Source organism: Vipera ursinii, assembly GCF_947247035.1.
Source record: "Vipera ursinii genome assembly, chromosome: 3".
In the NCBI taxonomy this organism is placed as follows: Eukaryota; Metazoa; Chordata; class Lepidosauria; order Squamata; family Viperidae; genus Vipera; species Vipera ursinii.
In genome coordinates, this window is record NC_139516.1 from 496932 (window position 1) to 630652 (window position 133721).

At 55.6% G+C, this 133721-nt stretch overlaps 10 protein-coding genes across 16 annotated transcripts; 4 read left to right on the forward strand and 6 right to left on the reverse strand.

The window, feature by feature from the left end:
• Positions 1–10940: 10940 nt before the first annotated feature.
• On the reverse strand, positions 10941–14604 carry LOC310638386 (E3 ubiquitin-protein ligase RNF182-like). Its single transcript, XM_083359433.1, has 2 exons — positions 14040–14604; positions 10941–12913 (listed from the first exon to the last, which is right to left on the reverse strand). Exon 2 carries the CDS (start codon positions 12887–12889, stop codon positions 12161–12163), a length of 729 nt encoding a protein of 242 aa, XP_083215559.1. The 5' UTR covers positions 12890–12913; positions 14040–14604; the 3' UTR covers positions 10941–12160.
• Positions 14605–16325: 1721 nt separating this feature from the next.
• On the reverse strand, positions 16326–26475 carry PCIF1 (phosphorylated CTD interacting factor 1). Of its 2 annotated transcripts, none has more exons than XM_083357404.1 (16): positions 26333–26475; positions 24771–24909; positions 24536–24660; positions 24267–24407; positions 23253–23371; positions 21454–21608; positions 21215–21362; positions 21033–21116; positions 20451–20550; positions 19263–19425; positions 18963–19135; positions 18767–18853; positions 18454–18662; positions 18237–18330; positions 17972–18147; positions 16326–17180 (listed from the first exon to the last, which is right to left on the reverse strand). In XM_083357404.1, the coding sequence occupies exons 2-16, from the start codon at positions 24892–24894 to the stop codon at positions 16952–16954; spliced, it is 2127 nt and encodes a 708-aa protein (XP_083213530.1). In that variant the 5' UTR covers positions 24895–24909; positions 26333–26475; the 3' UTR covers positions 16326–16951. The 2 variants fall into 2 exon arrangements, with proteins under 2 accessions (XP_083213530.1, XP_083213531.1); XM_083357405.1 differs by having other exon boundaries at positions 18454–18638; positions 26333–26474.
• A 7696-nt stretch (positions 26476–34171) lies between these two features.
• On the forward strand, positions 34172–45862 carry PLTP (phospholipid transfer protein). 3 transcript variants are annotated; one of them, XM_083357319.1, is made up of 16 exons: positions 34172–34274; positions 36486–36609; positions 36831–36930; positions 38721–38849; positions 39605–39760; positions 40091–40154; positions 41878–41941; positions 42060–42151; positions 43491–43667; positions 43819–43878; positions 44464–44628; positions 44840–44907; positions 45009–45051; positions 45199–45262; positions 45437–45513; positions 45628–45862. In XM_083357319.1, the coding sequence occupies exons 2-16, from the start codon at positions 36498–36500 to the stop codon at positions 45733–45735; spliced, it is 1479 nt and encodes a 492-aa protein (XP_083213445.1). In that variant the 5' UTR covers positions 34172–34274; positions 36486–36497; the 3' UTR covers positions 45736–45862. The 3 variants fall into 3 exon arrangements, with proteins under 3 accessions (XP_083213445.1, XP_083213444.1, XP_083213446.1); XM_083357318.1 differs by lacking the exon at positions 34172–34274 and adding an exon at positions 34320–34401; XM_083357320.1 differs by lacking the exon at positions 34172–34274 and adding an exon at positions 35478–35515.
• A 2132-nt stretch (positions 45863–47994) lies between these two features.
• On the reverse strand, positions 47995–54128 carry CTSA (cathepsin A). Its single transcript, XM_083357613.1, has 15 exons — positions 53912–54128; positions 53586–53758; positions 53396–53507; positions 53058–53108; positions 52841–52927; positions 52602–52757; positions 52105–52196; positions 51934–52018; positions 51763–51854; positions 51543–51621; positions 50750–50895; positions 50590–50665; positions 50213–50302; positions 49341–49445; positions 47995–48419 (listed from the first exon to the last, which is right to left on the reverse strand). The coding sequence occupies exons 2-15, from the start codon at positions 53756–53758 to the stop codon at positions 48336–48338; spliced, it is 1428 nt and encodes a 475-aa protein (XP_083213739.1). The 5' UTR covers positions 53912–54128; the 3' UTR covers positions 47995–48335.
• A 419-nt stretch (positions 54129–54547) lies between these two features.
• NEURL2 (neuralized E3 ubiquitin protein ligase 2) lies at positions 54548–66438 on the forward strand. The gene is made up of 2 exons (XM_083357650.1): positions 54548–55790; positions 66035–66438. Exons 1-2 carry the CDS (start codon positions 55121–55123, stop codon positions 66148–66150), a joined length of 786 nt encoding a protein of 261 aa, XP_083213776.1. The 5' UTR covers positions 54548–55120; the 3' UTR covers positions 66151–66438.
• Positions 66439–79213: 12775 nt separating this feature from the next.
• Positions 79214–83520, forward strand: ACOT8 (acyl-CoA thioesterase 8). Of its 2 annotated transcripts, XM_083357409.1 has the most exons (6): positions 79218–79385; positions 79983–80119; positions 80809–81034; positions 81404–81561; positions 82486–82677; positions 82776–83516. In XM_083357409.1, the coding sequence occupies exons 1-6, from the start codon at positions 79258–79260 to the stop codon at positions 82895–82897; spliced, it is 963 nt and encodes a 320-aa protein (XP_083213535.1). In that variant the 5' UTR covers positions 79218–79257; the 3' UTR covers positions 82898–83516. The 2 variants fall into 2 exon arrangements, with proteins under 2 accessions (XP_083213534.1, XP_083213535.1); XM_083357408.1 differs by having other exon boundaries at positions 79214–79385; positions 82486–83520.
• Positions 83521–83535: 15 nt separating this feature from the next.
• SNX21 (sorting nexin family member 21) lies at positions 83536–85631 on the reverse strand. Its single transcript, XM_083357407.1, has 3 exons — positions 85340–85631; positions 84647–84804; positions 83536–84209 (listed from the first exon to the last, which is right to left on the reverse strand). The coding sequence occupies exons 1-3, from the start codon at positions 85623–85625 to the stop codon at positions 83538–83540; spliced, it is 1116 nt and encodes a 371-aa protein (XP_083213533.1). The 5' UTR covers positions 85626–85631; the 3' UTR covers positions 83536–83537.
• Positions 85632–98681: 13050 nt separating this feature from the next.
• On the forward strand, positions 98682–102016 carry TNNC2 (troponin C2, fast skeletal type). Of its 2 annotated transcripts, none has more exons than XM_083359186.1 (6): positions 98682–98796; positions 100009–100060; positions 100691–100834; positions 100915–101029; positions 101322–101458; positions 101764–102016. In XM_083359186.1, the coding sequence occupies exons 1-6, from the start codon at positions 98794–98796 to the stop codon at positions 101793–101795; spliced, it is 483 nt and encodes a 160-aa protein (XP_083215312.1). In that variant the 5' UTR covers positions 98682–98793; the 3' UTR covers positions 101796–102016. The 2 variants fall into 2 exon arrangements, with proteins under 2 accessions (XP_083215312.1, XP_083215311.1); XM_083359185.1 differs by having other exon boundaries at positions 98700–98805.
• A 2472-nt stretch (positions 102017–104488) lies between these two features.
• On the reverse strand, positions 104489–107410 carry UBE2C (ubiquitin conjugating enzyme E2 C). The gene is made up of 6 exons (XM_083358568.1): positions 107235–107410; positions 107093–107120; positions 106875–106961; positions 106185–106389; positions 105783–105842; positions 104489–104723 (listed from the first exon to the last, which is right to left on the reverse strand). The coding sequence occupies exons 1-6, from the start codon at positions 107330–107332 to the stop codon at positions 104665–104667; spliced, it is 537 nt and encodes a 178-aa protein (XP_083214694.1). The 5' UTR covers positions 107333–107410; the 3' UTR covers positions 104489–104664.
• Positions 107411–109488: 2078 nt separating this feature from the next.
• DNTTIP1 (deoxynucleotidyltransferase terminal interacting protein 1) lies at positions 109489–114635 on the reverse strand. 2 transcript variants are annotated; one of them, XM_083360959.1, is made up of 13 exons: positions 114487–114635; positions 114318–114388; positions 114111–114207; positions 113424–113522; positions 112780–112848; positions 112560–112616; positions 112407–112468; positions 112024–112069; positions 111752–111810; positions 111594–111654; positions 110213–110284; positions 110020–110075; positions 109489–109876 (listed from the first exon to the last, which is right to left on the reverse strand). In XM_083360959.1, the coding sequence occupies exons 1-13, from the start codon at positions 114598–114600 to the stop codon at positions 109714–109716; spliced, it is 1026 nt and encodes a 341-aa protein (XP_083217085.1). In that variant the 5' UTR covers positions 114601–114635; the 3' UTR covers positions 109489–109713. The 2 variants fall into 2 exon arrangements, with proteins under 2 accessions (XP_083217085.1, XP_083217086.1); XM_083360960.1 differs by lacking the exon at positions 109489–109876 and having other exon boundaries at positions 110020–110125.
• Positions 114636–133721: the final 19086 nt, after the last annotated feature.

The following is a 133721-nucleotide window of genomic DNA, read 5'->3' on the forward strand; positions in this document are numbered from 1 at the left end:
AACGGATGGAAACTGATCAAGGAGAGAAGCAACCTGGAAGTAAGGAGAAGCTTCCTGGCCGTGAGGACAATTAACCAGGGGAACAGAAGTTTCCTCCAGAAATCGTGGGCGCTCCATCCCTGGAGGTTTTTAAGAAGAGGCTAGACAGTCACTTGTCTGAGATGGTATAGTTCTCCTGCTTGAGCAGGGGGCTGGACTAGAAGACCTCCAAGGTCCCTTCCAGCTCTGTTCTATTAATCCACCTACAGGGTTGTTGTTGTGATACAAAGAAGAGGAGGAAGGAGTATTAAGTATGTTCACCCCCTTGAGTTATTTATAAAAAATACAAATGGCGGGATATACATAAATAAATGTGTATTGTGCACACACACACCCTTCTTGTACCCCAGTCAATCGTGGGGGTGTCTGCCAGAACTGCTTCCAAGGCCATCTCCTTGCTCTGGACTTAAACAAAGCGCCGGCAACTTCTGCCCGGGTGTCAGCACCTGTATTTCCCCACCGAGGTCGTCTTTGGACTCTCCGCCTTCGCCAGCTCTGCACTGGGAGGGCACGTGGATTCTCATGGCTGGCTGGGGAATTCTGGGAGTTCTTAATGTTGCCAAGGTGGAGACCCACCGCTCCACACTCCCCGCACTGGACCCACAAGGAGGGCAGCTGGGTTGCCTGCACTTGCCCAGCGGGAGACCCCTGTCTGGAGGGAGCAGCGGAAGGTGGGGGGCTGGGCAGCAACTTGGTAGCAGAAGAGAAGGGACTTCCCCTCCCCCCCTCAAACACTTGCTACCTCCCTCCTGCTCGCTCGCTCACTGGCTGCCTCGATTTCTCGCTTCTTTAGCTTGGCCAGCCTTTCCCCCCCTCCACGTGTCCCCCCACCAAAGCCCCCAGCCCAGCGGTGGGATTCAAATAGGCAAACAACCAGTTCTCTGCGTGGAAGCCGCTTCTGGAAGTCCGTTCTGGGCCTGGGCAACAAAAAATTAGCCACCGGTTCTGCCGAAGTGGTGTGAACCGGCTGAATCCCCCCACTGTCCCAGCCCCCTCCTCTGCCCTGGGCAATAAGGACTGACCCCCGCTTTCTCTCTTTTGCCTCTCGGGATCAAAGGCGACTCTTACCTCTTCCTGGGTCCACAGACAGGCAGGGACTGGGGGGGGTCCTTCGGCTGAGGGGACGGTTCAGCACCAGCACCCTTGCTGTCCGGTCCTCAGCGCTTCTGGCCATCCCTGTGGCCCTGCACCCTCTTCCGTGGCAGGTGGGGCAGAGATTCCCTCCTTCCAGAAGTGACCTCAGGCCTCTCCAGAGAACCCCCACCGAGGGGCTCCATTCCCGCTGGGAAAGCCCGTCGGAAGGGGTTTTGTGGTCCTCCCTGCCTGCCAGCTCCCCAGAAGGGTCTTTGCAGGGGGCCCGTCGCCCACATGGAAGCTGAAGCTGGAGGCACCCGCAGAGGGTCTCTTGCTGGGAGGGTGCTGCCCATGCACACTGTGGCTGATGGACCCCGGGGACCTAAAAGTCCCATTTAGGAGCTTTAACGCCCAGCTGCCTCCCCCCCCACCCCGCCCAAGAAATTCCCTTGTGGAGCTGAGCTCCCTCTGGGCAGCCTTTGGCAAAAAATAATTATTTTGAAAAAGTGTCCTCAGAGTTCTGGTTTTGGGTTGCCCAACAGGGCTTTCTTCCAGTAACACCTCCCTTGAGAAAGGGTGGGCTGGGGTGGGGAACAGGCAGCTGGAGGATCCTGATTGGCCAGTCCTGATCCTGTCCCTTTAAGGGGAACTGGGTGACCTCTAATGACATCCTCCCCTCAACCCCCCCCACCAGGCCTGCTCCTATAAAAGCTGGGGGTTCCTCTACCAGCAGCCCATCTGTCCCCCACCATGGCCTCCGCTGCACCCCCAAAGCTCTCTCTTGGGCTCAGGGACCCGGAGGGCTTCTGGAGCCCTGTGCGGGGGTGCCCGGCCGCCCTGCTGCCCCGGCTGCCCTGCCTGTATCCCGCTCTGCCTTGCTATGGCTGGTACCCGCCGGGCCCCGGCTCCATCTCCCAGCCGGTGAGTCGGGGACGGGAGGCTCCGGGGCTCTGAGCAGCTTCGGCCTCCCGGTCAAGGGGGCTTCTTCGCACGCAGGGGCAGCGCTCGGATGGGCGGCCTGAAAAAGCCAGAGCGGACTTCAAGGGGGGGTCCCAAAAGGCTGCTGCTCCTTCTTCCCCGGGCGTCCTCCTGGGGCTTTCTCCCCCCAGCGAAGCGCCCCCAGCCCCGGCCCTGTCCAGGGCTCCGCCGGCTGCTCTCTGCAGCGATCCCAGCCCGTCTAGCGGGGGCGGCGTCGGGGCACGGAGCGCGGCTCTCCCGGGCGATCGCCCCGGGCTTCGGCGTGGCGGCGGCTCGTCTGGCCGCGGGAGGCCGCGGGGCTCCGCTTGGGCAGGGCCGGCCGGCCGGCGGGGCTCTTCTGCACGCGGGGGCCGCAGAGCGCAGGGGGCTCGGGATGCCGGAGCGCCGGGCGGCGGAAGGCCGGGCCGGGCCGAGCAGGCAGTGCCGCCTTCGGAAGCCGGGCCGGCCGAGGAGCCTCCGCGGGAAGCCCCCGACGAGGTCACCCGGCGCCGGAGCGCTGCAACCGCGTCTTTCCGGAGCCCCGACCGCGCGGGCGGCCTCTGCTCAGGAGCTCAGCCGCTGGCCGGGAGCCCAGCTCGGACCGGAGCCGGCAGCGGCCGGGGGAGCTTCGAGCCGGGTCTCCCGCCGCGGTCCCGCTTCTGTCTTTGCTTCCTTTTCTTGGCGGCTCCCAGCGGTGGGGATGGTCCCGCCTCGTGAGAGAGCGCTGGCCCTGGACGCGCGGGGGAGGAAAGGCTGAAGAGCCGGGAGCCGGGCCGTCTGGGCTGATGTCTTCCCCGGGGGGGGGGTCCCGGCTCCTCCGACCCTGCGTGGCCCCTCCCCCGTCGGGAGAGCCGGGAGCCAGTTCCTGCGGGGGCATTTCACGCGGGGGAGTGGAAAGGCTGCTGAGCAAAAGTCGAAGCCAATTCATTCATTCATTCATTCATTCATTCATTCATTCATTCATTCCAATGAAACAGTGGAACAGGTTTTTAAGAAGAGACCGCACAGTCGCCTCTCTCGTACTTGAGACGTGGGGAGGGGACTGGACTAGAAGACCTCCAAGGTCCCTTCCAGCTTCTATTCTCTTCTGTTCTGTTCTCTTCTGTTCTCTTCTCTTCTCTTCTCTTCTCTTCTCTTCTATTCTATTCTATTCTATTCTATTCTATTCTATTCTATTCTATTCTATTCTATTCTATTCTATTCCTGTTCTGTTCTGTTCTGTTCTATTCTATTCTATTCTTATTTCTTTATTCTATTCTATTCTATTCTATTCTATTCTATTCTATTCTATTCTATTCTGTTCTGTTCTGTTCTGTTCTGTTCTGTTCCTGTTCTGTTCTGTTCTGTTCTAGAATAGAATAAGATACAGAACAGAACAGAACAGAACAGGAGCTGGAAAGGAGCCTGGAGGTCCTCTAGTCCAGTCCCCAGGTCAAGCAGGAGAACCTGCACCATCTCAGTCAGGTGATTGTCTATTGATCTTCTAACTGATGGAAAATTTTGTTTGCTCTTCAGGGAAAACAGCCACGTAGTTTATTATATTTATTACACTTAGTGAGATTTAAACATTTTTCTAATAGGATCTGAGATTTGTTTTCCTTTCACAGGACCATGTTGGTGTAAGCTAATATATTCTTGTATTCATTATTTCATTCTCACAGCCGATTTAACCGTGGTCTAGCAAAGAGACACAGTTGACCAGCTCCCTCAGAAGAGGGAGCAAAGAGAGACTGGCATGTATAAATCTCGACTGGTGACAATGAATGAAATGAGTCTTTGTTGTTGTTGCTGTTAAAACGTAATCTGTAAGATGAGCGTCGCCACCGGCAACATCTTGTGAAAATGTCAGAATCTTCAAAGTGCATTAATATCCAAGAGATAAAATATTCTGTTAGAAGCTGTCGGAGCGGGATCAACATTTCTCAAAAAAATATGGGAATCAGATTAAAGACATAATTTCGGAAGAACCTTACATTATAATCAAGATCAGGCAAGATCAGAGAAAATCACTTCAAAGTGATCAATTGGTGGTAGTAGGTGCCCATATGCGTAACTGCGATTACCGGGAAAGGCCCGTATGAATAGAGTGAACATACGATACTGCACTGGTAAGGCCACACCTGGAATTCCGCATCCAGTTGTGGCCGCCACATTACAAAAAAGATGTTTAGACTGAAAAAAGTGCAAAGAAGAATAACTCGGATGTTTAGGGGATTAGAGATCAAAACATATGAAGAATCGTTGAGGGTTTGGAAATGGCTAGTCTGGGGGGGAAAAGGCCCAGGGGGTGACATAATGGCAATATTCCTGTATTTGAGGGGCTGCCCCAAAGAAGAGGGGCTCAACTTATTCTCCAAAGCACCAGAAGGCAGGAGAAGAAGCCACGGATGGAAACTAATCCAGGAGAGAAGCAACCTGGAATTAAGGAGAAACTTCCTAACAGTGAGGACAATTAACCGGGGGAACTGCTTGCGTGTTCCAGGCCTGGGATGAGCCTCTCCTGAGTCTGTCTTTGAATGTTAGGAACGTGGTTTTGCTTAGTTTAGGTAGTGGACATATTGTAGGCTGCACAGGGCCTTTTTAGTGTTGGGTGGCCTTATAAATCCACTAAGCAAACAATGGAAAAATGGATGTCTTGGAAAAAGGTTAATAACCAAGATGGGAGTTTTGAGGATATACCAGAAAAATGATTTTTGATTCAATTTTGGAAAAAGTCATACTTTTTGTAAAGCATTGTAGACCCAATCCCTCTTTTCGTTTACACCAGTGTACACCACAACTGCTACTGAAAACCTGACTTGTTTCAAGATCTTTTAATAGGTATATTGACATTTAAATCAATAATGTTTTTTTAAAAAAAAGAATCATAGAAATGTGGTGTCAGAAAAGATCACAGTGTTCGAACAGCCCAGAGTTCCCCAAAGTGGTTAATATCAACTCCCAAGAGGTCAACGGGTCTATCCAGAGGTTATTATCATATACACAAAAGTGTGAAGTCGCAGTTGCCAGTTCTTTAGATGACGTTGGCTCTCAGGCGAGGGCAGTTTTCACCGGGACCCTCAAGACAACTCGGGATTCCTAAAGTAGCCCTACTGTCTCATGGACAAACCCAAGGAGGTTTGTTTTTTTGTTGTTTTTTTGTAACTGACAGATGGAAATTTTCTTACTGTGCAGTTTTTAAGCTCCATCCAAATTTTGGGGGTATGACACCCCTTGTGCCAATAACCCTGGGAGGAGGGCAGCCAGTTTCTACCACGTTCTGCTCCAATTCTTTGCCTTCTGGTCTTTCCCTCCTGGCAGAACCACATCCACCCCCCCCCCCAGTTTCTTCTTTTCAGGCACAGCTTCATCTGCTGTGTGTCAAGACTTTAGCAGTTTGCTATTCGGAATCCCGCAATATTTTAACCTGCTCATTTTACACAACTTTTGCATGGGGTTGTTTTTTTGGGGGTGTGGATCTTTTTGATATGAGTTTTTTTTTTATGCTCCCACCATTTTTTTAGTACTGGCATGTGGTAAGTTCTACTACTAGATGTTCCAGTGAGCCCTTGTAAGGGTTGGGTTTTTTTTGCAGTCTTCTTGACCGGCTAAGTAAATGAACTTGATGAAGACTTGTCTTCATCAATCTACTCAAGAGTTTGTGGGGGGGAGGCGATCTAGTCCAGCCCTCTGCAGAGGGGCAGAAACCGCTGTAAACCATCCTCGACAGCAACACCAGGAAAGGACTGCCCTTCTCATCTTGCGGGGGCCAAACGCTCCTCAGGGCCGGGTGGAGCAAAGGCAGCGAAGAGGCTTTTGGCCTGGGCCAAGGAGCTGTGAGGGCTGCCCAGGGCTCACCCTCCTTCTGCCTTGTGTGTTGCAGGTGCCGGCCCCCTGTTGCGAGCTGCCTGGAGGGGTGCCCCTGCTGTGGCCGCTGCCCCCCCTGGGCGGCCCCCTCCTCTGTGCAGCCCCCCCGGAGGATCCACGCTGGGGCAAGGCCGCCGTCTGGCGGGAGAGCACGGGAGCCCTCCGGGCATGGCTGGGCCAGCATCTCCAGAACCCCTACCCCAGCAAGGGGGAGAAGATCCTGCTGGCTGTGCTGAGCCAACGCAGCCTGAGCCAGGTCTCCACCTGGTTTGCCAATGCCCGTCGGCGCCTCAAGAAGGAGAACCGGCTGCGCAGCGGCCCTCGGTTGCTCAGGGCTTCGGGCGAGGAGGAGGAGGAGGAGGAGGAGAAGGGGCAGGCTGGGGGCCAGCGGGCAGGCTCAGGCAGGAGCCTCCAGGCCCCCTGGGGAAGCTGCAGGGCTGGAGGTCCCAGAGAAGACCCAGACCCCCTCACCTCCATCAGCCAGGCTGAGCCAGAGAGGGTCCCTCCCGAGCCCCGGCTGTGGAGCGTGGCCGAGCCAGCCCCTTGCCTCCTGCCTGGCAGGCCTCCCCAGTGGGTGTGGGGCCTCCGTCCCCTGAGAACACGGGCCTCCGGCCTCCGGGAACACCCCAGCTGTGCACCCAGGGAGGAGGGGCGGGGAGAGGGGCCGCCCCTTGGCTCCGAGCCCTGGGGCCCTCCTGAGGAGTCAAGTGGGGCTGAAAGAGGCATCGCTTTGCCCTCTCCCGGCTGGTGCGCCCTGGAGGTGGACTACAATGCCCAGGACGCTCAGCTGGCATGTCAGCTGGTCATGCAGACCTGTGGCTCCGCACATCTGGAGTGTGCCAGGCTGGGGACAGCCAGGGTCAGCAGGGGGGAGTGTGCTGCAGGGGCCCTTCTCCACACAGGCACGGAGGGCAGCCCCGGGAGGGGCCTGGAGGGCAGGCAGGGCAGCCCTCTGGTGCCCTGGGTGGCGCTCGGGTGAGCTGGATGCCAGGGGTCCTTCCTCTCCTGGGCAAACAGAGCGAGGGGAAGACCCTCCTCCAGACGGGGTGGGTGGGTGGTCCACAGGGGTCCAGAACTCATGGGAAGCCAGCAGGAAGTCACAGGTCGCAGGCGTGTAGGGTCCTTGCTTAATGGCCTGGCGTTGCGCTTTACAACCGCCTCACTTAGCAGTGGAAATTCCACTCGCGACTGCTGTCATTAAATGGAGATTTCCTGTATGGCTTCCCAGGTCAGGACTCAATTTATGGCCACAACTGAGCCGAAAATCCCTGTTGCTAAGCGAGACGTTAAGCGAATTTTGTCCCATTTTATGATCCTTCTTGTCACAAAGCGAATCACCGCAGTTGTTTAGTAACCTGGTTATTAAGTGAATCTGGCTTCCCCCCGTTGACTTTGCTTGTCGGAAGGTCTCAAACGGGGATCACGTGACCCACCCCCCCGGGACACTGCGACGGTCATAAATGTGAACCATTGCCCAGCGTCCGAATTTTGATCATGTGACCCTGAAGGAGGCTGCAACGGTCGCTAAGTGTGCAAAACAGTCATAAGTCGCTTTTTCAGTGCCGTAACTTTGAATGGTCACTAAATGAACCGTTATAAGTCAAGGACTATCTGTAGATAATCTGATTAGTAAAAGGACTAGTGGGATGGGAATCTTCGGTGATTAATCTGCTGTCTCTCTCAAACCGAAGGGATGTTCCAGATCTACTGAATGAGCTTTCTGTAAACGTTTATTCTGAATTATATCAGATATTGCCAAGCAAGAACGTGTCAATATTTTATAGAACCCGTAACATTTTAAAGGACGTCCCTCACTATTGCCTAAAACTCTTTAACGTTGCCTCCTAATATAATATTTGTATACAGTTTTTATGTTCTGTTTTAATCCTACGCTGCCCAAACTTGCTCTGTGAGTGAGATGGGCAGTTTCTAAATTTGATATGGATAATTAAATAAATAAAACACAACAGCTTTTCTTTGAAGTCTGTGTGCGTGTATTAATCAAAGTCTTTCTCGATTGTCTTGGTGAAATTGCACGCATATTTGGTACCGTAGATGTTGGCAGCTTTCCTTTACTCCCCCACTTTGGTTGAAGGTCTTTCAGGAAATTGGAGAAAGTACATAGTAACATTCGACAATTAATTAATTTATTAATTCTAGGGTGACTCTATTGCTCCTTCCATGCCCCCCCCAATTTATAAACTGATGCATCATAAGGAATTATATTAATTGTTTTATTGCCGGATGTAACATACCAAAACATCAAAAAATTAATACTCTAGATTCAATAAAATATGAGAATTATCTCACGTGTGAATCATCATATCAATCGTGAAAGTGTGAGAATTATCACTGACAGAACAATTAATGTTATAGGAAGTGATCCTTTTAAGGGCTGTTCTAAATATGCCCGCCTGTTTTTTCAAACATTTGATTGATACGTGCACGTATGTCAGTGTTACCCATAGCAACCACACAGGCAGATCCTCTCCATCTGCTGAGTCCACCACCTGAACCTCCAGGTCTTCGGAGGGGCCCCCATCAGGGCTGAGTCCACCCCCGCCCCGCCTTGCGGCTGACCATCCCCATCTCTTTCCTTTCCCTGTGTGGAGCCTCCTCTGAAGGGCTGGCAGTAAGACCGTTTGAGCCTGGTGCCTTGAGTAAGAAGCTCCAGGTGGATTCTCTTGACGAGAACAGAATAGAATAGAATAGAATAGAATAGAATAGAATAGAATAGAATAGAATAGAATAGAATAGAATAGAATAGAATAGAATAGAATAGAATAGAATAGAATGGAGTAGAGTAGAGTAGAGTAGAGTAGAGTAGAGTAGAGTAGAGTAGAGTAGAATAGAATAGAATAGAATAGAATAATAAAATAGAATTAGAAATAAACAATAGAAAAGATTAGAACAGAACAGAACAGAACAGAAGAGAATTGAACAGAATAGAATAGAATTAGAAATAAACAATGGAGTAGAATAGAATTAAAAATAAACAATAGAGTAGAATAGAATAGAATAGAATAGAATAGAATAGAATAGAATAGAATAGAATAGAATAGAATAGAATTAGAAATAAACAATAGAATAGAATAGAATAGAATGGAATATAGAATTGAACAGAACAGAACAGAAGAGAATTAGAAATTAGAATAGAATAGAATAGAATAGAATATAGAATTGAACACCAAGAGAAGAGAATTAGAAATAAACAATAGAATAGAATAGAATTAAAAATAAACAATAGAATAGAATAGAATTAGAAATAAACAATAAAATAGAATAGAATAGATTGGAATATAGAATTGAACAGAAGAGAATTAGAATAGAAGAGAATTAGAATAGAATAGAATAGAATAGAATAGAATAGAATAGAATAGAATAGAATAGAATTCAGAATATCCTATCCTATCCTATCCTGGTTAGGGAAAGGAGGTCTGGCCTGGCAGGCAGCTCTTTCCTGCAGCTTTGCCGCCTCTGCGCTTGGCCACTCTCTGCCTCAGGGTCTTGCCTGGGGGGGAGCGGGGCGACCAGGGCCCCCTCTGCCTCTCTTGGGGGGAGGGATCCTGGCTTTCCTGACCTTGCCTTAGCCAAAGCTGTCTTGGCTTTTACTGCTGGATGCCCAGGGCATGGAGGGGAGAGGAAAGAGGCTGCAGTCCAGAGGGACCCACATTATTGTTGGGGGGGGGAACCGCTTCCCTTCCTCTGACTCCCAATGTCCCCACGGACCGAGAATGAGACTCCAGATTTTGCACACCGAAACTGGTCTCTGAGCGGTGAGGGGAAAGTGACAGAGCCCTCCCTTGTGTGTATTTGGAGGTGTGGAAGGAGGGATCCAAAGCCCAGCTTTGCACCCCCGCCAAGGACTCACTCGCAGCCCCGCTGGCCATCACTGAGGGCCCCCAAGGGCAGGGATACCTCCTGTCCTGACCAAGGCTTCCTCTGGCAGAGCAGGCAGCTTCCCAGGACAGGCATAGCTCATGGAACCCCCCCCCAAGACATACACTCCGGCCCCTCTGCCCACTTGAGCAGCTCGGGGAGGGGGGCTGCATGGAAGCCCCCACAGGGCCTTTCAGAATGCAGAGCCAGAAGGACCTTCAGCCAGAGGGAGGCAGATCTTAGTGTCCCTGGAGAGTCTGAGCAGAGGGACAATGGAGCCCAGGCTGGGGGGGGAGGGGGCTGCCCTTTGCTGTGTCTTTTGCCTCTGGGGTGCCTCCCTGCATTGAGTGGGGATGGACTGGATGGCCTCAAGGATCCCTTCTGACCCTGGAGTTTGGCAGTGTTGGAGGCCCTGAATGGGACAATGGGGGGGAGGGGGATGCTGGAACACGGGATTTCGGGGGGGGGGGCTGAGTCCTCAGCCAGAAAAGAAAGGGAGCACCCACTTTCTCCCGCAGGAGGAAAGAAGCCAGACAAATTGGGGGGGGGGGCAGTTGTTCCAGGAAAGATGCAGATCCTTGGGCTGAATCACCAAGTCTGATGGGTTTGGGTTTTAATTATTGTTTTTAAGTAATTTATTTATTGTATTTGGGCACTATGGTTGAATCTGTTTTTAATTTTTGTTTTTGGCATTTATTGCCCTGTTCACCGCCCTGAGTCCTTCGGGAGAAGGGCGGTATACAAATTAAATTAAATAAAAGAAATAAGTGACTTTTGGATGGCCTCTGGCACCCCCACTTCCCTTTTGGAGCCCTTCATTTAGCAACAGGGGCCCCCAGCACCCCCCAGAGGATCCTGGCAAGGGCGCCCAGGAGCTGGGAAGGCTGCCAGGGGAGAGAGACGGAGGAGACGAGACAAAGGACTTTGCACTTTCTAAACATTGGTGTGTCTCTTTGGGTGTGAAAAGGGGAAAGGAACGTGCCAGGGGCCATCTGCCTCGTCTCCGCTCCATTGCCAGATCCGGTGAAGCGCCTGGGAACCGTCCCTTATTTAATTTAATTAAATTATGGGACTTATATGCCGCCCTATCTCCCGAAGTACTCAGGGCGGCTAACAACAATAAAAACAAAAATAAAAACAATGAATACAAATATTAAAAGAAATTAAATTTTACAAAGCCCCACTAAAAACCAGTACAAATTAAAAACATAATTAAAACCCCCAACGTCAGTCCAGGTCGGCCAGTTGGAAAAGATACGTCTTTAGGTCGCGACGAAAGTACCGGAGATCTAGGGCCATCTGAAGTTCTCGGGGGAGCTGATTCCAAAGGGCAGGCGCCCCAAAAGAGAAGGCCCTCCCCCTGGGGGTCGCCGGCCGACATTGTCTGGCCGACGGCACCCTGAGGAGACCCTCTCTGTGTGAGCGCACAGGGCGATGGGAAGTTGTCCCCGGCAGCAGACGGTCCTGCAACTATCCCGGGCCTAAGCTTATCCGCTTCGGTTCCCATAACGACTTCGCACCTGTGGATTGGCTGGATGCGAACTGGACAGTTGGGCTCTGAGGTGGGGTGTTGGGAGACGAAAGGCTTAATGTTGCAATTCGCACGGGAAAACTTTAGATCTTGCTTTGCTCCCTTGCTATCACTCTCTCTCAATAAAAGTTCCTTTTGAAATAATGCCTGTTTCAAGAGTTCTGCTTTCTTGGGAGGAGTAGTTGAGGCAGGACCTTACACTGTCCCCTGCTTTCTCATCGGGGTGAGGAAGCAACAGGCTCTCACTGTTGGGTTGTTCCTGCTCCTCAGGCCTCTTTTCCTGGGGCCTCTTTCTCTTCCTCACCCCCCCCCCTTCCCTCCAGGGAAGCTTTCCTCCAGACTGGGGAGTTAGCCTCCCAGCTGCCAGCTCCAGCATTTCCCAAAATCTCCAGCCTAACTCTTCATAATACTGAAAGTAAAGAACATACTTTGCAATACGGGTTGCAGTTGTCAGGTAGACTGCCACTATGGATTGAGGTTCAATTTCTGCTGTAAGGAATGGTTCCCCTGGGGTTGCTTCAGAGGCTTTTCTTGGCCTGCAGGTTCACAGGACTGGAGTCCCTGGGCAGTTTTCCATCAGAGGTCCCAAACCGGTTGGCTGTTCCTGGTGACAAACACACCCTTATGCCAGAAAATGGGCTGGGTTGTATTTTTTTTGGCAAGGGCACCATACGTACCTCTGCCATAGAACTGAGGCTGCTGGAGCAAAGTCACCCCACCCACTGCTGTGAAAGGGGGCTCAGGGAGTGCCTGGCAGCCCCTGGGGTCAGGGCGGTGGTGGTCTGTGTGAAGGTCAGGGAGCGCGTGGGGGGGGGGGCAGCCTCCCAAGGCAACTCAGGCGGGGAGGTCAAAGATGTCCTGGCAGAGGCACTGGCAGAGGCTGTAGAAGACGCAGAGCAGGAGGCTGGAGGGCACCAGGCTGACCAGCACCAGGCCCAGGTTGGGGCGCTCCACCAGCAGCAGGTAGATGCCTAAGGGCAAGGAGCTGAAGTAGACCAGGCCCAGCAGGCCCAGCAGGAACCGGGGCGCGGCGCGCTGGGGGCCGCACGAGCGAGGGCAGAGGGGCAGCGGGCTGCGGCAGGGCAAGGAGGCCACGCTGGGCGGGCGGTAGAAGCGCATCACGTCCACCAGATCCAGCCCCGCGTGGGCGGCGGCGGCCTCCGGCACCTCCAGCAGGGTGATGACCAGGCAGTCCGAGGAGCGCCGCTTGCCGTCGGCCGGGGGCTCCAGCACGCCGGGGCAGAGCAGCAGCTCCGGGGAGGGCGGGGGGCCGCCTCGCTGGCCGAGCAGCTCCAGCAGCCGCCCGTCGTCCGGCAGCCGCGCCACGTCCTCGCCCGGCACGGGCGTCTCCTGCCGGCAGAAGGGGCAGCGCAGCCCGGCGGGGGAGCGGCCCGCCTCGGCCATCCGGCGCAGGCAGCGGGCGCACAGCCGGTGGCGGCAGCCGAGCAGTTTGGGCCGTCGGGCGCGCCCGTCGAAGCTCTCGCAGCAGATGCCGCACTCCGTCTCGGCGGCCGCCGAGCCCAGCGGCGGGGCCCGCTCGCCCCGGCCCTTCGCCAGGGGCATGGCAGCCCCGGGGGGGCCCGGCGCCTGCAGGGGACGGAAAGCAAAGGGGCGTGAGAAGCGGCGCCGAGAAGGGGTCCTGCCTGGCAGTCCCGGGGCAGCGGAGCCAGCTCAACCGACAGCCCGGCTGGTCCGAGACGCTCCCCCCGCCCCGCGTCCGCACGGCAACCGGTCCTTAGGCGCCCTCGGCCCCGGGACCCGGCGGTCCTGGGCGCCCGGAGCCAGCGCTGCCGCTCCCGGGGGCGGGGAGCGACTCTGGGGCAGAAATCCTCGCGCTCCCCGCTTGGAGAGCCCCTCCGTGAAGCCCGGCAAGCCCCCGTCCCCACGGCCCGCATTGCGGGAAGGAGGAGGGCTCAGACTCGGCCCGGGAAGGCGGCCCCACCGCTGCCTGCAGCTGCTCAGCCCCCGCGCCGCCTTCCTCGCCCGGGGAGACCCTCCGCCCCCTTAGCCCCGGGGGGCAAGCAGGCGCGCGCGCGAGGAGGGGGGGGCAACGGACCGCCCAAACCCTCGCCTGGAAAGACCGCAGCGCCCCCTCCCTCCCCCCCGTCCCTCGGGCGCAGGGACCCCCGGGCCGGCTCTGCCCCCGGCCTGCTTACCTCGCTGCAGGCGCGAAGAGACCCGCCCGGCCGCCCGCCCGCCTCGCAGGGACTGCCGCATCGCCGGCTGGGCGCTCCCGGGCCGCGGGCATCCGCCTCCCCGTTGCCATGGCGACGCAGACCGAGCCGGTTTGGGCGAGGCCCCCTCCCCCTCCCTGAGCCCGCCCCCCTCGCGGGGTCCCGGGTGCGGAAGGGGCTCCTCGGGCCCGGGGCGGGCAGCGGCCGCCGCGGCCGAAAGAGGCAAACCCCCCCCCCGCTCGTTTCAGGCGCTCGGCGCGGAAGAGCCTCTTAAACGACCGCGGGGGAGGCGGTCGCGTCCCCCAGGCCGCCCCCACGGGAAGATTTCGCCCCGTCCCGCTTCTCCGCCTGTGGCCTCGCCGCGCTCTCAGCCGCGGAGACGCGTCTGCGGGCTGCCCTTAAGCGGGAGACTCCGGACAGGCTGGCGGGGTTCCCGAAGCCCCCCGGAATGAAGGAGCTGCCCAGACAGAAGCAGCGCAGTCCCAGCACAGCTTCCCTCCTCCGTCTTGGCGAGGCGCTTGAGAAGACCCGTCACTCACCCTTCTGGCCCAGAGCAGAGACGGGCTGGACGTTCCCGCCGTCTGATGGGTTTGCAACTGGACGGCTGCACGGAGGGAAAGGGGTGTGTGTGTGTGGGGGGGTCTTCAGCCCTCGTCTTTAAACACTTAAAAAAAGCAAGTAGCGTTCATCAGTTTGTGGGTGACGCCAACTGAAAGAAAGGGGTTCACCCCGCTACGGGACACAGCAAACTCCTCCGTGGAGATTCTCGGTCATCCAGGTCAGTTATCCCAAAGATGCTTTTCCACAAGGCCACTAAACCTTCTTGCTCCACGCCTATTTGCACCACTCAGGCGACTCTGGAGACACAGGCAAACCTCCAGGTGGCCTCAAGGACTCTCTGAAAGAAGGCAAATGACCGGCTGTCTGCAAGGAGTATAAATCCTTCACCGTCCGGTCAGAGCTGGAGAAGCTCCTTGGAGGAGAAGCGAAACGTCTTCAAGGAAAAACAGGAAAGTCCGGTGGCCTCCCGGAAAAACACCTCTGGGACCTTCCTGCTAACAATACGGGACCACGTCCAGCAGGGTGGTGATGCTCAGCGGTGGAGAGGTCGGGAGGGGGAGTCCCAGGGCCGAGCAAGCAGGGTGCCCCAGCGGCTGAAAAAGGCAAAATGCATCCAAAGCAGAGCAACCATTCCGCTCCTCTGGCTTAACCCACTCCTGGAACACCACCTCCCGTTCCGGCCTTTGCATTTTGCTTTCATCCCAGAGGAGGTGGGGAAGACAGTGGCAGGTCAAGCAGCCCCATGTTGGAATTCAGATGCTTATTTGGAAGGAGGCCCCCAGACCCAGCGGTCAGAAGAGCCCGCCTGGGACAGAGGTGGGCCTTTCTCCCTCCAGATGACCCACCAGGCAAGTCTGGAGGATCCTGGTCTGGAGCAGGGCTTGGACTGCGTGATGATGATGGTGGTCTAATTCACACACTTGACATTTTGCCAAATGATTTTAGCAACGTTTGGCTGTTCTGTCCTCCCCGAATAGCAAAATGAAGCTTCTTCCACTGGCTCCAGGGCCTTCGCACTCTTAAATGAGAATATTTTTGGCCAGGATTACAGTATGATATGCCACAGGTTCCCCTCCGCCTTTGCAGTCAGATGCTGCTTGCATTTCAAATACTTTTTATTATTGCAGAAACGGCTGCTTCAGAGCCAAGAGGCCGCTTGGAGGCGACACAGCGCCACCCGGGCCTTTCTCAGACTCCTCTGGCAGATCGGCCCAACTGGCCTGGAAAAGGCAGGGTGGCGGGACCCTGGCCCACCAGAGACCACCACCAGGCAGGATGGGCAGTGCGTGCTTGCGTGTTATGCACACCTCTAGGGCTGGGGATGCAACCACGCGGCAGCCCATCTAAAGGGGACCCCCCCACCCCGAGTTCCCACTGGCGGACCTTTGCCAACTCTTCAAGGTGTGGAAGACCCTTCCCAGCTTTTGGGTGGGGTGGGGGTCTTCCACTCGCCAGGCGCCTGAGCCCCCTCCCGGCTCCATCCAGGCCAGCCTCCTGTTCCTGCAGGGACCTGGAAATCGCAGGAGGCGCAGCGACAGGTGGCCCTCGGCTTATGACCGCTCATTTAGTGACTGGAGCTATAACAACACTGAAAAAAGTGACTTAGGACCGTTGTGGCATGTCCCAGGGTCACGTGATCAAAATTTGGATATTTGGCAGCTAGTTCGTATTTACGAGGTGCCATTTCCCTTTTGCAACCTTCTGACAAGCCAAATCAAGGGGGAGGCCAGACTCGCTTAACGTCCGTGTTACTAACTTAAGAGCTGCAGTGACTCACTTAACAACTGTGGCAAGACAAGACGTAAAATGGGGCAAAACTCAACAGCCGTCTCGCTTGGCGAAATTATGGGCTGGGCTGCTGGTTGTGAAGGCGAGGACCCCCTGTACACGCCACGGAAAGTTACGTGGCTGGCTGGATTCCTCCCCCTGGAGCCCTGGGCAAGACGGGCAGCCACGTGGGGGGGTAGTCCACCGAGGCCCACTCAGCCCCCCAGGGACCCTCATGCCTGCCCCCCGGGTGCCACTCTGCTCCCCCAGCCACGGAACTGTGGCTGGAGGCAGGAGAGGCACCACGGCTGCAAATGTGGAAATAGGGAGGGGTGACCCCACAAGGAAATGGGGTTTCTCGAGGGCAAGGGGGGCCCCCGAGGTCAAGCGGCCAGACGGACGTTATCCAAGCTGGCCAACAACCTCAATGGGGCCCCGCCAGCCTCGTCACGGCCGTCCCCGAGGCAATCCTTCACAGAACAGCCGGCAGGCCTGGGCAGGTGATAATGCTGGTTTTTAATGTTCCTAAGAACTAGAAACAAAATCCAAAATAGACTTTCCCCCCCCCACCCCTTTGCTCTTTCAATAAAAGTCATAAAATGGTTAGCATAGTTAAATTAAACCCTTTTAAAAAACAAAAACAATGCTCTCCTGGAAAGCCAGGAGCCTCAGGTGGAAACAGACAACTACCAAAGGGCTGCCGAGACCTTCTGCTCTCTCTCACACACGCACACACGCAGGCAAGTCCTCTGCTCTGCGACGGACGATAAACGGCGCCAGTGGGAATATGCAACGGGCACGCTGGGGAAGAACGGGGACGAGGCCACGAGGGCAGCCACCACAGGGAGACGTATTTACACGACTGCTTTCCCCACGCGCAGAGGCGGGGGTGGGCCACCCGGCCCCACTTCCACAGGCTCCCCGGCCCTCCCTTTCTGCCCAGCTGGGGAGACCGGGGAGGCGGCTGGCCCCGCTCTGACAGGCACAGCCCCGAGGAGGCCTGCAGCTCATCCAGGGGACACGAGGGGGGGCCCCGTCAGTGCCAGCCCCGGGTCCTGGCCGCTCCCCTCCTGCTGCTCCGGAGCGCTCCAATTGTCCCTCTCGGCCTCTCAGCCCTTGCCCGTCAGTTGGGGGTCGACTCTCGGCTGGCGCTCTGCTGCTCCCGGACCGGCTCCGGATCCTTGTCGGAGGCCGAAGAGGCGGCGGGGGGAACCTCGGCACGCCCCGAGTGCTTGTAGGCGGTGAGCAGCTCGTGCAGGCGCTCCTGGGTGGGCTCCCACTTGGAGAAGCCCGCGTTGTTCTGCAGGAACAGCACCGCCGTGTTGTGCACGGCTTTGTAGTACATCTCCTCCCTGCAAAGGCAGAAGGCCAGTGCTCAAAGGCCCCTCCGAGGCAGAGCTGGCTTTCCGTGGGGCGGGAGGCGGGTGATCTCCTGCCCTCTTGCTTTGCCCTGGACAGTCCTTGCAAGAGCCACCCTGCGCCTGGCCCGGCATCAGGAGCTTTTCAATTCCAGCCCCCGACTTAGAAGGTGGCCCGGCCAGTAGCGCTGGGCCAGAGGCCCGGAAGTGTCCCCGCTGGGCAGATGGGCCACTGAGTCCACTCCAGGCGGGCCCAGGGCTGATCCTGGTACCTGCCTCTAAGAGTCTTCCAGGCGCTCGGTCACCCCGCCCTTCCTCCTTTGTGAAAGGGTTCCAGTGGGAGTTGTGGGGAGAGAGAGCGGGGGAAGAGCTGTGCAGAGGCCGTGTCCCCCTCCCTGCTGCACAGTCCAGTCTCGGGGAAGGAGGCCAGGCTGTGTGGAAAGGAGGCCCTCGGAATTGGGGGGGGTAAGCCCAAGGCAGCTCCTCTCAGGAAGAGGCTCCCCAGCCCTGAGAAGGCTTGGAGGGAAGAGAGAAGGAACCCCAGAATGGAGGGGGGAGCAGTTTGGCCTAGTGGTGAGGAAGCCGGTGGAAACTGGGAGACAGGGAGTTACAGTCCCCGCCTGAGGCACCAAAGCTGGCTGGGTGACTCTGGGCCAATCACTAGGAGGGGGTGAGTTCTAATCCTCCCTTGGGCACCTTTCTTAGCCTGGGGAGGTGGCGGAAGGAGGGCAACTGCCTCGAGTTCTGCAGGCCAAAAGCCGCCCCCCTCCGGACCCCCAGCTTACTTCTTGCAGAGGTGTTGGGAGCCGCTGCGGTACTTGTGGTCGAAGGCCGGCAGGACGAGCTGCTGCCGCTTGAAGCGACTCTGCTCCATGCGCGTCAGGGAGGTCGGGGGAGGGTCCCGCCACTCCGGGATGAAGACGATGAAGGACAGGGGCTCGCCGGAGACCTCCAGCAGTTTCTGAGGCACACGGAAGAGGTGGGTAGGCTGAGCTGACGCCCCCCCCGGCCTCCCCGGGGGAGGGGCAGCCGAGGGGACCGGGGCCTTACCTCAAAGTGGGTCACCATGACGTCCATCAGCTCCTCACAGAAGGGGGGGTTGGCCTGGAAGGAGCCGCTGATGGGGAAGAAGTCCAGGCAAGGCCTGAGGGGAAGGAGGAGGTAGCTGAGGCCAGCCGGGCCCTCCCCTAACCTGGCCCAGCAGGCCAGCCCCCCCCGCCAGCACCTGAGCCCCGGGCAGGCCGGAGGGCGGCAGGTGGGCACTCACCCTCTGGACCCGAAGTAGCCGTCCGTGTCCAGGAAGGCCGAGCAGTACTGCTTGAAGTAGCAGTTCAAGGGGGAGGCGAAGCACTCAAAGCTCACCCCGAAGAGCTTGTGGAGGGCCTCGAAGACGTGCACCGGGAGCGCCCCCTGCAGGCCGGTGCCCTCGTGGAGCCCAACGCCGAACATCATCTGGGGAGGACGGCCAGAAGCCCACTGGGAAAAGCAGGGCCGGCTGCAGAGCCTGGCCCTCCCGGGCCGAACCCCCCGGCCCCTCCTCGCCCCCTCCAGCCCAGCCCAGCCCAGCCGGACAGCCGTACCTGGTACCTGCGGAGAAGGCACCAAACCCTGGGCAGGAAGTGCTCGAAGTTGGCGTCGTCGATGCAGCTGTAGCGATAAAGCAGCCACTGCGAAGGAGAGAGGCGCTCTGCAAGGGCACCGAAGGGGGGGGGACAAGGCCTCCCCCCTCCCAGGCCGTGCCTCAAAGGCCCCCCCCCGCTCCCAAACGCCACGCACCAGCTTGCTGAAGTAGCTGCGGCTGACTTTTACCACCTCGCCCTTGTAGCGTACGCAGACCAGGCTGTTCTCCACGTGCATCTCCATGCTGGGCAGCGAGGGCGACGGGACAGCCAGCCGCAGAGGGTAGCAGTAAACAAGACGGTCCTGGACGTCGGGAGGCTCCACCTCAGCTGGGGATGATGGGAGGTTAGTCCCAAAGATCCTGCGCCCCCTCCCCGACAAAGAGCCTATCCAAACCAGAACGGAGGGGCCCGTCTGCCCCGCCTCGGCCCCCAGCCGCCCCCCGCTGGCAGCTACCAGAGATGTTGTGCTCCTTGAGGATGGCCAGGTGCTTCTCGCGGATGCGCTTGACGTATTCCAGGGAAATGTGGTAGATCTTGCTGCAGATGCCCTCCACAGAATCCTTGGCGGCCGCAGAGACGTGGGGGCCACACTGCTTGCGCAGGTGCTCCAGCCGGTCCTACACGTAGGAGGCAGAAGCCGGGGCCCTCAGGAACTTCCCAGGGTGGAGGTCCTGCTCCGGGGATGCTCCTCTCCTGGGGCCGTGTGTGTGTGTGTGTGTGTGTGTGTGGGTGTGTGTGAAAGCTCACCCAACAAATGCCAACCACTGAAGAGGGTGCAAGGATCATCCTATTTTCTAGCCTGTCACCCAGCTGAGCCCAGAGCAGACGGGACTTATACAAAACTGGCTCCAGACAGCCCGAGTATGTCTAAAGATTAGCTGGAGACCCGAGAGAGAAAACTCCGTTCTACAACCGATAAGGACACAAGATTCCCTTGGAGAGAGGAAGGGGGACAAGCCATTGTGCAAAGACATTGCGGAGGTATTCTTTGAAACAGCAGCTTCCAAGATATCCGACAGGCGTCTCACGGTTATTCTCAGTGACCCAGGAGGAGGGGGAGAAATAAGGCACGGCCTATTCTACCGCCTTTGCCCAAAGCCTAAATTCTCTTGGCAGGTATTCGCACCTGGACAATAAATCAGCAGGTAAACAAGAAGTCTGTGCTTAGAGGTAAAGGGTCCCTGCAAGTTTTACCCTGCTAGTTGTGAGGACTTTAGGGGGCGGGGCCATCTCTGCTTGCTAAGCCAAAGAGCCAGGAATGTCCAGAAACGTTCCCACCGTCATGTGGCCAGTATTACATCACGCTGCAGCACAGTTTGCATCTGCGTGGCCAGTATTACATCACGCTGCAGCACACAGCTTGCATCTGCCTGCTTTTGAACTGCTAGTCTGGCAGGAGCTGGGACAAGTGACGGGCGCTCGCTCCACCTACAGCACTCGGGTCTCGAACTGCTGAGCTGTAGACCTTTGACGGTCTACTCTAAGACTAACCACTTCGACTCCGTATCCCCCTGGGTCCACACACCCAGAGTACCAATGCCAAATACAGCCTGGGAACCCCTGCCCATAAAAGCAAAGCTCTGAAGCGGCCCAGCCACCCCCTCAACCTCAACCGCCTCCCTGCGGAAAAAGGCCAACCCACCATGTAGTCCTCCTTGGAGGCCGAGCGATCCCGTCGCAGCCAGCTGAAGGTGTCTTCTACATTCCACTTCACCACCTTCCGGCTGTCTGGAGAGGCGCTCCTGCACACCGAGAGAAAGACCCGCTTGTCAGGCTCCAAAAACCAAGGACACATGGTGATTCTTCCAGGCAGATTTCTTTGTTGCTCCGTACCTACGGACAGAATCTTGCCAGACTGAAGCAGACGACTACTGACCGGAAGCACGCCCTCTGGGAATTATCAGGGAGGAGACGTCTTCGCCCTCTTTCTCCCACACAGACTATCTGGGCTGAGCCATCTCTTGCTCCTTTGGAAAGCAGCCCCTCCCTCCTAGGAATCCAGACCACACTCCATCACACCTGCGGACCCCGGGCCCACACTCTGAAGGTCAACCAGCATCTGGAGAGCTTCGTCCTGGTGCCTCCGGCCACTTCTTTGGCGGCTGGCGTCACCTCCTTCCCTAGGCCCACCTCCCTCCCCTCTTGGATTGCCCTCTGGGAAGAACAGGGCTCCATCCTCCTAAAACGGGGGTCCACCCGTTAAAATAGCAGAGTCTGCCCCTACCTGGATTCAATCAGCCGCTTGGCAGCTTCGGCATATTTGAAAAGCAACCGCTTGGCTTCTTCTCGGAACTTGATTCGGGACAATCTGCGGGGGGAGGCAGAAGAGGGAGAGGGCTGAAGGTTGGGCTCCAGGGGAAGCTTCAGAAGGTGTCCCTCGCACCCGTCGCCTCTTTCCTGCCCTACCTGATGGGAATGTCATTCATGATTTCTCGGAACATGGAGGGAGACACGACGGGCTCGCAGCTGCTGGGCAGCAAAGGGTCTGAGCCCTTGTCCACCACTTTCCGCTCCAGCATCCAGCGGTTGAAGGACTCACGGGGAGGATCAATTCCTGAGGGGAGAGCCAGAGAGGGGCAGCTGGGCTCGGCCCCCTTCCCCAAGGCCCACCCGGCAGTCAACGGGGGGAGGGGGGCAGACGTTACCCTCCCGCTGCTGGCAGAGCTCCCGGTAATGCTGCCGCAGCTTCAGCACCAACTGGGAGCGGAGCAGCTCCACGTCCGGGTGAGGGGGCAGCACATCTGACGGGGGCCGCTGCTTGACTACGGCATTGGTCTGAACATCCAGGTCCCAGTAGACTCTGCCGAAGGAAACCCACTTGCAGCAACCGTTACGCAGCTCGCCCCGTCCCAAGCCCAGAAAAGGGTCGGGGGAAACCAAGCCCGTCTTCTACTGAACGCTGCTCAGCTTCACGGGCTACGGAGGTTCACTGCCGCAAGGATGCCCTCCATCTGCCCTTCCAGGCCAACCACGGGCTGGGCAGGGACGCCGCCTATTCTTTTACGGTGGACGAACCTTTAGCCAAGCCCGGGGCTCTCCTCTCTTTCCTGCTTTTGAGTCATCGTCCCTGATTCCCGATGACTCCGCAGACGAGTCCCTGCAGTTTTCTTGGCAAGGCTTTTCAGAAGCGGCTGCCCTTGGCTGCCGCTTCCTCGGGCTGTGAGAGAGGCCCAAGTCACCCCACTGGCGCCTTGCCCGAGGCGGGAGCAGAGCTTACAGCCAGGTGCCTTAACCACTACCCCAGCTGGCTACCAGAGAAAGTGTCTTCCCAGAGTTCCATCTATTAGGCCAGAAATGCTGCCCATCAGAGGCCGGGATGCCTATCTGGGCTTAAGCATTAAACCAGATTCCAGGGCTGCAATTACAACTGCAAAAACAGGAACTTTTGAACTGAGGGGAACGTGCAGAACTGCAAAATTCAATCGTTTTTGAGGAAAAAAAGAGGTTTGAAGCAATAATCAGACAGAAGGCTTCTGTGAATGCCAGGGATTAGACTGGCTCTCCGCTGCAGGGCCTGCCCTACCCAAGACCCTCCGTCGTCTCGGGGCTCCTGGGGACCCTTCCCGAGGCAAGATGACGAGGCGTCCTCAGGCACTTGGCCCCAAAGGCTCAGTGGGCCCCTCTGGGTGGATCTGATTAGGGGTTCTTTTAAATTGTAATTTTATTAAAAATTACAAGCACAACAATAAAAAACCAACATAAACAAAAAAAGGAAAAAAAGAATAAAGACTAATATAAACTATAAGATAAAATACTCTTGTGTAGAAAAGAAAAACAGAAAATAGAAAAAGATAGGAAAGAATACAATAAAAAATATAGAAAAATATAAAAACGGCAAAAGAAAAAAAGAAAAAATATAGTAAAGATAAATGACTTTCCTTTTCATCACGAAACATAAACACTTTAGCTTTTTAGTAACATATCACCTCCTCTTAAAATAATCTCTTTGTTGATTAATTTAGTTGTGGTTTTGAATTAGAACGATTTTTAAACCTCAGGCGTATATTACGTTATTATTCCCGCAAATCGGGGCGTCGAACCTTGCCCACTTTAAGTCCTGTGGACTTCAGAATTCCCCAGCTGGCACAGCTCGGTCTTAAAGTTGCCAAGGTTGGACACACCCGTTGTGCATGTTATTGTTCACCGCTTTTGCCCTGCTCGAGAGACGAGATGCTCCACAAATTGCTTAAATGAAAAACAAGTCAGTTCAAAAGATCGCTCACGAGAAAGACGGTGGACTTATGTCCTCTGCGGACAATGCAAGTTTTAAAAGCTACACTTTTAAAGCCAGAAAATACCGTACTTTTCCTTTTACAAGAAGCGGGAGGATCAGAGAGAACGAAAAGCTGCCATTTTTCTAAGGAAAGGTGTACAGAACTATGTGAAGGTTACTCATTACAAGCTCAGAAAGCAGCCGAGAGTCGCATCCCGAAGTCTGACTCACTCCGTGGGTCGCAGGAGAGCCGCCTGCCTGTCCTCGGGAGAGACGCCCCACACCTTCAACAGGGGCGTCCCGGGAGTGCTGGGGGCTGGCTGAGCCGTGGGGTTTGCCGGTAACTCCATCTGAAAGTGAGCAACGCCACGTTACCTTGGGGAGAAACAGCAGAGCTCGCCAAACGGCCAGAACCGGCTCCTCCCTCGGCACACCCGCCAGCTGCAGAGCGGAGGCCGAGAGACTCATCCAGGGGCTGCGGGGAACGCCTGAACCTTCCAGGTAGAAAAAGGGGCAGGCCGGAGAGCGAGGCGAAGGAGGCGGCTGGCAGGAAGGCTGTGCCAGGGATGTTGGTAGGGCCCAGAGTTCTCCAGGGCGCAAGCAGACTCCAGCTTGGGGCCCTGTCTGCTCCCCTGTCCCATCGGCCAACACCAGCCCTCGGAGGCGGATTATCAATTACGAATGCTCACTTTTATTGCTAATGGCAGAGGCAGAATTGGGGGGCGAGCAGGAAGGCCGGAAATTGTTCAACAGACTGCGCACACAAGACCCAGAGACCCTCTGGACAAAGGGGGCGCTCCAGCGGCTTCTGCCCCTTGCAACCGTGGTGTCATTATGTATACCTATCCGTGGTGTCCTGATCAGCAGCACCTCATGGCAGCGCGACGGAACACAATTAACGTTGCTAGTTTCTGGGCAAGATCTGTTTAAACCGGTACGTATTTTAATCCTTTATTTTATAGTTTACATTTTATGTGGTATAGTAGGCCTTATTTTAATTGGGATGCTTTTAGCAGAAATAAAATTAGCAGAATTTAGCAGCTCTGAGCGGGGCTCCCTTCAAAGAGAACTGGAGTAGGTCAAATCAGGGCCTTGACCTTCTGCTTTGGACTCAGCTTCCTCTCATCTCCGACCGCTGCTTGGTTGGCTTTTCCTGCTCCTCCCCAGCCTTCCACTCCTCCAGGTTCTGCCCTCCCAAGCCACCGTCCTGGGCCCAAGGGTGTGTGTGTGTGTGTGGCTCCCTACCTTGGGCTTTTTCGCAAGATTGCCGCTGGGCTGACCCTCCTCAGACAGCCTCCGTTTGCATAGCCTGCTTTCCGCAGCGGCCGCTTCACCGGCTCCCCCTTCGGCAGGCCCTGGGGTGGCATTCAGACCCAGAGGGTCCGACTGGGAAGCCCAAAGAGAGAACCATTAGCACCGCCTTGGGGTTTCCCATCCCGCCCCAAATGAGTTGTGCGAGCAGTCAAGGGATGCTCCGGGAGGCCATGCCCGGAGCAGCCAAGCCAGCCACTCACAATGACATCATGCTGCCCCAGCAGCGGCATCTCCCACAGCGACTGGTTGGTGAAGCGGTTGAAGTAGTACGGGCGGTTCTCTCGCTTACTCCAGCACTTCTCCCAGCCCGCCTGCACCAGCTCATCTGTGGGGGAGGCAACAGCACCCAGTGTCACGGCGGGGGTGGTGTTTGGTGTTGGAGCCCCCCCCCCGTGTCAGCAGTTTCCCACAGCCGCCTCCGCGGCCAAGGAGTACCTGGCAGATCCTGCACCAGACGGGCGGGTTTGGGGGAGCCCGGCTGATTCTGGTGGGAGGTGCTGGGAGAGTGGCTCATGAGGGCAGCCTCCTCCCTGGAGCTGCCGTGGTTCTCATTGGCCATGTTGCAGCATCGGCACTGGAGAAAAACAAGGAAATGGCGTCACGGCAACTCCTGCCCACAGCCGATTCTGGGCATCATGCAAGCAACGCTGGTAGGGCACCGCTCGGCTGTCGGGTGATCTGCTCAAACCTGCCAGGCTGCAGAAGCCTCTGGGGAATCAGCTTTGAATTCCAACAGTTTCAGCATGGCCGAGAAGCCCAGGCAGCTTCAGGGCTCTGAACCAACACACCGCACGCACACACACGCACTTAAGCCTGGCTCGCTGCTTTTTCCCATTCCAGCTGCTAAGCCTCGCTCAACTCTGACCGTCTTTGCAGTCGGCTGCGGAGGGTGGGAACCCACACATCCGGGGGGCCTTTGAAGCCCCGGCACTCCTGAGGAAGCAGAAGGGGCCCCGGGAAGAACAGCAAGAGACGGTTGCAGGACTTTCGAGGGTGCAGCGATGGGAACTCGGCGTGTTCGGCCTAAAGGGCCCAGAGCAGCCCCTCGACCCATGACGGGGGGCCACGGGGGAGGAGGGAGCAATTTATTCAAGGGCCCTGGGGAGGGGGGGGCTCCAGGGGTCACAGAGCAGGGTCGCAGCTGGCTCTGCCCCCAGCTCTCCCTGCTTCCCAGGCGGGCGAAACGAGGACCCAGAGGGTCGCCTGGGGGGGCGGCGGCGGCATCGGGCTGGCCCTGCACACCGCCCAGAGGGGTCGGGAAGCGCGGCGGGGAGGAAGCGGGCCAGATTCCTTCTCCAGAGCAGCGGAGGGGAGGGGGGACCCGGCAGGCGGAGCATTCGTGCAGCGGGGCGGACTAGAAGACCTCTGGGGCTCCCTTCCAGCCTCATGGCAAATCGCTCGTGTTCACTTCTGCCCCCGTCCCTCCACCGAGCCGGCGCCCGGAGGCCAGGAGAGGCCCGGCCGGGGTGGGGAGGGGGGGCAGAACCCCCGGCTGCCGCTCGAGCGGAGCCGCTCCCGCCCGGCCCACGTGGCCGCCGCCGCCCCCGCCGCCTCCCTCTGCGCCGCGGAGGCCCCGGCTGGGCTGCGCCGGGCGGAGGGGCCCTTCCGGGGCGGCGGCTCGCTCGGCTCTGCGCAGAAGCGCCCGGGCGGAAGAGAGGAGCGGCCGGCGGCGGGGCGAGAGCGATGCCGGGGACGCTCCCGGAGGCGGCCGCCCCTTCCCGGCCCCGGGGCTTGGCGAGGCGGCGGAGGCGGCCAGGGGCTCCGGCACGGGGAGGGAGGGAGGGAGGGCGGGCGAGGATGAGGAAGAGGAGCGGCGGCGGCGGCGGCGGCGCGGGCGGGGGGGGGCAGGCGGGTGCGCGCCCAACATGGCGGCGGGAGAGGCGGCGCCTCCTCTCCCGCCCGCCCGCGGCTCGTCAGCGCGGGAGCTTTCTGCGCCCCGGCGCCGCGCCCCCCTGCTCGCCGGGGAAGGCCTCCGGGCTCGCCGTGCCGCCCCTCACCTGCGGCCGGGGCCCGGGGTCGCTGGGGGTCGCTCAGCTTCCCGCCGCCGTCGCGCCGCTGCCTCGCCCTGGCAGCCGCCGCCGCCATCTTGTATTCGGGACCCGCGGCCACCCGCGCGCAGGCGTCGGACACGCCCTGCGGCGCGCCCTGCGCACGCGCCGCGCCGTAAGGCGCGCAAGCGCAGTTCGGCCTCCCGCCGACCGGCCCGCGCATGGGCAGAGCGAGGGCGGCGGCGAAGAAGCGCCGGGCGACGCCATCTTGTCGGGGCCTTTGAGGCCTCCCGGCCGTCGGTCCCGGCGCGGCCTCGGACTCGGCTCCCCCCGATTTCCGCAGGTCGAAGCCCGCTTTCCTCGGGCCCCTCTCGGGCGGGAGACGGCACCTGTGGCGGAGGGCGCTGCTGCATCGGGCGCAGGGGACAGGAGCCGGTGACGCTCCCGAGCCTGGCAGTGAAACGTTTGCGGAAAAAGGCGGGTCCTGAGCTGCACCGACGGAGGGAAGGACTCGAGAACACGGGAAGTGTGTCAGTGCCGCCTTACAAAGCCTTAACAAGGACCCACCTGGAACCCTGCATCCAATTTTGGCCACTGCATCACAAAAGAGATGCCGAGACTTTGGAAAAAGGGCAGAGAAGAAGAACTAAGACGATGAAAGGCCTGAAGGCTAAAACACGTGAAGAAGGGTTGCAGGATTTGGGAATGGCCGGTCTAGAGAAAAGAAGGACTGGGGGGGGGGGACATGATAGCAGTTTTCTAGTATTTGAAGGGCTGCCACAAAGAAAAGTTAAAACTATTTTCCAAAGCACCGGAAGGCAAGACGAGAAAGGAATGGATGGAAACTAATCAAGGAGGGATTTCCTAAGTCAGGATAGTTAATCATTTGAAGGACTTCCTCCCAGAAGTTGTGGGTGCTCCACCACTGGAGGCTTTTAAGAAGAGAGTGGACAGCCACTTGCCTGGAATGGTCTAGGGCACAGGTCTGCAACCCGCGGCTCCGGAGCCGCATGCGGTTCTTTCAGCCGTCTCCTGCGCCTCCCAGTCCTCTGCCATGTGCAGTCCAAAAAAAAAAGTGGGACTAAAAAGTTCAATCAATTCAAATATGCAGGGTAGGTGCATATCTCGCCTTGGCTCCACTCTTCAGTCAAACCCTGTTCTGCGCGCATGTATGGGCATGTGCACACATTTTTTGTGGCTCCCAGTTTTTCCTTTTGTGAGGGAACCGGTTCCGAGTGGCTCTTTCACTGTTTCAGGTTGCTGACCCCTGGTCTAGGGTCTCCTGCTTGAGCAGGGGTCAGACTAGAAGACCTCCAAGTTCCTCCCAACTCTTCTATGTTCTAATAGCAGCTGAGCGCACACCAAGAATTCAAGGAGGTGGAACTGCCCGTCTAACCTGCATCTCCAGAGCAAATCTGTGAGAATGCTCAAACGTCTCTGCTCTTTCCAAAAAGCAGCTGAACTTCCTTGGTTGTATTTTTTTCTTTCAAAACATTTTGCTTCTCATCTACAAAGTTTCCTCAGTTGTAACTTAGAACTGAAGAAGTTTCTTGGATGAGAAACAACATTTTCAAAGAAAAAAAAATCAAAGACCAGTTGCCTTTTTGGAAAAGCACCTTTGGGACTCAAGGGTCTTTCACTTTTAAGGAGTATGCTCTGACTCCCAGAGTTCCTCAGCCAGCACTTGGGAATTCTGGGAATTGAAGTCAACGCCCGTATGAAATGGTTGAAGTTCAGAAATGCTGCTCCACACTTGAATGTCGGGGTTCTCTGAAAGAAAGCAAAAACAAGCTTGTTCAGACGCAGTTTTCTGTTTCTAGAACTTGGGTCTCTTGATTAGGGCTTCTGGGATTTCTTTTTAACAGGCTGCATAACCTGCAAAAGCATCTGCGGAGGAGTTCAAATGGAACTGGGTGCTTTGGGGCTATTGTCCTCAGGCACCATGTGGCCAAGAGCATCACCAATACTTTTATTAGTTTGATATAGCACAGTATGTGAAGGTAGCAATTAAGTTTTTATTAAACTGGGCTTAGGTCCAAGTGTGCTATCTGAATCCACGCTGGATTTGCTGTCCGTGCTGAAGTGGATTACTTACACCTTCACTGGATCACACAAACCTAGAAACCTCAGCTCGGGGATTGAGCCCTGATTAGTGGCTTGGTTAATTAGGGCATGTTTACAAACAGCCAGTGCCTGTTATGAAGCCCTGGAGAAGATCAATCCCATGTTGGGTTGCCAGGTATAGAAATGAGAGCCTCCTGTGGCTTGTTGGCTAGGAGGGGAGCTCTCCATCAGCTTCATTTGAGCCTCGGCAGATTCTGAGCTGGGTTAAATGGCCCAGGCTGCTGCTTCTGGCCTTGGGTGGAGCCTCAGCCCTTCTGCAGAAAAAGGGCCCTTTCTGAAGATGCCTGCACAAGGGGGGGGGTCCTATGACAATTTGCCACGGCCAACTTGCTGTGGGACATCTCACCACAAGACAGCTTGTGGGACAAAAGTTACACCAATATAAAAAAAATGGTGGAATAGAATCAAAGAGTTCAAAAGGGAGAACAGAATGAAATGTGAACGGCAAGAATTAAAACAATTATTTATTTATTTTAAATAATTAAATAGGTAAAGGTAAGGTAAAGGTTCCCCCGCACATGCGTGCTAGTCGTTTCCGACTCTGGGGGCCGGTGCTCATCTCCGTTTCAAAGCCGAAGAGCCAGCGCTTGTCCGAGGACGTCTCCGTGGTCATGTGGCCGGCATGACTAAACGCCAAAGGCTCATGGAACGCTGTTACCTTCCCACCGGAGTGGTCCCTATTTTTCTACTTGCATTTTTACGTGCTTTCGAACTGCTAGGTTGGCAGAAGCTGGGATGAGTAACAGGTGCTCGCTCTGTTACGCGGCACTCGGGATTCGATCCGCTAAACTGCTGACCTGATTGACAAGCTCAGCGTCCTAACCCACTGAGCCACCGCGTCCCTAAATAATTAAATAGAAGTGTTAAATTGTAACTCGGTGAGTTGCCCCGTTCCCCCTGCCCTTGGGTGGGTGGGGGGCTTGGCCAGAAGGTTCCCTGCAGAAAAGCCGGCGGGGGCTTGAAGGTCATGCGGCTACAGGGAGCCCTCGGCTCGCAACTGTAGTGGAGCCCAAAGTTTCTGTTGCTAAATGAGATGTCTGTTAAGTGAGTTTTGCCCCATTTTACAACCTTTCTTGCCACAGTTGCTAAGTGACTCCCGTGCTGTTGTTAAGTTAGTCACACGGTTGTTAAGCGAATCTGGCTTCTTCCTTACTGACTTGGCTTATCTGGAGGGCGGAAAAGGGGATCCTGTGGCCCAGGGACACTATCCATCATAAATACGACTCGGTTGCTGAGCATCTCAGTTTTCATCACATAAACCACAGGGATGCTGCAACGGTCGTAAGTGTGAAAAACGGTCCTCAGTCACTTCTTTCGCTGCCCTTGTAACTTTGGTCACTAAATGAACTGTTGTAAGTCGAGGACTATACTGCGTGTACACAGGGGCCGCGAAGGGAGCCCAAGTAGCGGCCAGTTCGGAATCAGCATCCCATGTGCGATAAGGGTGCTCGGCCGTGGGCTCTTCCGGGCCAAGGAAAACATCCTGGGCGGAAGTTTCAGGTCTACGCTTCTTTAAAATAATTCTGCAGTCCAAGATGTTACAGCGAGTGGCTCAGATGTGGACTTTCTGAAGTGAAGGGCTGGGCGCTGAAGGACAAAAGCAGGAAAAGATGGCTTGCTTGTTGACAGGAACGTTTCTTGCCCACGCTTGTTTTGTAGATGTTGGGGTGTGTGTGCGACAGATCAAAGCAGAGCCACATAAAACAATGTCCCAGAGGAACAAATAAAACCCCACAGGTGTTCCAGCTGATAAAATTCCAAAGTCCTGAGTAAATATTACAATACGACTTGTTGGTGCAAAGAACTTGTATCGGGTATTTTTATTGCTTTGGGGTATTTTAAAGACTTAATGCAGGCAGCAGTTAAAACCGCTAGATTTAAGAAATCCGTCAGGAAAGTTTTAGAATCTCTCTCTCTCTCTCTCTCTCTCTCTCTCTCTCTCTCTCTCTCTCTCTCTCTCTCTCTCTCTCTCTCTCTCTCTCTCTCTCTGTGTGTGTGTGTGTGTGTGTGTGGGTTGGATGATCTCAAGGGTTCTCACTTGATGCTAGAGCATTTTCTGATGCATTATTATTGGTCTGTATCCAGTGCAGGGAGCCATAAGGCTGCGGCCAAATTCTCCTTGTGGGAAAAGTTTCTCGCTGATGTCCAGAGACAGGCTAGCTATTCTTTTTTTTTGGGGGGGGGGGTGTTGAAGTGGGGTAAAAACGTCCCCTCCAGAATACAACCAAGGTGGTACCCTGCCCCCCTGAAGCCCCAGTCCCCGAGTGGCACCAGAGACAGCCTTGGCCTGCATATGTTGGAGGCGCCCTGGGCGAACTCATTCCAATTGGATGTGTTGCTGGGGTGGTGTAACAGCTGCCCAGAAGATTCCTCGGTGGGTGGTGGTGGTGTTAGCTGCGAAGTCGTGTCCGACCCATCGCGACCCCACGGACCACGTTCCTCCAGGCCTTCCTGTCCTCTACCATCTTCTGGAGTCCATTTAGGCTCACGCCTCCTGCTTCAATGACTCCATCCAGCCACCTCCTTCTCCGTCGTCCCCTTCTTCTCTTGCCCTCCATCTTTCCCAGCATGAGGCTCTTCTCCAGTGAGTCACTGGGGAAGAGCCTCGGTGGGTGTGTGAGAGGGTAAAGCACCCGGAGTCTGCTGGCTGTGCCTATGGCTTTGCCTTTGGGGGACAGGAGCCTGGTCCGTGCCGCTCCCCCCCTTGAGAGAGTCCTGCTCCCGCAGCCTCCCTTCTGCATTTGAGGGGCTTCCCCGTGGTTGCAAAGATCAAACTCCTTTTGGAAACTTCCGGAGCCAGCGAACGAGCGCTAGAATCCCTGGCAGAGCCCGGCTTGTGCAGACGGGCGCCTCTTCCTTGCCCTGGTGCCTCCGTGTCTGGGGTTCTCCCTCTTGCGTCGAGGCCAGGGAGGCTGAGGCCGTGGGGCCAGGGATCAGCAGACGCCCATGAGCTTGCCACCTGGGGATTTCCCCCCTGAGCCCAGGGCAGACTCCTTGTTCTGAGCCTGGGGGCCTAACGGGCTTCAAACCAGGGGCGGCCTGGTGTCTTTCCCAGGAGGAAAGACAGTCCTTTGGGATGAGAAGCGCCTTGCAAGCCAAGGGATGGATGGGCAGGGGGCGCGGGGGTCTGCACAGGGGGGGGCACAGCTTGCAGGGAATCGGGGCGTCCTGCTGGAGCAGGGGGTGGGAGTAGTAGATCTCCAAGGCCCCGCTTGGGTCTGTTACACACACTGTTTACTCTGCTTGGGGGGGGGGGGCTTGGTTGCTGGGAAGGGCCTTGGACAAGCTGGGGGTTCCCGCAGGGCTGCATCCTGAGAAGAAGCCGGCGGCCTGTTCTGAAGTCATGTTGGGGGCCTCCATCAAAGGCCGGAGCCGGCAGGCCTAGCTGCAAGAGGCCCACAGCTGTTTCCTCCAGCTGAGCCCAGCGTGCCAAGAGGAAAGGCCCAGGGGTGTGGCAGTGGGTCAAGAAAGGCTGGCCAGGGAGATGTTTTGTCCCTCCAGATGTCGGAAGGGGTTTGTGAAGCAGCCTCCCCCTCCCCCTGAGAAGCAGACTCACTGCTGCAGAAGATTGAGCAGCCTTCCTGGAGGCCTGCCAGGCCGTGCACGAGGTTTGTGGGGGGCCTTTGGCAGGCTCCGAGGGGCTCCCCACCATCGTCGGGCAGCTGTTATTGAGTCCGGCAGGATGGGTGGGGGTGCTGCCATCCTAGTGCAATCTGAAGTCCGAGCAGTGCTGCAATTCCACACACACACTTTGCAAGCCATCCTGCATTTGGCTCTGCCTGCTCCAGACTCAGCCAGTTCCCTGGCTGGCAGGGCAGCCCAGAGTGGGTTTGTGTCCCCCTCGTCCGTGCGTGTGTGTGTGTGTGTGTGTGTGTGTGTGTGTGTGTGTGGTGGTGGGGACAGTCTTCCACGTGCAGCGGCTTCCGAGAGGCGAGGACTCGGCCAGCACTGCCTGCTCTGAGCCTGCTGAGGTCAGCTTTGCTGCCCAGGCTCTGCAGAAGGTCCCTCCCCCCCCCCGGCTTCCTTCTTGGGGCGCTGGCTGGCTGCTGGGCCCCGAGTCGCCTTCAGCCAGAAAAAAGGGCAGGCCTCCCGTTTGCCGACGGTCATGCGGCATAAGTTTACCAGAGGGTGAAATATTCACAAGAGAAATATTTTAACTAAAAGGCAGGATAGGTGTGTCATAATAACAACCGTGCAGCCCAGTGTGGTTATGTCGGGATGGCACCAGATTACAGGGAAGCTTCCTGAAAAATACAGCTTCTGGGCTGGTGCAGCTGGTGGAGGAGCCCCCCCCCCGGGCAGAGAGGCTGCCCACCAAGGGTCCCCGGGCAAGGCTGGCACAGGCCGGAGTCCAGGCTGGCCCTGCCCTGGGACTCTGGGATGGCCTCCTGCAGGGAAAATGTTGGAAAGGGAGGCTGGCCCGGAGAGGACCCCGTACGGATCATTTAGTGATGGTTCAAAGTTACAACGGGACTGAAAAAAGTGACGTGACTGTTTTTCACACCACCCTCACAGCCTACCCACAGTCACATGATCAAAATTCAAATGCTTGAGAACTGCCTCGCATTTATGACAGTTGTAGTGTCCCAGGGCCACGTGGTCACCTTAGAGAAGCAACCTGGAACTAAGGAGAAACTTCCTGACATGTTGCCTGCAGAAATCGTGGGCGCTCCATCACTGGAGGTTTTTAAGAAGAGGCTGGACAGTCACCTGTCCGAGATGGTGTATCAGTGATGGCGAACCTTTCAGAGACCGAGTGCCCTGCCCTGCCCCCGCCTCTCCTGCCCGCAGGGCCACCCACCGCCTCCATGGCCAGCCACAGCAGATTGCCCAGGCAGCCCAGCATCATCATGGAGGCCATGCCCTCTGTCCGCGCCCAGCAGCAGCATCTGCATGCAATGGGGCGGGAGGGCGGAGTCTTGTCCCCACTGCCCGGCTGCCATGTCCTTGGCCACGTTGCTCTGCGCAGGCTGCGCCTGGGGCGACTCCTCGGGGGGGGGCTGCTGGTGAGGAGGGGGCCACAGGGGGTGTCGGGGCTGGGGCGACGGTGTGCGTGCCCACGGATAGGGCTCTGAGTGCCGCCTCTGGCACGCGTGCCATAGGTTCACCACCACTGGTGTAGGTTCTCCTGCTTCAGAAGGGGGCTGGACTAGAAGACCTCCAAGGTCCCTTCCAGATTCTATTATGCCATTCCATTCTATTCTATTTTCTAGTCTTTTTGTTATTCTATATTCTATTCTGTTCTGTTCTGGCAAGCAAAGTCAAACAGGGAAGCCAGATTCACTTAACGACCATATAACTAATTTAACATCTGCACTGATTCATTTAAAAACTGTGGCAAGAAAGGTTGTAAAATGGGCCAAAACTCGCTTTTCTCACTTAGCCACACAAAGTCTGGGCACCGTTGTGGGGACTACCTGGAGCTCCCTGTGTCAGTGGCTGAAGGGTGGCTGCGGACGAGGGTGGAGGGGAGCCTCCTTCCCGCCCAGCAGCTGCCCGCCCGAAGGTCAGGGGGCTGCCCAGAAGCTTGGCCCTTCCAGGCCAGACTGGTGTCGCCAAAGGGCTTCCTCCTCCTCCTCCTCCTCCTCCTCCTCCTCCTCCTCCTCCTCCTCCTCTTCAAACCCTCTCCACTGGCTTTGGGCCCGTCAGAGGCAGGGCCTGAACACCCCTCCCTCTCTGTTTCTCAGGAGATGTTGTGATTTGGTGCTGGGGGGGCAGGAGAATCTCTGGGTCGCCCACATCCTGTGGCCGCTGGGCGTCCTTGGGGTGAAGAGGAAGCCACCCGGCTCAGAACTGCTGAGTGGCAGAACTTGGAAGGAGGAAGTGGGTGAGTGAGAAAGCAGATGGAGAGCCCCCTTCAGCCATGAAGCCCCCCCCCTCGCATCTGCCTTCCCTGCCAGAGTGGCAGAGCATAAAATGGGGGAGGGCTGCCCATGCTTTGGGCCTGGAAAAAGGTAGAGATACGAAGGCATGGGGGGGGGACTCTGGCAGGGGCCCAGCTCCCTCCCATGTTGTGTCTTACAAAGGACTCAGATGGGAGAGTCCAGGAAAAGGGAGGGGGGGGCTTTGCTTATGCTTTCATCCTACTCCCCCTCCCCATCACACAGAGTTCTTGGCTCAGACTACAGCTGCCCCTCCGCAGGGCAGCTCACCCCGAGCGGCTGACACTTCTAGCAAGATTCTCCCGGCGGGCGGGGCACCGTCCGGGCTTTCCGGCCCAGGAGCCCCCGCTGCAGGAAAGGAAAGCGGCTCCCCGGAGACAGGATGTGGGGCACGTTTCCTGGGGAGTCCTGGCGAGATTAAGGCAGCCGGCTCTTTTCCTCCCTGTAACGGAGGGGCGGAGGCCCCCCAAGGAGGGTTCGGCCCTTCCGGCCCCCTGGCCGGGCTCTCCTGACCCTGGAGGGGTGCCGCTCCTCTCCCCCTTGTCGGTGAGCAGGACCCCTGCAATGAGTCTGGACCCGGCGTGGTCGGGGTCCCCGCCCTGCAAAGGCCTCCAGCCCCTTCTCCTAAGGGCGGCCGGCGCAGGGCAGGAGGGCAATCCTACGGGGGGGGGAGCGCCTTTCTCGGCCCCCGCTGCGTAGGAGGCATCCCGCTAGGCCGTCCGGGTGGGGATGCTCTGCCCCCCCTCCCTCCCCGGCCGCGGGAAGGGGCGCTGTCAGGCCCAGCGCAGGGCCCTCGTCGGGAAAGCGGCCAGCTCGGGACAGAGGCCGGGAGCCCGGTTTGGTGCGCGGCGGGGGCTGCGCGGGCGTCCCTTCCCTGCCGGCTCCCGGACGCCGGGCGCTCCCCCGCCCCGGCAAAGAAGGGGGCGACTTCTCTCCTGCCGCCCGCGCTTCCCTCGTGCCAAGTTCGCCCCGCTTACGGAGAGACGCCGCTGCTTCCGCGCTCCCCGCCCCTCTGGAGGAGCCCCGGCATCCCGGCTAGCGGCGACCAAGCGCCGCCGGACTCTCCCTCGCCACCCCTCCCCTCCCTCCGGTGGGGCGGGCTCCGGAAAGCCGCCGGGAGGGCGTATAAAGGCGGCGGGCGGGCGGCAGAGCGCGAGTGGCCGAGGAAGAGACCGCGGGAGAGCCGGCAAGTGTGGCGGGCGAGTGGGGTCTCCTTTTCCGCGCAGCCCCACCGCCCCGACTCCTGAGAGCGTCCCGGGCAGCGGGGTCTGCCGAAGCGGCCAAGGGCTCCCGCGCGGTCCTTCGCGCTAAGGGCCGTCTCCGCGGGGCAGGGACTCGGGACCCAGCAGGGCGACGCGAAACTTCGCCCTCGGGCGCGGGCTGCCTCTCGGGCGTGATCCGGGAGAGCGGGGACGCTCAGTTCAGGGCGGGCGGGCGGGCTCCGGGCTCCCCGAAGCGGCCGCCTGGGAGCAGCGCCCGAGGCTGCGCGCTGCTGAGCCGACTTCGGGCCGGGTAGCGCCGGGATCGGCGCGCCGAGGGAGCGGGTCCTGCCCCGCGTCCGCCGCCTTTCGGGCGGGAGAGTCGGGCTGCGGGTTCGCTCGGGTCCCAGCGCGGCGCTAGCCGGAGCGGGGCCCACGCCGGCATCCCGGCCGGCTGCTTTCTGCGGGGACCAGAGCGGATGAAGGGGCCGAACGACGCGCGCTGCGACGTCTTTGGGAGAAGTCCCGTGGGTCATCCCGAAGACCAGGCAGGGAGGCTTTGGCTGCCCCGGCTTGATCTCTGCCCACGGACTCCCTCAAGGCGGTGGAAAGAGAATGCAGGCGACCCCCAGCCCCAGCAGAGAGCCGTCCATCTGTGGCCTCACCTGCCCGGAGGACTGGCTCTCTTTGAAGCCTGGTGGTGCTGCCGCGTGTCCCTGCCTGCCTTATCTGTCTGTCTGTCTGTCTGTCTGCCTGCCTGCCTATCTAATCATTCACTCATCCATTCAACTTACTCTGCTGCCCATCTCGTTGGGAGGTGGCGTTCCCTGGCTTCAGGAACCTGCCCACCCAAAGGGGTGCTTGGCAGATGCTCTCCGGACTGGGCCGACCCAAGTTGAGTCCCCCCCGCGCAGACTTCCCTCTGGAGACTGAACGCCCCCCCCCCGCCCCTTGCAGGAAAGAGCTGACATGCCTCTGTGCCGCTGCCTCCTGTTGCTGCTGACCTGGCTGGGCCCAGCCGCCGTGGCTGCCCAGACCCCTGCCTGCAGAATGAGAATCACCCACAAGGCCCTGGAGCTGGGTAAGCGGAGGCAGGCGGAGGGGCCGGAGGGCAAGAGGGGCTGGGGAGGAGGGAGTCCGGGCTTTGGAGGGGCTCCCATTTCCCCCTGCTGGCTTGGCTGGCACTGCACGGGTGGAGTGGCTGCTGCCCGTCGCCTCCCCACGGCCTGGCTGCCTGGTTTGGGCCGGGGGCCACTTGCAAGCGGAGACCCTGGGAGTGACGCCTCTGGGGGTCTCTTGCAGTGAAGCAGGAGGGGCTGCGCTTCGTGGAGCAGGAGCTGGAGGCCATCTCTATCCCCGACCTGCACGGCAAGGAGGGCCGGTTCCACTACAACATCAGCAAGTGAGTTGGCTCGGCCGGGCACTTGCAGGCCCGTCAGCCCTGGCCTCTCCTGCCCCCGCCACGCACCCCAAAGCGGGCTCAGACCCAGCCGGGCTGAGCAAGGAGCCGGGCCCGCTTGATCCCCCGGTATGAAACCAGGGGGAAGGGTCTTGGGAGACGCGGGGAAGAGCTGCAGCCAGGGAAATGTCGGAGGACAGGCAGGTGAGCCTGCGGGAGGAAGGGGGGCCTGGCAAAGGTCTCAGAAGGGACCCCCAGCCCCTCCCCCCGCTTCTTGGGCTGCCTAAGCAAGGAGGGGAGAGGCCCACTTTCACCCCTATGAGAATCTGCTAGTGTCAGCTGACCAGAGAGTTCGAGGCAGGACTTTGGGTTTCGCTTCTTGGCTGGACCGTCCGACAAGGCTGACCTCAGTCTGGCGAGTCTTAAATAGGCAGTCTTCCACTCACGACAGCTCACTTAGTGACTGTTTAAAGTTACAAGGGCACTGGGAAAAAGACCGTTTTTCACACTTACGACCGTTCCACCATCCCTGTGGTCACATGATCAAAATTCAGACGCTCGGCAACTGGCATGTACTTAATGATGGTTGCAGTGTCATGCGATTCCCTTTTGTGACCTTCTGACCAGCAACGGGGAAGCCAGAGCCGCTTAACAAGCGTGTTACTAGCTTAACAACTGCGGTGATTCACTTAATGGCGGTGGCAAGAAAGATCGTAAAATGAGGCAAAACTCACTAAATAACCGTCTCACTTAGCAACATAAATTTTGATCTCCATTGTGGTTGTAAGTCAAGGACTGCCTGTACTCTCCTCCAAGAGAGGCCCAAGGCCCTCCCCGGGAGTTTAGGAATAGCCTCCCGTCCCTGAGGGACACATCTGCCCAGCCAGCGCCTAGCAGGAGCAGGCGGTTGCCTGTGCAGAATGCCACCCTAGATTGTGCAGAGTGGGGCAAACTGAGGGAACAGTTGGGGTGGAGGTAGCCTCAGCTAAAGCAGCCCAGAGAGATGCAGCCCCCCGCCCGTCCCCCGAGGTCATGCCAGCATCCCACTGCAGGGGACAAAGTCAAGCAGCAACAGATGCCCACGCAGGCAGCAGCTTAGGCACGAGCACTTTTGGGGACTTGGTTGGCTGTGGGGAGCTGATCAGTTTGGCATTAACTCAGCCAAACGGTACTGTTGTCATAATAGAGAGAGAAAGAGAGAGAGAGTGTGTGTGTGTCTGTATGTGTGTCTCTCTCTCTCTGTGTGTGTACGTGCTTGTGTGCATAGGGAACTGCCTATCCTCCATCCTAAAATACGGAGGCCTCCCCCAGGAATTTAGCAGGGACCGATCAAAACTGGATTGATTGCACCAGCTCCTCAAAGAGGCAGAGAAGGCCAGTAGGCCTCACCTACTCCTGGCTCTGTGACAGCTTATTATGCAATACAAAATGGATTCCGCTGCAGGATTGAAAAGATCAGCCTGCCTCTGCTTGGGGCTGGGCCAGGCCGGCTAGGCCGGGCCGGGAGGTAGCCCAGGGTTACCACAAGAACGTTGGTGTCTGGGTCGGTGGCCAACGAGGAAAGCCTTCCGGGGTCTTTGATTTCGAAGCCCCAGAATCCCCACATTCATCTCCTCTGGTTGGCTTCTGCCTCTTTGCAGGGGGTGCAAGAGTCCGACCCACCTTGATGCAGGGGCCGGCGTCAAGAGGGCCAAGGGCAGGCGCAGGTGGGGAGGTGGGGCAGGGGGCAGTGGCCTGGCCTGCAGAGACACCCCCACACCCCCACACACATACCTGACGGTCTCTCCCTGCAGCGTGAAGGTGACTCACCTGCAGCTGAACTTCTCCGAGCTGCACTTCCAGCCGGAGCAGTACCTGGCCTTCCGCATCAACAACGGCTCCATCGGGGTGCGCTTCCGCCGGCAGCTGCTTTACTGGTTCTTGTGAGTGGCTTAATTTATCCTTCGTTTATTGAAGACATTTGAATAGCCACCCTCATACAGGAAGTCCTCCACTTGCAGCAGTTCATTGAGTGACCGTTCAAAGTTACATCGCTGAAAAGAAGGGACTTATGACCAGTGCTCACATTTACGACCGTTGCAGCATCCTTCAGGGTCACGTGATCAACACTCGGCCGCTTGGCAGCTGGTTCCTATTTATGACGGTTGCTGCATTCCGGGGTCAGGCGATCCCCTTTTGTGACCTTCTGATGAGCAAAGTCATAATGGGGAAGCCAGATTCATTTAACAACTGTGTGACTGACTTAACAACAGCGGTGATTCATGTAAGAACTGTGGCAAGAAAGGTCGTTAAATGGGGCAAAATTCACTTAACAAATGTTTCATTTTGCAATATAAGTTTTGGATTCAATTGTGATCGTAAGTTGAGGACTACCTGTATCAATTCCTGGGTGGCTCACACACAGACAAAAAAAGGAACAATATACAAACCGTATTAAAACCATAAATATCAGCCATGTTAGAAACAAAAACGGGGCCAAGTCAGGCTCCTAATATATTCCCCCCCCACCAGCAGTCCTTCCTTTCGAACCCAGAGCTCCTCGGTCTTGATGTGACCACTGGCCTCTTCTGTACCGTCTGCACAGGGAGGGGGCCTTAGGGACGCAGAGGGAAGCATGTGGCGGGGGGGCATTCTTGTGGATGAAGACCCCTCACTTATTCCACCGTTTGCCGCCCAGCTATGACATCGGCTCCATCAACACGTGGGCCGAAGGGGTCAACATCCACACCCAGCTGAGGCTCTCCCGGGACCAGGCGGGGCGTCTCAAGATCGCCAACATGAGCTGCAACGCCTCCATCGCCCGAATGAACGCGGGATTCAGTGGCACGCTACGGTAAGGGCCCCCGCCCCCTCTGTGTCCGGGGAGAGGCTGGCCTGGCCCCTCCCTCTTGATGAAGAAAGGGAGGGAGGGGGGTCCATTTTGTTAACCCCTCCCCCCAGCCTATGAAGGACTGAAGGCACGCATGGGGAGGGGGGTGGGATGCCAGGACCCAGGGTTGCCAAGGGGCAGCCAGCCGTGGACGCAAAGCAGACTCTCTCCTCCAAGGAAGAAAACTTTAAAGTCCTGATTGACAGGAGAAGCAGGTGGGGAAGGGGCGGCATTCCTGGCTTTCACCCTGAAGGGGGTCTTTAGCCTTGACCTGCCTTTCCTGACTCTCTCCAGAAAGGTGTACGAATTCCTGGCTGTACTGATCACCACAGGGGTGCGCTACCTGCTCAGTCAACAGGTGAGCACCAAGCAGAGGTGAGCCGGGCTGGGCAAAGGCAAATGGAACGGGACTGGCAGGTGTGCTGGTCTCCCCCGAGGCCAGGATAGAGCATCCTGACTTTGCCTATAGACCCCTGCAATTTCCCGCCCAGCACTGATGATGTTACCTAGTTGGGTCATGGAACATCTGCCAGAAAGCAACCAAGCTCAGAGAGCACCAAGGAACTTTGCCGTTCATTCATTCATTCACTCACTCACTCACCCTTCCTTCCTCCCTCCCTCCCTGTTTGGTTCAGCTGCTTTCAGGCGGTCCAGGAAAGCTGCATGAAGCCACAACCTCTGCTGAGATGCCCAAGGAGCCTTCGCTTCCTCCTCTTCCTCCTCCTCCCCCCCTCCCTTCTAGCACTGATGATGTTCCCTAGTTGGGTCATGAAATGTCTGCAAGAAAATCACCCAGTTAAAGGAGCACTGAGGACCCCACAGTCCTCCTCCTCCTCCTCCTCCCTTCTAGCACTGATGATGTTCCCTAGTTGGGCCATGAACCGTCTGCAAGAAAACCACCCGGCTCGGGGAGCACCGAGGACCCGCACAGTTCAACCCTGAGCCACAAAGATTCTCCTTCGTTAATTACCCAGCTGTCCAGGGTTTCCCTCGGGGGGTCCTCCGGGGTCCCAACTGCAGAGGGAACTTTGCTGTTTGGAATAGTCCTAGGGAAGAGACGATTGGGGCTCCACACCCGGCACCTGTAGGAGTTTAGGGCCAGCCAAGGTAAAGAACCCGTTTGGACGCCCCCTACCCAGCACTTCATAGAATCACAGAGTTGGAAGGGACCTTGGAGGTCTTCTAGACCTGGGCTTTTCAACCAGTGGTACGGGTACCACCTGTGGTACATTGGCACCTGGCAGGTGGTACATGGCCATCCTAGGAAAGGGGTAGCGGGGGAGGGGAATGAGCGGAACCGGTGGCAGCACCGCACAAGCCTGAGCAAGAGACGGCTGCAGCTGCAGGGCTGTCGGGGCTCAGCGGAAGCGCCAGGATTAGCGCCAGGATCCAGCTGGAGCTCGGTGCTGATCCTGGTGCTTCTGCTGAGCCCTGAAGAAGCGCCGATCGGCTGGAATGTTGCAGCATCTCCAGGGTCTTGTGATTTACATTCAGATGCTTGGCAACTGATTCATATTTATGACGGTCACTTCACGTGTCCCAGGAAGAAGTGACCAAAACCTGCTGCAACCACCCAGCAGATGGGGGGAATAAAAACCACACCACACTACCCCTCCTGCCAATCCTCAACAGAAATGCTCACAACAGTGAAAACCTCGGACAGGAGGAAAAGCGCCGCCGGGCGGGCAGGCGGGTGTCTTGCTCAGCTGTGGCTTGGGGGGGCACTTTTTTCAGTGCCATTGTAACTTCGAATAGTCACTAAGCGAACTGTTGTAAGTTGAGGACTACTTGTACTTCATCACTTTTTTCCTCTTTTTTTTGGTCATCAAGTTTTTGACACCTTGCTAGGTGACTGGTGGTGCTCGGATGTTGCCATATCCTAAAAGTGGTATAATGAGTGAAAAGGTTGAAAAGCCCTGTTCTAGACCAACCCCCCTGCCCCCCTACCCAGGGCAGGAGTCCTTATACCATCCTGTCCAATCTTTTCTTGAAAACCTCCAGCGATGGGCACCTGCCACTCTTGGAGGGTGGCTGTTCCTGCCCTCTTCCCAGCCGCTCTGACGCTTCTGCCTGCCTTTCAGATCTGCCCAGCGCTCAACCACGCAGGGCTGGTGCTGCTCAACTCCCTGCTGGACACGGTGCCCGGTGAGTGGTGGGCAGCCTGCCTTTTCCTGCCAAAGAAGAGGGAGGGAGAACTCTGGGCCCGGGGCAGGCCTGGTGCCACAGTCTCCTCAGCTGCTTTCTCCTCCTCCTCCTTCCCCAGTGCGCAATCCTGTGGACAAACACGTTGGCAGCGACTACTCCCTCCTCAGCGACCCCCGTGTCACCATGGAGAACATAGACCTGGATTTCAAGGTACCCGCTGAGCGCCCCACGCAGAGGGCTCCCTTATGGCAGGGGTCCCCGACACCCAACACGTTCAGAACTGGCCCGCGCGAACGGCGGACCAGGGTGGATGTGCAGCTCCATCTGCTTGAATGGCGGGCACTCGTGCGTGCGCATGAAGCACCATCACGTGCACGAGTGCTTGCCGCTCACGTAAATGGGGCTGCACGTGTGAGTGCGCACGTCTGCCACGTGCACAAAGCCATTTCCTCTCCCCCTCCCTCTGGTCCGCAAAGCTGGAAAGTTTGGGGATCCTTGCCTTGTGGGATGTGGCATCGAAGAGAAATTGGGATGGGCAGCTTAGTCATCCTCAGTGCTGCCAAATGCCAAGCGCAGCCACGTTTTATGGCTGGTGGAACAAAACATTGCCTCACTCTGGGCTGCCTTCCTTCCCGATAGCTAGCAAAAGCTAGGTTTTTATTTGGTAATGCCAACATACAGAGAGGGGAGTCAGTACATGCCTTGACGGGGAATCCCAGGGGTGAGTTTCCAAAAGGCAACGGGACTTCCTTGTTTTGCTTTGAAGAGTCTGGCTTCCCATCCAAGAAGCTTCTTCAGTTATAACTTAGAACTGAAAAAGCTTCTTGGATGAGAAGCAAAACTTTTTCAAAGAAAGAAAAAGCAATGAAGAAAATCCAGTTGCCTTTTGGATTGAGCATCTCCGTAGAGCAGGGGTCTTCAACCTTGGCCCTTTGATGACGGGTGGACTTCAACTCCCAGAATTCCTCAGCCAGGCACGCGTGGCTGACCGAGGAATTCTGGGAGTCGAAGTCCACCAGCCGTCAAAGGGCCAAGGTTGAAGACCCCTGCCATAGATCCTGAGAATGCAGGTAAGTCCTCGGTCTATGACACAATTCAGCCCAAGAGTTCTAATTTGTTGTTAATTTTGTCCCCTTTTATGACTTCAATTGTTAGGCAAATCACTGCAGTTGTTAAATTAGTAACACGGTCGTTAAGTGAATCTGACTTCCCCCTGACCTGGCTTGTCAGAAGGTCGCAAAAGAGGATCATGGGATCCCGGGACACTGCAACTGTCATAAGTACGAGTCAGTTGCCAAGCGCCCGAATTTTGATCATGTGACCAGGGGGAGGCTGCAACAAAGGACGTAAGAGTGAAAAACAGCCAGGAGTCACTTTTTCAGTGCTGTTGTAACTTTGAACGGTCACTGAACGAACTGACCCTCCTTGACCCCAACGGCCGGCATGTACGTGGGGCCCAGCTCTGTCCCAGATCGCAGCAATGGGTGGGTTGGGGGGCTGGGGCCCCCAAGGCCTGGGGTGACCCGGCGGCGCCTTCTTCCGCTGGCAGGGCATGTTCTTCCCGCTGCGAGAGGAGAACGAGACCCTCCCCAACCTGTCCCCGGAGCCCCTCCTGAGGGAGACGGAGCGCATGGTGTACATGGGGCTCTCCGAGTATTTCTTCGACTCCGCCCTCTTCTCCTACCACCGGGCGGGGGTCCTGAACATGGAGTTTGCAGGGGACGAGGTAGGCTGGGCTGGCTGGCCGGGTGGGTGGGGGGGTCTCTCCGAGGGGCCGTGGCAGAGGGAGAGACGGCTGGTGTGTGGGGGGGGTGCAGGGGTAAAGCTGCTGCCCCTCGCCTGCCTCTCACGTCCCCCCCCTCCATCCCTCATTGCAGGTGCCAAAGGATTTGCAAGTTTTGCTGCGAGCCTCTTTCTTTGGGAGCATCATGCTGTTGGTAAGAGTGTGTGTGTGTGTGTGTGAGAGAGAGAGAGAGAGGGGGAGGGAGGGAGAGGGAGAGGGAGAGGGAGAGAGAGGGAGAGGGAGAGAGAGAGAGAGAGATTGGAAGGAGGGGATTTTGCAGGAAGGACCCCGGTCTCGTAGGAATCATCTCGTTTCGAAGCGAGATGGGTGGCCAATGTAATCATAATCCCTTGCTGATCATGCAGCGACCCGTAATAACCGGCCGTCGTAACATTATTTTCTCCAGATTTCTGTCCTCAGTTCTGCCATCCAGTTTTGCACCGTAACTTACAAAGGGAGCCTGCTTTCCCCCCAGCCCCAATTTACCTTCGTCTGCTTCCCCTTTGCGGTTCTTCTGAAGCAACAACCCCCCCCCCCATTATGGCCACCTGCCTTCCAGGGTGGGAATCCAGCTTTATTTTCAATTCCTTATTACTAGCGGGCTGAATAAGCTCCCCGAAAGTCACAAGGCAGCTTCTGGTTCCTTTTTTGCCCTTTCCCCCAGGGAAATCCAGCAGGGTCCGGTTGTCTTTCGGCCCGGCCCCTGGGCTAATCATCCCCCCCCCGTCTTCTAACCCAGGACCCCAAAGTGGCGGACGCGCCTCTGGCCTTGAAGCTGCAGGTCACCGAAGCCCCTCGCTGCACCATCCGGACCTCCGGCACGTCCGTCTCCGTCACAGCCCTGCTCAACATCTTCTTGGCCCCCCCGGAGCAACCCCCGGTTCTGCTTTCCAGCCTGACCATGGTGAGCCCACCGCCCTGGGACCCCCTGCCCTGGGGGGGGCGGGTTTTCATCCTTCCCATCGCTCCTGGTGCGGGGCAAGGGGCATCCTCCTGGGATGGGGGGGGACGGGGCCTCTAAGATCCAGGAGGTCCGATGGGGGGCAGAGCTGAGGGAGGGGTCTGCAGGCCGTGGTCTGGGTGGCCCTCCCCCATTGTGGCCTCTCCCCCCACAGGAATCCCGCCTAAGCGCCAAGGTGGCGCTTCACAATAAGGCCCTCCGGGTGCAGCTGGACCTCCGAAGGTAGCGCTGGGGGTCCCTGGGGGTGCAGGTGTGGGAGTGACCAGTGCCCCAAATTTGGTAGAGTTTCTGGCCCTCACCCCCCTTCTCTCCCCCCCCTTCAGGTTCCGGATCTACTCCACCCAGTCGGCCCTTGAATCTTTGGCAGTAAGTCTTTTAGAGTCAGGCAAGGGAGGGGCAGAGACAGGAGCCAAGCCTGTCCTGACCGCTGGGGGAGGGGCTGAGCTTAGTCCCCCCCAGCCAAAAGGTGCTAGACTGGACCGTTCCCAGCCCCTCTCCCCTCTTCCCCCCCAGCTCCTCCCCCTGCAAGCCCCCCTGAAGACGCTGCTGCAAATGACCATCATGCCCTTCATCAACGGTAGGCACGTGGGGGCACATGGGGCAGCTCTGTGGGGGCAGGGAGCTTGATCCTTTGCCTCTTGGCGGGTGGGCTGCAGAAGAGTGGCCGTGGGGTGAAGCACGTTGGTGTGCACACTCCGACGACTCAGCAGTGCCCAAGACCAGCCAAGTCCCTCCCTCCTTTTCCTTGCAGAGAACACCAAAAGGGGGGTCCAGATCCCCCTGCCTGAAGGCATGGACTTTACCAAGGAGGCCATCAGGAGCCACTCGGTAAGTAGGACCCCTCCCACCCAGGCTGCCTGCAGAGCCCCTGTGGGCAGGACCCATGGAGCTGGGACGCTCTGCGCCCCCCAAGCCCACCCACCCTCCTGCTCGTCTCTCCAGGGCTACCTCACCATTGGTGCCGACCTGCAATTCACCAAAGGGCTGCGGGAGGTCATCAAGAAGCTCCGGGAGACACCCGGCCCTTCGCTGGCCCCCAGGGCTGCGTAGGGGCCCTGCATCTCGCCCCCCACCTGCTTTGAGCGTCACCTGCCTGCCCCAGCCAGGGGGGCTCCTCTGCCCTGCTGGACACCAGGGTCTTTGTAAGCCTCTGGGACAGCTGAATAAAGAGCCACGTTGCCCGATTCTGCCTCCTGTCTTAAGCAAGGGGTCGCACGTGGGGTGGGCTCTTCTCCGATCCCTACAACGGCCCCACCAGGTAGGCTGGCCCAGCCACTGGAAAGATGAACGGAGGCCTCCTGCCTTGCTCTGCAGATCCAGGGACTCAGAGGCCCCTCTGGGCCAACCCCCTCCCCCCAGGACCCCAGACTTCCCCCCCCCAGCAAAGGGGAGCCCCCACCATCTGTTCCATCGTAGACCACCCCCTCCTGCCAAGAAGATGCAGATGGGGCCAAAGTCTTGGTGGTCCATCCAGGCCAGGGAAGAGGCTCAGCACAACCGCTGCACCACCTTTGGATTTCAACCAAAAAGGCCTTGACTGGATTTAGGTGCCGCTGGGGGGTGCCGAGGAGGGCAGAGCTCGCACCCCCAAGTCAGAGATCTTTGCGTTGGCTGCTCAGAGAGTCCAAACTGCTCTTGGACTGAACCAGGCTCACCTGGCAGCAGCGCCCCAAAATCCTAAGCCCCCCACTCCTTCCCCAGCCCTAAAGGGGAGACTGAACGGTTGCTGAAAGACGCAACGGAGCTCCAGAAGCTGCAGACTCAGAATAGTCAGACAGGCGCCTGCCCAGCCACCTCCCCCTCCGCAGGGCACAACCGGCTTGGCACAGCCCCCCACTTAATTTGGGAGAGGCAGCTGGCGGGAGGGTGGGGCAGTGAGAGCTGCGGCAGCTGCCTGGGGCTCTCGGCAGCCCCTGAAGCAGGCGTCCCCTTCCTGGAGGGGGGGCACGGCTGTGCCAGAACCCTGGGTGCTGCAGCTGGTGAGGCCCCGGAGGCTGGCACTCCTGCGGGCTGCCCAGCTCTGCCGCTCCTGGAGAAACCCCCCCCCCTTGGCTGCTGTTCACCCCCCACAAGCTGCTTCTGGGGGCAGCCCAGAGGGCAGGGCTGGAGGTGGGAAGGAATGAAAGAGCAAGGAAGGGCTGAGGATAATAACAGAAGAACATTTGGAAGGGACCTTGGAGGTCTTCTAGTCCAACCCAGTGGTGGGATTCAGCTGGTTTGCACCAGTTCGGCGGAACCGGTAGCTAATTTTTTGTTGACTTTGGAGAACCGGCTGAAGCCCTGGCCCTTTTTCGCTCACTTCCAGAAGTCCGTTCTGAGATGGGCAGGCCTCGGAGGCCCAGAACGGCTCAACGGAAGTGCGTGGATGCCACTTCCAGAAGTCCGTTCTGGGCCTCGGAGGCCCAGACCCAGAACAAACTTCCGGAAGCGGTGTCCATGCAGAGAACCAGTTGTTCAGGAATTTGAATCCCATCACTGGTCCAACCCCTTGTTCAAGCAGGAGATCTGAAAGCAGGGACGTCCAACCTTGGAACTTTTTAAGACTTGTGGACTGCAACACCAGCTATGCTGGCTGGGGAATTCTAGGAGTTGTAGTCCACAAGTCTTAAAATTCTCAAGGTTGGACACCCTTCCCCTATACCATTCTGGACCAATGGCTGTCCAGTCTCTTCTTAAAGGCCTCCAGTGATGGCCTCCAGTGATGCTCCTGGGGAGGAAAGCCATGGCAAATCTAGACAGCACACTAAAAAGCAGAGACATCACCCTGTCAACAAAAGTGCGTATAGTCAAGGCTATGGTCTTCCCAGTTGCAACGTATGGCAGTGAAAGTTGGACCATAAGAAAGGCTGAGCGCCAAAGAATTGAGGCCTTTGAACTGTGGTGCTGGAGAAGACTCCTGCGAGTCCCTTGGACCGCAAGGCGATCAAACCGGTCAGTCCTAGAGGAGATCAATCCTGACTGCTCTTTAGAAGGCCAGATCCTGAAGCTAAAACTCAAGTACTTTGGCCACCTAATGAGAAGGAAGGACTCACTGGAGAAGAGCCTAATGCTGGGAAAGATCGAGGGCAAGAGAAGAAGGGGACGACAGAGAATGAGGTGGCTGGATGGAGTCACTGAAGCAGTAGGCGTGAGCTTAAATGGACTCCAGAAGATGGTAGAGGACAGGAAGGCCTGGAGGAATGTTGTCCATAGGGTCGCGATGGGTCGGACACGACTTCGCAGCTAACAACAACAGTGATGGAGCCCCATCCCCATCCCCAGCTCTGCAGCCAAGGCAACCTCTTCGCCCCCTATCAATCACCCTGCTCCTTGTCCATTAGAAAAATAAGTTTAATCGCTTGTTTGGACCAGGAAGGAGAACATGACCGCTCTTGACCTCACGCTGAGTTCCTCCTTCAAGAGTAATCAGAACGAAGGCTGAGAAATGGTCCCCCCTTTCCCCTCCGGGAGGAGAGGGGAGGGACTGGCTTCCTCCCTGAGGACAGTGCAAATGCGCAGAGAAGGGCGAGGGGAGACGGGGCCGTGCCAGAGGGCCCGCCAAGGGCCCGATTCCCTCCAGACTTCCACGAAGGGCCAGTCAGGAGCTGCTCCTTGAAGCAATGCCACAGAGGGAGGGGCCAGACTCCCCAGGAAAGAGCCTCCTCCTGGGCTTAGAAGGGCTGCCGGGTGAGGAACCGCTGGAACATGTTGAAGGCCGGTCGTGGCCGGTCGGCGGGCACCATGTGGCCGGCGCCCTGCAGAGAGACCAAGCAAAGGTGGTAGTGTCATGGCTGACCTACCACGCCCCCCTGCTTCACAACCAGACAACAGGAACAGGAAGGAGGGAGGGAAAGTGTTGGAATGCAAGGGAAGGAATTGAGGAATGCAAGGGAGCCTGATGTAGCCTGGGACGGTCCCAACACCCAAGGTCAAATGCTGGGAAAATGTCTGAGGCGCTCAGGTTGTTCCCAAAACAAAACGAATGCAATTGATTGGTGGGCAATGGGCCACGAGCAAGTCCAGGGGGAAAAGGGGGTTTTACTTCTGAGGGTGGAGGTTCATTCTCCGAGCTTGTAGGTCGGTTCCCGAACATTTCGTTGCCAGGCTAGGTAACATCTTCAGCAGCGTATGTGTCAGTGGATTATTTATAAGGGCTTCAGATGTGGGTGTATCGAGCGAGGGTCTTGTCATGAGTCATCAGAGAAAGGCTGGGGAGGGTCTCGTGATGGGGAGGTTGCCACAGGTCAGGCTCCTCGGGAGGCGAGAGTCATCTCTCTGATCACAAGACCCTCACTCGACATATCCCCACCTGAAGCCCTTTTAAACAGAACACCAACACTGACATCCTTCAAGCTCCGCTGAAGTCGTTACCCAGCCTGGTAACGAAATGCTCGGAAACCCACCCAGAATCTCGGAGAACGAACCTCCACCCTCATCCTCCACCCGAGCGGCAGAGATTCGCCACGATTTACCTATTTTACCTACGGTTTCGCGCAAAAACTGTAGAACTGGCGCTGCTACTTCCGCGCCTATGTGGAGTTATCAGTAAAGTTATACTCCTGGTAAAAGAATGTCCCGAGCTCCTGTGGCTGCAGGTGGCAGCGGGACGGTTGGCAGGGAGGCTCACCGAGAGCCCGGGAGGGGAGGGGCAGGCTTTGCTCCTGCACGCAAGTTACCTTGACAGTGAGGAAGGCGATGTTGGAGAACTCCTTCACGAAGCCGCCAATCTGCTCCTGGCCGTCCTCGTCCGTGAAGATCCAAGGCCTCCGGGCCACCTCCACCTGCCGGCGAGAGGACCGGGCAGCCGTGAGGGAAGCACAGGCAAGGGGGGAGGGTCCCGGGGGAAGCTGGCAAGGAATCCCCCTCGCAGGCGGTGCCCCAGAATTCCTGAGCCCCCAGCCCAAAGGGTCAATTCCCTTCTGTTTACGTGTCCCTTATTATTCAATAGCTATGCTGCCCATCTCCCTGCAAGGTGGCTACATTCGGGTAATCCTCAACTTACAACCATTCGTTTAGTGATCGTTCAAAGTTACAGCAGCACTGGAAAAAAAAGACTTGGGACTGTTTTTCACACGACCGTTGCAGCACCCCCCCAGGGTCACGTGATCAGAACTCAGACACTTGGCCACTGACTTGTATTTATGACGGTCGCAGCATCCCGGGGTCAGGGGATCCCCTTTTGCGACCTTCTGACAACCAATGTCAACGGGAAGCCGTGTTCACTTTACAGCCGTGTGATTAGCTTAACAATTGCACTGATTCACTTAGCAATCGTGGCAACGAAAGGGCTTAAAATGGGTCAGGCCTCACTTAACAACTGTCTTACTTAGCGACAGAAATTTGGGGCTCAACTGTGGTCGTACGTTCAGGACTACCGGTAGAAGGGGGACCAAGTGGCTCCTTCCAAAGAGACGGCTGGGCGCCTGCCCAGAGCACAACAAGGGGCGCCAGGTTTGGCCCCCACCCCACCTGGAGCCAGGGGCCACGGGGGGCCTTTCCTCCCCAGGGCCGCCCAGAGACGGACCCCAGCCCGCCCAGCCCAGCCCACCTTCTGCTGCAGGGACTCCACGAACCACTCGTCCCCCAGGAAGTTGCAGGCCATGTCCACATCGCCATTGTACAGCAGGATGCGGTATTTCTGCAGTGAAGGCGGGGGTGTTATTTCATTGTTTTTATCGTTATTACTTTTGCTTTTATTTTACATTGCGCTTTTACGTAAGCTGCCTTGAGTAGCCACGTGCAAGCAGGTGGCAATATAAATTTTCAAAAGAAAGGAAGAAGGAAGGAAGAAAAAAGGAGGGAGGGAGGGAGGAAGGAAAAAAGAAAGGAAAAGAAAGACGGTCGGGGTTAGCGGTGCCAGCCTGGTTTCCCCTCCCCTGCTGGGGGGGCAGGACAGCAAGGAGCACTCCCCCCCCATCCACTCACCCCCGTGCTGAGCAGCTTCAGGTACTGGTCATTCATCTGGGTGTAGAGGCGCTTGTAGCCACGGCTGACGTCAAAGCTGAGAAAAGGGGGCCCAATTAGGGGTGGCCTGCAGAAGCCCCCCCTCCCCGGAGGCAGCAGGAGCTGCTCGCGGCCCCCTCACCTGCAGATCTCCCAGGCGGGGGCGCCGTCCTCAATGTGCAGGGCCAGGCGCACTTGGGGATCGTTCAGGTAGCGGGTGAGGCCCGTGGTGTTCATGCAGGGGGGGTCCAGGCGCACCTGGTTGGCCCCCTGCAGCTTCAGCAGATTCTGGGGAGAAGGGCCAGCCGATGCCACTCCAGGCCGCTTCCCACCCACCCCCGACACACACACACACACACACACACACGGGCATCTCCATCCTTTCATTCATTCACTTCAATTCCCTCTTTCATTCACTCGCTTCACTCGTTCGCCCTTCCTTCTCCCTCCTCTCCTTTCCTTCCCTCCCTCCCTCCCTCCCTCCCCTTCCTCCCTTCCTTCTCCCTTACTCTTTGTTCCTTCCTCCCCTTCCTCTCCTTCTTTCTTTCCCTTCCTTCCTTCCTTCCCTCCCTCCCTCTTTGGTCAGCTGCTTTCAGGCCCTCCAGAGGGCAGAGGAAAGCTGCATGAAGGAAGGGAGGAAGCCACAGCCTCCGAGAGCAAAAGGCCGCTTCCTCTCCTCCCCCTCCCCCCTCCCCCCCCCCCGGGGTTTTTGGGGAACTGGCTTAAATCTGGGGCAGAGAAGCCCATAGGAGCCTTCGCTCTGCTCTCTAGGCCATTTCAGACAGCCTGGGTCTTGTCTCACCCTCTTGGGTGTTCCCAGAGACCACCCCCAGAAGTGAAGGGTCCCTGCAGCACCTGCGAGACCCCCACCCCTTCCTCCTCAGCAGGGCTCATGCCCAGCCCCCCCCATCGCCTCCCAAGCGGCTTCTCCTCACCTGCCTCCAGAGGCTTCGGGCCGGGTGCCGGATGAAGCTGTTGCCCAGGTCGTGAGTGACGATGGTCCCGTCCAGGTAACTGCAAGGTGGGCAAGGGCTGAGCGGCCTTCCGAGGACCCGCATCCTCCACCCGGGGGGAGCCCTGCCCGCCACTCCCAGGGGCCAAGGAACCGGAGGGGGGAAAGAAAGGAGGGCAGCCTGCAAAGCGCCAGGCACTCACCTGTACTTTCCTGGCACCCCCCCAGCGCAGGGGGCATAGAGGTTGTAGATGTTGAGGCCCGATTCGTCCACAATCTGGATCACCTCGACCATCTGTGGGGAACAAGAGAGTGGGCTGACCTCTCCCCCGCCCGCCCCCCCCGGCCCAGCCCCGGCGATTCTCCCCACTCACAGTAGCCGTGCAGTTCACATTTGAGCTTTTGTGGAAGTCGCACTTCCCTTCGGAGCAGCAGTAGCGCTGCAGGTCGTCCCAGAGCCTGCGGGGGAGAAGCAGAGGGTCCCTCAGCCGCCTTGGGGGCCGCAGCGCCCGCCCCTCCCCTCTGGGCCCCGGGCAGAGGCTCACCGCTTCCCCAGGAGGCCGTGGTAGTAGGCGAAATAAACCAGGGAGTTGTCGTTGGTCTCGTAGCAGGAGAGCCCGTTGCCCACCGAGAGGCCCTGAAAGGCAGGCCCAGTGACCGCCAGCGGCCCCTCACCACAATTCCCTTCCCTCCCCCCCACGTGCCCAAGACGAGCTGGCTGGCTGCTGGCGGTCAGGCCCTCCCCAGGCCAGGGAAACGGGGTGTGTGCGTGGGCGTGCGCGTGCGCCGGCTGAGGAAGCTTGCACCACACCCTGGTTTTGGTTCTGCAAAAGAGCAGCTCAAGCGAGGCTCAGGCAGAAGCAGCGAGTGCAGCTCTTGCTGCTGGGGTAAAAATCTGGTTTTGCCAGCCTGCAGAGCCGCCCAGTGCCAGAGGCAATCCCGCCGGGCAGCCCTGCGGCCACCACCCGTTTCCCTCCATGCCCACTTAATGCCAGGCTCCGGGGGAGACTGCTCCGGGGCTGCAGTGCCCTGGCACACCCACCTTCAGCTTGAGGCTGGCGTCCTGCATGACCCACTGCGCCAAGGTGGGGATGTAGACCCCGCCATAGCTCTCCCCGGCCAGGTAAAGGTCTTTGGGCAGGTGCTCCGGAAAGAGGCTGAAGAACTCTTTCAAGGCCAGGTAGTTGACGCGGGCCACCTGCAGCGGGGAAGAGGCACGTGCCAGGCCCAGAGCCAGACGAGGCAAGGAGGGCAGAGCCGCGGGCAAGGGCCAGCACCCACCTCTGTGTCGTTTGTCCGATAATCTTGGGTGTCCGAGTAGGAGTAGCCCACGCCAACCGGGGACTCCAGGTACAGAATGTGAGCGAGCTGGAGGGGGACAAGGAGGGGTGAGGCTCCAGGGGGCGTGTGCGCGCCTCATCCTGCCCCTGCCTCTCAGGCCTTCTGGGTGGGGGGGCAGGAGGTGCTCCAGCCAAGCTTTCAGGGCCGGGGGGCTCACCTTATTCCAGGCATATTCGTTATATGTCAAGCTGGCCCCGTCTGGCTGGACCTAAAAGGGAGCAAGTGACCCTCCTCAGCAAAGACCCCCAGAATGCCCACAGCCCCTCTGCCTGATGACCAGCCTCTTGCCCCCCCCCCCCGTGCCTTGGATGGCACAGGAGCCGCTGCCAAGTGAGGCAACAGTGGCAGGGGGGAGTGTGACCTCACAAATGCGAGAGACACAAGAGCCGGCCCCCCCAGCTCCCCCCCACAGGAAAGCAGGAGGGGAGCTGCCCAAGCCGGAGGGCAGCGAGGACCATACGCGGCCCTTACGAGGGCGGGGGGGGGGCTACTGACCGTGAACGGCCCGTGCTCGGTCAAAAGGCCGGCGACGGAGCTGCAGCCGGGACCCCCGTTCAGCCACAGCACCAGCGGCTTCTCCTCGTCCGCCTCCTCAGCCTCCACGAACCTGCCGGGAGGGAGAAGCCGCGTCGGAGGGGCGCCTCGACCCGCCCCCCGCAACCCCGCCGGCCAGCCGCCCGCCTACCAGTAGTGCAGGTGCTTGTCGCCGTCCACGCTCAGGTAGCCCGTGTACTGCTCGAAGGCCGCCTGCTTGGGCAGCCCCGGCAGGAAGGCGATGGCGTGCTTGGACGAGGGCGAGCCGGAGCGGGCGGCGGCGGCCAGGGCGCCCAGGAGCAGCAGCAGCAGCGGCGGCGGCATCTGCGGGGAAGCGCCGGGCGGGCGGGCGGGCGGTCAGGACCCTCCGGGGGCTCCCGCGGGAGGAGGCTGCCCCCGCCCGCCCGGCTCCCGAGCCCCGGGGGTCCCGACGGCGGCGAGTCCGGGCCGCCCCTCCGCGGCTCCCGGAGGGCTCACCTGGCCGCGGGGCGGGGGGGGCTCCTCGGGCTCCGGCGGCGGCGGCGGCGGCTCCTGCAGCGGCAACCGGGCGCACGTGACTGCCGCTCCCCGCCGGGCCCTGGTCACTTGACGGGAGGGGCGGGGCCAGAGCCGGCAGCGGCCAATCGGGGCGGCGCGCCGCCTCGCCCCGCCCCCGGGAGGGTCCCGGCCCCGCCGCAGAGGCGGCGGCTGCGGGGCTGAGTCGAGCGCCGGCCGGGACTCCCGGGAGCCCCCCCGCCCCCGCCCCCTCGGAGCCCCCGCCGCCCTGCCCCCCGCCCGCCTGCTCCCCCCGCGCCGGGCTGGGCGGAGGGGCTGCTGCTCCGCGGCGGCCCAGAAGCTCCGCAGACGCCGCGGGTGGGAGGGGGGGGTCGGGGGCGGGCAGGGACGGCTGCTTCGGCCCTGGTCGGCGGGGCGCAGCGCAGGGGGGGCGGAGAGTTCCTGGGTGGAGTTGGGCGGGGGGGGCGCAGGCAAGAAAGGAAGCCGGGCGCCCCCGCGGAGAGGCGGAGGAAAGGCTGCCGCGCTGCGGCCGCGCCCTGACTCGGGGGCTGTGCTCGGACGGGAAGACGCGAAGGAGGCGACTGACTTTCTTGTTTTTCTCCGAAGACGTTTCGCTTCTCATCCCAGAAGCTTCTTCGGCTCTGACCGGAGGGTGGGGAATGGAGGGATTCGGTCAGAGCCGAGGAAGCTTCTTCGGTAAGAAGCGAAACGTCTTCGCAGAAAAACAAGAAGGCCCAGTGGCCTCCTGAAAAAGAAGCGTCTTTGGGACCTGGAGGACGGAGAATTGCCGTAGTCGTTGGAGGAGGAGACCGTCTCAGGCCGGGCAGAACCGCTCCGAGCGTCCGGCTGAGCAGCCGCTGAAGTCCGGCGGCGGGTCCGAGCTGCTGCTGGAGCCTCCCGCCTGCGCCTGATCCCGCGCCCGGGCCGCGCCGGGCTTCTGAGGCGCCGGGCTGCTTTCGTGGGCCAGCTGCTGGTGCCCCCCGCCCCTCCTCGGCGGGCCACGGTGCCACGTCCAGGGAAGACCGCTCCGTACGTGTGTCCTATCTTGTTCCCGGCAGCACCTGGCGCTAGGACCCGACCGGCCGCCCGCGGCCCGGCTCTCCCTATTTGGACCCGGCCGTCCCAGGAGGGCGTCCGCCCCCGCTCGCAGCCCCCTTAAAATAGCCTCCGCTCGGGCCGGAGGGATCCGAGATGGCGGCCGCGGGCCACCCGCCCACGCGGTTCCACGCGGTCCACGGGGCCAACGTGCGCGTGGACGCCTCCGGCACGCGGGCCACCCGCGTGGAGAGCTTCGCCCACGGGCTGTGCTTCAGCCACCGGCCGCTGGAGCCCGGGCAGATCTTCCTGGTGGAGATCGAGGAGAAGGAGCCCGGCTGGTGCGGCCACCTGCGGGTGGGGCTGACCGCCCACGACCCCCGCGACCTGGCCCTGGTGCCCGAGTACTCGCTCCCGGACCTGGTCAACCTGGGCGACAGCTGGGTCTTCGCCATCACCCGCAACCACAACCGGGTGACCGAGGCGCCGGCCGGCGGGCCGGGGCTGCTCTGCGGCCCCCACCTACTCATCGGGCCGGTCCGCCTTCCCCGCGACAAACTGGTGGGCCGAAGCCGGCCGGGCCGCTACAGCCACATCCTGGATGACCTGTACAAGACGAACGCGCTGCCGGCTACGGCCCGGAAGAGCCGGATCGGGGTGCTCTTCGCGCTGCAGCCGGACGGGACGGCCGATATGCACACGGTCATCAACGGGGAAGACATGGGGCCCAGCGCCCGGGGCCTGCCCGGCTCCCGCCCCCTCTACGCCGTGATTGACATCTTTGCTTCCACCAAGAGCGTCCGCCTCATCCAGGTGGAATACGGCTGTAGGTATTGCCCAGTGTGTCCAGGGAACCCCCTATTCCCCCCCCAAAAAAAAGCTTAGACCCCGGGCCCAGCTAAATCAGTCAACGTAGCTCTCTCTCCTCTCTCTTCCTAACTCAAGAAGAGACTGGACAGCCATTTGTCTGAAATGGTATAATAAGGTCTCCTGCTGGAGCAAGGGGCTGGACTAGAAGACCTCAAAGGTCCCTTCCAGCTCTGTTATTTTATTATTCTGAGTTAGCCCAGAGGAGAGAAAGAGAACCCAGCCAGAATCCGGCAGTTTCTCCCTGGCCAGAGTTGGGAAGCTGTGGGTGAAGGGCTCGTCCTGGAGGAGAGAGATCTGGTCCCTAACTCCTCTTAGAAACAGGAAGTCAAAAGGTCTGAGAGCCCAGGTGTGATTCTGTGAAGACACCTGACCACCACAGAAGCAGGAAGTTCTTGCATAAGTCTGCCCTTCCCCCACCCCCGCAGGAGATCAGTGTCAGTCCTACACCTTTGATGGAACGATCAGAAGGGCTGGGCTGGCCCAGGTGCTTCCAGAGGGCTAAAATGTGATTTGGGAAGACCAGGGATTACCAAGGAGGATCAAACGTCTTCTGGCATCTTGCCAATTAATACAGTATGATGATGGCAATTAGGATGGATCACAATTCGGCTATGAACATCCGAGAATTATTGGGAGAATAACTTGGTTAATCTTTAAGGTGCCACAAGTCTCTCTGCCCTTCCTGCTGCAAAAGGCTAATGCGGCTTTGACCCCTGTGGAGATTTTAAAAACAGGGTTAAAATAAAAAAATATAAAATAAAATTAAAAGAATAGATGGAGTTAGGGGATCATGGCTGCAGGCATGCTTCACTGTAACGAGTGTTCACATGCGTGTCTGAGAAAGTAGGAGTTTAAGCAGTCAACCAGGATAGAGGCCCATGATTTCTGAATTCTTCCCTCTAAGCCAGGATTGGGGGGGGGGCAGTTGGAATGGCCAGTAGTGAAGGACTCTGGGAGATGAAGTTCAGCAACATTGGTTGTGCCAAAGGTGCTTTTTTACGAGGCAACTGGACTTTCTTTTTTGTCACTTTGAAGATATTTTGCTTCTCATCCAAGAAGCTTCTTCAGCTCTGACTGGATGGTGGGGAATGGAAGGATTTATATTTATATACACCACCGACCCCTGGATCCTTCCCAACTTTGATACACACCCATGGCAGCCCATCAGTTCCTTCCTTCTGATGGATGTTTTAGTCCTTTTACTCCTAATCAGAACAACAGAAAAACAGAGAGTTGGAAGGGACCTGAGAGGCCTTCTAGTCCAGCCCCCTGCTCAAGCATATCGTTCCAGACCAATGGCTGTCCAGTCTCTTCTTAAAAGCCTCCAGTGATGGAGCACCCACAACGTCTGGAGACAAACTGTTCCACCGGTTGATTGTTCTCCCTGTTAGGAAATTTCTCCCTGGTTCCAAGTTGCTTCTTTCCTTTATTAATTTCCATCCGTTGCTTCTTCTCCTGCCTTCGGGTGCTTTGGAGAGTAGCTTGACTCCCTCTTCTTTGGGGCAGCCCCTCAAATACTGGCAGACTGCTATCGTGTCTTTTTACTACACTAGCCATATCCAGTTCCTGCAACCATTCTTCATATGTTTTAGCCTTTCAATCATCTTTGCTGCTCTTCTCTGCCCTCTTTCCAGAGTCCCAACATCTTTTTTACATCGTGGTGACCAAAACTGGATGCCGGATTCCAGGTGTGGCCTCACCAAGGCCTTGTAAAGCAGTACTGACACTTCACCCGATCTTCACTCTGTTAATGCAACAGGATATTTGAGGTTTTGCATCTTGCTGCTTTCTTGGGTCCGCATACACAGCCAGGAAACCCGTCCCCCCCCCCAGGCAGCCTGGCCAATATCTGCCCTGGAGTGCTCGCTGGCCGTGGAGTTGTGCCTTTGGGGAGTAGTGGGGCTGGAGGTGTGTCACACCTGCCCCGTCTTGGCTCCTTAGGAAAGAAAGACCCTCCACTCCATTTGTGTGAAAGGTATACCGTTACGGAAGATCCCGTGGTCCAGTAGAGCAAGGCCAGAACTGAAATTTACGGGCGAAGGTTCCCTAGTTATTTTTCCCTTTTCGCTGGTCCTTCCCCCTTGTTACCTGCCTATTGTCCAGCTATATCCTAAGCATTTGCTTTGGTAATGGTCCCTGCGCTGGCAGGCGGGATGGTGAGCCTGCTGCCTCCCCTTTCAGTCCTCTGGCTTTGGGGCAAGGAGTTGATGTCTCGGGACTGCTTGATGCGAAGTTTCGGTTTCCCCCATTTCCCTTGAGCACAGCAATTCCCTCCCCCCCTCCCCCCCATAGTTTATGGCAGGCTGGCATCTAGCAAAGCAAGGCTGAAGCACAAGATGGCAATTCCGACAAGGTGTTGGGCTGGGACTGGGGAGTCCAGGATCCGCGGTTCCTCCAGCCACAGAAACTTCTCGAGGGGTGTTGATTAGCCCAGCCACCTCACACAGGCTGTGAGGGAGTTAGGAAGACCCCATGGTCATCAACAGGGAAGACGTGGGGCCCAGCGCCCGGGGCCTGCCCGGGTCCCGCCCCCTCTACGCCGTGATTGACATCTTTGCTTCCACCAAGAGCATCCGGATCATCCGGGTGGAATACGGCTGTAGGTATTGCCCAGTGTGTCTAGGGAACCCCCTATCCTCCCCCCCGAAGATTAGACCCCGGGCCCAGTTGAATCAGCCAACGAGGGCTGCTGGTTGGCTCGAAGGAGGCGAGGCCTGTGGGGTCCAGCTTGGGCTGTTTGAAGGCCAGGGCTACACGGATCCATGGTGAGCACAGAGACCGGTTGCAGAAATTGGGCATGTCTAATCTAATGAAAAGAAGGACTGGTGTGTGTGTGTGTGTGTGTCTGTTGATATAATAGCAGTCTTCCAGTATTTGATGCTACAAAGAAGAGAGGGTCACGTTATTCTCCAAAGCCCCAGAGGGCAGGGCGAGAAACAAGGGTTGGAAACTCATCCAGGAGAGAAGCAACCTGGAATTAAGGAGAAACTTCCTGACAGGGAGGACAATTAACCAGAGGGACAGCTTGGCACCAGAAGTTGTGGCTGCTTCATCACTGGAGGTTTTCAAGAAGAAATTGGAGGAGCCATTTGTCTGAAATAGTATAAGGTCTCCTCTGGAAGCACCTGGGCCAGGCCAGCCCTTCTGATCGTTCCATCAGAGGTGTAGGACTGACACTGATCTCCTGCGGGGGTGGGGGAAGGGCAGACTTACTCAAAGCTGTCTGACGATGCAAGAACTTCCTGCTTCTGTGGTGGTCAGGTGTCTTCACAGAGTTACACCTGGGCTCTCAGACCTTTTGACTTCCTGTTTCTAAGAGGAGTTAGGGACCAGATCTCTCTCCTCCAGGACGAGCCCTTCACCCACAGCTTCCCAGCTCTGGCCAGGGACAAACTGCCGGATTCTGGCTGGGTTCTCTTTCTCTCCTCTGGGCTAACTCAGAATAATAAAATAACAGAGCTGGAAGGGACCTTTGAGGTCTTCTAGTCCAACCCCTTGCTCAAGCAGGAGAGCTTATACCATTTCAGACAAAGGGCTGTCCTGTCTCTTCTTGAGTTAGGAAGAGAGAGGAGAGAGAGCTACGTCTTGACACATTTTGCTGTTTAAATGGTTTTACTAATCATCCCAAATACAGTATACTTTTTTGCGAGAAGTGGACTTTCTTGCTTTCCTTTGAAGACGTTTCACTCCTCATCCCAGAAGCTTCTTCAGCTCTGACTGGATGGTGGGGAAAGGAAGGATTTGTTCTCCTTGCAGACAGCCGGTCGTTTGCCTCCTTTTAGAGGCCATCTATGTCAAAACTGAACAGCCCTCTCTCATACATCATTTTACTAATCGTGCTGGTTTTAATTTTAAGCAGTGTGATTGATGGAGAAAACAATAATTAGAAAGGAGGAAACGCATTTATCTCTAAGTGCCCAGTATTTCTTAAGAGGCGATGACTCAAGTCATGTTTCGTTTTCCCTTTCCAGAGTCACGGCTGCAGAACTGGTGTCCCAGATTGGGGGCATGTGCAGTGCTGGGTTGCCTCCCTTAAAATGCAGGTGACGAGTCAGGAGCAGCATCGCCTGGTCTGTCCCCTTTCTTGTTCCTGGCAGCCTCAACCTTTTGCCTGCTTTAGTTTAGAGCGGTTTTAATATTTAATATTGAGATATACATTTTACTTATTGTTAGTGGGGCTCCTAAAGGAATCTCAGCAAGAACTGGCATGGATCACCTGGAGCCTCTCCAATCAACTGGCTGGGCTAGGGGATAACAACAGCAACAACAACAAAGTTGGAGGGGGCCTTAGAGGTCTTCTAGTCCAACCCCCTCCTCAGGCAGGAAACACTAAACTATTTCAGACAAATGTCTGTCCAATCTCTTCTTGAAGACCTCCAGCGTTGGAGCATTCACAACTTCTAGATTCAAGTAGTTTCACTGGTTAATTCTCACTGCCAGGAAATTTCTCCTTATCTAACAAAGGGAAAGGACTAAGGGTGACATGACAGCAATCTTCAATATTTGAGGGGCTGCCAAAGAGAAGAGGGTGTGTGTGTCAACCTCTTCTCCAAAGCCCCCGAAGGCAGGACAAGAAGCAGCATATGGCAACTAGTCAGGGAGAGACGCAACCTGGAATTAAGGATAAATTTCCTGACGAACGATTAACCAGTGGAACAGAAGTTGCCTCCAGAAATTGTGAGCGCTCCATCACTGAAGGTTTTTAAGAAGAGGCTGGACAGTCACTTGTCTGAGCCTCCTGCCTGAGCGGGGGGCTGGACTAGAAGACCTCCAGGGTCCCGTCCAGCTCTATTCCATTCAAACTAATGCCTGGGAGATTCACTGTGGCACCCAGTTTCATGGAAGCTGCCTCAGGGCCTCCTGATTCGCTCACTTTCCCAGGCACTACCGTCCTTTTGATGTTGCTGATGTTGCCACAACAGATTAACATAACTATTTTTGGAAATTATTCCTGAGGAATAATGTTACACAGGATAAACGAGACTAACACAACAGCTGTGTGGTATTTTTCAATCTCAAGGAGAATTTCTGGAAGAGGGTTTTTTATTATTATTATTTTGGAGCCCTCCGGACAGAGTTTGAAAGAATCCTCTGATCCAGCTACTCCCCCATTTCCAGTCACAGGCAGTCCTCTGCTTACGAATGCAAATGAGCCCCAAATTTTCATTCCTAAGCAGTGACAGTTGTTAAGTGAAGTTTGCCCCATTGTACGGCCTTTCTTTCCACCATTTTGAAGTGAGTCACTGCGGTTGTTAAGTTAGTAAGCCGTCTGTCTGTCTGTCTCTGTGTGTGTCTGTCTATCTGTCTATCTATTTATTGAATTCATATAGCCGCCTCCTTGCTCTCAGCGAGTGATCAGGTGATCCCAGGACGTTGCAGCCATCCTAAATACAGGCCAGTTGCCAAGCATCCCAATTTTGATCGTGTGACCACGCTGGGATGCTGAGGTGGTCATATGTGTGAGAAACGATCCTAAGTCTCTTTTTTTCCATACTGTTGTAACTTTGAAAGGACAATAAACGAATGGCTGTGAGCCAAGGACCACCTGAAATCAAATTATATTCCTAAATTACCCAGTGATTGTGGTACTTTGTGCAGACCACAGGTGAGTTGGGAACACATTATAAGAATGGAATAATCAAGATAAAATGGACAGCAGGGGAATGAAACTAGGAATCCAGGACTTATCCGGCTGCAGAGAGATAATTTATGGCACAGTAATGGGAGGCTTTAAAAGCACTCAAATGGAGGTAACCAACCTTGGTTATTTTAAGACTTGTGGACTTCAACTCCCAGAATTCCCCAGGTCTGGAAGGGAATGAAGGGGGAAGGGATGGACGAAGTGCTGCCAAGCCCAGGAAGGAGCGTGAGGACAACCTGGATGAAGTTCTGAAGACTTTCCAGGAGATCCATTCAAGAGCCAGGGAAGGGGCACCAGCTCAGCAGCTAAAGACCTCAATTAGAATATAGCTGGAAGGGAACTTGGAGGTCATCTAGTCCAACCCTCTGCTCAAACAAGAGACTCTATACCAGGGGTCTTCAAACTTGGCCCTTCTATGACTCGTGGACTTCCAACTCCCAGAATTCCTCAGCCAGCATGCCTGGCTGAAGAATTCTGGAAGTTGAAGTCCACAAATCATAAAAGGGCCAAATTTGAAGACCCCTGCCCTACACTATTGCGGACAAGTGGCTGTCCAGTCTCTTCTTAAAAACCTCCAGTGATGGGGGCACCCACAACTTCTAGTGGCAAGCTGTTCCACCGATTAATTGTCCTCGGTTAGGAAGTTTCTCCTTAATTCCAGGTTGCTTCTCTCCTTGATTACCTCTGGAGAGGGAGGGTGCTGAGGAGGGGAAGGGCTGGAGCCCAGCTGTCAAGGAGGGCCTTTCTCCTTGGGAGACATCTCTGGAAGGCCTCTGGCATCCTTCCACCCACCGCATTCCTTCTCTGCTGACCAAGCCTGCTGGGGAGCATCACCTGCTCTGAATGGAAGCTGCCACGACGGAGACACCCCCGCCCACAGGCAACCCCAAGCCATGCAAAGCTTTGTGGCCCTTGAGGGGTGGAGGGCCTGAGGAGGTTCTCCCGAGGCTGCTGAGCAAGCCCAACTGGGTCACCGTGGAGGCCTTGCACTCCTGCAACCTCTGAAGGACTCGCTGGCACATGGTGCTGGGCCAGGCAATGCCTCTGCCGGGGAGCAGCTTTGACTCTAGAAAGTGATGTCTTCCGGGGACGGGGGTGGGTGGGAAGACCCTGGGACCCCAGGAGGGCAATTGCCATGCCTGCCATGTGGAGGGACAGGAGGCCATTAACATGAAGCCAGGTGACTGCTGCGTGACTGGGGAGGCCCCCCCACCACAAACCTACACCTGTGCTTCTGAGTTTTAGGCAGCCCCTCCCACACCGGGGCTGTCTGCCTTTTGGCTGGAGCCACCCAGCACAGACTGATTGTGTCCCCCCCCTTTGCTGTAAGGTGGTGGTGGGGGGCAACCTTGGCTATTGTAAACTTCAGCTCCCAGAATAGCTTGACTCCCTCTTCTTTGGGGCAGCCCCTGAGATATTGGAACACTGCTATCATGTCACCCCTCGCCCTTCTCTTCATTAAACTGCACATACCCAATTCCAGCAACCGTTCCCTATATGTTTTAGCCTGCAGTCCCCCAATCATCTTTGTTGCTCTTCTCTGCACTCTTTCCAGAGTCTCAACATCTTTTTTACATCATGGTGACCAAAACTGGATGCAGTATTCCAAGTGTGGTCTTACCAAGACATTGTAAAGTGGTATTAGTACTTCACCTGATCTTGATTCTATCCCTCTGTTAATGCAGCCTAGCACTGTGTTGTGGCTTTTTTGGCAACTGCAGCACACTCTTAAGATCCCTTTCACAGTTACTACTATTGAGCAAGGTACCCCCTATACCACAGGTAGGCAACCTTGGCTCTTTTATGACTCATGGACTTCAACTCCCAGAATTCCTCAGTCAGCATAGCCCTATACTATACCTGTGCATTTGGTTTTTCTTGCCTAAATGTAGAACCTTAGTTTTTTCGCCACTGAATTTCATTTTGTTAGATAGCACCCAGTGTTCAGGTCTGTCCAGATCCTCCTTTATCTTAAGCCTGTCTTTTGGAGTATTGGTTATTCCTGCCAGCTTGGTGTCAACTGCAAATTTGATGAGTTCCCCATCTATCCCCTCGTCCAAATTGTTGATGAAGATGTTGAAGAGCACTGGGCCCAGAACAGAGCCCTGGGGCACCCCACTACACACTTCCCTCCATGTAGATGCGGTTCCATTGAGGACCACACGCTGAGTACGGCCTGTCAGCCAGCTACGAATCCATCTGGTGGTGATGCTGTCTAACCCACATTTTTCTGTCTTATTAAGTAGTAGGTTGTGATCTACTTTATCAAATGCCTTACTGAAGTCCAAGTAAATTATATCCACAACATTCCTCTGATCCACTAATTTTGTCACTTGATCAAAGAATGCAATAAGATTTGTCTGGCGTGATCTGTTTTTAACAAACCCATGTTGTTTTTTAATAATGACTTTGTTTGCCTCTAGGTGTTTGGTGATTCATTGTTTGATTATCTTTTCCAGAATCTTCCCAGGTATTGAGGTCAGGCTGATCGGTCTGTAATTTCCTGGATCCATTTTTTTCCTTTTTTGAAGATGGGAACTACATCAGCTCTCTTCCAGTCCTCTGGTAGTTCCCCAGTGCTCCAGGATGTTTGAAAAATATAGTTCAGTGGTTCTGAGATCACATCTGCCAGTTCCTTGAGAACCTTGGGGTGTAATCCATCTGGTCCTGGTGATTTGAACTCATCTAGGCTGGACAGGTGTTCACTTACCATTTTCTTGCCTATCTTAACTTGCGTTTCTATTCTGTTTTTTATGGCACTGGTTTTGGTAGGTTGGACTGTTTTTTTCCCTTTGTGTAAAGACAGATGCAAAAAACGAGTTAAATAGTTCTGCTTTCTCCCTGTTGCTTGTCACCTTCTTGCCACTTTCACCCACTAATGGACCAATCATTTCCTTAACTTTTTTCTTGTTTCTTTCTTCTTGTTGAAAGAAGCATTTTTTGTTATTTTTGACTTTGGTCGCAAGCCTTAGTTCATTTTGAGCCTTAGCTTTCCTCACTTCATCTTTGCAGGCTCGGGCTATTTGCTGATATTCTGACTTAGTTATGTGCCCCTCTTTCCACTTCATATACTTGTCCTTTTTATCTTTCAGTTTATCAGAGAGTTCTTTATGCAGCCATGCTGGTTTCTTTTGAGAGCTGTTATTTTTCCTCTTTGTTGGTATTGTACTAGACTGGGCCTTTATTATCTCACTTTTCAAAATTTCCCAAGCTACTTGAGTTGTTTTCCCCTTGAGGGTTTTCATCCATGGAATCCTTCCCAAGCCCTAATTAGCTCTCTTCAAGACTCTAGTCTGGCTGTGTTCTATTGCTTGTGCCTCCAGAATGTTGAATTCCAATATTGCATGATCACTTCCCCCCAAGGTTCCTGTGGCTTTGACACTTTCTATCATTTCATCTCTGTTAGAATTAAATCCAATATGGCTAATCCCCTAGTTCCCTTCTCTCCTTTTTGGGAGAGAAAGTTGTCTGCTAGGTTTGTCAGGAATCTGTTTGATCTTCCACTTGGTGCAGAATTTGTCTCCCAGTTGATATCAGGGTAATTAAAGTCCCCCATTACTATTGTGATGCGCTTCCTACATACCTTAGTTAGCTGACTAGCAAAAAGTTCATCTATTTCCTCTGTTTGGTTGGGTGGCCTATAGTATACACCTATGGCAATGTCATATTTTTCCCCTTTTATATTGACCCAAATGCATTCAAGTTTACAGTTTTCGTCATTGTTGTGCTCTATTTCTGTAGAGATAAAGTTATTTCTTATATAGAGAGCAACTCCACCTCCTCTTTTATTTGGTCTGTTTCTTTTAAATAATTTAAATCCCTCTAACTTAATCAGCTTTGTTGCTCTTCTCTACACTCTTTCTAGAATCTCAATATCTTTTTTTCTGTTGTTTTGAAAACTCTCTTTTCTTGTTTTGTTTAATGCCGGGGGTGGCGGGTGGGGGTGGGAATTAGGGAGCAAAAAATATCAAGGGCTTTGCTTCTAGCTTTCTGTAGCACAAAAATCTGCTGCTTGAGAATAAGCCCAAAAGATGCATTTTACAACTCCTGTAACTCACAGCAGGAGTTTGCACAAAGGACACACTTATCTTGGTTTAACCCTCGTGTATTAACATGGTTTAGCTGGGTTTGCACAGTGGCACATTTATGTTGGTTTAACTCATGTATTAAGCTGATTTAACTAGGTCTGCACGAGGGCACACTTTTGTTGGTTTAATCCTCATTTCCAAATCTGATTTAAGAGGATCTGCATCTCTGCACACATATGTAGGTCTAATCCTCACCTCCTAAACTAGTTTAACAGGCTCGGCACAAGGGCGCACTTACGCTGGTCTAAACCTAGTCTCTTAAGCTAGTTTAACCTCTTAAACTAGTTTAACAGGTTCTGCATCTCTGCACACTTATATTAGTTTAACCCACACAAACTACTTTAACAGGCTCAGCACAAGGGCACACTTATGCTAGTCTAACCCTCGCCTCTTAAGCTAGTGTAACAGGTTCTGCATCTCTGCACACTTATGTTGGTCTAATCCTCACCTTCCTCTCCCCCCCCCCCCCAGTGCCCTCCCTACAGACGCTCTGCCGCACAGCCATCCAGAAACACATCATCCACCGCCTGGCCATCGATGGGCTGAACTTGCCCCCCCTGCTGAAAAACCTCTGCAAGTACGAATGAGGCACCCAGCCTGGCACAAACGCCCAGCCCGCCTGCCTCACCCCCCCCCCCCGGCCTGGTCTTTCTGGACGGGCTGGTTCTGCAAACGCCTAGGGAGAAGCAGCCGATTCTGCGGATGCCAAGCAACAGGATGCCCCCGAAGGCACCTGGGGAAACTTTGGTATCCCCAGTAGCAGCCCAGAAGATGCCACGAGGGCAGCGCCCCGTTGTGGTCAGGATGAGAATTTCCTGGATATAAATCTGGACCAGGATCCAGGGCAGTCACAAGTCTTCAATAAAAACAGTCTCATGGAAAGGATTTTGTTCTGGTTGTGAGGATATTTCTGTAGCACCTCCAGGCATTGGTACCCCACTTTCTCAAGTTGCCAGGAAGGACCTTGGATGGGCTCACCCTGTCAGCAGGGGCCAGGTGGGCACGAATAAAGAGGCACAGTCCAGGCACTCCCTCTCAACCACATGTTTATTCAGCACTGGACAAAGGTGGTCTTCCCTGTAACGCTGGGAGAACCCCAAATGCGATTTTAAGGAGGTGTGTGTGATGCTGACATGTTCAGCTCTAAGCTTGTGAATTACCTTATCAAGGTCTCCACAGCTCTGAAAGGCTGGAATTTATTTCTGCCACTTCAACATGTGAATCTTTAGCCCAGTCGTCAGAGTTATCAGAATTCCTGATCAAGAGCGACTTCTGCAGCAGGAAAGGATCGGGCAGCTGGAGATGCCAGTCTCTTCAGGCCCCCCGGCCCCCAGTACAGAGCCCCCCCCAATGGCCACACAGTGGGCCTGTGTGACATAAGGCTCACGCCCTGTGATGCTGGTTCTAGAATGGGGGGGGCTCGGAGTGGGGCAGAGGACAGCATTGACAGCGCAGTGCTGACCAGATTGCGACAGAGACGATGGCCTTTTGTGGGGGGCTGGAAAAAGCTTCCTCAGCCTCCTTTGCCCCCTCCTACCAAGGTATACCCCTCCCCCTCTGAAACAGTTTGAACTCGGCTTGGCAGCAGTGCCAGGAGGGTCTAGAAATGGGGATCCCCAGTGGAGGGTGGGGCGCTACAGAGAGACAGGCCCCGGCCATTTCCAGTTGCGTTATCAGGACAACAGCCAAATCACACAGAGGACCAGGCTGGTTTGAGGGTGTGGACCCCCAAAGTGCCCTGCTGGACTTTGCTCTTTCAAAGGGGCACAGTCGGGGGTTTTGACTGACTAGAGTAGTTGGAAGGGATCTTGTAGGTCATCTAGTCCAACCCCCTCTTGAAATGAGGAGGCATTTTCTGACAGTGAGAACAATCCACCAATGGGACAGATGTGGTGGGAGTTTCATCCCTGGGCTGCCATCTGTCAGAAATGGTGTAGGCCCTTCTGCTTGGACAGGGGGTGGACTAGATGACCTGCGAGGTCCCTTCCAACTCTGTTATTCTGATTCTGGGGAGGGTTAAAGAGAGGCTGTCTCCAAAGGTGCTTTCAAAGAGGCAACTGCTTTTTTCCCCCCTTTGAAAATATTTTTCACCCAAGAAGCTTCCATAGTGAATTCTGAACTTAGAACTAAAGAAGCTTCTTGGATGGAGAAGTGAAACGTTTGTGGGGGGGGGAACCACCAGGGAAGTCCAGTTGCCATTTGGAAAAAGCACCTTTGGGACAACCACGACCTGGAGGATTGAGAATCTCCTCGGACATTAAAAGGGTTAAGAGAACCCCCCCCTTTATGAGGGTTTACTTTCCCAAATCCTTGTCAGCCTGGGAAGCCACCGTTACAGAAGGTTAGAAGAGATCTACCGGGGTGAAAAGGGAACTGGGGACACACCCTCATCAGAAGCCGTTGAAGAAGCCCGCCCGACTTAGCTTGCGAAAGAGCAGCCTGGGTGTGTTTGTGGCAGCCCACAAGTATCTAGAAGATGGAAGGAGGAGGAGGGCCAAAGGAGAAGAAAGGAGAATGAATATTAAAAGTCATGAATTGGCTGTGGGAGAGACTAAATGGTAGCACATCCTGCCTCAAATAAGGGTGGATTCCTCCCTGCTGGAGATTTTAAAGGAAGGGCTGGTTGGGGATAGACTGCATGGTCTCTAAGGTCCCTTCTCCATACATTCTATTGTCCTACACCTCCTAGAGAAGGCAGCTGTTGTCCAGTTGCCCAAGAACGGGTCTGCCAAGGCAGCTGGGGAGCAGAATCTGCTCAGATGGCCCCACATCCCTTCAGTATTCATTACGGGCGAAATACCCTCCTTGGGGCCCGCCTGGCACAGGCTTGCATTTTGCAGGGGACTTGCATTTTGCCAGCCTTCAGTGGAGCTCTGCTGCTCTTCCTGGGCTCACAGGCGGGGGAGCGATGGCTGCTTCAGTGGGGTACTACACGCCGAGCCTCTTGCTCTCTTTGCCCGCTCCCGAGGTGGGCAATTAATCGAGTGCAAATGACAGGAAAGGCTTCTGGTGGGCGTTCCTGGCATCTCCCTCCTGAGAAAGAGGTTTGAGCGAGAGAAGTCGCAGGCGGTGGGAATCCACCTGGGGGTCTGGGCTCCCTTTCTCTGGCCTGACCTGCTGAAAGGGGGGGGGAGGGTTATCCTTCAGCTGCCCTCACCCTTCTTGGACGGTTGCATCCTCTGGCAGGGGGCAGACTCTCAAGCTGGCGTGTTGTTCTCTGAACAGGAGAATCGACTGACGGCAGCGGCAGCGAGTCCAAAGAGGCCCCGAGGAGTCAGCCGAGCCCCTTTGCCCGGGTGCCACGCGAGGCCCCTCCTTCGGTTGGCCTCCCCTGCCCCGCAGGGCTCCTGCGAAGGAAACTGCAGGCCAAGCAGACGACTCCCCTGCAGGGCGGTGCCACGTGGCTTCCCCAGGTGCCCAGCCTCCCCCAGTCGTGCCTGGCCCCGGGGGCCCTCCAGCAGGGCAGCACAGACCCTTGGGAGCCAGCTGGGGGTCCCTGCTGGAGGCTCCCCCTCCAGAACGGGGCCCCGGAGTACCCGCTGGAGCACCCAGCCGAGCAGTGGCTCTACCTCTCCTCGGCCACCCCACAGCCCTTGCAGCAGCAGCAGCAGCAGCCCGCCAGCTCCGCCGGAGACTTTGCCCTGGCGCAGTGGGGCTTCCTGCCCAGCAGCGGGGTCTTCGTGATGAGCAGAGACAGGGATGCCCAGCCCAGAATGGCCTGGCCCCCCAACGTCTGCATCCTGACCCTGGCCATGATGATCGCGGGCATCCCTACCGTCCCCGTGCCCGGCGTGTGTGAGGAAGACATGATCCACGCCGCCCAGCGCTTCATGGCAGAGAACCTGGAGCCCGGCGAGGGCCCGGCGGAAGGGCCCCCCAGGAGGCCGTGGGCGGCCTTGCAGCACCTCGGCTCCTCCTGCAAGAGGGACCAGCAGCGCAGGCGAGCGGCCCACCGCAGCCTCCTGCCTCTCTTCCTGGCCCAGCTGGAGAAGTAGCAGCCGGGACGCCTCCTCTGGGGCCGAGAAGCCCACATAAAGGAATGGGGAAAACCGGTCCCTTTGCTGCCCTTCGTCTCCCTGAGCTGGCGGCCCAATTGGGCTGCCGACGACGGTCCTTCCCAGCTGGGTCCCTGCACCCGACCTGCCCCTGCTTGCCCTTCGTGGCCAGGCTGCTCCCCGGCGCAGGGAGCCCCCCCTCGGATTGGGGCCAGGAGGGAGGCGGGGACCTGACAGGCAGCCCCAGCCCGGGAGGCTCTTATCAAGCGGTCTACAGGGCTTGGAGGGTCCCACGTGTGTGTGTGTGTGGGGGAGGTGGGCAGAAGGGGAAGGCAAGAGGGACCTTCCCTGCCCAGCTGGAGGCGCTCTTACCCCAGGGATGAGGGGCAGCCTCAGGCCCCGAGGCCCCAGACTGCCCTTTCCGACCGGCCGCTGCTCCTCTTTCTCACAACCAGCAAAGCGCCTCCCTCTGCAGAGGTAGCATTGTGTCCCGTCTGACTCCGTGACTTTTACCCAAGAAACACCTTCCTGGGAGGGGCCAGTGGGAGGAAAAGACCCCAGGCCAACAGTGGCCAACAGGGGCCGGTGGTTCCCACGGGACCGTCCCCTGCACTGAAGGGCCCCGTCAGCGGTCAGCCAGCTCAACAGCCGTGCTGCACCTGCGGGTTAAACTCCTTGGGTCCAGCCTTGTTCAGAAGGCGGAGGAGCTCTGGGGTTAGAAGACACACTAAAATAGTCCTCAACGTACGGCCGCCGCTAGGACCAGAATTTCCATGGAAAGGTGGCTGTTAAGCGAACCACGCCTGATTTTATGGTGCTTTTTGCCATGATAAGAGAATCGCCACAGTTGTTAAGTGAATCAGTGCTGGCTTCTCCCATTGACTTTGCTTGTCCGTAGCTGGCTGGGCAGGTCACAAAGCAGGGATCGCCTGACTCCAGGATGCTTCAACTGTCCATGCCACTTTCCCATCCCCCGACGCTTGACGGCTTGACCGTGGGGAGGCTGCCACAGCCATAAGTGTGAGGACACAGCATCAGCCGCTTTCTTCAGTGCCGTTGTAATGTTGAACAGCCACTGAGCAAATGGCCGTACGTTCAAGATTAACTGCATCAGATCTTTATCCAGCAATCCACCCTGGGAACTTCTCAAGACTTCCAGCAGGTCATCAGTGCCGGCCTGCCCTGCCTGGGAGGCCCCTGCACGGCCATCCTCCCTGCCGCAGGTCCTTCCCTTCAGAGGCCAGCCCAGCCCAGCCTGCCCAACAGCAGCCGGAAGGCCTGGCTGAGACGTCAGGTGGAGCGGTTGAAGCAGCATAACAGAGTTGGAAGGGGCCCTGGAGGTCTTCTAGTCCAACCCCTCTGCTCAAGCAAGAACCTCTATACTATTTCAGACAAATGGCTGTGCAATCTTTTGAAAAGCCAGCACCCACAACTTCTGGACACAACCATTCCACTGGTTCATTGTTCTCACTGTTAGGAAATTTCCCTTAGCTCCAGGTTGCTTCTCTCTTTGATTAGTTTCACATATTGAATAGAATAGAGCTGGAGGGGACCTTGGAGGTCTTCTAGTCCAGCCCCCTGCTCAAGCAGGAGAACCTATACCATCTCAGACAGGTGACTGTCCGGTCTCTTCTTAAAAACCTCCAGTGATGGAGAGCCCACGATTTCTGGTGGCAGGCTGTTCCACTGGTTAATTGTCCTGGCTATCAGGAAGTTTCTCTTTAATTCCAGGTTGCTTCTCTCTTTGAACAGTTTCCAACCATCCTTTCTTGTCCTGCCTTCAGGCGCTTTGGGGAATAATTTGACCCCCCTCTTCTTTGTGGCAGACCCTCAAGTACTGGAATACTGTATTTGTATTAGTATTTATTAAATTTGTATACCGCCCTTCTCCCAAGGGACTCAGGGCGGTGAACAGGGCACATATAAATAGAGGATACAAAAATTAAAAAAAGAATTAAATAATTGCCCAGATAAAACAGTAACAATATAAAAACCCAATTAAAAACCCTAACTTCCCCCATCAGGCCAGGCCAGCTTGTTCAAATAAATGGGTCTTCAGACCGCGTCGGAAAGAGCGAAGGTCCGGTGCCGTCCGGAGCTCAACCGGCAGTTGGTTCCATAAAGCCGGAGCGCCCACAGAGAAGGCCCTCCCCCTGGGGGCCACCAGCCGGCATTCCCTGACCGGAGGCACCCTGAGGAGGCCCTCTCTGTGGGAACGCACAGGGAACTGCTATCACGTCACCCCCTATTTCTTCTTTTCTTTAGACTGGCCAGACCCAAGTCCCGCAGCCGTTCTTTGTATGTTTTGGACTCCAGGCCTTTGATCATCTTGGTTGCTCTTTCCTGAACTTTTTCCAAACTCTTAACATCTTTTTTGTGATTTGGTGACCAAAATTGGCTGCAATATTCCAGGTGTTTTATAAAGCGGTAATAATACTTTTTGACTCTGTGCCTCTGTTTATGCAACTCAGGATTGTATTAGCATTTTTTGGCTGCCGCTGCACACAGCTGGCTCACGGTCAAGAGATCGTCCACTAGGATTAGAACAGATTGAGTCCCCCTTTTTTGTGGCAGCCCCTCAAATATTGGAAGACAGCTATCAGGTCAAGCCTTTTGGCCACGCTTGCTGGGCACCTTCCAAAAGCTGACTGGGTGACCACTGGCCAGTCCCATCAAAGAGGCTGACCTCTGAACCACAGCAGCTTCATCCATGCACAGCTGCTTCCAGCACTCTTCGGCCCCCTCCCCATTCCCTGCATGCTTGGCAGCCCTCTGGCCCTCTGGGGGCTACAGAAAGTGTCTCCCAAGGGAGGGGGGACTTTGGAACTTTGCCCTAGAACTGAGAACCAGCCTTTGGTCGGGACTGGTGGGAGCCTCTGGCTGAGCGGAGACACTCAGCCTGGCCTTCCCGCTAATTGAGGAGCCCTCCCCCAAACACGCGGCTGATGCGCTTCGCCAGGCGGGTGAGACAGGCCGCCCGAGAGGGTCTCCAGAGAGGGTCCTGCACAGAAGAGCTGGCGTAAGCTCTGGACACCAAATCCTAGAACTGTAGATAGTTCTTGACTTACAACAGTCCATTTACTGACCGTTCAAAGTTACAGCCGCATTGAAAAAGCAACTTCACACTTAGGACCGTTGCGGCATCCCAGGGGTCACGTGGTCAAAATTGGGACACTCGGCAACTGATTCACATTTACGATGGTCGCAGCATCCCCGGGGGGTCACGTGATCCCCTTTTGCGACCTCCTGACGAGCAAAGCCAAAGGGGGAGGAGCCAGATTCACTTAACAACCGTGCTCCTAACTGAACAGGTGCAGTCATTCACTTAACAACGGTGGCAAGAAAAGTCACAAAATGGGGCAAAAGTCACTTAACGAACGTCTCTCTGAGCAGCAGAGAATTTGGGGCTCCATGTGGTGATAAGTGGAGGACTGCATGTCCTGGCCTCATCCTTCCCAAGGCCTGGATCTCTTCGTTGGCCAGCCTGGGTGGGGGGCAGCAGGAGGGGCTTTCATAAGATCTCCTGCATCGTTTCCCCAGTTGCCCCCTGGGGCACCCCGGCATTCCTCCAGCGGCTCAGAGCCAGCTTTTCCAGGTTGGATCCCAGGGAGACACGGTAGATCACGGAGGTCCAACCTCGGCAGCCCCCAAGGCTGAACTGCCCAGCAGCGGGTGCCCCACCCAGGTGCCGATGAAGCAGCTGCCCATCTCCGGGTGAGTCCGGGCCTGCGGGAAGAAGCGGAGCCCCTCTCTCCCCTTAACCCCCCCCCACCTGGCTGGCCAAGCTTCAGCAATGCTGCGTGCAGGATTGACAGGCGCAGCTCGTCGCCTAGGAGACTGGAGGGAGGCGGGGGTGGGGGCTTCGCGCAACACTCTGGATGGGTGCCTGCTTCCCTCACGGCCGCGTGTTGGGAACGTGGCTCCGCAGGGCGCCGAGACAGCAGGGCGCATTTGGGGCCGAGAGAAGCGTGTCCTAAACCGGCCTGGGACCGCAGCCCCCCCCCATGGTCCCTGCGCCAAGGGTTGACTTGGTCCCCCGAGGGCGTGTGGGGCAGCTGCTGCCTCACCCACCGGTGGCCAGAAGAGAGCCCAATGGAGCGGATGGAGCCGGGGCTGCCTGCTTTCTATGGGGCGAACAAAGAGAAACGCCCAGTGGGCGAGACAGCAGTGTGGCCAAAACGGGGCAGGGTCTGCGGGAGAGCAGAGGGTGGGGAAGGGGCATGTGTTAGATCGCAGGTCGCAGGAAGAACGAAGGCAGCCCGGGTTTGTGTAGCAGACCTTTATTAAGCTTGGTGGTGTTTAGGCTTGGGGAAGGGGCTTACCTGGCGTGTTTATATACCTGCCCAGGTGAATGCCAGCCAATGGATTCAAACCTGGGCTTCCCGCCACTGCAGGTAACCAATCACTTTAAACCTCGGCTTCCCGCCGGTACGGTTATAGCCCGGAGCTGTCAAACCTGTTTGAACCAGGCTTTCCCGCCAATTGCGGTTATAGCCTGGAGCTGTCCAGCTCCGAGCCTCCTGCTGTGCTGACAGCTCACCTGCATACACTACACCCCTTCCCCCCTAGGTGAGGATGCTACTATTTTTTCCCTTTCCCCCCCTTGCAACTATATACATTTATTTGCTCATTTTTATTTCTCTCCCCATGCCTTCCCTCTCAAGACCGCACGTAGTCTGAGAGGTAAGCTGGGGCCTTGTGTGTCCTGTTGGACCGCCTCAGGTTTGCCCCTTCAGTTGGAGTGATGCTGGGGCTTAAGTCCGTTCTGTTGTCTTCCGTCCTCTTATGCTGGTTTGGAGGGGTGCTGCATGAAGACACTGGTGATTCGAATGGGTTACACCTGCGGATCCAGCTTAAAGGTTATGGGAGGCCCCGTGTACCTACTTAGCTTCCCATCAAAAACGTCTGCGAACTCCTCGCAAACCGCTCCTAATTTTCGGCCGACCTGGGTCTGATGTATCCCGATGATTTGAATGCCCAGTGCCGTGAAACAGCCTAAACCCATGAGGCTGGTGCGTTGCCCCTCTACCACCAGGACATCCAGAAACTCCCGGAACCCCTTGTACTGCACCTCTACCGTGGCTTCCCCCCGGATGTTTATTGGCGTGTTCTGGAAATCCGTGAGGGTCAGTCTGGATGCCCTCAAGGGAACCCGCCGGCTGCTCCGACTGCAAACCGCTTTGAATGTTTCGCTGGAGATAACGGATACGGCTGAGCCAGAGTCCAGTTCCATTCTACACGGAGCTCCTTGCAACCTTACCAACAGCTTTTATTTTGGGGGTGATGGCTTGCTGACCCCCTGTTTGGCAGATGACCGCCCTGCCCTCTGTGTGGCTGATGGAAATTGCTCGGCGCGGTCCCACAGTACCTGTTGCTGCCTGGAACTCCGCCTCCACCTCGTGTAGGTTGTCCTGGTTCTTGTTCCGGCAAACGGACGCGATGTGTCCGGTCTTGCCGCACACCTGGCACTTCGCTGACTTGAAACGGCAGGTAGACTGGGGGTGATGTCCTCCACAGCTCGCGCACTGGGTATACCGGGGGTTGTTGGCTCTGCAGCCGGAATACTGGGTAGACTGGGGATGACTGGCTCCGCAGCCGCCGTGCTGGGTAGACCAGGGTGGGTTGGCTCTGCAGCCAGAAAACTGGGTAGACCCGGGGTTGCTGGCACCGCACCTGCAGTCCGGGCATCTTTGCTCCGCTGTTGTTGGTCGATAGCCCCTCGGGGTGCCTTGCTTTGCGTTAGCCGGCATCGCTCTGCGGTGGATCGCGTCGACCTTCATCGCTGCTCCCTCGTCCCCGCTGTAACCACTCACCTGGTGTAGGGCTCCATTTGGGCTGCTGCTGCGAGTCTCCGTCCGCTCCTGCCCTTCTGCGATGTCCCAGGCTAGGAACTCTTCGTGGACCTCCCGTAACGTTAATTTTGACCTGGCAAACAGCTTTTGCTGCAGCTTCTTGTCTTGCAGCCCGCAAACGATGCGGTCCCTCAGCCTCACCTCAAGGTTCTCGAAATTGCACTGGCGGGCTGCCTGCTATGTACCTTTTGGCTGACTCGTCCGGTCGCTGGTCCCTTTTCTCAAATTTGTACCGCCACGCGATCTCTGCTATGTCCGATTGGAAGTGTTGATTTAGGGTGTCCAGCAGGTCTTTGTAGGAGACGGACTCAATGTCCTCCGGTGAACACAGCCCGACTGCCAGCTGGTAAGTGTCCCTACCGGAGCTACATAGCAGCGCCGCCGCTTTCTGGCTGTCGTCCTCGACCTTGTTTGCCCGCAAGTAGAATTCCAGCTGCCCCACAAACGCTTCCCAATCTTCCGGTTGCTTGCTGTCGAACCGGGGAAGCTGGCCGAGCTGAGCCATGTTGGGTCCTGGGTGGTCCTGCTCTGACGCCGATGAATTTCGGTGCACGCGGCTGATCGCGGATTCTTCCGATGCCCTGTGCCTCTCGGATCAGGATCCCACCTTCGTCGCCAGTGTTAGATCGCAGGTCACAGGAAGAACGAAGGCAGCCGGGTTTGTGTAGCAGACCTTTATTTAAGCTTGGTGGTGTTTAGGCTTGGGGAAAGGGTTTACCTGGCGTGTTTATATACCTGCCCAGGTGAATGCCAGCCAATGGATTGAAACCTGGGCTTCCCACCACTGCAGGTAACCAATCACTTTAAACCTCGGCTTCCCGCCGGTACGGTTATCGCCCGGAGCTGTCAAACCTGTTTGAACCAGGCTTTCCCGCCAATTGCGGTTATAGCCTGGAGCTGTCCAGCTCCGAGCTGCATACACTACAGCAGGGGTGTCAAACTCAATTTCATCGAGGGCCGCATCAGCATTGCGGCTGCCCTCAGGGGGCCGGGTGGGTATGGCCAGGGTGGGCGTGGCCTACTGGGTGGGCGTGGCTAGAATGCATATGGCCTACTGGGTGGGCGTGGCCAGCTATACATCATTCACATCAAGGGTGCCTATGGGGTCCTGGGCAGGAGTGGGACAGATCTGAGGGCCTCTGGTAGAAGGAGGGTCTCTGGGCCAGGGCCAAGGCAGTGGGGGCCGTTCCCTCACTGTTTCCAAGATGGCTTCGCGGGCCACATGAAACCACTTCGCGGGCCGCATCTGGCCCCCGGGCTTTGTGTTTGACATGTCTGCACTACAGCATGGCTGGCCGGGCAGCCTGACACCCACCGCTCCAGGCGAGTCTGCTCCGTCATCCTTGGGAAAGGAGGGGGTGGGGGTGGGTGGGTGGATAACAGCCGAGGCTTTGAGCCGCTGCCCATCTTCTGCCTCTGGAACCACAATTGCACCAAGCCCCTTTTCTCCATCTTCCAAAGACCGCGAACCCGCCAAATGTCCGGGCAAGAACCAGCCTGCCTGCCCCAACAGCACTGGCACTTATATTATATAGCGCTTCACGGTTCTTTCAGTTAGCCTATCCCCCGCCCCCCCCAACAATCTGGTCCTCGTTTTACCAATCTCAGAAGGATGGAAGGCGTCACAGTAGGAAACTGGCCACACGCGGGGTGGGTGCAGTGGGGCGCAGATCAATCGGCTGGGGAGTCCTGATCCTAGACAGCTGTGTCCCCCCCAGGCACCCCTTTTTGCAGCAGGATCCACACATTCGCACAATAAACAGGCAACTTTAACAATGTTTTAAATAAGTAAATAAACGCTTCTTGCAACACACCAAACCACAAGCTGCCAGTTTAGTTAACCGTAGCCGGCGGAGAGAGCTCAGCCAGGCAATAGAGGCGGTTCACACGAGCGGAGGCAGAGCGGTGGGGGGGGAAGGGTGTGCATGGAAGGTGGCCCAGACCAACCCCGTTGTTCAGCTGAGGCATCACCAGGGGGCAGCACTAAGCCAAGCTTTATGTGTCAGAAAGCTAAATGGATTTAGAGGTGAATACAGACAGTCTGTCAGAACCCTCAATTGTTTAAATCCCACAGATCCTGTGCGATTAAGCTTCCGCCGTCTCCTATAGGGGGAGCGGGGAGACCAGGTTGCTTTGTAGTGCATGCAGAAGGCTTCCTCTTTCTGCTTTGATGTATCCTCCTCGGGGTGTGAAGGGAATGCGGGGGGGGGGGGGGGGGGCTCTGCCTTATCTCAGCTTGCCTGGCTGAGGAATTCTGGGAGTTGAAGTCCACAAGTCATAAAAGGGCCGGGTTTGAAGACCCCAGCATTACGGGATGTGGTGGAATCTCCAGTTAGACTGGAGGAAGGTAATAAGGGAGCCCAGTTAAGAGTCCTTTCACAGGCATCAGAGGCCTAACCTCCCACAGAAACACTGAAGCCTCGTTTGATAGTTCCCAAGGGAATGCAGTCAGCCGGTCAGATTCCTATAATGCAGGTGTGACCAACAATAAAGCTTCTCTTGAGACTATTCAGAAGTGGTTCTGCTTGCTTGCATCCAAGATTGAGCAAGATTTGAAGACGGAGCTGCTGTAGCCTCCTGGCATCTGCGCCCCGCAAAGCCTCAGCTCTGCTTAAAACAAGCATTTTTAACGCAGCAAAGGAGAAAAGCTGGGAAATTACGTCTGAGCCAAGGGCAGTGGACCAGATTTGGCAAAGGTTTGCCATGCTTGGATCACAGAACTGAAGTCCCCACATTTTTTTCTGTACACTACAAACCTCACTTCCGTCACATTTTGCCTTATTAAGGAGGTATGTGTTAAGTAGGGAGGTACTGTGACATGTAATGTAATATGTCCTATGTAGGTCAGGTAACGTTGCCTCCTACGGCTTGTCTGACTCCCTGAACAGAATGTAGTGATGGGGACAGAGGAAGGATGCAATTTTATTGCTCAGAAGCGAAGCAGGAACCTGAATTTGCTTCTGAGCGAGGAGCAGCCGCTGTGTGCTTGGCTTGAGCGGAGCCATCCCAGCTGGCGTTACTTTAAGCTGCTCGGGTGGCTTCCCAGCCATGGAAGCTGGGTGGCCTCCCAGAATGAGAGTGAAATGACCGCCGTGTCTTCTTTCTCCACCCAGAGAAAAGGGAGAATCTCCGACATTCTGGACAGTAAGAATCTTCTCTCCGTCCTCTGGCAGGTCACAGCCCTGGCTCCAGACATGGCCGATTATCTTAAGGGCGGAGATGCGCTTTCCCTTCATTCTGCAGAGAGAGGCTTCCCGAGTCTTTGCCGAGAGCCTGGACGTTGCGCCGTTGCTCCTCAGAGGCCCTCCCTGCCAGTCCCGCTAGATGCCGGAGGAAAAAGGGGACAAAAAGAGAAGAGAAAGAGAAAGGAAAGGGAAAGTGGGGAAGGAAAAAGACTAAGACAATAAAAAGAGACAAAGGGAAGAAAGGGAGAGAAAAAAGAAAGAGTAAGGAAGGAAGGAGGGAGAAAGAAAGGAAGAAAAGAACAGAAGGAAGAGAGGGAGGGAGGAAAGAAACAGGGAGGAAGGAGAAAGAAGAAAGAAAAAAAGAAAGAAAAGAACAGAAGGGAGGGAGGGAGGGAGAGAAAAAAGAGGGAGGGAGGGAGGAGAAAGAAGAAAGAAAAGAACAGAAGGAAGGAAAGGAACAGAAGGAAAGAAAGAAAAGAACAGAAAAGGAAGGGACGGACGGACGGACTGACTCTCTCAGCACTAGGGGCGCCACCGGCCTCTCCCATAAGCGCCAACTCAGGGAGAGGCGTTTTGACGAACTTCCTAGATCGGCCGGAAGCAGAAGCGTGGGAGCCGACTGAGGGGAAAGCGCTTCCGGCGCGGTCACCTGACTGTCCAAGATGGCGTCCTCCAGCGGAGCCGGCGGGGCGCCCGAGTCCGAGGAGGGGCTGCAGAGCCCGGGGGACCTGCGCAGCGTCTTGCTGACCAGCGTCCTGAACCTGGAGCCGCTGGACGTGGACCTCTTCCGGTCAGCGGTGCCGGAGCCGGCGGGGCCTCTCGTGGAAGGGGCCGGGACAGCGCTTCCCAGCCTCGGTCGCTGGAAGAGGGGTGGACTTCAGCTCCCAGAATTCCGGCGACCGAGGCTGGGAAGCGCTGGGCTGGGAGGCGGCGGAGGCGGGTCGACCTGTTGAATGTCGATGGAGACTCTCAGTCATCCAGGTGACGGTTGCCCCAAAGATGTTTTTCCAAAAGGGAAACCGGATTTTCTTTAGAAAGTCTCTTTAGAAAAAGTCCAGTTCCCTTTTGAAACAGCACCTTGGGAGTTTCTGCCTGCCTGCAGCCGTGAAAGCCGCCCTGGCGAAATACTTCTCTGTTTAGAGTTGGAGGCGGCTGCTCCGCGTCTACCTCGCAAACCAATAGTGCGGGGTGGGGGAAGCAGCCGGTTGAGTCGTAGGAGAAGCTGGTCCCGGGCTGTGAATGTTGCCGCGCAGGCCCTGGCCACATGGGCAGCTGATCCTGGCACTGGGGAGGGAAGCTTGGGGGCAGCCACTCGCCTCCCTGGCCTGCACCACCCCTCAGGAGGCAGCCATTGCCGGCCATAACTCTCCTCCTCTTTTCTCCTTAGGGGAAGGCACTACTGGGTGCCTGTCACGCAGCGTCTTTTCGGAGGGCAGATAGTGGGCCAGGCGCTGGTGGCAGCAGCGAAGGCTGTGACGGATGACCTGGAAGCCCATTCACTCCATTGCTACTTTGTGAGGGCAGGTAATTAGCAGCTTCTGGGTGGGAGGTGCACCAGGCCCAACTGGGGTCAGGCATGTATAAAAATGTACGTATTTATAAGCAGAGCAGCTCAGGCTTATTTGTTTATTTGTAGAGCAGCTCCCAGCATATTTATTTATAAGCAGAGCAACTTAAATATAGAAAGAATATCCTGAGCTGCTCTGCTTATAAATAAATAAATAAATAAAATAAATAAATGCGCCCGTCTTGCCCTGGCAGAGGGTGCTGGGAGCTGCTCTGCTTATAAATAAAATACGTACGTATTTTTATACATGCCTGACTTGCCCCAGCGACTACTGTAGGTAGATTACAATAATAAAAAGGAAGAAAAAAATGAAAGGAGTGTAAACAGAAGTAAAATATCAGAACCATAAAATTAGCAGTCACGAAGATACACGGATAATAATACATTAATATGATATTCAAAAAGAAAACAGGGCAGAATTTCCCGAAAGCGAGACCACGAAGCGGTGGAACAACCCGCCTCCTGAAGCCGCTGCCCTGTTGCTAAAAATTTTAAAGAAAAGATTGGGCAGCTCTTTTCCAGGATGTGAAGCGGGTGGCTGTCATGGGTGGGGGGAGGGGGGCTTGGGGTAGGGTGATTCTCAGCAACCGGGGTGTCTCCTTGCCGGGACAACTGGGGGCTCACTGCAGGCTGTTCTGGCTTCCAGGGGACCCCACCGTGCCAGTTCTGTACCAGGTGGAGCGCACCCGCACCGGGAGGAGCTTCTCGGTGCGCTCGGTCAAGGCCATCCAGCATGGAAAGCCCATCTTCATATGCCAGGCTTCCTTCCAACGAGGCCAGCCCAGCCCGGTGCAGCACCAGTTCCAAATGCCGGCCGTGCCTCCCCCGGAGGAGCTGCTCACGCAGGAGCAGCTGATCCAGAAGTACCTGCGGTGAGTGGCTGGGAGGAGCGGGGCTTGCAGCAGCGCTGAGCCAATGACACACCTGGCCGATGGAGAGAGCAAACATCCATGGGAGGTGCTCCCTGCAGCCCAGCTGCTCCATCTTAGAATGCGGGACCCAGCCTGAAGAGTGTTTAGCTCTGCCTGTGTGGAATTCACGGGAGACTCTTGCATCTCTGGCAGCTGGGAGCTTATCAAGCCACGTTCACGGCTTTTTCCTGGCAGAATCCGGGGTCTTGGAAGTGTGTTGAGCCAAGGCTGCTGCAGCTCACACTGGGTGGAAGTCTCCATGCTGCTTCCACCTTTCTGTGCCTTTGGCAGAAAGTACCACCCTGGCACGGCCTCTCGTTTTTTCCAAAGGGACCCCAACCTTCTAGAGAGATACCGGCAGGGACTCAGGAGAATACTGGCCCAGGAAGTCCCCATTGAGATGAAGCCGGTGAACCCACCTGACTTTTTCCACCAGAGCTCCCAGGAGCCCAAGCAGCTCGTCTGGGTGCGTGCCAAGGGCTACATCGGTAAGACCCGCATCCTGACCCCGGCCTGCTTTCCAGGAGCAGCTTGATCGTGCCCAGGAGAGGGAAACGTTAACCGGAGGGAGCGGAGCCCTCCTTTTGGCACTCGGTGTGAGGAGGCTCTGTGGGCAGCTCTTTCAGTGGGGGTCTCCCTGCCCATCTCCTTCAGGAGGCCTGCCCCTGGGAGCCCCCCTCTTCTTTTCTGCTGGCGGGGGCAGTTGGGGCCATTCCTGTGGGCAGGAGAGAAGCTCCTGGGAAGGAAAGCGCCACCCCTTCGGGCACTGTGTTGGTGTGAGTGGGGTTCTGAGTACCAGTCCCTTTGCAATAGTGACGAATATCTCTGGCTTGGGTGTAAGATGAGGATGAAGGTGTATTTTCCGAGCTTTCCGAATGTTTTGTTACCAGGCTAGGTAACGTCTTCAGCTGAAACCAACCCCCAAGCTCGGAGAACGGACCTTCACCCTCACAAGTGCTGGTTATGGGGCTGGGTATAGGGAATGTCTCCTTCAGAACGAATCTGCCCCCCCCCCAGGCCCATTCCAGGGAACGGAGAGCCCAGCGGCTGCCTCACCCTCATGGAATCTCCTACCCCCCTGCCCCCCCCCCCGTTGTTTCAGGGTGGGAGTCTGACCAGCATCGTGCTGCTTGTCCCATGTTTTCTGTGTGGCAGGCCGTTTTGTGAAACTTACAGCTTTGGGAGGTTTTCCGATTTTTAATTAATGTGAGCTGCTCAAGTTGGAATGATTACAAATACTACAGGAAATGTATGCCAAAGAACACGCACGCACACACCCCGGGCAGGAGAGCACTTGACCTGTAGAACAGGGCCGCCTTGCCTCCTCCTGCAGCCCAACCCAATCTTTTCCCCAGACACGCTACCTTGCTTTGCCTCCAGGCGACGCTTAGCGTTGGCCTCTCCCGTTTCAGGTGAATGCGACATGAAGCTGCACTGCTGCGTGGCTGCCTACATCTCTGACTACGCCTTCCTGCGGACAGCCCTGTTGCCGCACCAGCACCACATTGTCAAGTTCATGGTCTCGCTCGATCACACCCTGTGGTTCCACGCGCCCTTCAGAGCCGATCAGTGGATGCTGTACGAGTGCGAGAGCCCCTGGGCCGGTAAGCGCCGCTGCCAGCCTGCGATGGGGGTGGTGGGGCAGGAGACGCTCCAAGCAGCCGGCTGCAGCTTCTCCATTCTCCTCTCCCCGCCCCCACAGGTGGCAGCCGGGCCCTGGTGCAGGGCCGCCTGTGGCGCAGAGATGGCGTGTTGGCGGTCAGTTGTGCCCAGGAAGGAGTAATCCGGTTGGAGGAAGAGCAGCCGGGCACCAGCAAGCTGTAGCACTGGCTTTTCTTTCTCCCCCTGGCTACTCTCTCCTAACGGGAGTCCCCCCCCCTTGCACTGGCCGGGTCTTTGGTGGGTGCAGTCGCTTACAAGGACCCCCGTAACCCCTGGAGGTGGCACTTACGGAAGCACTGGCACCCCACTTTCCTTGGACCTATTAATTTATTGAAGAGGGGCTTCTGTCCCCCGACTGTTAATAAAGGGAGCAAAGGGTCCCACACGGCTCTGGATTCTGAAGGGGGAGGGGGGAGCCTGCTCCACCGCCCAGGCTGCACCAGGAGTCCCGCCAGTGCCGAACGGCCTCCCCCCTCTAGCAAGAACAGCCTGTGGGGGGAGCCTCAGGAGGGCCCTTCACACACCTCTCTGCCAGCGAGCCTTGCAGATGCTCTTGTCTCCCCAACAGGGCAGTCGCCATCACCTCACTTTCTCGGAAGGATTTGGGGGGGCGTTGTGGGTCTGCATCCCAGAAGCCTCTTCTGAACAGGCCAGCCAGTCTCGTCCCGCCGCTGGGCAAGCAGAGATGGCAGAGCTCGCAGGAGTGTGTACAATGGCGCTGGCTCTTGCTCGCCTGGCAGATGCCCCTCTGCTGCTCGTGCGGTTCTCCCACTTCCCGGCAGATCCCCCCCTTGGCAAGGAGTCAGGACAGCGGCTGTTTGAGCAGCAGCTCCTTCAAAGGGGGTGGTGGCTGTTTGCCCTGCCTGGCTTCCTGCAGGCCGCGCAGGCAGGTCTCTGCCTGCTGCTTGTCCTTGCCCAGCGCCCAGGCCAAGTGGATGTGGGTCTGCAGGAGGGCAGCCAGGAGGGGGTGCCTCTCCTGGCCCTCCAGCTGCTCCAGGGCCTGCTGGCACGCCCCGTAGGCCTCTCCCCACTGCTCCAGCGCTTGATGACAGACGGTCAGGCCGGCCAGCGTCAGCAGGTAATGCCCCGAGCGGCTGGCGCCCAGTTTTTCCTGCAGCCGCCTTGAGGTCATCCAGGCGGCCAAGGCCTCGGGGTAGAGGCCCTTGCCGGTCAAGTGCTGCGCCCCCTGCAGGCTGTCCAGGAAGAAGAATTCCAGGAACGTGGCCGAGCGGCGGATCTCCGGCGAGGCGTGCAGGTGGGAGAGAAACCGTTCAAACGCCCGGCTGCGCTTGGCGATGGTCGTGGGGGTGAAGTTGTGCCACAGCTGTTTCCGGGGGAAAGAGACCCCCGCCATGTCCCTGCTGAAGCGGCGGCGCAGGCATCGATTCAGCCGCTCGAAGTCGGAATAGCAGCGGGCAACGGCGGCCGGCATGTCGTCAAACTGCCCTGCCCGGATCAAGTGGATGGTGTAGAGCTGGGTGCCAACGGAGAAACGGGTGAGGGGGAACGAGAAGCAGCTGCCCAGCCTGGCCCGACCTCCCCTTCCCTGTTGACCCTCCCACGGACGGCCCCTCGAGGCAGCTCCTGCCCCTCGGAGAGAGTTACCTGAGGCTCTTCTGAGCCCGGAGTGCCCAACGCAGCAGCAGAAGGAAAGAGAGAACAATCAGGGGCAGCTGCCGCCCTCGCCCCCCAACCCTGCCGGAAGGTATCGGCAGCCCCCTTTGGGGAGAAGAGAGCGCTGAGACTGTGGGGGGCAGGGTGGGCTCCATCCTTCCAATACGGGGGGGGGGATACGTCTTGCTTCGGGCTGGCCTTCCTTGGGGGGGAGCAGGAGAGCCCTGCGCCCACTCCCTTGCAAGCAGGGGCAGGGGGCTCCTTCCCGGCCCGCCTTTTTTGCCGTCCCCACCTTACCACGTGCTTGGAGCTGCGCTCGCCGACCACGCTGGCGTCGGTGACCTCGAAGAGGAGGCGATGGGGCACGAGGCTCCCCCGGGATTTCCGCCAGAGCTCCTGCAACTGCCGCGTGAGCAGGTGGCCGCCCCGTTGCTCGGCCAGGGGGGAGCCGGACTCTGAACCGGAGGAGGGGAGGAGAAAGGGGGGAGAGCAACGGCTGAGGCCGGGGGCTCGACCTCTGGAGCCCCTGGGCTGGCCGAGGAGCCAGGAGCCCCTACTCCAAGGATCCGGAGGGGAGGAAGCAGAACTGAAACTTCCTATCCGTGAGGACAGTCAACCAGTGGAACTACTTGCCACCGGAGGTCGTGGCTGCTTCAGAGCCGAAGGTTTTCAAGAAGAGACTGAGCAGCCTCTGAAATGGTATGGGGTCTCCTGCTATAGTGGGGGGGGTTGGACTGGAAGACCTCCAAGGTCCCTGCCAGCTCTGCTCTGAACTGGAGCCCAGATTCAGCAACAGGCAGGGGAGCTGCTGGAATCTTCTCTTGTGAAAGGGGGGGGGGAAGGATTTTACATAACTTCAGGGTGCCGGGATTACGGCGCAGGGTCTTGTGCACACGTGAACGCTGTTTATCTGAATCCCCCTGGGTCAGCTGGGCCGGAATTGGACGGCAGCTCACCTGCCTCCCCCCCCTCCTCGGTTTCAGGCCGTACCTCCCGTCTCCGCCGCATCTCCGGGCGGGTCCAGGAGGCCCCCCCGCTTCCCTCCGGCGGCCCCCAGCCGGGCTCCCCGCTCGCAGTCCGCCGCCTCCTCCGCCTCCTCCTCCGCCTCCTCCTGGCTGCTGAAGCTGAGGGTGCCGCTGAGGCGCGTGGCCAGCCCCTCCGCGTCGTCCTCCAGCTCCCAGCTCTCCGGACAGTCCTCCGGCCCGGCGCAGCCCCCCGCGCCCCCCCCGGGCCCGCCCAGCGCCTGCCGCAGCCGCTGCAGGAGGCGGGAGGCCATCCTGGGCGGGGGTCTTTGGGGCCAAGGCGCGCCCCTTCTGCCCGGGGGCCTCCCCGGCCGGCGCCCTCCGCTCGGGAGCTCCCTCACCTGCCCGGAGGAGCCGCCGGCGCTTCCCGGCTGGGCGGCTCGCCTGCCAGGGCCCCCCCCCGCCCTCCTCGGGCCCCGGCGACGGACGTGGCGGCCCCCCGGGGACGGCGCCGCTCACCCGGCCAAGCGCCGCCCCGCCCCGCCTCCTCTCGCTACCGCCGCTCCGGCCACGGGCCGCCCCGGCAGCCGCCCTTCCCGCCCGGCCGGCTCGGGTTCCCGCCTGCCCGGAGCCCAGAGAGGCCTCCTCGCCCTTCCGCCGCGGCCCCGCGCCCGCCGGGCAGAGACGCTGGGCCTCGGAGCGCGCCGGTCACCGGGCCCTCCCGGCTTCCGCCTGAACGGAGGGAAGCTGCTCCGGCCGGCCCTAGAGCAGCGGGACAGACGCGCCGCCCTTTGGAGAGCGGCAGGCCGCCCAGATGCGGGTTCCGGCTTCCAGCCCGGGGCTCTCGACCTGGGCGGCTTCGGCTCCCAGAATTGTTTATTTCGTTTATTTAATTACACGTAGTCCTCGATTTACAACAGTCCATTTAGTGACGGTTCAAAGTTACAACGGCCCTGGAAAAAGTGACCCGTGACCGTTTATCACACTTAACAACCGCGGTAGCATCTTCACACTCCCGTGGACAAAATTCAGACCGTTGGCAACCGACTCGTATTTATGACGGTTGGGTCACGTGACCCCCCTTTTGCAACCTTCTGACCAGCAAAGTCAATGGGGGAAGCCAGATTCGCTTAACGACCATGTTACCGGCTTAACAACTGCAGTGATTCACTTAACAACTGTGGCAAGAAAGGTCATAAAATGTCTTGCTTAGCGTCAGAAATTTTGGGCTCGTGGTCATAAATCAAGGACTACCTTTATCCTTATTACCATTTAGAAGAGATCTAAGAAATGTATTTGTAAAATTTATTAGCCGCCCATCTTGCCAATGGCAACTCTTACCTTATTCAGTGTACCTGGCTGAGGAATTCTGGGAGCTGAACTCCACAAGTCATAAAAGGGCCAAGTTTTTGCTGGCTGAGGAATTCTGGGAGTTGAAATCCATAAGTCATAAAAGGGCCAAGTCTGAAGACCCCTGCCTTATTCCTTTATTTTATTATTCCAATGTATAATATCTAAGATGGCGGCGCCTGGAATGGCTGCGGCTGCATTGGCTCTTGAAGGCAAATAGTTTTGGGAGGGATAGTAAGGGCTATAGGCCACATAATCAGGAAGATTTTAATGTGTTTGAGCAACATGGTGGAACTAAGGTAACATACGACATACGACCGACAATCTTTGCTGGCTTGGCGAGTTGCTAGTTGTTTTGGAACTGTTGGTGAGACCGTTAAAAGTCGTTGGCGCTGTTTGAATTTGTTCTACCAGCATCAAGATCTGCCTGCTGGCCCAGTGATGGATTCTAATGCAAATCAGGGCTGTTTCCAGAGGAGGCAGAGGAGGAGAGGACCTGGAGCTTATGGAGCGAAGGAACTGGATGAGGCTGTCGGCAGGCCCAGAGGAAGAGAGAGAGGCTTTTGGAGGAGTTGGTGGCGGCGGCAGCAGCATGCTCCAGGGCCGAAAAGAAGCAAGGCCTCTTTAAGGAAAGGGTGGAAGAGTCAGGATCAGAAAAAGGAAAGAAGGCGAGGTTGTCGGAATACAAGCGAATTTGAGGGCTAATCCACATGGAGCCCCATTTCCATCTGTCCTGTTTGCCATCGTTCGCTCCCTAGAGACTAAAATGGACAATGTGAAATTTGAGCGGGCCCCAAACAAGGAGTATATATCGGAGGTGGTGGCCCTTTGAGAGCTGTATGCAATGAAATTTCATTTTGATGTATGCCGATTGGTGTACATTCAAAGTGACAATAAAGTTGTTATCATTATCATTATCATTATCATTATCATTATCAAGCCGCTCATCTTACCCAATTCCATTCAGTGTAAAGTTCATCCATCTTCAAGCTGCCAAGGTGGGAGCGCTCCTTTAGCAGTTTTGGCACTTACAAAACTTTGCCCTGAAAGCTCATCTCTGGCAATTTATTTATTTATGGAAATTTGTATGACGGCCCAACTTGCTCTCAATCACTCCAGTAAGCTAACCAAGGAACTGGACCCAGTTGCAGCCTGAACGCTCCCTTCGTGCTCCTACCTGACCGCTGATTGAGAGTTTGGAAAAAGTGCAGAGAAGAGCAATCAAGGTGATCCAAGGCCTGGAAACATAAAGTTATGAAGAACGGTCGCATGAATTAGGTAGGGCCGGTCTAGAGAAAAGAAGGACTAAGGGGTGACAGGACAGCAGCGTTCCAGTATCTGAGGGGCTGCCCCAGAGAAGAGGAGGGGGTCAAATTATTCTCCAGAGCACCAGAAGGCAGGACAAGGAGCAACGGATGGAAACTAATCATGTAGAGAAGCAACCTGGAACTAAGGAGGAATGTCCTAACAGTATGAACAATTAATCAGTGGAACAGAAGCTGCCTCCAGAAATCCTGGGCGCTCCATCGCTGGAGGTTTTTTAAGAAGAGGCTAGACAGGCACTTGTCTGCGATGTTATAGGTTCTCCTGCTTGAGCAGCGGGGTGGACTAGAAGACCTCTAAGGTCCCTTCCAGCTCTATTCTGATTGTGATTGATTTCCAGGCCTTCAGTTGTTCCTCTCTTTCCCTCGGACAGAGGCAAGAATTCAAAAAGGAAGGAGTGAAAAGCCACTGAGAGGTGATAGCAAACGCCATGGCACCGGGAGAAATGGCCAAGCTCCGTGGCCTAGTCTAGGGTTGTCCAGTCTTGACAGCTTTAAGACTTGTGGACTTCAACTCCCAGAATTCCCCAGCCAGCCATGCTGCAGCCTGAAGCTGCATTCGCTTTCTGCCAGTTATATCTTGCTGTTAACTTCTGTTGAGTCAGATATTATTCCAAGATGTTCTTCGCAAGTAGTAGAATAGTCGGAAGGGACCTTGGAGGCCTTCTAGTCCAGCCCCCTGCTCAAACAGGAGACCTTATACCACTTCAGACAAATAGTTGTCCAATCCCTTTTTAAAAGCCTCCAGTGCTGGAGCACCCACAACTTCCAGACACATGTCTTTCCACTGATTAATTGTTCTAATTAGTTGTGTTACTACAAGCCAGGCGTCCCCGCCCCACCCATCCCTGCGGGGTTTGGCTTTTCTTTCCAAAGTTAAGCCTTTTGCCCTTGTTTCATTTCATTCTGATATTTCAGCCCAGTTTCCCAAGCTGTCAAGATCACATTGAATAATATTTCTGCCTTCCAGGGCATTGGCCTCCCTCCCAATTTTGTGCCATCTTCAAGCCCTCAATCCTTCTTTATCCACGTCCTTGGAAAAAAATCTCGAAGAGCAGGAGGCTGAGCAGCGGACTACGAGGGACGCCACACAAAAGCGTCCAGCAGTGTAATAAAAGCCATTCGTCATTCATTTTCGAGCTGCTTATTGTTCTGTCTGCCACGCCATGCAGTTGTATTTATTAATTTAAATCTGTTGGCCACCCAACTCCAATGGACTCTAGTCAGGAAAAATGTCTCCAAATGCTTTGCTGAAACCGAGCAGGGCGTCTTCTGCCTGTGGCACACTCACCCCTGGATAAAGTATCGGGGGTCTCCCGATACTCCCATGTAACACCTCTACTCCGCGAGCTGCATTGGCTTCCGGTTGCCCTCCGGGTGAAATTCAAGGTGCTGGTTATCACCTATAAAGCCCTACATGGCCTGGGTCCGGGCTATTTGAGGGAACACCTGCTGCCGGCATCAAGTTCCCTTCGTCCCGTGCGCTCCCACATGGAGGGTCTGCTCAGGGTTCCGCCGGTGAGAGATTGCCGGCGGGTGACACCCAGGGATAGGGCCTTCTCAGTGGGAGCGCCTGCCCTCTGGAACCAGCTGCCGGTGGAGCTGAGGACTGCCCCCGACCTCCGATCATTCCGCCGGGGCCTGAAGACCTGGTTCTTTGAGCTCTCGGGCCCAGGCTGAGGAGAAAATTTTTAACTGGGTTTTTTTTTAAGAGTACAGGGTTGATTTAATATTTTTTAACTTGGTTTTTAACTTTTGTATGTTTGATTTTTAATTCCCTGTAAACCGCCCTGAGTCCTCAGGGAAGGGGCGGTATATAAATGCAATAAATAAATGCAATAAATAAATAAAGCGATGTCCTGATAACAAAGAAAGGGGCCATTCAGCCATTCTGGTAAGACTTGTTTTCCAGTTCAGGTAGTTTCCAGGCAGGCTAGTCCCAAAGCTTAGGGCAATTTATTTCCCAAGAGAGTGCCTCCACTTGGTCTCTCCGTCCAGCCTCCCTTTTTCATCCTGTGCATTTCTGCCCCAAAGTGAGTGGACGTTGGGCTTGAACACGGGTGGGTGGGTGGGTGGGTGGGGGATACAGCCTGGAGGGAGATGGGCTTTCCCCACTACTCCCCAAAGCCCACTTCGCCTGGCAGGGGGTCAGGGGAACATCCAAATGAAGTTAGTCACTGACACAAATGTCTGGTGTGTTTTTTTTATAAATGAACATGTGTAACATTTATATTTATAGCAGACAAGATAGTCAGGCGAACAGGAGCATCGTGAGCTAAGTCAAATGCAGGTAGTCCTTAATTTACGACCACAATTGACCCCCAAATTTGTCTTGCTAAGCATGACAGTTGTTGAGTTTTGCCCCATTTTACAACCTTTTTTAACCACTGCCATTAAGTGAATCATTGTAGTTGTTAAGTTAGTAAGATCATAAAGTAAATCTTAACTGTAACTGTTACAACAGTTCATTTAATGACTACTCAAAGTTACAACACCCCTGTTTTTCCACATAGGACCATTGCAGCGTCCCCGTGGTCATCTGTTCAAAATTCAGATCCTTGGCGACTGGTTTAACCATGTACTAACTTAACAACTGCAGTGATTCACTTAACAACCGAGGCAATTAAAACCATAGAACAGGGCAAAATACACTGAAAAAATATCTCACTTAGCAACAGAAATTTTGGGTTCAGTTGTAGGCATGAGGATTACCTGTATATCCCCATCAACCTCCAACAGAATTGGAAGGGGCCTTGGAGGTCATCATGATGATGATGATGATGATGATGATGATGATGATGATGTGATTCAGGGTCAACCTGTGGGTTCGGCAGTTGGGTCGGACGATTCAGAGGAGGAGGAGGGGGGTGTTGGAGAGCTTGCTGAGAATAGTATTGAGGCTCCACAGAGCCCTCAGCCAGGCCCCTCCCACCTGGTCACGACGGAGACCCAGCTGTGTGAGCCTGACAGCGTGGATGAAGATGACCCACAGCTGGCCCTGTTCAAGGACGCCCGACGCAGGAGGCAGTCAATCAGGAGTAAACAGAGGAAGGCAATGGGGCACCTCGGCCCTGAACTGTTTAAAAGGGGAATGTGTGGGAGGGCTGGTTTGCTGAAGGCAACCGTTTGAATAGCTCCTGTTTCATGGTTCGTGTCTTGTTTTGCTCTGTTTTACGTTAATAAATTTGGCAGGCTTAGTTCCAGCCTCTTGCCGTTAGTAAAGGGGTTGTCCCTGCCTTTTCTGCAGGGCCGGTAGCAGGCTGGTACAGAAATAATAATAATAATAATAATAATAATAATAATAATAATAATAATAATAATAATAATAATAATAATAATAATATAATAATAATAATAATAATAATAATAATAATAATAATAATAATAATAATAATAATAATTTGGAAGGGACCTTGGAGGTCATCTAGTCCAACCCCCTGCTCAGGCAGGAAACCCTATACCATTTCAGACAAATGGCTGGCCAGTCTCTTCTTAAAAACTTCCAGTGTTGGAGCATTCACCACTTCTGGAGGCAGGTTGTTCCACTGGTTAGTTGTTCTAACTGTCAGGAAGTTTCTCCTTAGTTCCAGGTTGCTTCTCTCCTTGATGAGTTTCCATCTGTTGCTTCTTGTCCTGCCTTCAGGTGCTTTGGAGAATAGCTTGACTCCCTCTTCTTTGGGGCAGACCCTGATACTGGAAGGCTACTATCATGTCACCCCTCACCCTTCTCTTCATTAAACTACACATACCCAATTCCAGCAACCGTTCCCTATATGTTTTAGCCTCCAGTCCCCTAATCATCTTGGTTGCTCTTCTCTGTACCCTTTCTAGAGTCTCGACATCTTTTTTACATCGTGGTGACCAAAACTGGATGCAGTATTCCAGGTGTGGCCTTACCAAGGCATTGTAAAGTGGTATTAGTACTTCACTTGATCTTGATTCTATCCCTCTGTTAATGCAGCCTAGCACTGTGTTGGCTTTTTTTGGCAGCTGCAGCACACTGCTGTCTCATATTGAAGTGATTGTCTACTAAGACTCCGCGATCCCTCTCACAGTTACTACTATTGAGCAAGGTACCACCTATACTATACCTGTGCATTTGATTTTTCCTGTCTAAATGCAGAACCTTACTTTTTTCACAATTGAATTTCATTTTGTTAGATAGTGCCCAGTGTTCGAGTCTGTCCAGATCCTCCTGTATCTTAAGCCTATCTTCTGGAGTATTGGCTATTCCTGACAGCTTGGTGTTGTCTGCAAATTTGATGAGTTCCCCATCTATCCCCTCATCCAAATTGTTAATGAAGATGTTGAAGAGCACTGGGCCCAGAACAGAGCCCTGGGGCACCCCACTACACACTTCTCTCCATGTAGATGCGGTTCCATTGAGGATCACACGCTGAGTACGGCCTGTCAGCCAGCTACGAATCCATCTGGTGGTGATGCTGTCTAACCCACATTTTTCTGTCTTATTAAGTAGTAGGTTGTGATCTATTTTATCAAATGCCTTACTGAAGTCCAAGTAAATTATATCTACAGCATTCCTCTGGTCCACTAGTTTTGTCACTTGGTCAAAGAATGCAATAAGATTTGTCTGGCATGATCTGTTTTTGACAAACCCATGTTGGCTTTTAGTGATAACTTTGTTCACATCAAGGTGTTCGCTGATTTGTTGTTTGATTATCTTTTCCAGAATCTTCCCAGGTATTGAGGTCAGGCTGATAGGTCTGTAGTTTCCTGGATCTATTCTTTTCCCTTTTTTGAATATGGGAACTACATCAGCTCTCTTCCAGTCCTTTGGTAGTTCCCCAGTGAAATTAGCTCTTTTAAAGTCCAAGACTCTAGTTTGGCTGTGTTCTACTGCTTGTGCTTCCATAATGTTGAATTCCAATATTGCATGATCACTTCCCCCCAAGGTCCCTGTGGCTTCGACACCTTCTATCATTTCATCTTTGTTAGTGAGAATTAAATCCAATATGGCTAATCCCCTAGTTCCCTTCTCTACTTTTTGGGAGAGAAAGTTGTCTGCTAGGTTTGTCAGGAATCTGTTAGATCTTCCACTTGGTGCAGAATTTGTCTCCCAGTTGATATCAGGGTAATTAAAGTCCCCCATTACTATTGTGATGCGCTTCCTACATACCTTAGTTAACTGACTAGCAAAAAGTTCATCAATTTCCTCTGGTTGGTTGGGCGGCCTATAGTATACATCTGTGGCAAGTCCTTAAAGAGATGGGCATACCAGACCATCTTATTTGTCTCTTGAGAAACCTATATGCAGGCCAAGAAGCAACAGTGAGAACTGGACACGGAACCACTGATTGGTTCAAAATTGGGAAAGGAGTCCGGCAAGGCTGTATACTGTCGCCTTGCCTATTTAACTTATATGCAGAGCACATCATGAAAAAGGCAGGGCTAGATGAATCAAAAGTTGGAATTAAGATTGCCAGAAGAAATATCAACAACCTAAGATACGCAGATGATACCACTCTAATGGCAGAAAGTAAGAGGAACTAAAGAGCCCTGTTTAGGGTGACCCGCTCCCTCCTTAATCAGGAGGTGAGGGAGGATCCCTTGCAGGGTCGCGCCGAGGAGTTTGGTCAATATCTGTCGGATAAAATCGCTTGGATTTGGACCAGTCTGGACTCCAGCTGGGCGGAGTCTGACGATCAGGACACGGGCAGTCTTGTCGATGTTATCTGGGAGGAGTTTGATTCTGTGACCCCTGAGGAAGTGGACAGGATCATGGGGAGATTGAGCTCCACCACATGTTTATTGGACCCGTGCCCTTCCTGGCTGGTGTATGCAGCTCGGGAGGGGCCACGAGGCTGGTTCCAGGCGGTCATATCTGCCTCTTTGAGTGAGGGTAGTTTCCCTGCCTTGAAGGAGGCGGTGGTGAGACCTCTCCTCAAGAAGCCTGCCTTGGACCCAGCTGTGTTAAATAACTTTCGTCCGGTCTCCAACCTTTGCTTTCTTGCGAAGGTTGTTGAGAGTGTGGTGGCGCATCAGCTCCCGCTGGTCCTGGATGAAGCGGATTATCTAGACCCGTGCCAATCAGGTTTCAGGCCCGGGTACAGCACGGAGACGGCATTGGTCGCTCTGGTGAATGATCTCTGGAGGGCTCGGGACAGCGGACATTCCTCTGTCCTAGTCCTATTAGACCTCTCAGCGGCTTTCGATACCATCGACCATGGTATCCTGCTGCGGCGTCTCAGGGGATTGGGAGTGGGAGGCACAGTTCTTCAGTGGTTCTCCTCCTATCTCCTGGGATGTTCGCAGTCGGTGTTGGCAGGGGGGCAGAGGTCAACCCCGAGGTCTCTCGTTTGTGGAGTTCCTCAGGGGTCGGTCCTCTCGCCTCTCCTGTTCAACATCTACATGAAACAGCTGGGTGAGATCATTCGTGGTTTTGGAGTTGGGTATCATCAGTACGCTGATGATACCCAGCTTTTCATTTTGACCCCAAACCACCCCAGTGATGCCCTCGACGTGATGTCCCGTTGTCTGGAGGCGGTTCGGGTCTGGATGGGGAGGAACAACTCAGCCCCGACAAGACTGAGTGGCTGTGCATACCAGCATCCCGGGATATTCAGAATATTCCACTTCTTTCTATGGGGGGTAAGTTTTTACCCCCCGTAGATAGGGCTCGCAACTTGGGAGTCCTCCTAGATTTGCGGCTTACTTTGGAAGATCATATAGTGGCTGTGACTAGGGGGGCTTTCGCCCAGGTTCGCCTGGTGCGCCAGTTGCGGCCCTATCTAGACCGGGATGCCCTGTGTACAGTCACTCATGTGCTCGTGACCTCTCGTCTGGACTACTGCAACGCTCTCTACATGGGGCTTCCCTTGAAGACCACTTGGAGGCTCCAGCTGGTACAGAATGCAGCCGCGAGAGTTATCTTGGGAGTCTCCCGGTACTCCCATGTTACACCTTTGCTCTGCGAGCTGCATTGGCTGCCAGTTGTCTTCCGGGTGAGGTTCAAGGTTTTGGTAATGGTTTTTAAAGCCCTACATGGCATGGGTCCGGAGTACCTCGGGGACCACCTGCTGCCGGCGTCAACTTCCCTCCGCCCTGTGCGTTCCCACAGAGAGGGCCTCCTCAGGGTGCCACCGGTCAGAGAATGTCGGCTGGTGGCCCCCAGGGGGAGGGCCTTCTCTGTGGGCGCCCCGGAGCTATGGAATCAGCTACCGGTTGAGCTCCGGACGGCGCCCGACCTTCGCTCCTTCCGACGCGACTTGAAGACCTACCTATTTGAACAAGCCGGCCTGGCCTGATGGGGGATGCGTTGGGGTTTTTATTGGGGATTTTTTACATTTTTCTACTGTTTTTAGTTTGGGCTCGTATTTAATTCTCTTTTTAATTTTTGTAATTTGTATTTTTATATATGCCCTGTTCACTGCCCTGAGTCCTTCGGGAGAAGGGCGGTATACAAATATAATAAACTTAAACTTAAACTTGTTGCGAGTGAAGAAGGAGAGTGCAAAACTTGGGTTGAAACTAAACATTAAGAAAACCAAGATCATGGCATCCGGCCCTCTCAATTCCTGGCAAATAGATGGGGAAGAAATGGAGGTAGTGACAGATTTTATTTTCCTGGGCTCCAAGATCACTGCAGATGGGGACTGTAGCCAAGAAATTAAAAGACGCTTGCTCCTGGGGAGGAAAGCCATGGCAAATCTAGACAGCACACTAAAAAGCAGAGACATCACCCTGCCAACAAAAGTGCGTATAGTCAAGGCTATGGTCTTCCCAGTTGCAATGTATGGCAGTGAAAGTTGGACCATAAGAAAGGCCGAGCGCCAAAGAATTGAGGCCTTTGAACTCTGGTGCTGGAGAAGACTCCTGCGAGTCCCTTGGACTGCAAGACGATCAAACCGGTCAGTCCTAGAGGAGATCAACCCTGACCGCTCTTTAGAAGGCCAGATCCTGAAGCTAAAACTCAAATCCTTTGGCCACCTAATGAGAAGGAAGGACTCACTGGAGAAGAGCCCAATGCTGGGAAAGGTGGAGGGCAAGAGGGGACGACAGAGAACGAGGTGGCTGGATGGAGTCACTGAAGCAGTAGGCGTGAACTTAAATGGACTCCAGAAGATGGTAGAGGACAGGAAGGCCTGGAGGAATGTTGTCCATAGGGTCGCGATGGGTCGGACACGACTTCGCAACTAACAACAACATGGCAATGTCAATTTTTCCCCCGTTTATATTGACCCAAATACATTCAAGTTTACAGTTTTCATCATTGTTGTGCTCTATTTCTGTAGAGATAAAGTTATTTCTTATATAGAGAGCAACTCCACCTCCTCTTTTGTTTAGTCTATTTCTTTTAAATAATGTAAATCCCTCTAGCTGTGTGTTCCATTTGTGGGTTTTGTCCCACCATGTTTCTGTAATGGCAACAATATCATATCCGCCCTCATTTACCTGAATTTCTAGTTCACCCTGCTTACTGTTCATACTCTGCGCATTGGTGTAGTCCAACCCCTTGCGCAAGAAGAGACCTTATACCATCCTCAAAAAAATGGCTGTCCAACAATGGTTGGGAACTGACCAAAGAAAGAAGCAACCTGGAATTAAGGAGAAACTTCCTGACAGTGAGGACAATCAACCAGTGGAACTCCTTCCCAATAGAAATCGTGGAGGCTCCATCACTGGAGATCTTTAAGAAGAGACTGGACAATTACCTGTCTGAGATGGTATAGGTTCTCCTGCTTGAGCAGGGGGCTGGACTAGAAGACCTCCAAAGTCCCTTCCTATTCCTATTCTATTCTGTTCCGTTCCATTCTGTTCTGTTCTGTTCTTGTTCTTTCCAAATTCTATTCTTCTTAAAAGCCTCCAGTGATGGAGCATCCACAATTTCTGGAGGGAAGCCATTCTATTGGTTAATTGTTCTTGCTGTCAGGAAATTCCAGGTTGCTTCTCCCTGGATTAGTTTCCATCCGTTGCTTCTTGTCCTGCCTTCAGGTGCATCGCAGTCTGGGGAATTCTGGGACTTAACCCTGGAGGCCCCTGGTCTCAGCAGAAGAGCAGTGCTCTGGCTGATGCTCCCGGAAGGGGCCGTGCGGTGGGTGCCAGTCTCCGGAGGAGCCCTAAGGGGTCCGGTGGGTGTGGAAACTGCCCTGAGTTGGGGGTGAACAGCTGGGTGTCCATCATTAGAGACCCAAGGGAAGGGACAGAGCGTGAAGCCAAGGTCGTGGGCTTCTCCTGGTCTGCCTCTCTTGGCCGGTGCAGCCCCCGGGGCTGTGCCCCCCCTCCCTGGCAGTCTGATTCCCCTGCCTCTGCTCTCCCCAGGGCCAAACTCTCTTCTGAAGATCCGGGGAAACCAGAGCAGGGCAGCCGCCTTGTGTGTAAGGAGCTGCCTGCGAACGCTTCCTGATGGAGCCCAGAGGGTAGGAAAGTCCAGGTGGACGTGAGCATGGGCAGAGTTTCCTCACCAGGATGGGGAGAGGACCTTGCTGTGGTCTGACTTGGATTGGACCTGGCCCTCCTTGCCTGGCCCTGGGCGGTCCCTGGACAGAACGGAAGAGAATACCAGAGTTGGAAGGAACCTTGGAGGTGTTCTAGTCCAACCCCTCTGCTCAAGCCGCAGAACCTCCGCCCTTCCGGGCGAGTGGCTGTCCAGTCTCCTCCTGAGGACTTTGGGTAGAAACCTGGCCTTGAGCCTCGAGTCACTTTAGTGCCGGGGTGGGGGTGGTGAATTTCAGCTGGCTGACTCCCCCCCCCCACCTGACACCTGCTAATCCCTGCCTGTCAGGGGCCAGTGGCAGCCCCCTCCCAGGGAAGACGGGTGCGTGCTCTCTGGATGTGCGTGGGGGTGGGAGTTGGGGGTCTGGCCCCTCCATCTGAGCCAGCACTTCTCTGCCTTATTTAGCTCCCCGCCCCACCGCCCTCCTCAGCGGCTTTCCTTGGACACGGCTATTAATAGGGGGAGGGCTCCAGCTGCTCCTGCCTGTCAGGCCCCGCCCTCCTTAGGAATTGGGCTGCCCTGTCCCAAGTACCCCCCCAATGGGGGGAGGGGGCACCCTGGTTTGCATGCAGCACGTGCGGGGGCTTCCTTGTCCCCCCCCCCAGGCTGCAGAGGTTGCCTGCTGCAGCCCAAAACTGCAGGCCAGGGGTTGGGGGGCTGCCCTCTGCCCTTCTCCCCCACCCAGAGGCAGGGAAGTGGGAAACAGGATCCCCCATAAACAAAGCACAGCCAGGGGGCAGGGATGGGGGAGAACCACCTCGGGGCTTTAGTGGAACTGCTGCAACCTCCCTCCCTTCCCACCCCCTGGGGGGGGCCTGCTGAAATGCTTTATTCTCCTAAAGCTCAATGAGCTAGTCCCCCCCCCCCCCCCGCAAGTGGGGCTGTGAACCAAGACAGCCTCCTTGGGGTTCCATTCTTGACATGGGATGCAGAGATGGGACAGAGGTCTATTTTTATTCCCGTCCAGGCTGGGGGGGGTCGTCAGAGGGGCAGTTCAGTTTGCAATGCAGTTTCCCTCAAATTGTGGGGAGGAGGATGGCACAGGATTGAACCCCCCCCTCCCTGGCTCGCTGCCCCTCCCGCTGTGCTCAGCCCCACTTCCTGGCCAGGAGAACCTTGGCTAAATTTGGTAAAGTGCCCGGCTGACCAATCGACTGGTGAGGCCGGAGGCGATTGGCCCCGGGCAGGGCTGCCTCTCCTGGCACCCAATCGGAGGGGTTGGGGGGGGGGCCCTGCCGGGCTCCGGGATACAAATGGGGCCGGGCGGGTGGCGGGGCAGCGTTTGCCACCTGCTCAGACCGGAGGGGGACACGGAGGTTCATTTCTGTGGGTGGCTCTGGGGTGACACCTGCCAACATGGTAAGCATGGTAAGACCACGGGCACGGAGCCCGTTGAAGGACGGCGCCAGGATGGCTGGAGCTGGCCCTCCTGCCAGGATGCCGGACGGGACCGCCGACTGTGCACAGATGGCCGGCTGGACTGGTTGGTCGAGTGTCTGATGGGACAAGCCGGCCCCGGGGCCCAGGGCCAGCGCAGAAGCGGCGAGGAAGCTGCCAGGACACAAGCCGTGCTCTGGCAGAGCCGCTCTGTGTGAGGCCGGGGGGCACCGCGACCCGTTGGCCGAGGCTGCTGGGGCGACCGGAGGGGGCAGGGTGGGTGGTTGGGTGGACTGGGCAGGCCGGGCGGTGGGGGTGGTGGGGGACATCTGGTGGGCGACTTCTGCTGCTTGAGCTGAAGGGGTTAGGGGAGGTCTGGGGGCAAGGGGGGGGATTCGGCGTTCCTGGGGACCTCCGGCGAGGCGGGAGGGCTGCAGAGGCTGCGAAAAGGCCGTGGGAAAAGCTGAGCCCCGGATTAGGAGGCGCCAGGACCGCTTGGGCATCTCACAGCCCCAGGAGCCTCCTGAAGGAGTAACCCGATCCGCAGGCGGACAGGTGCGGGTCCAGCTGGCAGCCTGCCTGCAGCCGCCCCTAGAAGGAGCTCCCGGCAGCTCCAGTTTGGCTAAGAATAGCTGGTGTCTCAAGAAGCATCCTGGCTCTGGCCGGCTGCCTCTGACCGAGGGACCAAGGAGGAGGCCAGGAGGCCTGGCAGCCAGGAGGGAGGGCAAGAGCAGCTGCCCCCAGGAGGAGGAGGAGGAGGAGGAGGAGGAGGAAGAGGAGGAGGAGAGCAGCCAGATTCTCCAGCCAGGCAGACCTGGAGACTGTCTCCCAGCAGCTCCCGGGACCTCAACCTGGGGCTCCGTCTGAGGCCGTGCTTGGAAGGAGCAGAGGAACAGAGGATGGGGTTCCCTGCCCAACCTGCCCTTCTCTGGCAGTCCTTCCCCAGAGGGGACCCCGTCCCTGGATGTGGCAGCTGCTTCCCTTTGAGCCGAGGAGTAGAGGGGTGGGTGGGTGGGCCGCTGCCCTGCTCTTGGGCTGAGGAGCCCCCGGTGCCCACAGAAGGTTGGCAGGCAGAGAAGCTGCGAATGGCCCTGGGACTCAGGTCAGGCGGGACGGGGGGGCACTGGTTTCCCCTAGGCGGGCCCCACTGGGCCCCCTCCCCGGCCCTCGGTCACCCCCCTGTTTGCCTTGCAGACGGACCAGCAGGCGGAGGCCCGCTCCTACCTCAGTGAGGAGATGATTGCGGGTGAGTGTGCCGGATGGGGGAGGGTGGGGAGGGCAGCCCTGGGGGGGCATAGGAGGGAGGAGTGGGGGGCTCCGGGTGCCCAGAGGGGCCTGGTGGAGTTTGGCCAGGGGGTGCCGGTCCTTGACTTATGGCCACGACTGAGCCCAAAATTTCTGTTGCTAAGTGAGACAGTTGCTAAGTGAGACATGCCCCATTTTACGACCTCCTTGCCACCGTTGTTAAGTGAATCACTGCAGTTGTTCAGTTAATAACATGGTTGTTAAGTGAATCTGGCTTCCCCATTGGCTTCGCTTCTCAGAACGTCGCAAAAGGGGACCACCTGACCCAACTGGGACGCTGCGACCATCATAAATATGAGTCAGTTGCCAAGCCTCTGAATTTTGACCACGTGACCTTGGGGGGGGTGCCGCGGGGGTTGCAAGTGTGAAAACCAGTCGTAAGTCGCTTGTTCAGTGCCGTTGTAACTCCGAGCAGTCACTAAACGAAACTGCTGTAAGTCCAGGCCACTTCTGAATGTTTGGGCTTGGTGCCCGGCCCAGTGGCCATCTTGGCAATGAGCAGAGCAGGGAGGTGGGGGTGGCTGCCTTTCTCTGGCAGAGGATGAGCCCCCCCTTTGTGCCCCCCCTGCAGAGTTCAAGGCCGCCTTTGACATGTTTGATGCCGATGGGGGGGGCGACATCAGCACCAAGGAGCTGGGGACGGTCATGCGGATGCTGGGCCAAACGCCCACCAAGGAGGAGCTGGACGCCATCATAGAGGAAGTGGACGAGGATGGTGAGAGGGGGCAGAAGCCGGGAGGGGGGGCGAGGGGCCTGGGGAGACCCCCCTGACTCTGGGCTGGGACCCCCCCGCAGGCAGCGGAACCATCGACTTCGAGGAGTTCCTGGTGATGATGGTGAGGCAGATGAAGGAGGACGCCAAGGGCAAGTCCGAGGAGGAGCTGGCCGAATGCTTCCGCATCTTTGACAGGTGGGTCTCTGTTAGGGCCCTGTGTTCAAGTCTGAACACTGTCTGAACTGTTCTAGGGTCTCCCGTTTAAAAAGCTGGTTGGACTAGAAGACCTCCAGAGCTCCTTCCTGCTCTGGTTCTGGTCTCAGCTGGTGTTGAGGCCGCAGAGGTGGGGCGGTCCGGGGCTTCCCGAGTCCGGGGGTGTGTGTGCTTGTGGCACTCAGGTGGACTGGGCAACCGGACAGGGTGGGCCCTCCGTGGGGGAGATGTTTGCCCGGTCTCAGCTTTTCCGTCCCTTCCCGTTTCCTGCCAGGAATGCCGATGGTTTCCTAGACGCTGAGGAGCTGGTGGAGATCTTCCGGGTCTCTGGGGAGTCGGTCACGGAAGAGGAGATCCAGGAGCTGATGAGGGACGGAGACAAAAACAACGATGGGCGGATTGATTTTGATGGTGAGCAGCTCAGATGGACAGACGGATGGAGCTTCTTGGGGGCTGACCCAGAGCTCTCCTTCCCCCTGGCCCCCAGGGGGAGAAAGGACCTGACCCAGCCTTCTCCCTACGTGGAGTTTGGGACCCCAGGGGCCAAGACCCCCGACCGAAGCCCTTCCTGGAACCCCTGAGCAATTCAGGTTGGGGGGCGTGGTGGGTGCCCCTTTGGGGGGGGCTACCCTCCTTGGCTCCAGACCCCATCTGGGAGGGGGTGCTTGCTGCCCATCCTCGCTGGGGGGGGCTGACCCATCTCCATCTCCCCCCAGAGTTCCTCAAGATGATGGAGGGTGTGCAGTAAAGCGTCGAGACATTCCTGGCAGACTGGCCAGTGGGAGGGGGCATCTCCCCCCAGCCCGGAGTGCCCCAGCCCCGCCAAGACCCCCCACCGAGTCCCCTGCTCCTGCACCAGCTTCCTCTGCACAGCTGAGAGATGCCTCCTCGGCAAGACTCTGGATCCCATCATCCCCACGCTCTGAAAGCCTGTCTTGAACACTGACACCTCAATAAAGAGCAGCGGACTGGAAGCCAAAGGGCTGCGGAGCTGAGTTTGGTCGTGGAAGCATCATTGTCCCTCGCCCCCCCCCCAGAGGCTGCTTGGCTAGGGGGAGGGAGATAGGCAAGACCCCCCACACCTCCCTTCCTGTCCTCTGGGTGGGCCCCATCCTGCCAGGCAGGTCATCCAAGGAGCCCACTTCCCTTTGGAGGAACTAAACCCCCTGGAGGGGGAAGGAAGGGGGTGCTCTGGGAGGGGTGGGGCTCCTGCCTGTCCCAGGCTGGCTCAAGGGAGAAAGCAGAGCATGGTGTGTGTGTGGGGGGAAGGAGGCATCTTAACATCTCCCACCCCGCCTGCAAGCCGAAAGGCAGGCTGGCCTCTGTGCCCGGCAGTGTATCTGCCAGCCTCTTGAAAGAAATGGAGTATCAGTAGGGCTGCTCTATGGTGGCAGCTGAGCCCCCCCCCCACAATGGCTCTGGATCCCTTTCCTGAGTGAGGGGCACTGCCCCCTCCTCCTCCTCACCATGGAAGGTGGCTGTGGAATGGGAAGCCGAGCCCTCCCTCCGTCCCATCCTTCCCTTTCTCCTATTTCTTTCTTCCTCCTATCCCTCCCATTCTTCCCTCCCTCCCTCCTTTTTTCTCCTATCTCGCTCTCCCTTTCACTCCCTCCCTCCCCTCTCCACTGTTAGCAGTCTACTCTACACAACAAAAGTAAGCAGTAAAACAATACACCCCACAGGGAACGAGGAACAATGCTCAAAGTGTTCCAAGCTGGTTGTAATCCTGCTGGGGCAGCTCTCCACCTCAGCGCCCCCCCCAAACGCCCAGGGCCAGGACTACACCTGTCTAAGGAAGCCCCTCGGGGATGGGCTTCCCAGGAGGGGCTGCCACCTAAGGAGACATCCGAGGGGAGGGGCTGTCGAGGAGCACCAGTCCTCTAGGGATGGGGAGGGACAATTTCCTCCAGAAAGGCAGTTTCCTGGCTCCCCTTGCCAGCCAAAGCTTGCCCCTTCAGCTGGAGGTTCTCAAGAGGGAGGGAAAATCCCCCTAGACGTGCCCGCGATCCGTAGTCCAAGGGGCTCCGTGTGAAAAGGACAGGAGGATCCTAAAGGCTGGTGCACACCATGGGCCCTGGTATCCCGGGACCCCCTTTTGTGACCTTCTGACCAAAGCCAATTCAATGGGGAAGCCAGATTCGCTTAAGAACGGTGGCAAGGTAGGTCGCAAAACGGGGCAAAACTCGCTTCGGTCTGGAGGGAGATTTGAGGACAAGAAAATAACCGACATTAAAAACTGGAACTCTGCCGCGTTTTGGAGGAGGGAGGTCTCCCAGCTCTCTCTGGCCTTCCCTCCTGCTCTGCGGGGCGGCTTGGAAATATTGCTCCCCCACCATCTGGGGTACTAGGCACAAGTGAAAAACGACCATTTTCTGACCACGGACCATCAAGGGATAGGAATACCAGTCTTTTATCACTGGAGCTAAACCAGGGCTCTTCAAACTTGGCAACTTTAAGACTTGTGGACTTCAGCTCCCAGAATTCCTCAGCCAGCTGGCTGAGGAATTCTGGGAGCTGAAGTCCACAAGTCTTAAAGTTGCCAAGTTTGAAGGCCCTTGAGCTAAAACTATCTCACAAGTGTTTTTTAAAAAATCAAGCTTTGTTTAAAACAAAAATACAAGAGTATTTCATCTATATCCTTACAATACTAAAATTGTTGACATGGAAAGGTGTGGGAGATAATTACTCCCACTCTGTCTTAAATAGCAGCTGGCAAGGGTTTAAACTGGACACCCCAGAAGGGCACAAGGTGGTATCGATCCATTACAAATCTCTCATTTTTCATATTATTGCCGATGACAAAAAAGACATTATAAAAGAATAATGCACTGAACCCAACCTCTATTCCTCAATTTTGTCCAGAGGAATAAGGAATAGGTAGAAATGTAAAAATGAAAACTGTAATGCAGCTCCCACCCACGACATTTTCCCCTTTCTCAGCAAATACAAGGGAATTCAAATTACAGAATAAGTTGGAAGGGACCTTGGAGGTCATCTAGTCCACCCCCCCTGCTTAAGCAGGAGACTGTCTACCTTACAGATAAATGGCTGTTCAGTCTCTTCTTCAAAACCTCCAGTGTTGGAGCGCTCACAACTTCTGGAGGCAGGTTGTTCCCCTGATTGTTCTGTCAGGAAATCTCCCTAGTTCCAGGATGCTCCTCTCTTCAATTAGTTTCCATCTGTTGCTTCTTGTCCTGCCTTCGGGGGCTTTGGAGAATAGGTGGAACCCCCCCCCACTTCTTTGTGGCAGCCCCTCAAATATTGGAAGACTGCTATCTTGTTGCTCTTCTCTTCATTAGACAAGACATACCCAATTCTTGCAACTGTTTTTTGTATGTTTTAGCCTCCAGACCCCCGATCATCTTTGTTACTCTTCTCTGCCCTTTTTTCAATTCACTGAAACCCATTCCCAAACTCAAACAGGCATCACTTTATAAAAACAAGATAAGTTTATTTATACATTAACACCACGAAAAAAAGCCAGTTAAACTTTATAATGATCTATAATACAATAGGGGCCGACGTAGAGAAATTACAAGGATAAAACAGAAGACAGAAAAGACGTTCTCGTGCCCCCCCTCCCCCACCAGTGAAGGGGTGTGCTGGCTGGGAGGACATCAAGTATCTTGACTCTTCATATGTTTTCGATAGGATTCATGGAGGTGTTTCTTGTAGGCTGTGTGAAGAGACAACAAGGACTGATTAAGGAGCCCGGAGAAGGTTGAGGGGATTCGGTTTTGTGTTTACAAAGAAGGGCAGAGGCGGAGCCAAATGTTTTCTGGGTATCAGATCCTGCCCACCCCCACCCCCCAACAGAGCTGGGCAAAGATGCAAGGGCACGGCAATTCCTTTGTGCAATTGTGTGCCTGCTCCCCTGCAGCCACGAAACTGTGCAGCTGTAAAAACTATGCAGGTAGTTCTCTACCTACGGCCACAATTGAGCCCAAAATTTATTGTGGCTAAATGAGAAATTTGTGAAGTGAATTTTGCCCCGTTTTACAACTATTCTCGCCACAGTTAATCGAATCGCTGCCTTGTTAAGTTAGTAACACGGTCGTTAAGTGAATCTGGCTTCCCCATTGAGTTTGCTTTTGCAAAAATATGACCCCGGGACACAGCTACTCTGAACCAAGCAGCTGAATGTGGATCACATGACCACGGGGATGCTGCAACGGTCACAAGTGTGAAAAATGGTCATAAGGCACTTTTTCCGGTGTCACTGTAACTTCCAACAGTCACTAAACGAATTGTTGTAAGTAGAGTACTGCCTGTACAGCACAAAGCAGCTGCCTTAAAAAGACAAGATGCCGGAGAAGGTAACCCAAAAGGAACCAAGTTGCTTGCCTCCACCATTTTCAGACCAGAAAGATCCAAGTCCTCATGAAGCTCTTAAAATGAAGAAAAGGACCCCACCCCAGCTGAAGTTGCATTCTGCAACTCTCCCTCAAGGCTGGGGGGGAGGGGGAGTAGCCCTTCCAAGGGCTTCCCTTCTCAGGAGATTTACTTGTTAGCATTTAATTCTGCCTTTATTACTTTATAGGTAACTAAGATGGTGAAGATGACTAATACTCCTTTTCCCTCCTATTTTCCCCACAACGACGACCCTGTGAGGTGGGCTGGGCTGAGAGAGGGGACTGGCCCAAAGCCAGCCAGCTGGCTTTCCTACTTAAGGCGGGACTAGAACTCCCCACCACCTGGTTTCTAGCCACCAGTCCAAGCTGACTTGGCTGCTCACCTGTCTGGTTCTTCCAGAGCTCGGCGGCCTCTGTGTTCAAAGGACTTTCCACGTTTGGCTCTGAAGGGGCAAAGAAGGACCCAAATCCCGTTTTTTGTAACAGAATCAAATTCACCTCCCTCCTCCCTGCTGTCGCGGGACGGGGAGCTCTGCTCTGCCAGGGAGGGTGGCTTGGCAGCAGGCCTGGCACAGGGCAGTCAGTTGCACGACTGTTCTGTGTGGAACCAGGAGCCCCCCACCTCCAGGCCACGGAAGCCCCAGGGTGGCATCCCCTCCCTTTCAACTCCACTTCTTGGGGTGCAGCTCAGATGCTTCATTGGGAATTCCACAGCTGGCTTGGGGGGGGGGAGAAATCTTCCTCCTGCTAGCCCCCACCCATTCCATTCCCCTCTTTCTCCTCACCTCCCAGTAAGCTCTGGACAGAGAGCAAAATGGTCCGGACGTCGTAGAGAGCTGACCACTTGTCCTTGAGGATGTCCAAGCAGATGTTCCCCTGAAGGTCCACGTTGGGGTGGTAGCAGGGGGTGAGGAACTTGACAGTGGGGGCGTTGTAGGGGTACCCGCTGGGGAACTCCAAGGACAGCTTGTACCTCAGGTCCTCATAGACCTGCATTTGCAAAAGGGGAGGAGGAAAAGATCAGGTGTGGCATGGGGGAGGGCAGGACACTCTGTGCCCCCCCCGTGGGGTCCCCGATAGTTTCCTTCACCATCTGTTTTTCTGCTTGAAAGTTCACTGTCCCAGAGTGTGGCTGGTCGTCTGCATTCTTTGGGGGGGATCTGCCCAGAAACCCCTCCCCCAACAGCCAGAGAGGGTTCTGCCTTGTCAAAGAGGCTTCTCTCCCCCAGGAGCTCCTGATGACCCACAAAGAGCTCCCACGAGGACATCAGAACCCCCCCTCCCCCCATGCCTGCCAGTGGGGTGGGCAGACAACCTGCCCGTTCACCAGCCCCGCTTCTTTCACGCGTCTGAGCGTTCCCTTGTCAACTTCAGCGCTTGGCAACCGGGGCCGCGCCTGCCTCGCCGCTTTATTTGCAGAGCGTGAAAGGGGACGGAGCCCAACCCCGGCCCTCCTTCCTCCTTGGCCCGCTCACCGTCCCAGCCACGCCGTTGATGGTCCCGATCCACTTGAAGAGATTGTCCGACTCCGGGAAGGCCGAGATGCCGCTGTCGCCAGACATCTGCCGGGAAAAGCCAGGCGGATCAGAGGCGCCCCGGAGTTACAGGGAGCGGCCATTACCCTCCGCCGCTCGCGGGGGACGCAGGCGGTCGCAGGCGGGGAAAGCCCCCCCTCCTCCCCCCCGAGGCTCACCATCAGCGTCATCAGCTCCTGCTGCAGCCTGCGGGGCGAGAAGGAGAGAAGTCAGCCCGGCGGCGGCGCCTGCCCGACCGGGTCGCCCGAAGCGGGCCCCGCCAGCCCCCCCAGGCGCCCCCGCCGGCCGCCCTCGGCCCACCTGCTGCGGACGGAGCCCCGGGCGGCGCCCCCGCCGGATTCGGCCGCCTTGCCGGGGCCGCGGGCGACGGCGCCGGGGTCGTCGTTCTGCGAGGCCATGGAGGGCGCGGGGAGAAGAGGCTGGCCCGGCTTCGGCTGCGGTCGCGTCTCGCCCTGCGAAGCGCTTCTTCGGCCGCGGCCGCTGCGCGAGTTTGAATGTTGCAAAGCTCCCGGGGCTCAGCCAATCGGCGCCCGGCTCGCGTTCGATCTGCCCAATGGCGGCGCGCGCGCCTAGCGATTGGCCGCCGCGGCAGCGTCGCTCGGCTAGGCGTGGGCGGGGCCTCCTTCCAGAGTCGGGGGGGCGGGCGCGGCTGCCCGGGGCTCCGCCGGTCGACCTGGCAGGGCTGTTGTGAGATTGAGGTGGGCGGGGCTTTGGGCGTCCGGGAAAGCGCGGCAGGGGATGATGGGAGGGAGGCTGCGGTGACTTGGCTCTTCTCCCTTCTTCTGCCCGGGGCTTCTCATTCTCCAGACACCCACACGTGTTGGAGAATGGGTGGAGATCTGCTTGTCCCCAAACGGGGCGGGGTGGGTGGGATTGTTCCCCCTCCAGCAGATCGTCTTTTGCGGCGTTGAACGCTGCTCCCGGGATTGAGAGGCGGTCACAAGAGGTGGTTTCCCATTCGATCGTTGGCTTTTCACCCCAAATATTTTTTCCCCAAGTTCATGTCCCGCCACCGTCTCTTGATTTTAGCGGTGCACAGGGAAGTGGGGCGGGGGAGGTACGGGAGCACCCGCGGTAGGAGTAAAACAGACGCTAGGTTAAAAAAAAATAACCTCGCAGAGTAGACCAGGGGGTAGGCAACCTCGGCTCTTTTATGACTCGTGGACTTCAACTCCCAGAATTCCTGAGTCAGCTATGCTGACTCAGGAATTCTGGGAGTTGAAGTCCACGAGTCATAAGAGTAGACCAACCTTGGCAACTTTTAAGACTTGTGGACTTCAGAATCAGAATTGAGCTGGAAGGCACCTTGGAGATCTAGTCCAGCCTCCCATTAAAGCAGGAGACCCTGCACCATTCCAGACAGGTGGCTGTCCATTCTTAAAAACCTCCAGTGATGGAGCAGCACCGGTGACTTTTGGAGGCAACCTCTGTTCCACTGATTAACTGTCCTCACTGTTAGGGAGTTTCTCCTTAATCCCAGGTTGCTTCTCTGCTTGGTTGGTTTCCATCCATTGTTCAACTCCCAGAATTCCCCAACCAGCTCAGTGAGTCCCAAAAGCAGTTCAGACAAAGCTTCACAACTGCACGTAGTGCACTATTCTGCTAAAATCCCTAGTGTTTGGGGGGAGGGGAACGCATCATTGGGCATCATCTACACACCCCCAGTGACACCCCAACCAGCTGGGTGACCTCCTCCAGCAGCTTCATACTGATGCAATAAAGCAGGAGAGAGAAGCAAGCTCTGCTGCTCCCGCTGGATCGGGTCCCTGGGGCGGCCTCTCCTGCCCCACAAATGCCCAGCGGAAGTGTCCCTAAGGAAGGAGAGGCAGCTCTGCCTCCCACCTGCTCCGAGCTACTGAATAGCCAGAGAGAACGAATAAGGGCCCGGAAAGAGATTGTGGGCCCCAGCCCAGGTCATTCTCGACTTTTCCATCCCCTGCAAAAGCCGCAATGGCAGGATTTGTGCAACAAGCTAAGCAAAAACAACACACGTGCAAGCTTGGTGAAATGAGCCTGGCTGACGCTGAGCTTGTTGATCAGAAGGTCGGCAGTTTGGCGGGTCGAATCCCGAGTGCCGCGTAGCAGAGCGAGCGCCTGTTACTCGGCCCAGCTTCTGCCAACCTAGCAGTTCGAAAGCACGTAAAAAATGCAAGGAGAAAAATAGGGACCACTCCGGTGGGAAGGTAACAGCGTTCCGTGCGCCTTTGGCGTCTAGTCATGCCGGCCACATGACCACGGAGACGTCCTCGGACAAGCGCTGGCTCTTCGGTTTGAAACGGAGATGAGCACCGGCCCCTAGAGTCGGAAACGACTAGCACGCGTGTGCGGGGGAACCTTTACCTTTTATTATTACCAGGCCTTTGTTGGTAAGGAAGGGTGCAACATTTAGGATGCAACCTTTTAACTCGCGCACTAAATGAATTTCGTTGACAGCTTTCCCACCAAAGCCCTCTGGGGCTGAGGGGTCACGGTGCCCCTCTGCATGCCAGCGAGGGAGTACCCTTCACCCCTTGCCTGCTCCTCAATCCTTCAAGGAGCAACGAAGGTTCAAAGGTTCAATCAGAAGCCTTTACTTTTTTCCACTCGTTCTGAATCCTCCAACAAAGCAAATACAAGATTCCGAATACAAAATTGGGAAAGGAGGAAAGTGCCCGGAGGGATCCTCTGCAGGGAAAGGGCTGAGGGGAGGCTGCCCCCCCAATTCCTGGGCTTCTCAGGAGCATCCCTGCAGTCCTGTCCCCGGTAGACGAGGGGCAAGAGACCCTGGCCGGGCCTGGCTTTAAGTCTCCCGCATTTCCTCTGGCAGGGAGGGGGGCTGTTGCTGCGGTAACGGCTGCTCCCCGTCACTGCGGAGGGTCTTCATGTATCTCTGCATCTTCACAATCATCCAGGAAGGGATGGTGAAGGGCTTCAGCTCCTCCAGCTTCAGGTCCTGAGACGCCCTGGGGGCAGGAAGAGGAGGGGGAAGAGGAGGAAGTGGTCAAGACTGACAGCTTTTCCAAGGGATGGGGGGGGGCTGGGCCACCGTCTGCCCTGCTCCGGCCTCCTGGGAGTGGGCTGAGCTCACCTGCTCCCTGAGCCTCACCTGTACTCCTCGCTGGCAGCCAGGTCCTGGATGTCCTCCTCCAGGAGGAGGTAGGCCTGTGCAGGGAGAGACCGCCAGGGTATCAGGGCAGGCCAGCCCCTCCTGCCTGCGGGAGAAGCCCATCCCATGACCGGGAAGGAGCCACCTGCTCCCCCCCCTGCTGCTTCTCCCCCTCCCCCCTTTCCCCACTGACCATCTTCCCTCCGGTGGCCCTCATGTACTGCTCCTGAGCCAGCCAGTGCTTGTCTTGCGGGTCTGCTGCGTACTGGGAGAGAAGGGGGGGGGGTGGAAGGCAGAAGTGAGGAAGCAGCTCTGCTGTCCTTCAGGATTTGGGGGGGGGCGGGGCAGGGGGCACTCAGAGGCAATGCCAGGGGCTACACAGCAGGGGTCTCCAAACTCTTAAGACCTGTGGAGGTTATGCCTGGCTGGGGAATTCTGTTGGAGTTGAAGTCCACAAGTCTTAACGTGGCCAAGGATGGAGACCCCAGGAACAAGAGGGGCCTCCCCCGGTGGAGAAGGAAGCGCGACCCTTGGCCTGGTGGAGCCAAGCAGGCGGCTGCTGGCAAGACGGGGCAGGGGGCCGCGCAGGAGCCCCCCCAGTGGAAAAACAGAAACAGGATTAAGCCAAACCTCATCCCGCCTCTGCGCGAGAGTTTACGTAACCCTCAACTTACATCCATAAAAGAGCCCGGAATTATGGCCCTAAGTGGTAACCGTCATTAAGTAGGTCGCCATGTGAGCCCACCTGATTTTACAACTTTTGCAGCAGTTAAGCGAACACAGCTGTTCTTAAATGAATCATTACAGGCAGTCCTCCATTTACAACAGTTCGTTTAGTGACCGGTCAATGTTACAACAGCACTGAACAAAGGGACTTAGGACCGGTTCTCGCACTTGTGACCGTTGCAGCATCCCTGATCAAAATTCACACGCTTGGCAACTGGTTTGCATTTACGGTCTGCCAGGGTCACGTGATCCCCTTTTGCGACCTTCCCCGTCAATGGGAAAGCCACATTCACTTAACAACCGTGTTTCTAACTTAACGACTGCAGTGGTTCACTTAAAAGTGGCAGGAAAGGTTGTAAAACGGGGCGAAAACTCACTTAACAAGTCTCACTTAGCATCAGAAATTTTGGGCTCAATTGTGGTTGTAAGTCAAGGACCATCTCTACTCAATGAGCATTTTTTGCTGGAAACTGGAAGTAAACACGAATTTATCACAAAAAACAACCTAAAATGGCAGTGGTGTGGGCATGGGATACTGCACAACCACCTTAAATGCAGGCTGCCTGCCAAGTGCCCAAAAGGCTACCATAATGGGGGGTGGGGGGGGTAGTGGTCCTCAGAGCTTCCACACCGTGTCTGTCGGTCGTAAATCAGGCTATCTGTGATCAGGTGCCAGCTTCTCTCTCCTCTGCTCTTGGCCGAGGAACCGTGGCGTTCTTGCCGAAAGCAGGGTCCTCCCTGGGGCGTGTGGGCTAATTCAGAAATGCCCCACCCACTCAAATTCCCAGTGGCCAGGTGAGGAGGCAGGAAGATTCCCCTCCACCCCCCGGGAAAGAAACCGCACTGACCTTAAACAAGTGGGGGTGCTTGATGTAGAGTCTGCCTCTGGTGCCCCCCATCCCGAGGGCCCTGAATCCAGATTGGGAACGGTTAAAGCCTCCAACGGTCAAGGGGCGACCCCCACCCCCTTTGAAGGAGGACGACTATGACGCTGGCTACCCCTTACTTGTTCGCTCTTGACCCAAGGACGAAGCTCGTGGTCTCCGTGAGGCGCAGGGGGTCCCACTGCAAGGCCAGAAGCGAGTGGACATCAATCCGTGGCAGGAACTGACCAGAGCCTCCTTGGACCTCTCTGGAGGCTCCCCGGTCAGTGGCCTCCGGATGGGTGGGGCCCAAGTCTAGCCCCTGGGCTCTGCCTCAAAGAGGCTGCTCCCCCCACTGCCCCCTCCCCCTGGGATGGCTTTGCAAACTCAGGGGGGCTCCGTGTGGCCGGCGTACCTTCGGACCGTCCCTCTGCACTGGCTCACAAGACTTACTCTTCCCCCTGAAAAGCAGAGAGGGGGTCTTGGGAGGCTGCCGAATCTGTGACGGCCAAACGTCGCGCGTTTGTCCTTCCAGGGGAGGACCTTTCTTGCTACCCCCCCCCCTCCATACCATAACTGGTTGTGTGCCAGGTTCGAATCTTGGATGCGCCTTCCAACCCTCACCCTTATAAAAGGACACCCCCCTCCCATTTCCTCTTATAACGGGAGGTTTTGGCCAGAGGGGGGGGATCCCAAAGCTTCACTGGGAGAAGAGGGGAAAATGCAGGCAGGTACAGATTGCCCCCCCCCAAAACAAAACAAAACAAAACAAAAAAACCCCACTGTCTGGAAACTCACATGCTGACACCTGACGCACCTCGGTCACCGGGCTGGTTCTGTCCTGGCGGTCTCCCCTTCCTCTGCCAAGGAGAAGACCCCCTCATCAATGTTTCCTGACCGCCCAAAGGCGGCGCCAACCGCCTTCTGCCAGGGGCTCCCCCAATGGCCTACCTTTTTCGGGATGGGGCTCCCCTGCTGGCTCATTTCATCTTCCGGGGGCTTTGCCCGCTGCAGAGAGACAGAAAGTGGTGCCTGCAGAGCAAGAACTGCTCCTTGCCCTAGGTGTGCGGGCTCCCTGCAGTGATGGCCAGGGGCTTCTCCCAGCAGGGAGGCGAAGGGACCCTCAGCGCCTCAGCCTGCTCCCCCCCCAAGCCTGGCTTCTGGCCCTTACCTTGATGGCCGGCAGCTCGTGGGGAACTCTGGCTATCGGCCTCTTCGCATCGCAGAACAGAAGCTTGGCCTGCAGGGAGAGGAGGGCCGGTCAGAGCATCCCCAGGAGGGCTGGTCAGTGTCCCTGAGCCCCCCCCCCCAGGCTGGTGGCTCCAGAGAGGCCAACGGCCTGTGAAGGCGTACCGAGCTTCCACTTCCGTTAATTTGAGCAGCTTAGGGATGTGCTTTCGATGGTCACCCTATCTCAATACTCACGTTTTATTAGTTTATCAAAATATAAAATGCAGAAATAAAAAGAAAAATGTGAGTAATGAGAAAGGGAGGGGAGGAAAATGTGTACGGTAAGTAAAGCACAGATCTCCGGCCCCTTTTGGCACAACAGAATAAGGCAATAACTTACAACCTCAACTTTTTACTTTTACGTACTGGAATAAGTATGTAAATGTTACATTATATTATATTATGCTGCAACCGAGCATTACCCTCAATCCGCAGCTTGCTAGGGCTCCCACTGGTCTTGGCCCAAACAAGGCAGAGATAACTGAAGAAAAAGGTGAGGCAGGGCCTTCCCTTCGCCCAGGGTTGGCTGCCCACCCCTCTCCCCCCCCCGACCACCCTGCACTGCAGCCACAGGGCCCCCCCCACCTGCTCCAGGCAGCTGCGACACGTCTCCTGGATAAGCTGCTCTGTGTCCACGTCCTCGCCCACGTTCTCGCGCACGTTCCCTGCCGCCTTTTGGAAAAACTGGAGAGAAGGGAGAGCCCCCTCAGAGCCAGAAGGCTTCGCGACACCCAGGACAGAACGGGTGGCCCTCCCGAAGGATGCATTTGCAGGTAGTCCTCGACTTACGACCACAATGGAGCCCAATATTTTTGTTACTAAGCGAGACAGTTGTTCTGTGAGTTTTGACACAGCGACCGTCATAAATATGAGTCAGTTACCAATCATCCAAATTTTGTTTGCGTGACCGTGCGGATGCTGCTGTGACGGTTGTAAGTGTGAAAAACAGTCACAACGGTCACTTTTTCCACTGCTGTTTTCAACTCGGTCGCTAAGCAAATGGCCGTAAGTCGAGGACTGCCTGTATTGATTTAGGACCTTACCCGCTGGCCGGCCTTACGAGATGCAGCCCTGGCAGACTGGCCACCAGCCCCAGACCGGCCGCCCCTCCAGGATGTCCAGCAGGGCGATCCCGGGACCCCCTCCGCCCAGACCGCTGCCTGGGCCGGGCGTGGGGAGGCAGGGGAGCCTTGGCACCGCAGGTGGGGCCGGGGCAGCTGGGGGGGGGGGCGTGCAGGTGCCCCTCTCCCCCCCCTCCCCGCAGCCCCCTACCTTCATGTACTTGCCGAAGACGGCCTGGATCTCCTCGTTGATGCTGGGCTGCAGGACGGCGCGCAGCAGGTCCATGGAGACCACGGGGTCGGTGAAGCTGCAGCGGCGGGGCGGGGAGGAGAGGGTTGGCGCCCGTCCCCGCGTCGTCTCGACCCCCACCCACCCCACCCCAGCCCCCACCCCAGTCCCGGGAGGGGGAGGGGGTACCTGGTCATCATCTGGGAGCGCCGCCCCCGCCGCTGCACCAGCCGGTGCTTGATCATGATGTTCCAGGGGCTCTGCGGGGGGGGGGGAAGAAAGAGGGGGGGTCAGAGGCGCCCGCCAGCCCCGCCCCATCGCTCTCCCCCCCCCCCCCGCCCGCAGGCCCCGCCCTCACCGCCGCCAGCTCCCCCTCGCCCGCCCCCGCCGCCGCCGCCGCCTCTTCCTCCTCCTCGTCGTCGGGCTCCTCGTCCTGCGCCGGCGGCGGCTCGACCTCCCGGGCGGCCCCCATGCTCCGCCGAGGCTCCCCGCTCGCGGGCACGCCTCCCTGACGTCACCGCCGCGCGACGGACGCCCCCCCAACCCGGAAGCGGCGAGCGTTGCCCGGCAACGGCAGGCTTAGCCAGCTCTCTCTCTCTCTCTCTCTCCCCCCCCCACCCCCGTCCAGGGAGGCCCCTCCCCCCCGATCGAGCCCCTCCCCCGGACTGCTCTGCCCCCATGGAAGGAGGGCGAGGGGCTCCTTTGACCCCCGTGGGGGGGGGGTTTCCAGTCTTGGCTCACAAAGGGGGGGTGTCTTGGACCTGGAAGGGCAGACGGCAACTGAAAAATCTCAAAATCTCCTTTGCCAAGCAAGAAGGTCGTTAAGTGAAGTTTGCCCTGCTTTACGACCTTTCTTGCCACAGATGTAAAAGGAATCGCTGAAGTTCTTAAGTGAATCTAGCTCCCCATTGACTTTGCTTGCCAGAAAGGTCGCTTACTGGACCCGTGCCCTTCCTGGCTGGCCTATGCAGCTCGAGAGGCGACACGAGGCTGGTTCCTAGCAGTCATCTCTGCTTCTCTGAGTGAGGGTCACTTCCCCACCGCCTTGAAGGAGGCGGTGGTGAGACCTCTCCTCAAGAAGCCCACCTTGGACCCATCCTCTTTGAATAACTTTCGTCCAGTCTCCAATCTTCGCTTCCTTGCGAAGGTTGTTGAGAGCGTGGTGGCGCACCAACTTCCTCAGATCCTGGATGAAGCGGTTTATCTAGACCCGTACCAATCGGGTTTCAGGCCGGGCTACAGCACGGAGACGGCATTGGTCGCTCTGATGAATGATCTCTGGAGAGCCCGGGACAGGGGCCATTCCTCTGTCCTAGTCTTATTAGACCTCTCGGCGGCTTTCGATACCATCGACCATGGTATCTTGCTGCGACGCCTCAGGGGACTGGGAGTGGGAGGCACGGTTCTGCGTTGGTTCTCCTCCTTTCTCCAGGGTCGCTCGCAGTCGGTGCTGACAGGGGGACAGAGGTCGACCCCGAGGCCTCTCGCTTGCGGAGTCCCTCAGGGGTCGGTCCTCTCGCCTCTCCTGTTCAACATCTACATGAAACCGCTGGGTGAGATCATTCGCAGTTTTGGAGTAGGGTACCATCAGTATGCTGATGACACCCAGCTTTTTATCTCAACTCCAAACAATATCAGTGATGCCCTAGACGTGATGTCCCGCTGCCTGAAAGCGGTCCGGGAATGGATGGGGAGAAACAGGCTTCAACTGAACCCGGACAAGACTGAATGGCTGTACGTACCGGGAAGCCAGGAGATCCAGAACGTCCCACTGCTTAACATTGGGGACAAGTTACTTCCCCCTGTTGATAGGGCCCGCAACCTGGGTGTCCTCCTAGACTCGCAGCTCTCCCTGGAAGACCGCATTGGAGCTGTGACCAAGGGGGCCTTCTCCCGGGTTCGACTAATTCGCCAACTACGGCCTTATCTGGACCTGGATTCCTTACGTACAGTCACCCATGCCCTTGTGACATCTCGCCTAGACTATTGTAACGCTCTCTACATGGGGCTGCCCTTGAGATCCACTCGGAAGCTTCAACTGGTGCAAAGTGCGGCGGCACGGACACTCTTGGGAGCCTCCCGATACTCCCATATCACACCTCTCCTCCGTGCGCTGCACTGGCTTCCGGCTGCCTTCCGTGTGAAGTTCAAGGTGCTAACGATGACTTACAAAGCCCTACATGGCATGGGTCCGGACTACCTTCGGGAGCACCTTCTGCCGATGTCAGCACCCCACCGTCCTGTGCGCTCCCACAGAGAGGGCCTCCTCAGGGTGCCACCGCTCAAGGAATGTCGGCTGGTGGCCCCCAGGGGGAGGGCATTCTCAGTGGGTGCGCCAGCCCTCTGGAACACCTTACCAACAGAAATCCGGATGGCCCCTGACCTCCGTACCTTCCGTCGCGACTTAAAAACTTTCCTGTTTCAGCAGGCTGGCCTGGCATGATAGCGTTAATTGGGGTCCCAGTTTGTGTTCATTAGTGTTTCTTATTATCTTTATTGTTCAATCTGTATACCTTCCTTCCTCTGTACACCGCCCCGAGTCCCTCGGGAGAAGGGCGGTTTATAAAAAACTAATAAATAAATAAATAAATAAATAAATAAAGGGGGAAATCACGTGACCCCCGCACGCTACCACCGTCATAAATACTAGTCAGTTGGTAAGCGTCTGAATTTCGATCACGTGACCGTGGGGATGTTGCAATGGTCGTAAGCGGCGGTGGGATTCAGGCGGTTCGCACCAGTAGCTGATTTTTTGTGGTCCGGGCCCAGAACGGACTTCCAGAAGTGGCATCCACACAGAGAACCGGTTGTTCCCTTATTCGAATCCCACCACTGGTCATAAGTGTGGAAAAGGTCATAAGTCACTTTTTTCAGTGCCGTTGTAACTTTGAACGGTCACTAAATGAAAGGTCGTAAGTCAAGGACCGCCTGTGGTCACCACTGGTGGGACTAGAGACTATGGGAGAGTCTCGGAGGGCAGCCAGTTGGCCTTACCAATGTTCAGCCTGCCGGGCTTCCTCCTGCCGGTTTCTTCCCTTTTTTAAAGAATTGCCGCGTCTGGCGCAAGGGAGACGTGACATCATGCCCGTGCCTGCATTAGAAGTCATGACAAGACATTTTGTTTTTGGTTGTTGACTCCAGTGAGGTGGCTGGATGGAGTCACCGAAGCAGGAGGCGTGAGCTTAAATGGACTCCAGGAGATGGTAGAGGACAGGAAGGCCTGGAGGAACGTGGTCCATGGGGGCGCGATGGGTCGGACACGACTTCGCAGCTAACAGCAACAGTTCCAAAGGTGCTTTTTTCAGTATTTGAGGGACTGCCACAAAGAAGAGGGGAGTCACATAATTTGCCAAACCACCAGAGGGCAAGACAAGAAACAATGGTTGGAAACTGATCAAAGAGAGAAGCAACCTGGGATTAAGGATAAACTTCCTGACAGTGAAGACAATTAACCAGTGGAACAGCTTGCCTCCAGAAATTGTGGACGCTCCATCACTGGAGGTTTTTAAGAAGAGACTGGACAGTCACCTGTCTGAGATGGTATAGGTTCTCCTGCTTGAGCAGGGGGCTGGACTAGAAGACCTCCAAGGTCCCCTCCAGCTCTATTCTATTCAAAACTGGACTTTCTTGTTTTTCTTTGAAGACATTTCACTTCTCATCCAAGAAGCTTCTTCTGCTCTGATCGGACGGTAGGGAAGGATTTATACTCCTTGCAGACAGCTGGCCATCTGCCTTCTTTCAGAGGGTCGTTGAGGTCACCTGGAGGTTTACCTGTGTCTTCAGGATCACCTTAGTGGTGCAAATGGGCGTGGAGCCTTCAACACTGCTGAAAGAACTGTGTTGTAGCCTGGAGATAGATGGTGTCCTATTCCTTCCTCTCTGTCGTGAGAGGGCTGTTCACTTTTAACCTAGATGCTCTTCTTGACCCCTCTTTCAAGCCAGCGGTCCTCTCTGTCCAGAATGTGGACTTTGTTGTCCTTCAAAGTCTTTCAAAGGCAGATGGACTGCTGAATCTTGTCCTGATGGGTTTGTTCTCCTATGTTGTGCCACGTGACTGAGAATCTCCATAGACAAATTTATATAGCCGCTCAACTCACACATAGGTGACTCTAGGCAGCATACAACATTTAGAAAAATTATAAAAGTCTATCACAAAACAAAGCTCAGGTTTCCTGCCTGAGCAGGGGGTTGGACTAGATGACCTCCAAGGTCCCTTCCAACATTATTATTATTATTGTTATCATTATTGCCATTACAAACTCTTCCGGCTCCCTCCCATGGCAGGAACAATACAATCGGATTCACCACTCAGCCCTATCTCCGCCTTTCCCGGCCTGTTGACGAAGCCAGATTATATCAGTGAATGTCTCTCTGTTTTGTCAAAGCTTTCATAAGGATGCTTCCGTGACTGGGTGAACTGGAAATGGCTTTGAATTTTGAAATTGGAAAGGGTCAGGGAAAAGGCAGGGCTGCAGACTTCTGGAGGGCAGGCTGGCATATGGGCATTTCTGGATGAATGGGCAGTGATTTGGAGAGCTAGAACGGAAAGGGTGGACACCAAGTGCCTCCAGGAGGTCAGCAATTCCAGGGTTCAACTTTTCCTCCAGCTGTGTGTGTGTGTGTGTGTGTGTGTGTGTGTGTGTGTGTGTGTGAGAGAGAGAGAGAGAGAGAGAGAGAGAGAGAGAAAGAGAGAGAGAGAGAGAGAGAAGTAAAGGGATATGACCAGCGGACCTTGTTCTCTGACTTCTGATCATTCTTCTTTGGATCAAGAGGCTTGCGCAATAAATCCGCCTTTGGGAGGATCCGCCCAAGGTCATCCCTGGATTCTGGAGAAAGGATTGGAACTGGCACATTGTGTGGAGCTAATAGCAACAATGCTTGTTGCTGTCAGCCACCCATGCTGTAAGATGGGTGGCCATACAAATCTTTAATAAAAGAGGACAAAAGAATTTCCACAAAGCCTCCCTCCTAACTAAGGCCATGCTGGCGTACAGGATCTTTCCCTGGACCTTAGGGGGATGGCCTTAGGATGGCAAGGGATCCAAATAGAAAATGCCCAAGGCTGACCACAAAGACGAACTGGAATGATGAAATGAAGGTCAAGAAATAATAAATAGGTAGAAGATCATTAAAAGAGATCCAGCCTAGAATGAAGGGGAAACTTCCCAACAGTGAGAACAATCCACCAGTGGAACAACTCGCCTCCAGAAGTTGCGGGTGCTCCATCACTGGAGGCTTTTAAGAAGAGACTGGACAGCCACTCGTCTGGAATGGGCTAGGCTCTCCTGCCTTGAGCAGGGGGCTGGACTAGAAGACCTCCAAGGTCCCTTCCAACCCTATTATTCTATGTTCTAAATGTAGAGAGGGTCAGGCTGGCCTGAAAAACATCCCACCGCAAACATCAGGTGGGCTAGGCGGGTGTCTCCCTGGCACTTACAGCTGGGCGCCACCCAGGGCCCAGTGCAAGACACTCTGTGTTGAAGTGATTGTGTCTGGCAGTCTGGAGGTGAACTTCGTGGACTTAATGGATAGGAAGCTGAGAGAGAATCATGGTGGGTTTGAGTGTAAATAGCTAAGCGAGTGGCAAAAAATATTGAAAAGGAGAGGAAAGGGTTAGGGCGGTGATTTCAAGTATCTCAGTCCCTGAAGGTGATTGAGTATCGCGATAGGCACCTTTACGCAGGGGGACTCTGTCGGGATGCTGCCTCTTGTGGGGCTGAGCCGGCTGCCTCCCACCCAGCGTGAATGGCTCTCCAGGTTGGCAAGAGGGGAAAAAATCTCCTTTTTGGCTCTTTGTTCCTCTTCCTTAATCTTTAGGGTTGCGAGAGATTGATCTATCGATCGATCGATTGATTCATGCATTCATCTCGTCTGGTCTCATTGAAATGTGGCACACTCCCACCAAAAGGTCAAGTCTCTGTTCTGAAGGGGCAAGTGACCCTTGCTGAGCTTGGCAGACTCCAGGCTTGTTAGCTGCTTGGAGTGGACCTGCCCCTCCCTCTCCCCTGGGCACCCTAACCCACATCCTGTAGAGCAGCCCCCCCTATGGAGACTTGGATGACCCCCAAACTTGTGATCAATTTGCAAGGCATTGAAGATCTGGCTATTTTCTCAGGCATTTACAGCAGGTGAGTAGATCAGCCCTGCTCTTACTGATGTGGGGTTTGGGGTTTTTATGGGGGGGAAGAGAGAGGGATACCTGGAATTGCATATGGTGGGTTTTCTACCTTGTAATCTACCTGGAGTCTGAATAGAATAGAATAGAATAGAATAGAATAGAATAGAATAGAATAGAATAGAATAGAATAGAATAGAATAGAATAGAATAGAATAGAATAAGAAAAAAGAATAGAATAGAATAGAATAGAATAGAATAGAATAGAATAGAATAGAATAGAATCTGGAAGGGACCTTGTAGGTCTTCTAGTCCAGCCCCCTGCTCAAGCAGGAGAACCTATCCCATCTCAGACAGGTGACTGTCCAGTCTCTTCTTAAAGATCTCCAGTGATGGAGCGCCCACGATTTCTGGTGGCAAGCTGTCCCACTGGTTGATTGTCCTCACTGTCAGGAAGTTTCTCCTGAATTCCAGGTTGCTTTTCTCTTTGGTCCACTTCCAACCATCGTTTCTCATCCTTCCCTCTATCTCTTGTGTGAGAAGGAGAGAAAACGGCGTGGGTATTACGTAATAATTATATTTTCTTATCCCATGCTTTTAATTTCTTCCTCTTACTATTTTTACTGCGTATTTATTACAATTGTATACAAGCTGCGTATTCCTGGAGCTTTGGGCTGCTTGCGATATACAGTGTTTTCCCTCCTTTCTCTGCTTTGAATAACATTGCTTATGCTGAAAGGGAAAAATGTGAATTTTTACTTATGCATGGTTTTTACCTCCAGGCCTTTCTTGGCCTTGAAATGCCAGGACTAACTGCAGCCACCAGAACATGTCAGGGACTCTGGTTGGCTAACAAAGATTAAAACGGAAAAGTCATCCCAAGGAACCCGGGATGCCCCAAAATAGCTAGCGATGTGTGACGTGTGGAACATTTATTCTCTTTTCCCCTGAATAATCTTCCTTCTCATTTTTCCGTGAAGCAAGAGAAATGCAAAAGCATTACGAACCGAGGTGGAATCGGTTATATTGCAGATCAAGTAGAAGCAGCGTCCGATCCCTTCTTGGTGGAGAAGACGCCGGCTCTCGCCTGGTTCCCCTGCTGTACCTGCTGGGATAATTCAGGCGGTCCCCGACTTACGACCACAATTGAGCCCCAAACAGTTGTTAAGTGAGTTTTGCCCCGTTTTACGACCTTTCTTGCCACAGTTGTTAAGGGAATCGCTGCAGTTGATAAGTGAGTAACACGGTTATTAAGCGAATCTGGTTTCCCCATTGGCTTTGCTGGTCAGAAGGTTGCAAAAGAGGGTCACGTGACACCCCCCCCAGGGACGCTGCAGCGGTCATAAGTACGACTCAGTTGCCTGAATTTTGGTCCTGTGACCCTGGGGGATGCTGCACTAGTTTGAAAAACAGCCATCAGTCACTTTTTTAAAAATGCCGTTGTAACGGCTGTGAGTCGAGGAACATCTGTATGTGGCCATAGGTAGAGGCAGATGTGCCTGGGGGAAGCGGCAGGAAGGTTTGGGGCCTCCAAAACACAGGTTCCACTCTGTTGGCCCATGGATAAAGCTCAGGCTTCCCAAACACATATGTGCAAGACACGGACACGTTCTGCAAACCTGCACAGCCCCGTGCTCTCTCGGTCAGCAATTTTTGCAAGATTGCAGAAGTGGTTAAAAGGCAGGAGGGACCCCAGTCCCTCCCCAGGAACATCCGTGAACTTCCTCATTAAATGAGAACTAAACCCCATGACTCGTTGCATCATCACTGTTGCAGAGACATTTCCTTACCAGGGCCGTCTCATGGAGCGCCGTCACTGGAAAATTCTTAATAATTCAGGCAGAGTGTCAGATGTTTCTGCCTTGAAAGCAGCCCACAGTGAAATGAACACACAGTTGAATATTAGTGCTCTATAATGCCCTTGTAAGACCACACTAGGAATATTGTCTGCAGTTTTGGTTGCCACGATATAAAAAAAGATGTTGAGATTCTAGAAAGAGTGCAGAGAAGAGCAACGAAGATGATCAGGGGACTGGAGGATAAAACATACAAAGAACGTTTGCAGGAATTGGGTATGTCTCATTTAATGAAGAGACAGACGAAGGGGGACATGATGGCGGTCTTCCAATCTCTCAGGGGCTGCCCCAAAGAAGAGGGAGTCAAGCTGTTCTCCAAGGCGCCCGAAGGCAGGACAAGAAGCAACGGATGGAAACCAATCAAGGAGAGAAGCAACCTGGAACTAAGTGGAAAATTCCTGACAGGGAGAGCAAGAACAACAGTGGAACAACTTCAGGCATTGTGGGTGCTTCACCACTGGAGGCTTTTAAGAAGAGATTGCACAACCATTTGTCTGAAATGGTGTAGGGTTTCCTTCTTGAGTACGGGGACTAGAAGACCTCCAGGGTCCCTTCCAACTCTGCTATTCTGTTATTCACTTGGCCAAAGGAAATGTTTTGCAACACATTCTAAAATGCATTGTGACAGTTTTCATTTTGTAAAAAAGTTTTATAAAATCACAGATTACAGCTACGCTGGCTGTGGAACTCTGGGAGTTGAAGTCCACAAGGCTTAAAGTTGCCAAGGTTGGCTACCCCTTTGACCTAGAGGAGGTCACTCAGGTGCATGGGCAGCCCGTCAACCTGCCTCCCTTCTTTCTTCTTTGGCTGGATTGACAGGTTGTCTCTTCCAAGGGAGACAGATGAGGCACCTGCCCTGGGAACCGGTTCTGCCAGCCGATTCCTGTCTCCACCGAGACTGGCAAAGATTGCTCCCACCTGGCTGCTTCTTCCTGTTCTTGTAGGTGACGAAATGAGGATAGCTATCACGCCCGACTGTTAATTTCTCAATTACTTAAGGTTATTGTTCCATTCAGGAGACAATTGACTATTGATGATGGCTACAATGATAGAAACGCCACAGGCTAATCTCCTCGTCCAAGAAGCTTCTTCAGGTTCTGACTGGATGGTGGGGAAGGGAAGGATTTATACTCCTTGCAGACAGCCGGTCGTTTGCCTCCTTTTAGATAGGAGTCGTTGAGGCCACTTGGAGGTTTATCTGTGTCCTCGGGGTCACCTGAGTGGTGCAAAGGGGTGTGGAGCCTTCTTGGACTTGCTGGAAGGATTTTGTGGTAGACTGGAGATAGATGATGTCCTATTTCCCCCCCCCACCCCCCATTGAGGGAGGGCCAGCTCCTCCGGCCTCTCCAAGGACAGACGGGCAAACGAGTAGATTCAGGAGAAGGCAAGGACCCGTCTCCTCCTCGGCCTTCCCACGTGCATCTCTTTTCCAAACCAGGCCAAGGGAGACTTGACTCACGGCAGTTCATCAAGTTCATCAAGTGACCGAAGGTAACAACAGAATTGAAAAATGGTTGTTTTTCACACTTAACAACCCTTTCAGCATCCCCACGGTCTTGTGATCAAAATTCAGACGCTGGGCAACCGACTCGTATTTATGACGGCTGCAGAGTCCCAGAGTCATGTGATCCCCTTTTGCCACCTTCTGATCCCCAAAATTGGCAGGGAAGCTGGATTCATTTAACGACCGGGTTGCTAAATCAACAACTGCAGTGACTTTTGGTCACTAAATGAAATGGTGGTAAGTCAAGGATTACCTGTACGTCTGGCGGGACACCCAAGAAGGGCCTTCTCCGTGGTGGCTCCCACCCTTTGGAATATCGTTCCTGTAGAGACTAGAATGGCCCCATTTTGATCCTGTTTCGCAAGACCCCCAAATTCTGGTCCTGCCAGGATGGAGCCCATCAAGGAGCTCGCTTGATTACATGTTGTCGCCAGTGGGGTGGAAGTTTATTCTTTTTATCCTTTTTCTGTTGAGCTTTTCCTTGTTTGTCGGGCAGCCAGAGTGGCTGGGAGTGAGGGGCCGGCCATATAGATCCTCTGAATAAATTAAATGAATAAATTAAAGCCTGTCAGAGTCTGGCTGCGTTTGCCAGGGATCGTAGGCGATGATCCCAAGCCATGAATAAGCATGCCTGATTACGGGAGGCTGTGGGTGGGAGGAACAGCAGCACTCCCCGAACCAGCCTGGCTGACTCTGGCCATCCCCGACTGTCCTCGGCTTATGACCACAGTCGAGCCCACGATTTTCTGTTGCTAAGTGAAACACTCGTTAAGTGAGTTTTGCCCCATTTTGCAACCTTTCTTGCCACCGTTGTTAAGTGAATCACTGCGGTTGTTAAGTTAGTCACACGGTTGTTAAGTGAATCTGGCTTCCTCCATGTGCTCTACTCGTCAGAAAGTCCTCAAAGAGGCTCATGTGACCCCGTTAGACCCCAAGTGTGCAGGTTGCCCGGGCAGGTGGGAAGAAACGCAGGGGTCTCCTGGACCCTCCCTGGGCAGGAGAAGCCAGAGCCGTCGTCCTCGGGGCCCAGCTCTCCCTCCCTCCCTCCCAGAAGGCTTCGGGAGATCCGGCTTTGTGCCGATGCCGGGTCTGCCAGGCTGCTGCTGTGTAGGAGGCAGAACTTCTGGGCTGGCTTTCAGGGAAGGGAATCGCAACCTGCTTATCCAGAGGGCCCGGCGGGCCCTCCTGCCAGCCCTTCCTCTCCCTCCCCACAGCCCCACCCAGGGCAGGGTTTATAGCCTGGAAGAAGCGCGCTCTGGCCACCGGGAGCGATCCGTCCCTCGGTGCTGCTGGCATGAAGCCGGGGGGGTTCTTGCTGCTTGTGGGCTCCGTGGCCCTCTGGACGGGGCTGCCGGCTGCACCACCCCGAAGTGAGTACAGGCTGCCAGCAGGGGAAGGCAGCCCCCCACCTGCCTTGATGCTAGGAGTGCAGGCTTGGATCCAGTCTCCTGCTAGGTCATGGGGGAGGGGGGGGTTTGGCTGGCTGAGGAATTCTGGGAGTTGAAGTCCACAAGTCATAAAAGAGCCAAGGTTCCCCGCCCCTATCTTAAACAGTCCCAAAGCCCAGCCAAAGTCCTGCAAGGGAGGGGGGCAGTGGGTGGAGGCCAGCAGAGCCATGCTGGGAAACTCTTGAGTCCCCTGAGATTCCCCAGCTGGGTTCTTCCTTTGGAGAACTTGGGGCTTCCAAAGAGCCCGTTGGGGTTTGAGATGCCCCCAGGAACACCTAGGGGAGCAGCGGGTGGATCCTCCTCTACAGAACCCCTTGATATAAGGTCTCCTGCCGTGAGCAAGGGGTTGGACTAGAAGACCTCCCAGGTCCCTGTTCTGTGTTCTAAAACAGGTGTCTCCAGCCTGGTCAACTTTATGATGTGTGGACTTCAACTCCCAGAATTCTCCAGCCAGACATGCTGGCTGGGGAATTCCGGGAACTGAAGTACCCAAGTCTTAAAGTTGGAGAGCCCTGTTCTAAAAGCCTCTGCCTTGCTGGGAAGAATGCTGGCGAGCAGGGTGGACCTTGGGAGGGTCCCTCGTGGCCCCCCCACAGTGAGCTTGCCCTAGTTTGGTGGGGGGCAGAGCTGCACAGTGCCTGTGGCTATAATTCTGATTACTAACCATTCATTTCCCCCTAATTGTTTCCAGGCCATTTCCTCTAAATTGCACCTGCAAGCCTTGGGTGGTGCTCGGCTCCTCAGAGGCTGTCCACCCCCAACGTATTTTGTAGACAAATAGAAACACACCTCACAAATTCCTGTTGGGTTTCGCACAGGAACAAAAGGAGAAATACAAAGAAAACATCAAAGGAAATAACAGGCTTGTTGTAATTACACACCTGATAGCAAGTGTTGTCATTGTGTAATATAAATGATGCTAAACAATTAGTTTTTGCTTTTCATACTGAATTTTTGCCCCGTGACTGAGTTGAAGAAGCCAGGGAAGGGAGTGCATGGCTGGCTCCATGCCAGGGAAGCTGTTTGGCGAGAGTCCAGGTGAAACCTCACCAAGAGTCTAGTCCTGGGTGTCCAACTTTGGCCACTTTAAGGCTGGTGGACTTCAACTTGCAGCCTGGCTGGCTGGGGAATTCTGGGAGTTGAAGTGCACAAGTCTTAGAGCGGCCAAGGTTGGGCATCCTGGATTATGTCAGTCATTGGTGGGCCAAGACCACTGAGAAATTGTGTAGGTCACGGTTGAAATGAGGGGTCCTTGGTGCTCTCTGAGCTTGGGTGTTTCCTTGCAGATGTTTCATGACCCATCAGTGTTGGAAGGGAGGGGGGTTTGCAGTATGGAGGAGAAAGAAAGGGGAAGGAGGAGGAGGAGGAGGAGGAGGAGGAGGAAGACGACTGTTTGGTCTTTGGCTATTTTCTTGCAGACATTCCATTGCCCAACTAGATAGCATCATCACTGCTAGCAGAAAGTGGGTTTGCAGAAAGGAGGAGGAGGGGCGGTGGGGAGGAGGAAGTTTCCTTGCAGATGTTTCGGTACCCAACCAGGGAACATCATCCCAGATGTTTTTCACCAAGGAGACATCCGGGTCCTGATTTGGGGGAGGGTCCCTAGAAGGAGAAGGATCTCCCTCCTCTCAAAGGGAATGAGGGGCCCGTCAAATGAGTTTGAGGGGGACCCCAGAAGGAGCCCAGGAGAACCAGCCACCCCTCTCTAAATCGTGCGCTGGTAGGTCCAGACCTCCCTCCCTCCCTCTGATGCCATTTGCCTTCTCTCCCCCTTATTTAGGGACTCCTGGACAGCCCTCTCTGTCCCCCAGCAGTGCCCCTGGGGAAGCCCCCCAGGACAGGATCTCACAGGAAGAGGAAGCCGCGCTGGCATGCGCGATGGTCCAAGAGCCGGAGGAGGTGCGGAAGAGTCCTTTGCCCCAGGGGAAGAAAAGTAGAGCGGACCTGGAGTGGGTGGCTGAAGAGCCACAGTCTGGCAAGGGAGGCAGCCTCCCCGCCAAGGCAGCAGGTCCAGCCCCCCCTGGAAAGCTAATCTCTAAAACGGATCCACAGCTGGAAAGACCACCTGCAAATCACCTGGAAGCTGAATCTTCTGCAGGGCCCGGACCAGCCGAGAAGCCCCAGGAGCCATCTGAGAGGGACCCCGGGCCTCAGCTGGGAGGGAGCCCTGTCTCCAGGGAGAGGCGCTTGCCCGGTGGGAACGTCCCCTGGAAGGAGATGTCCGGCAGCCTTGGCAGACCCAAGCTGGCTTCCACACCAGCACTGCCCAATTTGGGAACTTGGAACCCGGTCTGGGATCCCAATAAGGAGGCCACATCTGGTGGGAAGCTAAACGCTAGCAAAAAGCCCACTCCTAGCACCCCGCGTGACAAACCCACATCTGGAAGAGGGAAGCCCACCTCAACCGAAAGGCCGGATCCCGGTTCTGGACACTCCATCCAGGACAAGCCGAAACCAGGTTCGGCCACTGGGCCTCTGGCTCACGAGGGCCCCTCATTTGGTGAGAAGCCAGCTTCTAATAGTGGCCCCGAGGCCCCTGGCAGACCCCTGGCTGGTGAAAAGCCCACATCTGGAGAGAAGCCGTCTCCCCCCCCGGGACATGAAAAACAGCTGTCTGCCGATGAGTCAGAAGGTGGTGGGAAACCTGAAGCCGAGAAGGACTCCAAACCTGAAAAAGAAGCTGAGGAGAAGAAGGAGAGTGAGGAGGACCTTTTTGCTGATGATGATGATGATGAAGAAGAAGAAGAGGAGGAGGAGGGGGAGGAGGGAAAAGAGAAGGAAGAAGGCACCGCAGAAGGAAACAAAGATGGTGACGACGCCTTTGACAAGGAGCTGGATTATGGATTAAACAACCTCCCCTTTGACGCCTACTCCTACCACGACGCCTGGAGCGATGAAGGGGCGGAAGTGGCCGATGTTGGCTTGTGGGGAGAAGTGACAGCTCTTCCTGAGGCTGGAGAGGCCAACAATGACGGGAAACCGATCTTCGATGCCTGGGGAGACCTTGTGGGCGGATCGAGGCCCTAACGGCCGGCCAAGAAGCGCCCGGAAGGGGATGGAAGAAAGGAAGGTGGACCTGAAGCACAATTTTGGCAGCCTGGGGCTTTAATTTTTAAATAAATGAAAACTTTTAATTTCAATTTAGTATGAGGCCAGGACAGTCCCTAATCTGTGTCATATCCAGCTGCTTCCAGACTCTGAGTACAGAGAGTCCTCGACTTACAACCACAATGGAGCCCAAAATTTTCTGTAGCTAAGTGAGACGGTTGTTAAGTGAGTTTTGCCCCATTTTACAACCTTCCTTGCCGTTCAGTTGCTAAGTGAATTGCTGCAGTTGTTAAGTGAGTAGCACGGTCATTAAGTGAACTAGGCTTCCCCTTCTGACTGTGCTGGTCAGAAGGTCGCAAAAGAGGATCACATGACTCAGACACTGCGACCGTCATAAGTCGGAGTCAGCTGCCAAATGTCTTTTGGATCACATTACCATGGAGATGCTGCCACAGTCGTGTGAAAAATGGTCATACCACCTTTTTCAATGCTGTTGTACAGTCACTAAACAAACTCTCATGTCGAGGACTACCTATACTGTTTACTACTGCTATACCATAGATATACTACCTTCTTGTGCCATATCTGTTATCGGACATTGGGGATCACGTGGGCGATCCTGTTTTTATCAGCAGCCACACGAAAAAGTGCTGCTGAGTTTTGTCCAAACCAGTCCCTTAGATTTTGAAGCCACGATGTTCTTCTTCCGCCTGGACCTTCTTTGCCTTCAGTCTTTCCCGGGAGGATTAAATGGAGCATGCCGTATTTTTCTGGGTGTCTGTAGATATACTGTAGATATCTAATACTGATACGCTACGGATATCTTTTTTTCAATGTGCTTTGGAAAAAAAGAGACTCCTTCGTGTGTTGGGGCAGGTATTGCACACCTAAACTTCGTGGTACTGTTTGTGGGTTCCTACCCTGCAGCCTCTAGGCTTGGATGTCCACTCTTGGCCACTTTAAGGCTTTTGGACTTCAGCTCCCAGAATTCCCCAGCCAGCTATGTTGGACACCTCTGGCCAGACCATGAATGTGGCTTGAGTGATTTGGATCACACTTTACGGCATGAAATTAGCCACCTGTTGAGGTGGTTCCTGTGACTTTCACTCTTTTCCCAGAAAATTCTTGTGCTCCTCTAGAAGGTGACACAATTGTGTGAACCAGGCTGTGTTTTGGAAATGGGGGGATGGGCTTCCTAGCAAGGCTCAGCCATCGCTTCTTGATAGTGACTTTCCTCACCAGCTGAGGCAATTTCAATGTCTGTTAGTCTATTAGTTTCCAGCAGGGAGATCCATTTAGCACTTCTGACACAAAACATGTAGTCCCGACAAACCTGGGTTTTGGCAAAGAAATCTTGGCAAAGAAATCCAACTGATGGAAGTGTCTCTGCGACAACTGGCCACTCCCACACCCCTCCTACTTATGTTCCAGCCAGGGAGGGTCTGGCTCACATATCCATCTTTTCCCCAAGAGCCATCCCATTGCCTTCCATTGCTTTCCTCTCTACGCATACACACATCTGGGACGGACCCATCTGTTCCTCCTCACTCAGCTCAGGCCCTGAAAACAGCTGCCTCTCCACCTGAGTGTGGGCAGATGGCCCGGCTCTGCATCTGGCTCTGAGTCTTTTTGCTCATCAGAGGCTTCCAAAGGCTCTGATCTATTAACCCAGGTGCCCCCTCCGCCTCCTCCTCCTCCTCCTCCTCCTTGGACTCGGATGCCAACTCTGCTGGCAGCCAATGTACCGCAACACTATACTGTTTCAATCAAGATCAGCCAGTGCTCCCCTGTTTATGAGCAGACGCAGCCCACTAATTTTATTACGCACATCACGGCGGGCTGGAGAGCTGTGGAGAGAGCCCATGTTTCAAGCTAATTGGGGAATGTGATTTATGACTGTTTGTTGGAGGAGGGAGTTGTGTTTTTCTACTTTGTGCCCAGGGGAGGGGAATTCAGTTTTTGGCTTCAACTATGTAGTGCCGATACTATGCTTCCCGAATAAAAGATTCTTTAAGGTAAACAATGCCTTGAAGTTCTTTTGAAGAGTTTCATCTGTCGTAACCAGGACAATGTCTGCATGAGGGGCATCATCAAGGGCAACTATGACACAAAGATTTTGTTTTTTGACCCTGATGAGTTCTAAGTGGTGATGGTCCCCTATTCTCAAAGCACCTGAAGGCAGAACAAAAAGTAACAGATGGAAACTACTCAAGGAGAGAAGCAACCTGGAATTAAGGAGAAACTTCCTGACAGCGAGGATAATTAACTAATGGAACAGCTTGCCTCAAGATGTTGTGGGTACTCCTTCACTGGAGGAAGAGATTGGACAGCCGTTGTCTGGAATGCTGTAGGGCAGGGGTGTCCAACCTTGGGAACCTTTAAGACCTGTGGACTTCAACTCCCAGAATTCCCCAGGTAGCATGGGTAGCTGGGGGATTCTGGGAGCTGAAGCCCACGAGTCTTAAAGCTCCAAATTTGGACACCCCTGGTCTAGGGTCTCCTGCTCGAGTAGGAGGTCCTCTAAGGTCCTTTGAAGTCCTGTTATTCTTTTCACACACTTGATCATAGTTCATTGTGCAGCTGCTCCACCAACTCTCTAATTGTGCAGTAATTGTGGAGTAAAATTACAGGGTACACTTTGGTGGGTCATCCTGACCATTGTTATGTTGCACCGCAACAAGTAACAATCAGGAGGCAACAAAGCTAGGTGTGAGGGTGGGGGACAGCGATTGTGTTCAGCTTGCCATTGGCTAGAACTCTGATCTGGTCACGCTTTTTGGTTCTGACTGTGGGGCAGCAACCGACAAATTGACCAGCCATCCCAAGGACACTGAAGGCCAAAGCTGTGATTTCAAGGCCTGAGGCAACCGGGGGGGGGGGGGGGAAACAATAATGGTCAATAGGAGGCCCACACCGCCAAGACCCACCCCTGTTGTGAACATTGCTGTGTCAAAGCCATCAAGGGTATTTTGGCACTTTTTGTACAGCACTGCCCATTTATCTCTCTCATTCTCAAGGTGCTTTTTCAGGTATGAGATTTCCTGGAGTCACTAGGATTGACTATCCCCTGACACCGGTGTTAGTCCCGCCAGGGCTTCAGCACTGATGTTGTGTTTTATGACTTCATCCCAAGGAACAGGCAGTTCTGGGTAAAGTGGATAGCTTCATGTTTGCAACCTCCAATACCATCAGTGTGGTGGCATTAACTCAGATAGAATTCAATTGGGAAGGATGTGGGTGTTCATGGCTACACAATTTCTAGCACCAGAGAGACAGGCTGATCATAGTTGTCAGGAGTGTTTCCATTCTTGTCTCTTATGGTAACTGTCATCTCATCCCAAAGGTGCTTCCCCCCAATTGTCCTGATGTCAACAAACAAGGGCTGTCACGCAAGCAAAGGAGTGCACTGTTTCACGTGGTTAGAACACACTGGGCTGACAATGAGCAAGTCCATGTTTGAGTCCCCAGTGCTTCTGTGTGTCTGGGTGAGCTCCCGTCATTCACTCCAGCTTTTGCCCAAGTAGCAGCGTGAAAAGCAAGTAATTGTAAGCAGATCAACAGGTACCACTTCGATGGGCACATTAATAGGGACACGAGCACCCCAGGGGCAGTGGTGATATTGCCATCTGAGCCTTGCACGCCAGAGGCACCCCAGTGCTTCCAACACAAAAGCAGCAACCCCAGTAAAGATGTGTTGCAAGCCAGCCCAGCTGTTGCCAGAAGGGTGAATGGGACGCTGTCTACAAAATTTGTTGTGCTTTTTATCTGGTCCAGATGTAGGTAAAGTATTTTTGTGGATGTGAAATTAATAGGGCAGTCTCCCAATATGTGTCACTTCCCCCCCCCACACACACACTGTTGTCTAAACCAAGCAGCCCATCTGTTAATAGGACTTCATACCCACTCTCTATAGTTGTGCTGTCCCACTCACGCACACCCACACACCATGGGTGTAAGGAGACTTCATTAAAGCTTCTGAGCCTGAATTGGTATTCCCCAGCAATTCCCTGTGCCGGCACAAATTCAGCCCCAATGAGTTCCATGGGCTACTCAAATGAACACTAGTCCTCAAGGCAAGGCACGTCCAGGAGGCAAAAGAAAGGTAAAGCAAAGGAAGCAGAGACTGGACAGCCATTTGCCTGAAATGGTATAGGGATTCCTGCCTGAGCAGGGGGTTGGACTAGATGACCTCCAAGGTCCCTTCCAACTTTATATTATTATTATTATTATTATTATTATTATTATTATTATTATTATTATTATTATTATTATTATTATTATTATTATTAAAAAGCAGCTGAAGAGACTTGATCCAAACTTCAAGGCAAGAACACACAGCAAGAAAAGAAACGTGTTGTCCCCAGCAGTATCTCCATCTGTCTGCTGTGCTAAATAACCAGCTTCTGGTGCAGGCCGTCAGGAAGGGTGAGGTGGCCTCCTCACGGGTAATCTGGCTGACCTTTGCTGCTCCTGCCTTTTCTCTGTCCTACAGATAAATCTCAGATCAGATCTTCCTTATCCCTTACCGGCTGCAGCTGCATGCTTTCGCCACCTGAAGCCTCAGTACAGTTCTGCTGCAGCCACACTTCAGCCAAATCCCTCTCAGACGGATGCTTGGGACCCTTGACTAACTCCCCTCAGGCTCAAAAAAAATATATCCTTGTGTCATGGCTGCCCTTGAGGATGCCCCACATGCAGACATTCTTGGTCACTAAATTGCAAAAAGTATGCTGGACTACGGGAACAGCCTGCCGTGTCCCCATCCCACCCATTGTACAAATTCTGCTGTGTTCGAGCTCAGTGGCTGTGGTGTGCTTAATAAAATTAGTGGGCTGCATCTGCTCATAAAGAGGGGAGCTCTGGGTGATCTTGACGGCCCACTGGTTTCCCAGCCCGGCCCTCCAGGGGGGAGGAAAGGGGAGGGGTCAGGGGCACCGCATTCTTTGCCCAGGAGAGGAGTGGGAGGTGGCTCAGTCGCCCAGCCAGTGCCATGAGGTCCGGTGGCAGCCTCCTCCTCCTCCTCCTGCTCCTCCTCCTCTTCTGGGGCGCCTTTGCCCACTGCAACTCAGGGGTCATACTGACCGATGTCTGTGAGTGTGGAGGGGGAGAGGGCGGGTGGCTGGCGGGATGACTCGGCCAGAGGGGTCTTTGGACCTCCAAAGCAGCCGCCCCGTCTGAACCTCCTCCAGCTGCAGCCTCAGGGAAGTGCCCCGAGGAGAAACCCCCCTTTCAGCCTCCCAGAGACCCCCCCATTCTCTTCCCTGGATTCGGGAATAGCAGCCCTCCATCATTCATGGATGAAGAAGAATGGATGGAGAAGTAGCGGGGGTGTGTGTGTGAGGCTCTGCTGCACCAGGCTTTGTTTTGGGGTCCCCGTCTTGGCCTGGCACCCTTTGGGCTTTGGGAAGGGGTCCCAAGGACGCCGCCCACCTCGGAATTGGAAGGCAGGGCACGGGCAGGGGGTCGTGGGAAAAGGAGTTACTGGTCTTGAAACAAATATTGGTAGAATTAAGGAATGTAAGAGTTTGTAGGCTCTGGGAGGTCATCTAGTCCACCCTCTGCTTAGGGCAGGAAGCTCCCTGACAGATCACCCTCCCCCCAACTCTGTTCAGACGGTCCGGC

Excerpts from the sequence above, each read along its gene's own strand:
- LOC310638386 (XM_083359433.1), bottom strand. The coding sequence starts at position 12,889 with ATGCCCCTGGCGAAGGGCCGGGGCGAGCGGGCCCCGCCGCTGGGCTCG.
- PCIF1 (XM_083357404.1), bottom strand. The coding sequence starts at position 24,894 with ATGGCCAATGAGAACCACGGCAGCTCCAGGGAGGAGGCTGCCCTCATG. Across the intron at positions 21,363-21,453 it reads GCTCTGCCAGCAGCGGGAGG|GAATTGATCCTCCCCGTGAG; the intron begins GTAACGTCTGCC and ends CTCTCCCCTCAG. Across the intron at positions 18,148-18,236 it reads TCATGGTGACCCACTTTGAG|AAACTGCTGGAGGTCTCCGG; the intron begins GTAAGGCCCCGG and ends CGTGTGCCTCAG.
- PLTP (XM_083357318.1), top strand. The coding sequence starts at position 34,381 with ATGCTTTGGGCCTGGAAAAAG. Across the intron at positions 42,152-43,490 it reads ACATAGACCTGGATTTCAAG|GGCATGTTCTTCCCGCTGCG; the intron begins GTACCCGCTGAG and ends TTCCGCTGGCAG. Across the intron at positions 44,908-45,008 it reads GTGCAGCTGGACCTCCGAAG|GTTCCGGATCTACTCCACCC; the intron begins GTAGCGCTGGGG and ends CCCCCCCTTCAG.
- CTSA (XM_083357613.1), bottom strand. The coding sequence starts at position 53,758 with ATGCCGCCGCCGCTGCTGCTGCTGCTCCTGGGCGCCCTGGCCGCCGCC. Across the intron at positions 53,109-53,395 it reads CCGAGCACGGGCCGTTCACG|GTCCAGCCAGACGGGGCCAG; the intron begins GTCAGTAGCCCC and ends GCTCCCTTTTAG. Across the intron at positions 52,928-53,057 it reads ACGAATATGCCTGGAATAAG|CTCGCTCACATTCTGTACCT; the intron begins GTGAGCCCCCCG and ends GTCCCCCTCCAG.
- NEURL2 (XM_083357650.1), top strand. The coding sequence starts at position 55,121 with ATGGCGGCCGCGGGCCACCCGCCCACGCGGTTCCACGCGGTCCACGGG. Across the intron at positions 55,791-66,034 it reads CATCCAGGTGGAATACGGCT|TGCCCTCCCTACAGACGCTC; the intron begins GTAGGTATTGCC and ends CCCCCCCCCCAG.
- ACOT8 (XM_083357408.1), top strand. The coding sequence starts at position 79,258 with ATGGCGTCCTCCAGCGGAGCCGGCGGGGCGCCCGAGTCCGAGGAGGGG. Across the intron at positions 80,120-80,808 it reads TTGCTACTTTGTGAGGGCAG|GGGACCCCACCGTGCCAGTT; the intron begins GTAATTAGCAGC and ends TCTGGCTTCCAG. Across the intron at positions 81,035-81,403 it reads CTGATCCAGAAGTACCTGCG|GGACCCCAACCTTCTAGAGA; the intron begins GTGAGTGGCTGG and ends TTTTTTCCAAAG.
- SNX21 (XM_083357407.1), bottom strand. The coding sequence starts at position 85,625 with ATGGCCTCCCGCCTCCTGCAGCGGCTGCGGCAGGCGCTGGGCGGGCCC. Across the intron at positions 84,805-85,339 it reads AGATGCGGCGGAGACGGGAG|AGTCCGGCTCCCCCCTGGCC; the intron begins GTACGGCCTGAA and ends CCTCCGGTTCAG. Across the intron at positions 84,210-84,646 it reads AGCGCAGCTCCAAGCACGTG|CTCTACACCATCCACTTGAT; the intron begins GTAAGGTGGGGA and ends GTTGGCACCCAG.
- TNNC2 (XM_083359185.1), top strand. Across the intron at positions 101,030-101,321 it reads TGCTTCCGCATCTTTGACAG|GAATGCCGATGGTTTCCTAG; the intron begins GTGGGTCTCTGT and ends GTTTCCTGCCAG. Across the intron at positions 101,459-101,763 it reads TGGGCGGATTGATTTTGATG|AGTTCCTCAAGATGATGGAG; the intron begins GTGAGCAGCTCA and ends ATCTCCCCCCAG.
- UBE2C (XM_083358568.1), bottom strand. The coding sequence starts at position 107,332 with ATGGCCTCGCAGAACGACGACCCCGGCGCCGTCGCCCGCGGCCCCGGC. Across the intron at positions 106,390-106,874 it reads TCAACGGCGTGGCTGGGACG|GTCTATGAGGACCTGAGGTA; the intron begins GTGAGCGGGCCA and ends TTGCAAATGCAG. Across the intron at positions 105,843-106,184 it reads TGTCCAGAGCTTACTGGGAG|AGCCAAACGTGGAAAGTCCT; the intron begins GTGAGGAGAAAG and ends TTGCCCCTTCAG.
- DNTTIP1 (XM_083360959.1), bottom strand. The coding sequence starts at position 114,600 with ATGGGGGCCGCCCGGGAGGTCGAGCCGCCGCCGGCGCAGGACGAGGAG. Across the intron at positions 114,208-114,317 it reads CGCTCCCAGATGATGACCAG|CTTCACCGACCCCGTGGTCT; the intron begins GTACCCCCTCCC and ends CCGCCGCTGCAG. Across the intron at positions 113,523-114,110 it reads TCTTCGGCAAGTACATGAAG|TTTTTCCAAAAGGCGGCAGG; the intron begins GTAGGGGGCTGC and ends CCTTCTCTCCAG.